Genomic DNA, 109,974 nt, shown 5'->3' with positions numbered 1-109,974 from the left:
TGAAGATTCTCAAAGGATGAGTTATTGCTACAAACCTCCGTGGAGCCAAATCATTTTCCACCTTCTGCAGCCGTTAAGGCTTGGACACCTAGGAAGAAACAGGCATTTTTCTTAAGTCAGAAAAAAGAATCCTAACTCAAGAGTTCTTATCTGGAACTTCAAGTGAGACATAGCCTTTATTTTTCAAGGTTGTAGGACCTGGTAGAGCTTTCTCTACAAATGCTAGGGTGGCTTGGATCTTAAACTCTGTAGTTCTAGGACTTACTCAGTCTTCTTCCCCCCCTTAAGCCTCTAGGTCACTCCCATTCTAACTGTAGATGTTGATGGAACACACCGTGTGCCAGGCATGTCTTCTGTGTGGGGGATAGGGAGTAAATCAATTGGACAAAGTTAGAATTCGTTACCTTTCAGATTTAGAGACTGTCAAATTCACAAACTGGGCCCGTTTAACTTGACCCAGTAGCTACAGCACCACATTGGGAAGCAAGGAGTAGGAGGAGGTAGATTTAGGTGAATGACTGGTTTTATTTACTATTTAACTAAAACATCACGAGATCATTGTAAAACCAGTACAGTGTTTCTAACTTTTAACAATGCTCATTTTTGAATTATGCAACTAATATGTGCTCATTGCAAAAAATCGAATGCAGACATGTTGAAAGTGAAAGTGAAAATTCTTTCTCTACATTCTCCACTTCCCAAGTCCATTTCCCAAGAAGTTATTGCTATTAAATATACCCTTTTTCAGGGGCGCCCGGGTGGCTCATCCGGTTAAACATCCGACTCTTGATTTCAGCTCAGGTCATGGTTTCACAGTGTGTGAGTTCAAGCCCCACATCGGGCTTTGTGCTGACAGCACAGAACCTGCTTTGGATTCTTTCCCTCCCTCTCTCTCTCTGCCCATACTCCGCTAGCACTCTCTCTCTCTCTGTCTTTCTCAAAATAAATAAACTTTAAATATACCCTTTTCAAAGTTTTTCTACATACCTGGAAGTATATGTGAAGTATATGTGTATGTGTGTTTGAATATTTCACATACTCACTTTAAATTATACATATAATTCAACAGCTCACTTATAGCACTCAGTAATTTACCACGTCATTTCTTCATTACTTAATTAAAAATTTTTTAACTCTTGGACTCCCATTCTCTATTTTATTATAATCACATATTTAAAACAGATGTATAAGGACATAAAAAATAGGATCAGTATCAGCTTTATCAAGTTGTGACTATGCAGCTTTATTAAGGTTTTAATATTTATTTCAGATATATATATTTTTTTATTATTAAAAAATGTTTATTTACTTTTATTTATTTTGAGAGAGAGAGAGAGAGAGAGAGAGAGAGAAGGAGCATGAGCAAGGGAGGACAGAGAGAGAGAGAGAGAGAGAGAGAGAGAGAGAGAGAATCCCAGGCAGACTTCACATTTAACACAGAGCCTGATGAGGGGCTCAATTTCATGAACTGTGAGATTATGACCTGAGCTGAAATCAAGGGTCAAATGCCCAACTGATTGAGTCACCTAGGTGCCCCTACTTCAGATATTTTTAAAAGATACATACTCCTGCCCCAAATCTTTTATCTCTCTCTTTTCCCAGAGATAACCACTTCCCCCCAATTTGCTTTTATACTTTTATCACATATACATGACTTCATCAGCAATATGTAGCTTTATTTTCATGCTTTGAAATTTTATATGAATAGTTCTTGACTTACTATTACAAGTTAGTTATTACAAGAGTAACATAAGGAAGGGAGTAAAATGAGGGGCCCCTGGGTGGCTCAGCTGGTTAAGCATCCGACTTCAGCTCAGGTCACGATCTCATAGTTTGTGGGTTTGAGTCTCACATTGGGCTCTGTGCTGACAGCTCAGAGCCTGGAGCCTGCTTTGGGTTCTGTCTCCTTCTCTCTCTGTTTCTCCTCTGCTCTCACTGTTTCTCTCTCTCTCTCAAAAATAAATAAAGATTTAGGGGCACCTGGGTGGCTCAGTCGGTTAAGCGCCTGACTTCAGCTCAGGTCAGGATCTCGCGGTCCATGAGTTCAAGCCCCGCATCGGGCTCTGGGCTGATGGCTCAGAGCCTGGAGCCTGCTTCCGATTCTGTGTCTCCCTCTCTCTCTGCCCCTCCCCCGTTCATGCTCTGTCTCTCTCTGTCTCAAAAAATAAATAAACGTTAAAAAAAAATAAACATTAAAAAATTTTTTTAAATAAAATAAATTAAAAAAGGAAGAATATAAAATGGAAAAGAGTTTCCCTTTCTTTACTTTCCATTTACCAGATATAATAGCCTGTATTAAGTGTCTTGGCTGTAGTTCCATAAATATTTTGTGCCTAGCAAGTCTAAATATTTTATAGTCCTTTACTTATTTATTTTATTATCATTTTTTTAAGGAAGTGCTAGACCCAATGTAGGGCTTGAACTTAGGACCCCAAGGTCGAGAGTCAAGAGTCGTATGCTCTACTAACTGAGCCAGCCAGGCATCCCTTATATTTAGTTTTTTATACAAATGACCTAATATTACACTTTTTTTTATACATGCAGTTTTCCACTTATTTAATTCACCTTTTCATATCTGAGCATATAGGTCAACCTCAATTTTTAATAGGTGCATATACTTTATCGATAGATGTACCGTAATTTATTTATTTATGGAATTGATCAATTCTAAATGGATGGGTGTTTAGATTATTTCCATTTTCTAATCACAAAAATTTTGCAATACATATCCCATGTATTTTATGTACTTGCGAACTTATCTTTATGGTTTATATCAAATGAAAAGAATAGATGTGCATACAAAACTACATGAGTGTACTATTTTTGAACCAATATCTTTTTTTTTTTCCTGGAACCAGTATCTTAAGTGCTTCCTGTATTAAATAGTATGGTGTGGTGAAGAGAATGTTGATTTGTAAATCAGGAGGCATGAGTTTTCAATTCTGACTGCATCACCAAATGTGTCTGGACAAATGACTTAATAAGTCTGGGATTCAAGTCTGTCGTATGTAAAGTGCAAGATTTCAACTACAAGGTCACGAAGGTCCATTCTAAGTTAGGAAGATTTGTAAACTATGATTGAATGCTCATTACAATTGTTATCAGTGCATTTGTAGCAATCCTAGGATTTGGGAAAGTTATACTTTAACAAGTACCATTTCATGATAGATAACAGTACCCTGAGCAAAGGTAAAACGGAATTGAAAACCCTGTGATAAACTGCTTTTTGTATGCGCACAAAGAATAAAGAGCTGAGAAATATGTTACTGGTGGAAAAGAGTCAAGAAACTCTGACTTTTATTTTCATGTTTAAAATATATCTAAAAGTAATCAAAATTTGAGTTGGGTGAAGCCTCTGTCATTTCTAACAAAAGTGCTTTTGTTGAACTTGGTTAAATCACATACACTTGGAAAAATCACACATACGAGAAAATTAGCTTGATTTCTAGGACAGTTTCCAGTCCAGAACTTTTAAATTGTGTAGCTGCTACCCCCTACTGGTAGGCAAAGGTGAATTGCAGCCGAGCCATTTAAAATTTTCTTGATCAGGGCAAGGACAAATTGTCCCAGTAAAGATGGATAGAAATGATCATTCATTTAACAACAATGAAAAAATATGGCGTTCTTGCTACATTCTGAAAGCTGTGGTAGATATTGGGTAAATACAAATGGGTTTCTTGCCTTTGTAAAATAGATGTACCTATAAACAGCTGAATGCAATGTGGTAAAAATTAAAACTAAGTATAAGTAAGTCCAAGTATAGATAAGTATAAATAAGTGGGAGCATGGAGCAGGGAGTTACTAGTTTTATTTAGGGAAGCTAAATAAAAGAGAGAAAAACTGCTCAGATAAATTGATATTTAAATTACATCTGAAGGCATTTTACCAAGGAATGAATGGGAAGGGCATTTCGGTCTATGCAAATATGTGTAACACGAACAAAGACGTGTTTGGAAAATTACAAAATTAGCAACGCGATTAGGTTAGAGGGGACACTGGGAGTGAGAGGAAGACAGTATGAGAAAAGAGGCTCTCTGTGAGCCTGAAAAGCAAGGTTGGGGCAAGATTATGAAGAATCAACTAGCTACGAAAATTCGACTTTATTGTACAGCTGGTGGAGAGTTTATAAGACAACTCTTTAAAAGGCAGAGTATAATGTACATAATAATCTTAGTATATGATCTAATTATCAGAATTATTCTTGGTCTTTTTCCATTACTTTTTTTTTTAACCTGTAAAATGATGAGCAGAGTTAGATCCCTTTTTATTTATTTATTTTTTTACTGTGAGTCAGGATGTACTACTCGGTATTAAAATCAGTTATGAGGGTTGAGAACAAAAATATAAAATAGAACAGAGCAAAATAAAAAAATTATAAACTGCCATCATGTTTAATAAGGTTATCATTTTGGGAAACCTTTGTTTCAAGTATACATGTGTGCATTGGGTTCTAATATAAAATGTGTTCGTACTGTGGGTCATAGTAAAAAAAAAAAAAGTACAGAAAAGGCTATTTAAAAATATCTAACGGTCTCTCCTAATTCAAATTTCCTATGCTTCTACTACCTCCTATTGGCTGATTCTTTGGAAGTAAATATTATTAATTTAATTTCAGGTAGTTTGAAAAGATTCTATACTGTATAGATAAATGGAACTTTATATATAGATAAATGGAACTATATAGATAAATAAGCTTTTAATGGAATGCATAAAATGCTAAAAAGTTTGAGGTCTATCCATATATACTGACACAAAAAGGTGTTTTGATGTATATTGTTAAGTAAAAAGCAAAATGTGGACAAATATGTATAGCATAACTCCATTTGTGTAAATTCATACACTCATACACACACACACACACATACACTTATATACACACACATATATACACATACACTTATAAATGGGTAATGCACATAAAATACCAGAAAAAATTAACAGTAGTTAATTCAATGAAGAATGAAAGAAGAATAGATCTTGAAGAGCACGGAGGTAGATTTTAATTTTTTTAAATAAATTTTATTTAGTTCTAATTTACATACGATAAAATGCATGCATTAAAAATACACTTTCTTGAGTCTTGATTAATATATATGTTTTGTGTAACCAACAAATCTTCTGGAATTTCATATAAATGAAGTCATATGGGGGGCCCTGGGTGGCTCAGTCAGTTAAGCGTCTGACTTTGGCTCAGGTCATGATTTCACGGTTTGTGAGTTTGAGCCCCGCGTCAGGCTCTGTGCTGACAGCTCAGAGCCTGGAGCCTGCTTCGGATTCTGTGTCTCCCTCTCTCTCTGCCCCTAACCCACTTGCATTCTGTCTGTCTCTCTCAAAAATAAATAAATGTAAAAAAAAAAGAAGTCATATGGTATGTATGGGGCTGGCTTTTTTGTTTGGTATAATATTTTTGAGATCGATCTATGTCATTATGGGTATTAGTACTTCAAATTTTTTTATTGCTATTACTGAGTTTAGTTTGAGGCTATTTATTGCTATCCTTCTTAATACTGTTGAATATCCATATGACAGTATTTCATTATATGGATACACCACAATTTGTTTATCCATTCTCCTATTGATGGACATTTGGTATTTTTTTTCAGTTTTTGGCTATTTTAAACAAAGCTGCTATGAACATTTTCCTTTCTGGGGATCTATGTTTTGTTTTTAGTTTTAAAAAAAATTTTTTTTTCTTTTTTTTACATTTATTCATTTTTGAGAGACAGAGAGACAGAGTGTGAATAGGGGAGGGGCACTGAGAGACACACACACAGAATCTGAAGCAGGCTCCAGGCTCTGAGGTGTCAGCACAGAGACTGATGTGGGGCTGGAACACACAGACTGTGAGATCATGACCTGAGCTGAAGTCAGACACCCCACCCACTGAGCCACCCAGGCACCCCGACTGTGGATCTATGTTTTAATTTCTCTGGGGTAAATATTTTGGAGTGGAATGATGGGTTATGTGATAAATGTATGTTTAACTTAAAAAAATTTTTAAAATGTTTATTTATTTTGAGAGGGACAGAGTGCGTGCACGCGAGGGAGCGCATGAGCAGGGAAGGGGCAGAGAGGGAGACACAGAATCCCAAGCAGGCTCTGTACTGTCAGCACAGGACCCGATGCAGGGCTCTATCCCATCAACTGGGCACTTAACCAACTGAGCCATCCAGGTGCCCCCCTCCCCATCCCCACCCCCATCCCCGAGTCAAAGCAGTTTTCTTTCTTTCTTTCCAATGTGTATACTTGTATTTCTTTTTCTTACCCTATTGTAATGACGAGGACCTTTAGGATGATAATTAACAGAAGTGGTGAGGGCATAAACTTGCCTCATTCTTCACTCGTTCTTGATCTTAGCAGAAAAGCATTCAATATTTCATCAGTAAGCATGATGTTAGTTGTAAGGTTTTTATAGATGTCCTTTATCACACTGAGGAATTCCCTTTCTATTCCTAGTTTGGTAAGAGTTTTTGAGTACTGAAGTTTTTCATATTCTTTTTTCTGTTTCTGTTGAGTTGACTATGTGCTTTTTCTCTATAACAGAACCTTAAATTCTTTGGAGTAAATCCCAGTTGGTCATGATGCATTCTCTTTTTTTACACATGGTTGGATTTGATTTGTTAGTATTTTGGTAAGAATTATTGCTTATGAGGAAATATTGGTCTACAGTTTTCTTATAATATCTTTGGTTTCAGCATCAAGGCAAATGATTGTCTCATAAAAATTAGTTGGGAAATATTTTTACTACTTATTTTTTTATTTTTGAGAGAGAGACAGAGCATGAGCAGGGGAGGGACAGAGAGAGAGAGGGATACACAGAATCTGAAGCAGGCTCCAGGCTCTGAGCTGTCAGCACAGAGCCTGAGGAGAGGCTCGAACTCAACGAGCCTTGAGATCATGACCTGAGCTGAAGTCAGATGCTTAACTGACTGAGCCACCCAGGTGCCCCTTCCTCTTCTATTTCTCAGAAAGCTTGCATAAGATTTATATTATTCCTTCCTAAAATGTTTGATCAATAATGAAGCCATCTGGGCCTGGAGTTTTCTTTGTGGGAAGGTTTTCAGGTATGAAGTCAATTTCTTTAATAGTTATAGGACTATTCAGATTTTCTATGCCTTCTTGAATAATATTAGGTAAGTTTTTGCACATTAATGACCATTTCATTTAAGTTATCGAATTTTTTGGCATAAAGTTGTTTATAATACAGAGATGTGGACTTTTACTTTTCATTTTATCCCCTTCTACACTCTGAATATTTTTTTTTTTTTATTTTTCTTAACGTTGTATTTATTTTTGAGACAGGGAGAGCCAGAGCATGAACAGGGGAGGGTCAGAGAGAGGGAGACACAGAATCCGAAACAGGCTCCAGGCTCTGAGCTGTCAGCACAGAGCCCGACGCGGGGCTCAAACTCACGGACCACGAGATCATGACCTGAGCCGAAGTCGGCTCGTTAACTCACTGAGCCACCCAGGCGCCCCAACACTCTGAATATTTTGAAAACTATATGAAGGCGCCTGAAGTTGAAAAATGTTGGGAAGTGGCGAAAGTAATAAGTTAAATGATTATAGTTAAATGCAAATCTTCTGTTATTTAATAATAAGTATTGCCTACTATGTGAACGACATTGTGCTGGGTGCTGAAAAAGCAAAGTTTTTGCCTTTATGGAGCTTGTGGTATAGTGGGAGATATTTGAAGTATTATGTATAACATAATATACACCCATTATGTATAACAAAAAGGTATAACAGAAACAAGTGGAAGCATCAGAGAAAATTCATTTGAAGTAAGTACCTGGTGAAAGTCAGTCAGAGAAAGACAAACACCATTTGATTTCACTCTTAGGTGGAATTTAAGAAACAAAACTAACAAAGGAAAAAAAAAGAGACAACCCAAAAAACGGACTTTTTTTTTTTTAAGATTTTAAGTAATCTCTACACCTAACGTGGGGCTCGAACTTACAACCCAGAAAATGAGAGTCACATGCTCTACTGACTCAGTCAGCTAGGCGCCCCCCAAAACCGGACTCTTTAACTGTAGAGAACACATAGGTGGTTACCGGAGGCAAGGTGGGTGGAGGGGTGGCTGCAGTGGGTGAAAGGGATTAAGGGTACACTTATCTTGATGAGCAGTGAGTAATATATGGAACCGTTGGCTCACTATATTGTACCCTTGAAACTAATACGACACTGTGTGTTAACTACACTGGGATTAGAATAAAAAAAATATGATACCTGGTGAAGTCACAAAGGAGGTAATATTTGAGCAGATAGGTGAATGTATCAGTTTGCGAAATTGACAGGCCGGGGGAAAGTGTTCGAGATAGTAGGTTTAAGCACAAGTAAAGGTTTGAAGAATATGAAGAACAGAATTCCGGAATGAGAAATAGTTGAGGATTACTGAAATTTTAAGTGAAAGTTTGCTGTTTTTCTTTTTGTCTGTCTGGTTTTTTATCTTAAATATTTTCCTATGGTTCTAATATCAAGATATATTTAAAAAAATTTTATGTTATATATGTTTTAATATGTATATTTTTCTATTGATAGACGGTCATGTTGTTTCGTAGTTTTCACTATTACAAACAATGCTGTAATAAACATTGTCCCTACTTTTCTGCACATGTAAGAATGTCTCTAAAATAAGTATTAGTGGATTTACTAAATTGAATGTTATTTACAATATTTTGATCAATTCTGCTAAATTTCACTTCATTCTTGGTACCAGTATTTGACAGTAGCTGATTTCCCACATCCTTGACAGGGATACATCATAAGGCTTTTTGAATTTTAAGATTATCCCTTAGCTACGTGGACAATTAAGGACCCATTTCAACCAGTCAATATAACGAAGTGGTTAAGACCACTCTTGTATTGTAGTCACAGTTGAGTTCGTATCTTGGTTTTGACATTTGCCATCCACGTTAAACAGTTTCTAAGCGATAGTGTTGAGGCAAGTTTACCTGTGGAGTGTACAAGAAACATATTTATGGAAAGAATTCAGTTGGATTTATCATTATAGGACTGGGAGCAAATTGCGGGCATTAAGTAACAGTTCATCATTCTTCGCGAATTTGTCAGGAATTGAGGGTCCCATTTAAGAGTTTAAGAGGTTCACATTTTCCAGAAAGATAACCAGAATGCACACCGTTAGTGCGGCAAACTATTTCAACAAGTGCTTTTAATCCGAGATTAAAAGGTGCTATCAGGCAACTCATCAGGCTGGGCATTTTAAACGTTGAGACGCTGGAGAATTAAAATCCACCACGTCTACGACTGGGTCATACATTTACCATAGGTACCCAGTTTGAGATTACCGACGGGCAGATACCCCTTTTTTGCCAGGAAACTGCGGCTAAATAGTGACTTCTGTCAGAAAAAAATCCTCCAGATTCCAGGACAGTCCGCCTCCTTCCTAAGCACTGCGGGCACCTGCCAGCCGCAAGATGGCGATTACCGCAACCACCTTTCCGAAACGGAGATTTCCATAACGCGAATCGCCGCGCCCTGGAAAGGAAGTTTTGCCATTACCCAAGATGGCGAACTGCGCAGCTTCACGGTTTCCAGCTTTCAATATGGCTTCCCCAACCCGCACCACCGGAGGTTAATCTCAGAAACCAAACTAAACTCGCGCGGAAGTAGCGTAAGCGGAAGTTGCGCCTGGCCCAACTTCCCACCCCCTCCTATGCCCGCCCCCGTTCCTACGCCCCGCCCCCGGTGGCGCGGAGTGCAGAGCCAAGATGGCGGCGGAGTTGGAGTACGAGTCTGTTCTGTGTGTGAAGCCCGACGTTAGCGTCTACCGGATCCCTCCCCGGGCCTCCAACCGCGGTTACAGGTACTAGCCCCGAGGCTCTGCAGTACACGCATACCGGGTCGGGGATGACAGTGTCTTCCTCAGGTGGCACGCTGCGAGTCCCCGCCACTGCCACCTCTGAGTTGTCACTTTGCTAGCCTCCCACCAGGGTTGTTCTCGCCCCGTCCTCCTGTTCTTTTCCCACTGTGGCATGCCAGCCTGGTTTCCGCCGCTTAAAAAAATTTACCATCTGCGTCTTCCCACCCCTCCTCCCTTGGGCCCCTCTGGGTTACCCATCTGCTCCCCATCATACCCATCCAGTCGTGCCTGCTCCATCGCCTGTCACCTTTGGTTCGTTCTTTCTTGCGTCCTTCGGTTTCTCCTCCTCGTCGTACCCCCTCCTGACCTCCCTGCCTCTCATAAACATTTCCAGTACCCCGTGCATAATGGTGGGTAATCATTGTGTCGGCCGCTCTCTAGGTGATACGATTTAATCTTTTGTGCCAGTCTTGCCACCAAGCATGATCCGCCGTTTGGTTTTCCTTTCACTTCTTTTGCTAGTGGCAAAGGTTATGATGGTAGGTTTTCCAGTGGTTGTCCATTCTGTTTGTTTTTTTCCAGTACATTTTCTTGATGATTACATGGTATTTTCTATTTTCCTTTCCTCCCTTCTTAATCTCTCTCATAGCCTTTCTCTCCAAAGTTAATGCAGCATTTTCTCTGTAGGGCTAACCAACCACCTTTGTGATCGCGTGTGGGTGAGGTTCTGAGGATGCTGTAGGCAGTCATGAAGTCATGTAGTGGAAGGAGTTAACACGTTAACAGGGTTAACATATTCAAAAATACGGGTATGAACCCTGACAGTTTAACAGCTGTGTGATTTGGGACAAATCTCTTAATCTCTGCAAGCCTCAGTTTTCTCATCTGTAAAATAGAAAAAAAAAAAAGTGATCAGAAAACCTGCTCTGGTTCTGTACCTCAGAGAAGTTTTTGGAGGGTTACGTGAAATAATATAAGAAATGTGAAAAAATTTAGGAAACAGTAAAGCAGCATATTAAATACAAGGCACTGTTCTTACCCCTCTCTCGTCCACCTCACCATCATGATTTTCCTCTTGGCATTTATCATTGCTTTGGCTCTTGTCCTCCTCCTGTGGCCATTAGCTTGCCTCCTTACTGGGGTTTCATTCATCATGAATCACTCTCTTCGTGCTTGCTGACCTGTGCCCTAGACACTGTGGGTTGCACATTTTGGCGGAGGTGGTCCTAATTCCAGTTTTTCAGTCAGGCCCCAAATCGACCACGAATAGGAATCTATGTGCTTTTCGAGGGTAGTTACTGGTAGTGGTGTGTGAGTCAGCAGGGACATCTGCTGCTTTGGGCTTCCCAAAGAAGTGACCCTGCCATTCTGGCTTAGGTACGCTCTGTGCGGGCCTCCGTAGCACCACTGCTGATCTCTGTCCTAGCGCTCTTCCTTCTGTATTGTAATTGATTGTTCCGTCTGCTGTTTCTCCAGGCTAGCTGTGAACAACTTGAGGTCTTTTCTAAGTTTATAGTACCAGGGTCTAGTACAGTGTCCTGCACATAGCGGGCACTCTGTAAACGTGGGAGAAATTAGTAGATTACACTTCATCACATAAATTAGCAGTGATTGAACTGTTCAGTAGTTAAGACTTCCGAAAGGGTATGATACATCATACAGTGGGGTTCTCTTCTCTTTCTTCTACTTTAAGCTTTTTCAACGACCTTCCTCCTCTCACCCACCTGCATTCTCGACTTTCACTTCCTAGTTTATCCACAGCCTTTTATCTGTATGTCAGTTAACTGCACTGAGCCATCAAAACAATTTCTTAATTTTCCTCTGTTTCTTGTTGTCTGTGTTGTCTATGCGTATTATTGACATTTCTTATCCTCAAGAGGCATTTTATCATTAGCCACTCTTAGTATAGTGAGTGAAGAGAGCTGAACTAAGTGTGCATCGAGATTCCCATTTATTTGCTGGGTTACTCTTGGCAAGACACCTAACTCTTTAATTTTTTTTTATTTTTTAATTTTTTTAATGTTTATTTATTTTTGAGAGAGACAGAGATGGAATGTGAATGGGTTAGGGGCAGAGAGAGAGAGAGACACAGAATCCGAAGCAGACTCCAGGCTCTGAGCTGTCAGCACAGAGCCCGACGCGGGGCTCGAACTCACAAACCATGAGATCATGACCTGAGCCGAAGTCGGACGCTCAACTGACTGAGCCACCCAGGCGCCCCACACCTCTCTTGAACTGTAGTTTCCTCATTTGTAAAAATGGATATACTACTACTTACCTTGCAGTATCCTTTCACTTAATTTTCATAGGAAGAGGCATAATGCTTGGCACATAATAGGTACTTGATAAATGTTACTTTTATGCCTTTTGTCTGCCTAATCTTGTTTACAGAACCCATTTTATATTATGAGCATGACTTATTCTTTAGGCTGCCTTTAAAGGAAAAATTGGGATTTTTAGGAAGCAGGAGGAATACTTTGAGTGATTAGTAAGATTGAGGGAATGAATGACTTTGATTCACGTAGCGTAAGCTGTTGCTTCCCAGACTTTCTCTGACAATTTAGATCGATGAGAATGTTACAAATGATTAGAAAATGGTTTCCCAACCTATGAAACTGTTGTTATATTCATCACTGCCCTTCCCTCAGCTAAATCATTAGTAAACTCAGTAGTCTGTTTTAATGTGATGAGAAGAATGCTGGACTTCGAAGTTAGGCATTACTTCCTGTGTTACTATTCTTCATTAAGACGGACAGAGATGGTAGGCTTTCCATGCCTATTCCAGATGGTTGCTGTAAGGGTTTATTACTAACGTCAATGAAAATTTGTGAAGTCAGTTCAGAAGTCCAGCGAAACCAAGAGTTCCTCAGGCTAGGTCTTGGGAATGGGAAAGCAACTAAGGCTCAGGGCTGAGGGAAATTGCTTCTGGGGATATCCATTCACTTACTGAGGATTTGTTAAATATTGGCTACTAGCCACGCAAGATATTTATCTTAAATAAGTCAAGGAACCTGTCCCAGGAAACACATCTAGTAGGCTTGTTTTTGATATATTCAGTACACAGTGTTTAGCTCGTGGTGTGATGGTAGAATAAGTAATGACTCCTTAAAAAAAATGAAAACTCAGGGACCTTTAGAGCATTATAGTGTGGATCAGATTCAAGTACTTGAGGCACTGCATTAAGAGATGAGGGCATGACAAGGATTTATAAATCCTGTTCAAAACCTGTGCTAATTTTCATTTTTTTGTCCTTTCCACCTTTGCTTCTTGTTTAGATATATTTTATTGTTACCTTTCTGCCTTGCAAGTATTAGTCTTCAGGTTTCTAAGGGATGAGGTTTTTTATTTAAAGATTTTATTTTATTTATTTACTTTTTAATTATTATTTTTTTAAGTTTATTTATTTTTGAGACAGAGAGAGACAGAGCATGAACGGGGGAGGGTCAGAGACAGAGGGAGACACAGAATCGGAAGCAGGCTCCAGGCTCTGAGCCGTCAGCCCAGAGCCCGACACAGGGCTCAAACTCACGGACCGCGAGATCGTGACCTGAGCTGAAGTCGGATGCTTAGCCAACTGAGCCACCCAGGCGCCCCAAAGATTTTGTTTTTTTAAAATTTTTATTCTTTTTGAGAGACGAAAAGAGAGAGAGCATGGGATAGAGGCAGAGGGAGAGAGAGAATCCCAAGCAGGCTCTGCCCTCAGTGTGGAGCCCCATGCGGGGTTTGATCTCGTGACTGCGAGATCACGAATGCAGCTGAAATTTAGAGCCTGGTGCTCAACTGACTGAGCCACCAAGGTGCTATGAGATTTTATTTTTATGTAATCTCTGTACCCAACAGGGGGCTTGAACTCACAACCTCGAGATCAAAAGTCACATGCTCTAGTGATTGAGCCAGCCAGGTGCCCCATGATGAGTTACTTAATAACTTTTACTTTGCCCTCTCTTTTCCACACGCTGACAAAAACAAACTCACAAATTCAGAGCTTTGTAAAATTGGTCATATTTAAATAATGTCTTAGATTTCCTTCAAATTCATGTATCACACAGATTATAAGTATTCAGTGTTTTGTAATGTTTCCACGGACATCTGTATCTCTAGCCCACATGTTTTTCCTGAACTCCTGGCTCATATTCAAATGCCTTCTCTGTATCTTCACTTGAGAAATCAATTTGACGTCTCCAACTCAACATATTCAAAACTGAACTCCTGAGCTTTCTTCTCAGACATGCTCTACCTATAGCCTTTCTGTCTCAGTTATTGGCAGTTCCTTTGCTCAGGCGAAAAACTTCAGAGTCATCCTTGACTCCTCCTACCTCACATTCAGTCCTTTAGAAAACCCCGTTTCTTTGCTTTAAATGTGTCTAGAATCTAGCCGCTTCTGCTCCTGTCCCTTCCTAGTCACCGTCATGACTCCTGGATTGCGGTGGTAGTCTCTTAACTATAATCCCCTTGCTTCAGTATTTACATTGCTTCTATGTACAACAGACAAGGTAATCCTTTTAAAGTCAAAGGAAGATCATGTTTCACCTCTGCTTAAAACTGGTACTGGCTCCTTTTTCACTCAGTAAAAGCTAAAGTTCGTACGAGGCCTATACAATTTGCCCCTCTGTTACCTCACCCCCACCTCATCTCTTATTTTATTCCAGCTGCAGTGGCTTTCTTTTTGAGGGCAAGCTTTCCAGGTACACTCGCACCTTAGCACCTTTGCACTAATTGTTTCAAACCTGGAGCTCCTCCCCCCCTCCCCCCAATATCTGCATGAGTAACTCTCTTGCTTCCTTCACATTTTTGCCCACATTTCACCTTGTTTAAAAAAAAATTTTTTTTTTTAATGTTTATTTATTTTGGAGAGAGACAGAGACAGAATGCGCGTGGGTTTGGGGCAGAGAGAGAGGGAGACACAGAATCTGAAGCAGCTCCAGGCTCTGAGGTGTCAGCACAGAGCCCGACACGGGGCTCGAACTCAGGAGCTGTGAGATCATGACCTGAACTGAAGTCAGACACTCAACCAACTGAGCCACCCAGGTGCCCCTCATTTCACCTTGTTAATAAGGCCTCCCCTGACTACCCTCTTGAATGCTGCAACCTGTTTACCCTCCCACTACCCTCCCGATTTCCCTTTTCTGCTTCATTTTCTTTCTGCTTTAGTACTTACCATTTTCTGAGATCAGTAAAATACTGATATTTTACTTATTGTGTTTATTTTTTATTGTCTATTTTCTATTAGAATATAAACCTCACGAGGGTAGGAGTCTTTGTTTTGTTCATTCACCTAGAACAGTGCCTGTGACTTAATATGCATTCTGTAAGTATTGGTTGAATTCAGTGAAAGATGATAATACATTTAGGGATTTGGGAAGCCTTCTGTTACCCAGTATAGTTCATTCAGTAGACTCTGTTATTACTTGATCAGTAAAACACTATTATATAAAATGTCATCTGCAGTGTGGCAGTATAGTACCATTATGAGAGTTCGTTTTAATTGCTTGTATTTGTACTTTTACATGTTTTTATTGATCCTTATTAGACTCCAGGATTCTTAAGAAGTAACACTGTCTTTTGTTTGCTTTGGATTATATGTCATATGAGGCATCTGGGCAGCAGGGATCATGAGTTATTCTTGTTAATTATTTAATAGGTAGAATAAGCAAGAAGGGAAATAGAAATACGGCAAATGATTCTGTGTAGGTTTTTCGTAATAAAAGCCATAGACTTGAGGCTTCCTATTTTCCTGTCCTAGGGCATCTGACTGGAAATTAGACCAGCCTGATTGGACTGGTCGCCTCCGAATCACTTCAAAAGGGAAGATTGCTTATATCAAGCTTGAGGATAAAGTTTCAGGTAATCTGTGCTGGTGACCCTCTAAGATATTAAGGGTATTAGTTTGGTGTGCCTTTTCTTTTCCTTTTTCTTTTCTTCTTTTTTTTTTTTTTAATGTTTATTTATGTATTTTGAGAGTGAGAGAGTGAGCAGGGGGAGGGTCACAGAGGGAGGAGAGAGAGAGAATCTCAAGCAGGCTCTGAGTTTTCAGCGTAGAGCCCAACACGTGGCTTGAACCCATACACCATGAGATCATGACCTGAGTCGAAATCAAGAGTCAGATGCTTAACCGACTCAGCCACCCAGGCACCCCGTTTTTTGGTGAACTTTTATAAATACATTTAAGTTGGAGACTGGAGTGGAAATATTTGTTAGAGTTTTAGATTTTTGCTTCTTTAGCTCAAGGAAGTCCTTTTCTTACCTGTTAGGGGAGCTCTTTGCTCAGGCACCAGTAGAACAATATCCTGGTATTGCTGTGGAGACGGTGACAGATTCCAGCCGCTACTTTGTAATCCGGATCCAGGATGGTACTGGTAAGGGATCTGGGATTTTGAATGGGTGAGGTTAGGAAAATAGGTGATGCCTTTCAATAAAGTGCGTCTCAGTTGCATTTATCTTAACTTCAGTTTACTAAATTTTTCCACCCCTTGCTCCACAGTTAACTATGGTTGCTAAAGGACAAGGATTAACATGTTGTTTGTAATAAATAAAAACAAGCTCAAGATATGATAATTAATAGGTGGATATAAATAAATGTCTATCCAACCAAAGAATTCATACATATTGCCCACTCATTCATTGTTTGTGGTGGGTTTTGGTGGGACTGTCTTAAATCATCTATGTCTAGGGCATTTTCTATCTTTTCTCCATAGTCTATATCAGAGGTGGGCAAACTTTCTGGAAAGACAGATGGTGAATATTTTAGATTGCAGGCCAAATGGTCTCTATTGTAGCTACTCAGTTCTGCTGATGTGGTATGAAAGCAGCTATAGATAATATGTAAACAAATGGGAATAGCTGTGTTCCAGTAAAATATTATTTAAAAAAAAAATTTTTTTTAACGTTTATTTATTTTTGAGACAGAGAGAGAGCGAGCATGAACGGGGGAGGGTCAGAGAGAGAGGGAGACACAGAATCCCAAACAGGCTCCAGGCTCTGAGCGGTCAGCACAGAGCCCGACGCGGGGCTCGAACTCACAGACCGCGAGATCATGACCCGAGCCGAAGTCGGCCGCCCAACTGACTGAGCCACCCAGGCGCCCCATTATTGACAAAAACAAGTATGGCAGCATTTGTCTCTTGGGCAATATGTAGGGTGTGGACCCCTGGGCTGTGAGAAATGTTTCACATTCACAGACTTTATCTAGTTAAGGTAACTGTTAATTTTCATTGGGTGGAATTTTCCCTAAGGGACACTTCCTGTTGTGAGTATTCCTGTCTTTTTCACAGGGCGTAGTGCTTTCATTGGCATTGGCTTCACAGATCGGGGTGATGCCTTTGACTTTAATGTCTCCTTGCAAGATCATTTCAAGTGAGTGATTCTTGTCCTTAACCGAGTTAAACCTTGGCTAAGTTAACCCTTAACCAAGCTAAAGGGTTTTGGAAATGCTCCTCCTCAGTTGAATGGATACTACCTCTTTTATCTGCTGGTTTCTGTATTTGATAAACTAGTTTGTTACGAATTTGAATCTTCCCATTCACTGTTTCCTTACATCATCTTTGTGTCTCTTCTGTCCTTTCCTTATAGCCCAGGATATGTTTTTGGTCCTTTGTACGGTGTTTTGAGATGATGCTTTTGCTTATGCCTCTGGAGGAATTGACATTTGCTCTCTTCAGTGGCCGAGGGAGGCATATAGTAAGAGCAGGACTGTATGTGAGAGAGGAGGAGTTACATGCCAGTTTTGTTGCTTTGTGTAGCTGACGTGTTGTATGTCTCCTGCAACGACATTGCTTCAGTTTTGCCACAGCTGTGGTGGACAGCGCCATGCATGGTCAGCTTCCTACTTCAAGGGCAGGCATAAGTCTGCTTTTCTGCCTCAGAACTCTGAAATTGTGGAAGTGCACTCAGTTGGCACAGGGATGCAGCCCGGAAGGACGGAGGAATTAACGTCCCCTCAGGGGCAGCCCTCACCCATGGCGGGTGGAAATTGGCAGCTAAATGCCCTCCTTTGGAGGGACAAGTTAAATATGCATTCTGAATGGCTCCTCGGTGATACTGAACCCTGTTGCCCTGTTTTGGCTTTTCTTCTTTTCCTTCCTCACTTTTCATGTTCCTTCACTCTGCTTTCTGGAGTCCTGTTTCACATAAGCCAGTTACACTCAAATTTGTGTGTCAGCTCTGCTTTCAGGTAGTCCCAAATTGAGATAATTTACTCTTTTACTGAAGGTGGGTAAAGCAGGAATCTGAGATTTCCAGAGAATCTCAGGAAATGGACACTCGTCCCAAGTTGGATCTGGGCTTCAAGGAAGGACAGACCATCAAGTTGAGTATTGGGGTGAGTATGGTTTCTTTCCTCCCGCTCCCTGAATTTCCATAATAAGCTTGTGACTTTTTCTTTCTCTTTCTTCTCTGTTTTCTTTTTTATAGAACATTACAACTAAGAAAGGTGGTGCTTCCAAGCCCAAGGCTGCAGGAACTGGGGGCCTGAGCTTGCTCCCGCCCCCACCTGGAGGCAAAGTCACTATCCCCCCACCATCCTCCTCAGTTGCCATCAGCAATCATGTCACTCCACCACCCATTCCAAAATCTAACCATGGAGGTAGTGATGCAGGTAAATCTCTCTGTTAGTTTGAACTCAAGACCCTGAGAACAAGAGTTGCACATTGCACCCTCTGAGCCAGCCAGGCGCTCCATCTCTGTTACTTTTAACTTTGAGAAATCATCTTATCTTCTCTTTCTTTTTTTTTTTTTAATTTTTAAATTTTACTTAAATCCAAGTTTAACATGTGGTGTAATAATGATTTCAGGGGTAGAATTTAGTGATTCATCACTTACACATCAATCTTAATCATCATATCTTAAGTTTCAGTTGGGTACCGTACCCCTGTTTGCCAAGGAGAGTATTGATGTTTTTGCTATTAATGACACTTGGTACTGAAAGGTGATTCTGACAGCCTTTAGCAAGGGATTTAAGCTTTTCTATTGAACCGAGAGTCATGGTATTTGGTAGGTTCTTTGTCAGAAAATGAGTGGATATTGGGGCACCTGGGTGGCTCTGTTGATTAAGCATCTGACTCTTGATTTCAGCTCAGCTCTTGATCTCACAGTTGTGAGATTGAGCCCTGCATCAGGCTTCAAGCTGGGTGTGGAACCTGCTTGAGATTCTCCCACCCGCCCCAAAAAAGAAAATGAGTGGTTATTAAGAAAAAGACTGTTTCCTTCATTGTACCTTGGTTAGATGCTAGTAGGCCTGAGAGTCAGATGCACTCAGATTTTGGTGAGAGCTCTGCTTTTTTTTTTTTTTAACGTTTATTCATTTTTTGAAAGAGACAGAGCCTGCGTGGGGGAGGGGCAGAGAGAGAAGGAGGCATAGAATCCAAAGCAGGCTCCAGGCTCTGGACTGACACAGAGCCTGACGCGGGGCTCGAACCCACAGACCGTGAGATCATGACCTGAGCTGAAGTTGGATGCTCAACCGACTGAGCCACCCAGGCGCCCTGAGCTCTGCTATTTTATATCTGAGTGTACTTGGTAATATTATTTACATTTTCTGTCTTAATATCCTTATCTACATAATGGAGACTTAAAACTACACCCAGATTGTGAAGGTGGGGTGGCCTGACGCCACCTAGCACTGTCCGTGGCGCAGAGCAGCCACTCAGTAAACGTGATGTTTTCATTTTTCCTGTTTCTTCGCTAGGGCAGCTGGGAGACCGTTAGACAGCATCTGGGTTCGTGAATACATTTTCACTTTTCTGTACCATCTAATGGCAAAAAAGAATAGATCTAGTTCGTTCCATTTCAAGAATGAGAATATTAGGGGTGCCTGGGTTTGACATCGGCTCAGGTTGTGATCTCATAGTTTGTGTGTTTGAGCCCTGTGTCAGGCTCTTTGCTGTCAGTGCAGAGCCTGCCTTGATCCTCTGTAGCCCTCTCTGTCTGCTCCTTCCCCTCTCTCACATGCGTATGTATATGTGTGCTCTCTCAAAAAATAAACATTAAAAAAAATGAAAGAGTGAGAACATTAGAACGTGAAAAGGAATTTTCCTGAGATTATTCATATAATTGACGACTAAGAGTAAACTTTTTCTTTCTGGAATTTTGAGATAAAAATGGTTGTAACCTACTTTTTTTCATAAGTGTCTCCAGAAGGCACTGGGAGGATAATGTCTAAGATTTATTTTTAATTTTTTTGAATGAAGCTTTTTATTTTAAGATGATTGTAGGTTCACACGCAGTTGTAAAAAATAACAGAAAGAAATCCTGGGTCCTCTTTACCCATTTTCCCTAAATGGTAACCGTTTGCAAAACCGAAGTGGAACAGCTTAATCAGGAAATTGACATTGATACCGTCTACTGATCTTATGTAGATTTCACCAGCTACACGTGTTCTCATTCGTGTGTATATGTGTGTTTAGTTCTCTGCACTGTGATCGTGTTAGGTTCCTGGATCTGTTACCACGGTCAGGATACAGAACAGCTCCCTCAGTGCAAGGGTCCCTCACATCATCCTTTTATACCCACACCTCCCCCCGAGTCCTGCCCCACTCCTCCTCTAACCCTTGGCGATCACTAGTCTGTTTGCCATCTTTATAATTTTGTCACTTCGTGAATGTTATATAAGTGGAAACATACAGTACATAACCTTTGGGGATTGGCTTTTTCCGCTCAGCATAATTCCCTTGAGATTCATCCAAGCTGTGTACATCAGCAGTTTGTTTCTCTTTCTTGCTGGGTAGTATTCCATGGTATGGATGTACCATAGCGCGTTTAACCGTCGTCACCCACGGGGAAACATCTGGCTCATATCCAGTTTTTGGCTATTGCAGATAAAGCTGCAAGGAACATTTGTGTATAGATTTTGGTGTAAGCGTAGGTTTTTATTTCTAAGATTTTTATTATGCTTCCCCTTTTCTTTTTCTTCCGTCTGCCCTTTATTCAGATATCCTTTTAGATTTGGATGCTCCTGCTCCTGTCCCGGCACCAGCACCAGCTCCAGTGTCTGCAAGCAATGACTTGTGGGGAGACTTCAGCACTGCTTCCAGGTATGAGCATAGTGAAACCAGCATACTGTCAAGCAGGGTACAGGGAATGTCACCGTCCAATGAAATCTTGATGTGGGAAGGCAGGGCATTTCCAGATCATAGAGTCTTAGGCAGGAAGTTTAGGTAAGGAAGTAGAGTTAGTGTTGGGGATGGTGGGAGAAGAAAGCTGTAGGGTGAAGTTTGGCTGGGATGTTTCAAGCCTTGATAAGTAGAATTTCTGTGAGGTATAGTTTCAGAAAATCTGGGCATTGATTTCTTGGAAACTATTAAGTGAAGAATGGAGTAGCTGTCCTAATTCCTTTGGCTTTCTCTCTGTTCTCCTGTCTTGCAGCTCTGTTCCAAACCAGGCACCACAGCCATCCAACTGGGTCCAGTTCTGAATAGCATTAAGGACAGACTTGAAGAAAAAAAAAAATGACCTTGAGGGCACCAATCTGTGAGGGAAGTTAGGAACCCCTTCTCTTCCCAGAACCAAAATTACTGGACAATCTTTTTCATAGCTCCTCCATTGCATTCAAGCTGGATCACGTCACCCCCCTATGTTGTTACTTGCGTACAGCCGAGGAAGAATCTCTCATCTCCTGTTCACTGTTAAGGCAGGGGAGTGGTGGGTCTTCTCATACTTGTGGCTGACTATGCAGGGCCCCAAAGGCCAGATCTCTTTGAGGGAGAAGTGAATTCTAACATCTGTAAAATTGTTCTTTTCAATTCTTCAACTTATTTCAGAATCATCTCATGACCCTGTGTGCCTCTTTGTGAAGCCCTATTGAGCAATTTCAGGGGAGACAAAAACCTTGAAATTTCCTTTCCCACTAGCCTACGACCCTCCAAATGGACTGACCAACCTCAGTGTTTACAGATTCAGAGTTTTGACAGGGATAGGTGTGAAGAAAGACCTGTTTCCTGGGTCTCTGAGATAGACCCTCCTGCAGGCTTATCCTGTCCAGTGAACATCCAGGGCGGGGGGCAGCTCCATCGCCCTCGTGTGTTTACATTGTTTCCTCCTGTGCTCAGAGGGTTTGTTGGTGGCACCTCCACTGTTCTTTTATTTGTTGAATAGTGCAACATCTTTGATCAGTGGGTGTCTCTTAGATGAAGGAGGTTCGAGGGGCTGTGTTTTCCAAGTCCTATTGTAGAGAAGCGTTGACTTTCTTGCAGCTCCGTCTGGTGGCTGCATTTGAAGCGCGGCATTACTTTGTATTTGCCCCATTATTTGACCTGGAGTTGAAGGGTTTAGAGTTTTTAACCTGATCTGTAGAGCAGACGGGTTGAAAAGCACGTAACTCTTTTTCAGTACCCACATTGCCTTGCTGCCTGGGTATCTGGCCCCTTGCGTGAACATTTAGTTTTCAGTGCATCTAGCCCTTTCATAGAAAGCTGCTATTACATACATTGTCACTTATGAAGGAAGCTGGAGAGTCCACGGCACTAGCCGTCCTAGGTTCTGCCCGAGTGACCGCTTCGCTAAACCATCACAGAGGGTATCTCGAAAGCAAGTTGCTCTCCCACCACTTTCCCTTCCCTCTACCCCACCATTCCTTTTACAGTGCTGTGAAGACAGTTCCCTTTCTCAAATGAATGGGCACTATCAATTGTGTTTGTTAATGAGCAATTTTGAGGGTGAAATGGGAAGATCTCGTTTCTTCCCTCAGCACTTCTTTGGATGTGTACACTTTGGGAGGCTTGTGTTTAGTTTCAAAATATAGTCTCTCTCCTGGATTTCCTTCTTGACTCTTTTTAACTTTGGGTCCATTTTTTTCTCATTGCCTCCTGTTCCAGGCAGCTCTATTCTTACAGAGCCATGGCAGGGCTTTTTAAAATTCCAATAGAAAACACTAAGTGGAAAGTCTATAGAATCACTAGTGACTGACTACTGGGAAACTATTTTCTCAATCTTCCTCCATGTTGTGTTCTTTGTATTCTCAAGATGATAATATATTATGTATTTGAATTGCTGAAAAACTGAAAATGAAATTTAAGATATATGTATATAAAGCGTATGCTGTATTGGTGCAATAATGGTAATTAAAAATATGGAAAAAGGTAGTGTCTCCTTTATCTTTAATTTGCCTATTTCAGTGCCTTTTTAATTCAACTGACCCAATATAAACGGGCCAGTAGGTAATAAATGGACATTTTATATCTATTACTCTTTTTCAAGAAATAGGGTTTCATTCAGCAGTTCAGGCTAGACTTCGGTACTCATGGTTCTAAACCCACAGAGCACTCCACTCCTTATAGAGATCGTATATATTAATTATTCATTTGCTGGTACAGTTCATTTCTTTTGCTTCAGATTATCTTCACGATCGAGGCCACCACTCACGTCCCAGAACTATAATCAGCATCAATGAGGGGAATCTGTGAGACATGGAACTAAAGACAGAGTTATAGACTTTGGAAGCCAGAAGGATCTTGGAGTTCTCATTCAGTGCTTTTCACAGAAGGTGAATCAGAATGATACGTGTGCTTGCTTTTTTAAATAAAGTAACACACTGCTCTCTGTAGAGATTCTCATGTACCTCCTAGAGTAGGGCCTAGATGTCTTTCCCACCCATGGCCTTTCTTATCATTACTGAGGTTGTGAGGCACTGTCACTGACAGAAGTGTATCATAAGCCTCAGGTTTTGTTTGGGGAAGAAAGTGGACAGTCTTTTTGGTTTTTTTGTTTTGTTTTGTTTTTAGCTCAACCCCCTCAGTTATACATTAGAATCTGCCTTCACAGTTGTAGTGTGAACTGGTATTACTCCACTTCATCCTGATAACCTTCTAGGCAGTTGGCCTGCCTCTAGCTTTCTTTTCTTTTCCTCTAGCTCCAATTCACCTTCCCTGTTGCCACCGGAATCACCTTCCTAAATCAAGCCCTGCCCACGCCCTTTCTTCCCTGACTCATTGTCTTTAATGATTTTCCTTTGCTTAGATCATAAAGGCCAAAGTACCATTTCATCCTCAGCCTTGTTTTCCCTTTCACTCAAAATATGCTCCTGAAACCAGGATACTAGTCATTCTTCAAATGCCATTAGCACCCTGAATATTGACTGCTTGCTAAAATTCCCTCTGCCTACAATACCTTCCTGCCTATTGAAATCCTTCCCATTTCGTAAAGCTGGCGTGAATAATACTTCATGAAATGTCACCTATTCTTTCAGTCTGAAAAATGATCTCCTTTGTTTTGTTTAGGTTGCTGTTGAAATTCTCTAATAACATTACTTTGTAATATTAATTATGCTAATTAATATTAGTTTGTAATATTAGTTAGAATTTAGTTTTTAAGCTCTTTGAACATAAGGACCATGTCTTCATTTTTATCTACAAACCATACTTCCCTATACTTTTGTGTTATAGTAGATGCTCATTAAATACTTGTCGAATTAACAGTGATTTCAGTGAAGATGGATTAGAAATCAGTAAGTTGGGTATTTTCCTTCTTTTACTCATTCTCAGGGTTGTTCCTAGCTACATGATGTAAGTGTTCTTTGTATGCTTTGTCATAGTTGCAGAAAATCTCATTTATGTGCTCCAAAATCCATCACTATGAGGGAATCAAAAAGGCAGTGACGAAGAAAAATTTTACTTTGGTACATAAACCCTGTGACCTGGGAAAAGGAAAATGGTATTGTAAATAAAGCACAGCTGCGGTTACGCTTGGTAATTTACGGTCTCATTTTGATGACCATCACTGTCTTAAGATGACATTGCACTTTGGTTATGTTTTAGTTATCTTGTAGCTTAAAAAAACACACCATTTCTGTTATTGCCTCTTAACTGTGCATGACACACACATACGGTATGTGACTATAGAACTCCCACTTGGGGCAATGGGGTGGCTCAGTTGGTTAAACGTCTGACTCTTGATTTCATCTTAGGGTTTTGAGTTCAAGCCCCATGTTGATGCTAGGTGTGAGGCCTACTTAAAAGAAGAAAAAAAACAAACAACAGCTCCTACTCAAGAGCTCCCCATCAATCACACACATATTCTCTTGAGAAAGAAAGGAAAAATGAGAGTTATCTTGATTTTCAGGTCCCTTAACCCTGGGGGACTTACATATAGGCTTGTGATTGTTTTGGGCATTTATTTCAGATTTTGCCATTATTGTCATTTTCAGTCCCGTTTTGAAAGATATCAAAGTAGAGCGGTAGTTCGTTTTTTTGAAAAAGCTCTGGTATAGTTGAATTGGCTACATCTGAGCCAGGAGTAACGTAATTGTCCACAGTGCCCTCCTGTTCTGCCTTATGGGTCTACTCAGTCTAAGCACAGTGTCATCAGCTCGATTAAAACACAGTAACGCGGGGGGTGCCTGGGGGGCTCAGTCGGTTGAGTGTCCAACTCTTGATTTTGGCTCAGGTCATGGTCTCACAGTTGGTGAGATCGAGCTCCGTGTCCTGCGTGGGATTCTCTCTCTCCCTCTCTCTCTGCCCCTCCTCATGCTCTCTCTCTCTCTCTCTTTCTCTCTCACTCAAAGTAAATACACATTAAAAAACCCACAATAATGCGTTAAGACCCATTGTGGATTACTTGCTTTTTAATATTTTCTTTTCCCTTACATGTGTTCTGCCACTGAACCTATACTAGGAAAGAATGTCATTGAAGCCCTTTCTGTGAATGCTACCTCTGGCTGCATATCAGCATGGGGCCACTAGAGGGCAAGCTCCCTCTAGCAACTCCAGCAACTGTAGGAAATACTGCTCATACATCCTGGTGACGGAAGGTGTTTAAAAAGAAAGACGTACATGAAGACTGTCAAGGGACATATCTATGGAGTCTAACCATGCATTTGATGCATTTGTTGAGAATGTAGAAAGGTAGCTCTTTAGGTAGGCAGAAAATGAAGTACAGAATAATACTTTCTTCAGACTTTAATAAATAAATATTTGAATGAGGAATGTACTTATTAATTTTAATGACCCTTCCCCTGATCCTATCAGAATAGACGACTAATGGGTAGTAAAGTGTAGTCGTGGTTATGACCATGGATTTGGGAGGGAACAAATTGCCACAGTGCAAAATTTTGCTGTGCCACTTACTTTTTTTTTTTTTTTAATGTTTATTTATTTTTGAGAGAGACAGAGCATGAGCAGGGGGAGGGACAGAAAGAGAAGGACACAGAATCCAAAGTGGGCTCCAGGCTTTGAGCTGTCAGCACAGAGCCCAACGTGGGGCTCGAACCCACAAACCATGAAATCATGACCTGAGCCGAAATCAAGAGTCAGACACTTAAACAACTGAGCCACCCAGGCGCCCCATTGGTTTTTTAGCTTTGGACAAGTTACTTAACATTTGTTTGCCTTGGTTTATTCCTATGTGATATGAATATAATAGTTCCTAGTTTTCTAGAGTTATTGTCACAATAATATTTTTTATTTTTATTTTTTTACTGAAAAATTTTTTAGTGTTTTTTTTTTTTTTAATACAATTTATTGTCAAGTAATGGCTAACATACAGTGTATACAGTGTGCTCTTGGTTTTGGGGGTAGAGTCCCATGATTCATCGCTCACATGCCACACCCAGTGCTTATCTCAACAAGTGCCTTTCTCAATGCCATCACCCATTTTCCCCTCTCCCCCGCACCCCCTCCCATCAGCCTCAGTTTGTTTTCTGTATTTAAGAGTCTCTTATGGTTTGCCTCCTTCTCTGTTTGAAACTATTTTTTCCCCTTCCCTTCCCCCATGGTCTTCTGTTAAGTTTCTCAAGTTCCACATACGAGTGAAAACATGGTATCTGTCTTTCTCTGACTGACTTATTTCACTTAGCATATTGCCCTCTGGTTCCTTCCACGTTGTTATAAATGGCAAGATTTCATTCTTTCTCATTGCCAAGTAGTATTCCATTGTATATATAAATCACATCTTCTCTATCCATTCATCAGTTGATGAACATCTGGACTCTTTCCATAATTTGGCTATTGTTGATAGCACTGCTTTACCCTGGGTTACATATGCCCCTATGAATCAGCACTCCTGTATCCTTTGGATACCTTCTTAGTAGTGCTATTGCTGGGTCATAGGATAGTTCTATTTTTAATTTTTTGCGGAACCTCCACACTTTTCCAGAGCGGCTGCACCAGTTTGCCTTCCCACCAACAGTGCAAGAGGGTTCCTGTTTCTCCACATCCTCGCCAACATCTGTTGTTTCCTGAGTTGATTTTAGCCACTCTGACTGGTGTGAGGTGGTATCTCAGTGTGGTTTTGATTTGTATTTCCTTGATGATGTGTGATGTTGAGCATGTTTTCATGTGTCTGTTGGTCATCTGGATGTCTTCTTTGGAAAAATGTCTGTTCACATCTGTTGCCCATTTCTTCACTGGAGTACTTGTTTTTTGGGTGTCAAGTTTGGTGAGTTCTTTATAGATTTTGGATACTAACCCTTTATCCGATATGCCATTTGCAGATGTCTTCTCCCATTCCGTCGGTTGCCTTTTAGTTTTGTTGATTGTTTCCTTTGCAGTGCAGAAGCTTTTTATCTTGATGAGGTCCCAATAGTTCATTTTTGCTTTCATTTCCCTTGCCTTGAGAGATGGTGACAATAACATTTTAAAGTGCTCAGGATGGCCTGGCACATGGGACTACTACTGCTGCTTAATGACTATTCTAATTCTGGCTATCAGGATGTGCAATAAAATGGTAAGTGTAAGGACATAATGATGGGAGTTCTTTTCTTTTTTAAAAAATAAATTTTTATCGAGATATAATTGACATATGTAACATGACATTAGGCATGTGCCACATATTGATTTGATACATTTATATATTGTAATATGGTTACTACCATTGTGTTAGGTAGCACTTCTATTACATCACAGAATTATTATTTCTTTTTTCTGGTGAGAACAGTTAAGATCTAGTCTCTTACCCTTTTGAAGGTTATAATACAGTATTGCCTATAATCACTATGCCATGCATTAGATGTCCGGGACTTATCTACTGGTGGCAAGTTTGTACCCTTAAACCGCATCTCCCCAACTCTCCTACGCCCTAGCCCTTGGTAACCACCAATCTACTCTTTGTTTCTGTGAGTTTGGGTTTTTTCAATTTCACAGAGAAATGATAACATATATTTGTCTTTGTCCGTCTGACTTGTCTCATTTGGCATTGTCCCTCAAGGTCCATCTATGTGGTTGCAAATGGGAGGTTTTACTTCTTTCTTATGGCTGAATATGTACACACATATATACACCACATCATAAATGGACACAGGGTGTTTCCATATCTTGATCTTTCTGAGTAATGTCGCACGAAACATCGGAGTGCTTCCATCTCTCCAGTATCCTATTTTCATTACTTTTGGATGTATATCTAGAAGTGGAATTGCTGGATCATATCGTAGTTTTGTTTTTAATGGTTTGAAAGACCTCCATACTGTTTTCTGTAGTGCTGTACCAATTTGCCTTTCCATCAACCGTGTACAAGGGTTTCCTTTTCTCCACATCCTTGCCAACTTTTGTTAACTCTTGTCATCTTGATGACAAGGTGTGAGGTGATATTTGATTGTGGTTTTGATTTGCATTTCCCTGATGTTTACTGATGCTGACCATCTTTCTTGTGAATGGGCCCCAAGCATCACTCCTGCCAGGCTGGGCCCTAGGGCTTGGAAGGGAGTAAAGTAGAAATAGTATCTTTGTGGTCTTGAGTCACATTGAGACAGTCAACTACTTGTGACTAAATAAACCTTTTGTAAATGAAAGAAAAAAAGAGCTGTTGACCATTTTGTCTTCTTTGGAAAAATGTCTATTTGGTTCCTCTGCCCATTTTTAATTGGATTGTTTTTTTGTTACCAAGTTGTAGGAGTTCCTTAAATATTTTGAGTATTAACTCCTTGTCACATATATGGTTTGTGAATATTTTTCCCCATTCCATAGGTTGTCTTCATTTTTTTTTTTTAATGTTTCTCTTGTGCAAAAGATATTTAGTTTGATACAGTTCCACTCGTTGATTTTTGCTTTTGTTGCTTGTGCTCTTTGTATCATATCTAAAAAATCATTGCCAAGACTAATGTCAGGGAACTTCCTCCCTATGTTTTCTTATAGAAGTTTACCATATCAGGTCTTAAATTTAAATCTTTAACCTATTTTGAGTTAATTTTTAGGAGTGTTGTAAAAAAAATGTGGACATTTTAACAATATTAACTCTTTCAATCCATGAACACAAGATGACTTTTCATGTTTTGTTTTCAGTTTTTTTTTCATCAAAGTTGCAGTGTTTGGGGTATAGAAATTTCACCTTCTTGGTTGAATTTATTCCAATTTTGTTGTTTTTGGTGCTATTGTGAATGGGATTGTTTTCTTTATTTCTTTTTCATGAAATGAATTTGGGAGTGTTTTTCCCTCTTGAGTTTTTGATAGAATTCTCCTTTAAAATCATCTGGTTATGGACTTTTCTTTGTTGGCAGGTTTTGGATTTCTGATTAAAAATCCTTACTTGTTACTGGTCTGTTCATATTTTCTGTTATTTACTGATTTAGTCTTGGTAGGCTGTATGTTTCTAGGAATGTTTTCATTTTTCTAGGTTATCCAGTTTCTTGGCATATAATTGTTTATAGTAGTCTCTTACTATCCTTTGTATTTCTGTAGTACCAGTTGTAATGTCTCCTCTTTCATTTTGTAGTGTACTTATTTGAGTCTCCTTTTTCTCTCTGTCTTGCTAAAGGCAAGGCAATTTTATCTTTTCAAAACACCAGCAGAGTTTTGTTGATCTTTTCTATTGTTTTTCTGGTCTCTGTTTCATTTATTTTCATTTTGACTATTGTTATTTCATTCTTTGCACTAACTCTGGGCTTAGTTTGTTTTTCTTTTTCTAATTTCTTGAGGTGTAGTGAGGTTCTTTATTTGAGATGTTTCTTTTTTCTTAATGTAAGAATGTACTGCCAGAAACTTATCTTTTAGAATTACTTTTGTAGCCTCGCATAGGTTTTGGTATGTTATGTTTTTACTTTTGTTTCAAGCTATTTTTTGATTTCCTGCTTGATTGCTTTGATGTATTGGTTATTCAGGGTTGTGTTAATTTTCATATATTTATGAATTTTCTAGGTTTTCTTCTATTACTGATTTCTAGTTTCATACTATTGTGGTTGGAGAACATTTCAGTCTTTTTAAATTTCCTGAGACTTTTTTTTGATCTAACATACGATCTGTTCTGGAGAATGTTATGTTTGCACTTGAGAAGAATGTGTATTCTACTGGTGTTGGATGGAACGTTCTGTATATGTCTGTTAAGTCCCTTAGTCTGAAGAATGGCTGCAGTCCAACATTTTCTTGTTGATTTTTCTATCTGGGTGATCCATCCGTTGTTGAAGGTGGTATACTGAAGTCTCTTGCTATTACTGTACCATCTATTTCTCCCTTCAAATCTGTTAGTATTTACTTAATATATTTAGGTGCTCTGCTGTTGGGTGCATATATATTTGGGGTTGTTATATCTTCTTGACATTATTTAATGACTTTATTTTTTTGTTTCCATTTTTGGCTTCAAGTCTGTTTTGTGGTATATGGATCGCCATCCCATTCTCTTTTGGTTTCTACTTGTGTGGAATATCTTATCCCATCCATTCACTCTTCACTTATGTGTATCGTTAAAACTGAAGTGGGTGTCTTGTAGGTTATATATAGTTGAGTCTTGGTTTTTTTATCCATCTAGTCACTTTATGTCTTCTCATTGGGGAATTCAATCCATTTACATTTAGAGTAATTGACAGGTAAGGATTTACTAATGCCATTTTTAAAATTGTTTTTTTTGTTTTGTAGTTCCCTTGTTCCTTTCTTCTTCTCTTGCTGCCTTCTTTTGTGAATTGATGATTTTCTGTAGTGGTATGTTTTGATGCCCCTCTCTTAATGTTTTTGACTCTACTGTAGGCTTGGAAACTTCCATAAAGCACCATATATATGTATGTATGTGTGTGTATACACATATATGAAATAGTCTTTTATGCTGATAACAATTTAACTTTGCATACAAAAACTCTACCCTTTTATTCCCCCTTTTATGTTTTTGATGTCACTATTTACCTCTTGTTATATTGTATATCTATTTAATTATTCTAGCTATAGCTGTTTTTAATGCCTTTGTGTTTAACATTTATGCTAGAATTAAGTGAATATAGCTATAGGCTTATCTTTACCAGTGTGTTGAATACTTTCATATTACTAACTAGCAATTTTTCATTTTAGCTTGAAGAATTCCTTTCAGCATTTATTATAAAGCAAGTCTAGTAGTGATGAGCACCCTCAACTTATGTTTCTTAGGGAAAGTCTTTCTCTCACCTTCATTTTTAAACTTTAAAAAAAAATTTATTTTAGAGAGAGGGAGAGTGTGTGGTGGGGCAGAGGAAGAGGGAGAGAGAGAGAGAGAGAGAGAGAGGAACAGGGGGAGAGAGAGAAAGAGAGAGAGAGAGAGAGAGAGAGAGAGAGAACGAGAGAGAGAGAATCCCAAGCTGAGCATGGATCCTGATGCAGGGCTTGATCCCATGACCCTGGGATCATGACCTGAGCCAAAATCAAGAGTCAGACACTCAACTGACTGAGCCACCCAGGCACCCCTCACCTTCATTTCTGAATGATAATTTTCGTGGGTAAAATATTCTTGGTTGACTGTTTCTTTCTTTCAGCACTTTGAACACGAATATATCATCCCATTCTCTTCTGGCTTGCAAGGATTCTACTGGCAAATCTGCTTATGGCTTTGTGTGAGAGAGACATTTTTTCTCTTGCTGCTTTTTAAATCTTCTCTTTGTTTTTGATTTTAGACAGTTTTACCATAATGTGTCCTGGAGAAGATAATTTATTTTATTAATTGAAGTATTAACACACAGTGTTTTATTAGTTTCAGGTATACCACGTAATGATGCAATAGTTGTACATATTACTCAGTGCACTATGTGTCTCCAAACCACGTTATTATAATGTTATTGACTGTATTCCTTGTGTTGTACTTTTCATCTCTGTGACTTATTTTTTTTTTTTTTATTTATTTTTTTTTTTGTAGCTGGAAGTTCATACTTTTTAATCCCCTTTATCTATTTTGCTTATCCCCCCACCGACCTCCCCTCTGGCTACCACCAGTTTATTCTCTGTATTTGAGTCTTTTTATTTTTTATTTTTTGTCTCTTTGTTTGTTTGTTTTTCTTAAATTCCACATGCGAATGAAATCATATGGTATTTGCCTTTGTCTGTTTGACTTACTTCACTTAGCATTATACGCTCTAGGGCTATCCATATTACAAATAGCAAGATCTCTTTCTTCCTTACAGCTGTGGGATATTCCATTACACACACACACACACACACACACACACACCCCACATCTTCTTTATCCATTTATCTATTGGTAGACACTTGGGTTGCTTCCATTTTTTGGCTACTGTAAACAATGCTGCAGTAAACATAAGGGGTGCCTCTTAAGGGGTGAATTAGTGTTCTTGTTTTCCCAGTGGTGGAATTACTGGATCATACACTATTTCTAATTTTAATTTTTTTGAGCAGCCTCCGTACTGTTTTCCACGGTTGCTGTACCAATTTGCATTCCCACCAATGGTGCGTGAGGCTTCCTTTTTCTCCCCATGTTATTTCTTGTCTTTTTGATTCTAGCCATTCTGACAGGTATGAGGTGATATTTCATTGTGGTGTTGATTTGCATTTCTCTGATGAAGACATACATATGTCTTCTTTAGAAAATATTCAGGTCCTCTGCCCATTTTTAATAGGATTATTTTTTGGGGGACGGGTATTGAGTTGTAGTTCTTTATATATTTTGGATTTTAACCCCTTATTGAATATATCATTTGCAGATTTCTTCTCCTGGTCAGTGGGTGGCCTTTTCATTTTGTTGATTTGTTTCCTTCATTGTGCAGAAGTTTTTTATTTTGGTGTGGTCCCAATAGTTTATTTTTGCTTTTGTTTTCCTTGCCTCAGGAGACATATCTTGAAAACCGTTTCTATAACCGATGTAGAAATTATTGCCTATGTTTTTTTTTTTTTTGTGGGGAATTTTATGGTTTCCTGTCTCATATTTAGGTTTTTATTTATTTAAATTAAAACAATTTTTTTAATGTTTATTTATTTTTGAGAGAGAGCGAGAGAGAGAGTAGGGGAGAAAGAGAGAGGAAGACACAGAATCTGAAGCAGGCTCCAGGCTCTGAGCTGTCAGCACAGAGCCTGATGCAGGGCTTGAACCCACAAACCATGAGACATGATCTGAGCTGAAGTCAGATGCTTAACCAATTGAGCCACCCAGGCATCCCTATTTATTTTTTATTTTTACTTTTTAAAAATTTAAAAAAAATGTTTATTTTTGAGAGACAGACAGAGACAGAGAGCGATCAGGGGAGGGGCAGAGAGAGAGGGAGACACAGAATCCAAAGCAGGATTCTCTGAGCTATCAGCACAGAGCCTGACGTGGGGCTCGAACCCATGAACCATGAGATCATGACCTGAGCCAAAGTCAGATGCTTAACTGACTGAACCTCCCGGGTACACCTTTCTTTTTTTTTTTTTTTTTTTTTTTATTAAATTTTTTTTTTTTTTTTTTTTTTTTTTACTGGTTGGTTATTTTTGAGAGAGAGAGAGAGAGGAGCAAGAGCGAGAGCACAAGTGGGGGAAGGGCAGAGAGAGAGGGAGACAGAATCCAAAGCAGGCTCCAGGCTCTGAGCTGTCAGCACAGAGCCCCATGTGGGGCTCAAACTCACGAATCGTGAGATCATGACCTGAGCCACAGTCAGATGCTTAACCAACTGAGCCACCCAGGTGCCCCCCTTTTATTTTTACTTGTAAAGAGAAAAAGCACAAACTGGGGAGAGGGGCAGAGGGAGAAAGAGAGAGAATCTCAAACAGGCTCCCTGCTCAGCACAGAGCCTGACATGGGGGCTCAATCCCAGGGCCCTGGGGTCATGACCTGAGTGGACATCAAGAGCTTGACACTCACCCAGCTGAGCCCCCTGCACCCCACACTTAGATTTTTAACCTGAGTTTATTTTTGTGTATGGTGTAAGAGTGTTCCAGTTTCATTCTTTTACATGTAGTTGTCCAGTTTTCCTAGCACCATTTGTTGAAGAGATGGTCTTTTACCCACTGTATATCCATGGCTTTCTTTGTCATAAAGTAATTGACCATATAAGTTTGAGTTTATTTCTGGGCGCTCTATTCCATTTCATTGATCTACGTGTCTGTTTTGTGCCAGTACCGTACTGTTTCTTTCTTTCTTTTTTTTTTAAGTGCCACAGAGAAGACTGCATATTTCTTCTCTGTGCTTTTCTTTTTCTTTTTTTTAATTTTTAAGTTGTTTATTATTTACTTTTTTTGAGAGAGAGAGAGACAGAGCATGAGCAGGGGAGGGGCAGAGAGGGAGGGAGACACAGAATCCAAAACAGGCTCCAGGTTCTGAGCTGTCAGCACAGAGCTGGATGTGGGGCTCGAACTCTTGAACTGTGAGATCATGACCTGAGCCAAAGTCGGACGCTTAACTGACTGAGCCATCCAGGCACCCAAGTACCCTACTGTTTTGATGACTACAGCTTTGTAGTACATCTTGAAATCTGGAATTGTGATACTTCTACCTTTGTTCTTCTTTGCAGAAGATCATTTTGAATTGCATTTTTGTGGTGATGTCTTCCTTCGTGAATTTGAATGTCCAAATCTCTCTCTAGGTTTGGGATATGTTTAGCCATTATTTCTTTTCTTTTTTTTTTTTTTTTTTTAATGTTTATTTCTGAGACAGAGAGAGAGACAGAGCATGAGTGGGGGAGGGGCAGAGAGAGAGGGAGACACAGAATCAGAAGCAGGCTCCAGGCTCTGAGCTGTCAGCACAGAGCCTGATGCGGGGCTTGAACTCACAAACCATGAGATCATGACCTGAGCCGAAGTTGGTCACTCAACCGACCGAGCCACCCAGGCGCCCCTAGCCATTATTTCTTTAAAGAGCTTTCTTTATTTCTTTAAAGAGCCATTATTTCTTTAAAGAGCATTATTTCTTTAAAGAGCTTTTTATTTCCTGGGACTCCAATGATGTGTGTTTGTTTTAATGGTTTCCGATAAGTCTTGTAGACTTTATTCCTCTCTTTTCATCTTTTTTCTTTTTGCTCGCTAGATTTCGTTTGATCTATCTTCTAGATCAAAATTCTTTGTTCTGCTTGGTTAAGGCTGCTGTTGAAGCTTTCTGTTGAATTCTTCAGTGATAATTCTTCAGCTACAAAATTTCTGATATTTTCTTATGATCTCTGTTGGACTTCTTTTTTCTTGTATTTTTTTCTAATATGAAATTGTTTCTCTCAGTTCTCTGAGCATCTTTAGAACAATTATTTTGAATTCTTTGTCAGGTAATTCCTAGATCGCCATTTCTTTGGGGCTAGTTACTAGAGGTTTATTGTATCCCCCTGCATATTTCCCTGATTCTTCATTATCCTTGTAGCCTAGTATAGTTGTCTGAATATTTGAAGAAACAGCCCCTCTTCTAGACCTATGGCCTAACTTGCTTAAGGGAAGGCATTTGTCTGTGGGTGGGCCTATGCTAGAGCATGCTGTGACCCCAGTTCTAGTGGTGCAGGGTGCCAACTGCTGGGGTGTGTAGTTGTGCCATAGATGGGGTGGGGCACGATGTGTCTTTGGCTCAGACCGTTGGGGTCCACGGCATTGACGCTCGTTTTTGACACTTGTTTTGGAGTCCCCAGCAGTTTGGGCCAGGGCAGGCAGTGGTGGTGGCTGGGGCTTGTGGTATGCACACACTTGGGTGTGGGGACCAGCTGCGAGAGCCAGTTAAGCGGTGAGGACCAGTTGCAGCCACATGGAGTAGTGGGGGCCAGAGCAGGCCGCAAGGGTGGGAGCCAGCTTTGGGCTCACCGGCAACAGCCTGGGCCGTTGGTGCATTCTCCTCTAGTTGCATGGTCTCCCCCTCTGGGTGTGTGCACGGTAGTGGTGGCCAGTGATAGGCATCAGGCTGGTGGTGTGCAAGTGTATAGCTGGAGAAGCTACACTTAAGTGCACACATGACGTTTGGGGTAATCCTCTGGGATCCATGCTAGCATCTTGTATTGGAACAGCTGCAGAGGCCATGGTTGACTGCTGGTGTGGTTCAGGGGCTCTGGCGGGGGGGTGGGGGTGGTGTGCACGGAGAGGTGGTGGAACGGGGAGGGACTCGGATGTCTGATGTCAGCAAATGTGAGTATCTGTGAGGCAAACGCTGGTGAAATCTACAGGGAGTCTGCCGCGGTCGTTAGTTTCTGCAGTGGCACAATCTGGGTTTTCTGCGGATCATGTCGCCGAGCTGTGAAATGTGACCTGTGACCATGCGTGGCTGCTGTTGGTAGCTTCTGCTTTTCTTCCTTGTTCCTAGCTGATGCTATGCAACTCGACTCTGCCAGTCTGGGTGGGTTGAAACTGAAGTGAGACCTTCTTGAAGCGCTCTGAAAGGCTAGAGAGGCTGATCATTCACCCCATTTTTCCCTTTCCTGGTAAGGAGAACTCTTTCCAGCTGGGAAGAACCCTCTTGGTGCTGAGCAGTGTTGCCTTGGGTGGTCCGGGGTGGGAGGGTGGGAAAGTGCAGGCAAAATGAAGCTGTTTGTTCTCTTCCTGTGTGGTTATTCTCAGGTTTTTTGTTCCAGCGTGTTGCTAAAGTTTCTGAAGTAGACTTCACAGCTCTCCTAAAGCGGTTTTTGTTCATGGATAGCTGTTGATCTTTGCGGGGGGACCGAGGCTGGGAATCTCAACGGGTCACCCGTTTTGGTGATGTGAAAATAATTATTCAGTTCCTTTATATCTGATGGAACAAGATATTCCAGATTCCTCTTGTTCTTAACTACTGGTTTTTCTTTTTTGATCTAAAGCCCCGGGAGAGAGGTATTACTGATGGGTGGTCTGTGCTTTGCTGTGTCGAAGCTTTTTAGTTTGCTGCAGCCCCACTTGTTTATTTTTGCTTTTGTTGCCTTTGCTTGTGTGTCAAATAACATTATTGTGTTATATACTTGGCAGTTGTTAAGAGTGTAGACCAGTCACGTGAAGGGATGGATGTGTTAACTAACCCTATGGTAGTATTCATTTTCCAATATATATGTGTATCAAATCATTACTGTATACATCTTAAACTTACATTTTTTATATTTCAATAGTATCTCCACAAAGCTGGAAAAAATGACAGATACTGTATGATCTCATTTATATGTGGAATCTAAAGAAACTGAACTCAGAGTGAATCATGGTTGCCAGGGACCGGGAGCCAAGGGAAATAGAGAGATGCTGGTCACAGGGTGCACACTTCCAGCTCTAAGATTAACAAGTTCTGGAGATCTACTGTATAGCATTGTGAGTATAGTCTAATATTGTCAAATACTGTGTTATATAATTGAAATTTGCTAAGAGAATGGATTTTAAATGTTTTCACTACAAAAAAAGAAAGGGCAATTATATGAAGTTATGGAGGTATTTACTAACTCTGTTGTAATAATTTCACAATATATTCATATATCAAATTATCACATTGTACACCTTAAACTTACACAAAGTTCTATGTCCATTTTTATCTCAATAAAGCCTGAAGAAAAGTACAAATAAAGGTGACTTATTACATTAATCTATGCTCAGGAGCTTAGACATAGCTTGGTGATGTTAATCAGATGTGTCTTTGCTGTTTATATATTTATTTTTGTGAGAGAGAGAGAGAGAGCGAGTGCTCGCATGTGCACAAGCAGGGGAGGGACAGAGAGAGAGGGAGATAGAGAATCTGAAGCAGGCTCCAGGCTCTGAGCTGTCAGCACAGAGCCTGATATGGGACTTGAACCCACAGACTGTGAGATCATGACCTGAGCCAAAGTCGGATGCTTAACCGACTGAGCCACCTAGGTGCCCTAAAAAGTTTTTTTTAATGTTTATGTATTTTTGAGAGAGAGAAGGAGAGAGAGTGTGATCAGGGGAGGGACAGAGAGAGGATCCCAAACAGGTTCCACACTGTCAGCAAGGGGCTCGACGTGGGGCTCCATCCTATGAACGGTGAGATCGTGACCTGAGCTGAAATCAAGAGTCGGATGCTTAACCCACTGAGCCACCCAGGTGCCCCAAGTTAGCTGCTTTTTGCCAAGAGTATGCTTCACATTTGGTGGTTGAAGGTCAGACTGGACTTATTCAGGGGGAAACTCTAAAGGGCTGATTCTGAGATATTTTCTTGGCAGGAGGAGTATCTTTGAGTCATTGGCAGGTTGCCACAACCTATATTTAGTTGCATGGGACTTCTGCAAAAATAATATTCAGCAATAGGGGGACTGGAGACACACAGTTTTTCCATTTCTCACCAGCCACCACATAAACTCCATCTTTTTAAAATCCAAATCCTTAATATTTTTATATGTTCCAAGGAATCAAAATTTTTGATTCGAAAGAGATTTAATGACAGTTTTGTAGAAAACATCCATAACATCTTTGAAAGATAGTTATCCAGTATCTGCTTCAGTAGCTCACTCTTTGAAAGATAACCTTTTATGTATGTATGTATGTATGTACATAGGTTGTACATATGTATTTGCAAGAAGTAGCAGTTTATGTTTATATATGTATTTATTTTTTAAAATACAATTTCTTGTCAAGTTAGCTAACATACAGTGTATACAGTGTGCTCTTGACTTTGGGAGTAGATTCCCATGATTCCTTGCTTACATACAACACCCAGTGCTCATCCCAACAAGTGCCCTCCTCAATGCCCATCACCCATTTTCCCCTCTCCCCCGCACCTCCCCCCCCATCAGCCCTCAGTTTGTTCTCTGTATTTAAGAGTCTCTTATGGTTTGTTTGCCTCCCCTCTCTGTTTGAAACTATTTTTTTCCCTTTACCTTCCCTCATGGTCCTCTGTTAAGTCTCAAATTCCACATATGAGTGAAAACATATGATATCTGTCTTTCTCTGACTTATTTCACTTAGCATAATGCCCTCCAGTTCCATCTGCGTTGTTGCAAATGGCAAGATTTCATTTTTTCTCATTGCCAAGTAGTATTCCATTATATATATAAACCACATTTTCATTATCCATTCATCAGTTGATGGACATTTGGGCTCTTTCCATAATTTGGCTATCGTTGATAGCACTGCTGTAAACATTGGGGTGCATGTGCCCCTATGAATCAGCACTCCTGTATCCTTTGGATAATTTCCTAGTAGTGCTATTGCTGGGTCGTAGGGTAGTTCTATTTTTAATTTTTTGCAGAGCCTCCACACTTTTCTGGCTGCACCAGTTTGCATTCCCACCAACAGTGCAAGAGGGTTCCCTTTTCTCCACATCCTCGCCAGCATCTGTTGTTTCCTGAGCTGTTAATTTTAGCCGCTCTGACTGGTAGGAGGTGATATCTCAATGTGGTTTTGACTTGTATTTCCCTGATGGTGAGTGATGTTGAGCGTCTTTTCATGTGTCTATTTGTCATCTGGATATCTCCTTTGGATAAGTGTCTATTCATGTCTTCCGCCCATTTCTTCACTGGATTACTTGTTTTTTGGGTGTTGAGTTTGGTAAGTTCTGTATAGATTTTGAATACTAACCCTTTATCTGATATGCCATTTGCAAATATCTTCTCTCATTCCTTCAGTTGCTCTTTAGTTTTGTTGATTGTTTCCTTTGCAGTGCAGAAGCTTTTTATCTTGATGAGGTCCCAATAATTTATTTTTGCTTTTTTTTTTCCTTTGCCTTCAGAGATGTGTGGAGTAAGAAGTTGCTGTGGCTGAGGTAAAAGAGGTTGTTGCCTGTTTTCTCCTCTAGAGTTTTGATGGTTTCCTGTCTCACATTTAGGTCTTTTATCCATTTTGAGTTTATTTTTGTGTATGGTGTAAGAAAATGGTCCAGTTTCATTCTTTTGCATGTTGCTGTCCGGTTCTCCCAGCACCATTTGCTAAAGAGACTGTCTTTTTTCTGTTGGATACTCTTTCCTGCTCTGTCAAAGATTAGTTGGCCTTACATTCGTGGGTACAATTCTGGGTTCTCTATTCTATTCTGTTGGTCTATGCCTGTTTTTGTGCCAATACCATACTGTCTTGATGATTGTAACTTTGTAGTAGAGGCTAAAGTCCGGGATTGTGATGCCTCCTGCTTTGGTTTTCTTTTTCAACATTGCTTTGGCTATTCAGGGTCTTTTGTGGTTCCATACAAATTTTAGGATTGTTTGTTCTAGCTCTGAGAAGAATGCTGGGGCAATTTTGATTGGGATTGCATTGAATGTGTAGATTGCTTTGGGTAGTATTGACATTTTAACAATATTTGTTCTTCCAATCTATGAGCATGGAATGTTTTTCCATTTCTTTGTGTCTTCCTCAGTTTCTTTTGTAACTTTTCTATAGTTTTCAGCATACAGATCTTTTACATCTTTGGTTAGGTTTATTCCTAGGCATTTTATGGTTCTGGTGCATTTGTAAATGGGACCAACTTCTTGATTTCTCTTTCTGTTGCTTTGTTATTGGTGTATAGAAATGCAACTGATTTCTGTACATTGATTTTGTATCCTGTGACTTTGCTGAATTCATGTATCAGTTCTAGCAGTTTTTTGGTGGAGTCTTTTGGGTTTTCCATGTAAAGTGTCATGCCATCTGTGAAAAGGGAAAGTTTGACTCTTTTTTTGCCAATTTGGATGCCATTTTGTTTTCTGATTGTTGAGGCTAGGACTTCCAACACTATGTTAAACAACAATGGTGAGAGTGGACATCCCTGTCGTGTTCCTGATCTTAGGGGGAAAGCTCTCAGTTTTTCCCCATTGGGGATGATATTAGTGGTAGGCTTTTCATATATGGCTTTTCTGATGTTAAGGTATGTTCCTTCTATCCTGACTTTCTTGAGGGTTTTTATTAAGAAAGGATGCGTTTTGTCAAATGCTTTTTCTGCATCTATTGACAGGATCATATGGTTCTTATCCTTTTTTCTACTAATGTGATGTATTGATTGAAAGTGTTGAACCAGCCCTGCAGCCCAAGAATGAATTCCACCTGATCATTGTGAATAATTCTTTTAATATACTGTTGAATTCGATTTGCTAGTATCTTGTTGAGAATTTTTGGTTCCATGTTCATCAGGAATATTGGCCTGTAATTCTCCTTTTTAGTGGGTTCTCTCTTTGGTTTGGGAATCAAGGTAATGCTGGTTTCATAGAATGAGTCCGGAAGCTTTCCTTCTATTTCTGTTTTTTGGAATGGCTTGAGAAGGATAGGTATTAACTCTGCTTTAAATGTCTGGTAGAATTCCCTTAGGAAGCCGTCTGGTCCAGGACTCATTTGTTGGGAGATTTTTGATAACTGATTCAATTTTCTTTGCTGGTTATGGGCCTGTTCAAATTTTCTATTTCTTCCCATTTGAGTTTTGGTAGTATGTGGGTATCTAGGAATTTGTTCATTTCTTACAGGTTGTCCAGTGTGTTGATATATCATTTTTCACAGTATTCTCTAATAATTGTTTGTATTTCTGTGGTGTTGGTTGTGATCTCTCCTCTTTCATTTGTGATTTTATCTATTTGGGTTCTTTCCCTTCTCTTTTTGAGAAGTCTGGCTAGGGGTTTATCAGTTTTGTTTATTCTTTCAAAAAACCAGCTCTGGGATTCATTGATCTGTTCTGCCGTTTTTTGTATTCTACATTATTTATTTCTGCTCTAATCTTATTATTTCTCTTCTGCTGCTGGCTTTGGGGTTTCTTTGCTTTCTGCTTCTAGCTCCTTTAGATGTGAGATTAGGTTTTGTATTTGGGGGTTTTTTCTTGTGTCTTGAGGTAGGCCTGGATTGCAATGTATTTTCCTCTTATGACTGCCTTTGCTGCATTTGAAAGTTTGGATTGTCATGTTTTCATTTGCTTCCATATATTTTTAAATTTCTTCTTTAATTGCCTGGATGACCCATTCATTCTTTAGTACGATGTTCTTTAACATCCATGCATTTGGAGGCTTTCCAAATTTTTTCTTGTGGTTGATTTCGTTTCACAGTGTTGTGATCTGAAAATATGCATGGTTTGATCTGAATTCTTTTGTATTTATTGAAGGCTGTTTTGTGACCCAGTATGTGATCTATCTTGGAGAATGGTCCATGTGCACTTGAGAAGAATGTGTATTCTACTTTTGGATGAAAAGTTCTGAATATATCTGTCAAGTCCATCTGGTCCAGTGTATCACTCAAGGTCATTGTTTCTTTATTGATTTTTGCCTACATGATCTGTCCATTGTTGTAAGTGGAGTATTAAAGCCCCCTGCAGTTACCGTATTCTTATCGATAAGATTGCTTATGTTTGTGATTAACTGATTTATATATTTGGGTTATCTCCAGTTGGGGGCATAAACATTTACAATTGTTAGCTCTTCTTGATGGATAGAACCTGTGATTACGATATAATGCCCTTCTTCATCTCTTTAGTTTAAAGTCTAGTTTGTCTGATATAAGTATGACTACTCCAGCTTTCTTTTAATTTCCAATATCATGAAAGATTGTTCTCTGTCCCCTTACTTTCAATCTGAAGGTGTCCTCAGATCTAAAGTGAATCTCTTGTACACAGCATATAGATGGATCTTTTTTTTTTTTTTTTAATCCATTCTGATACCCTATGTCTTTTGATTGGGTCCATTTACATTCAGAGTTATTATTGAAGGATATCGATTTAGTGTCATTGTGTTATCTGTAAATTTCATGCTTGTGGTGATGTCTCTGGTCCTTTGTAGTCTTGGCAGCATTCCATTCACAGAGTCCCCTTTAGGATCACTTTCAGGGCTGGTTTAGTGGTCATGAACTCCAGTTTTTATTTGTTTGGGAAAGCTTTTATCTCTCCTATTCTGAATGACAGGATAACCTTGCAGTTAACCTTGCAGGATAAAGGATTCTTGACTGCATATTTTTCCTATTCAGCACATTGAATATTTCCTGCCACTCCCTTCTGACCTGCCAAGTTTCAGTGGACAGGTCTGCTACTACCCATATGTGTATACCCTTGTAGGTTAAGGCTGGTTTGTCCATAGCTGCTTTCAGAATTCTCTATCTTTGAATTTTGCTAGTTTCACTGTGATATGCTGTGGAGAAAACCTATTCTTGTTAAATCTTAAGGGAGTTCTCTGAGCCTCCTGGATGTCTACTTCCTTCCCCAAATTAGGGAAGTTCTCAGCTATAATTTGTTCAAGTAAACCTTCTGCCCCTTTCTGTCTCTCCTTCTTGAACTCCTGTGTATGGATATTATTGTTTCATTCAGTCACTTAGTTCTCTAATTCTCTCCTTGTGATCTAGTTTTTTCTTATCTGTCTTTTTCTTGGCTTCATCATTTTCCTTAATTTTATCTTCTATTTCACTTAGTCTCCCTTCTGCTTCTCCATCCTTGCTGTCACTGCGTCTAGTTTATTTTGTACATCATTTACACCATTTCTTAATTTGTCATGATTATTTCTTAGTTCCTTGATCTCTGCAGCAATAGATTCTCTTCTGTCTTCTATGCTTTATTCAAGCCCAGTGATGAATCTTATGACCATTTTTGTAAATTCTTGCTCAATTATATTGTTTATATTTGTTTTAAGTAATTCTCTAGCTGTCATTTCTTCCTGGAATTTCTCTTGAGGAGAATTCTTCCATTTCATCATTTTGGCTAGTTTTCCATCTTTTACATGTTTTAATAGCTTGTTATGTGTCCTGCAGCTGTGAGCACTGATATATTAAAAAGGGATCATACACTGTATAGGGCCTGGCTCTTCAGGAGGTGTTTTCAGAGTGTGTTGTCCGTTGTCCGTTGTTGTGACTTTGGTTGCTTTATTTCCCAACTTGTAGTGGTGGTTTGGACCCTCCACCAGGTATGCTTTGATTTGTTCATTGAAGTAACCCTGGAAAAAATTTTAAAAGAGCCGTGCTGGAAGAAGCCTTATCCCATACAAAGAGAAATGACAAGGGCGGGGAAGAAGAAAAGAAAAAAAAGACCAGGCAGAGAATCAGAGAAACTATATAGCTTAATACAGAGAGAGAGAGAGAGAGAGGAAAAAAAATAAAGGAGATACAGAAGAGGTGTAAAAAGAATATATTAAAAATGTCTGCTTAAACAAACCAACAACCAGAATAGAGAAGGGAAGAAATAAGAGGAAGAAAAGGAAGAAAAAAACATATATATATATAATATATATATTATTACATATTATATATATATAATATATATATTATTACATATTATATATATATTATTACAAAAATATTATTACAAATTTATTACAAATTTATTTTATTTTATTACAAAATTTTACAAAATTTTACAAAATTTTACAAAAATTTACAAAATATTATTACAAATTTTATTACAAAATTATTACAAATATATTATTACATATTTTTATGTATAAATATACAGTATGTATTAGTATATATAGGTATATAGATAGATATAGACCAAGAATCAAATCAGAAAATGCAAAATCGTTGGACTGATGTCTGATGGTGCCTTGGAACCAGTGGTCTGGAGGAGGGGCTGTCTGGTTTGATCAGTGTCAGTCTTGCTCCATAGATACGCAGTTACCAGGCAGGGAGGGGTGTGGTTTGGTGTAGGCAGGTCCCGCCTCCACTGTGGGCCCACTGTCCTGTTCCCTGAAACTCCACCTTGTTGGTGATAGGGAGAAAAATGGTGACACCCCAGTCTCTCCTCCATGGACCGGGTGTCCCAGACCACTCTGTTCAGGCCATCCTCACAGTTCTGCATGGGAGTGAGTGGGACAGGTTTGTCCTGCTCTAAGTCTCCCGTGCCTCTCTGGCGGTCAGCTGGGATTCAAACCCCGATGTCTTAAAGGATCTCGCTCTGTGTGCCCGGGGTTCTGGGGTAGAGCCGGAGCCACTCTGCCCAGCCAGCTGACAAAAGGCCTCTGGCTGGTGGGTGCTGCGGCGTTTTGCGCCCTTAGAGTGGCTATGTACCTTCTTCCGCACTCAAGGGAGGGGACTGCTCTCTGACTGTGCCTCTGAGCACACTACCCAGCCCAGGGCTGGCTCTCCTCCCTGCCAGGTGCAAGTGCAGGGCAGCCTGCCCCAGTCGGGAGAAAGACCCACAATCCTGGATCCTGTTAGAAATTGGTGCTTTCTCCATTTTTTCTGTTCTCCAGTCCATAGTGTTTCTCTTGTCCACATACAATCCTACACTTCTACAGCCTCTCTTTCTCTTCCTTTTCTCTCTCCACAGAAGGGGATCTCTCCGCTCTGTGTCTTCGCCACCTGTTGTATCTCTCCCAGGTTGCAATTGAGCGCTGATGGCCCACCAAGTTGTCCCCGTGGGCCCCTAGAGATGTTTCTGTGCTGTTTGAGGGACAAGGGAACTTTGGTGCCCCCTACTCCTCCACCATGTTGAAGCCACTCCGAAAGATAACCTTTTAGAATACAAATTTGGGAATTAGGCCTGGATTCAAATTAATTAAAAGTCTAATTTTGTTGGCTCTGTGGCCAGTTTAATAACTTGTCAAACTCTCAGTTTTCTCATTGGTCAAATGGGGAGTAACAATGCATATTTTTCAGGATTATTTTGAATATTGAAATGAGAAAAGCAATATATTCATCGCAGCACAGGGCATGGTAAGCTCAAATGCCTTAACCATTATTGGCATTCTTTTTCAGTGCTGATGACTAATAGCAGGACTGGTCGCTTTTAAGGAGAGGAAACCCAGGTTGAGTCATAACAACAAATAACTAAATAAGCAATAACCTTGCCAGGAAGGGCAAGCGTGAAGATGGTCTTTAGAGTGATTGGTGCTACGAACTTCTTTATAGGTTCGCACCAGTGCAAGGATTGCTTTCATTTGGCTGTGGTGTCCTATAAATTCTATTTAGGGGCCTTAGGACTCTTGATTGTCACTCTTTGTGTAGCTTCGATGGAAGTATCATAAACCTTCAATGGAAAACCAACAGGTTTATTTTTCCCAAAACTGATATTAACTTATCCCTCTTTTTATTTATTTATTTATTTATTTATTTATTTATTTAATTTTTTATTAAAAAAAATTTTTTTTAACGTTTATTTATTTTTGAGACAGAGAGAGACAGAGCATGAACGGGGGAGGGGCAGAGAGAGAGGGAGACACAGAATCGGAAGCAGGCTCCAGGCTCTGAGCCATCAGCCCAGAGCCCGACGCGGGGCTCGAACTCATGGACCGCGAGATCGTGACCTGAGTTGAAGTCGGATGTTTAACCGACTGAGCCACCCAGGCGCCCCTTATCCCTCTTTTTAAAGGTAGGGTCAGAAGAAGAAAAATATGGCAGTCCAGGCTTTCTTAGTTCTTTTCAGTGCACATCAGTGCTTTCCAGTCATCGATTATCTGATCTTGTAATTAAAATGTCACTTTGAGGGCCTATCAGTTGCTAGTCACATGTAAAACTATTGATGCGTGTTTGTTTTCCTGCCATACTTTGTGGGCTTCCATTTTTAAAAAGTGGTTGGTGTATTAATTGTCTGCTTTTCGTGTGTGTTGTCCTTCCCCAGCTCCAGGTTATGATGGCCCCTCAGACAGGGACCTCTAGTCTGCATTCATTGATCACATCCCACGCCTTTTTGGTATATTTCTTTGTATTTAAATGAGGCGTCTCACAGTCAGCCTTCTTTTTGACACCCCTTTTGATCATTAGTGTCCTTAGTACCATGTGTCAGGAGTATTTCTGAGTCTGTTTCTTTGCTGTCCTGGAACAAAGGATGGTTTATGTTTCAGGATCTATCACTATCATTGTCTCAACCAGAGCACTTATGTGAGCATCAAACCAGGAGAAATCCCAAGGAGAATTGGTACCGCATCTTGTGATCCAGATTTATTTACCTCTCTGAACGAGACTGAATGTAGCAGTGACTCTAATTTGTCCACACCTTCTTATAGTTTTTGTCTTGTAGCATTTGCACTGGCTCTGGGCTTGATGGTGCAATGCTTTGGCCAAGGAAAGACTACGTGATGTGAGGCAAGCAGGGATTATGTGCATTGGACTTGCTCTCTTGCTGCTCTTGGAACCCTGCTTAGTCGGCTGGAGGATGAGAGACCACACAGAGCAGATATAAGCTGTCTCAGTCGGGGCCATCCTAGATAAGTGCCTATCAATCTGGTATCTGACCAGAGATACGTGAATAGACTGAGCTGAGATGTGAATAGACTGAGCTGAGATCGGCCACCCTTGACTCAAACCAGAACTATGCAGCTGAGCCCAGCCCAATTTGCCCAAATCAGGAATTTGAGCTGAATTAACGGTTGTTGTGTTAAACTACTAAGATGGTTGGTTATACAGATAACTGATGGTCTCCCGAGCAAGTCTATTATGTATATTATAATAAAAATGAAAGTTAAAAAGGATGTGGTAAAGGCAAAGTAAATAATATTTTCAAATGATTTTAAATTTAGTGTTACTTGTTATGAGAGCAAAGTATCTGATTAGTTATAAGTTTGGTTTATTTCAGCTCTTGCTTTTAGTAACTATCAACTGTGAAACATACCTCATAACGATACATGGCTCAAAAGGGATGTGTATTATTAGCTGTACTTAACAAGTTGTGATTCTTGTTTTTCAATTCTCTTTATAAATCTTTCTGTTAAAACCAGCTGGTAAATATCTTTTTTCCTGTTATTAATCCAGTTGTTCTTGCAGACTAATGAGAGTGTTCATTTTTTTTTTTTTTTTTTTTTGAGAGTGTTCATTTTAAATTCATTGATAAATGAGTTCAAAACCCACTGAAACCAGATTTTGAAGATTTCAAAAAGGAAGATGTATAAACCACATCCTTATATAATTTTTGGCAAAAGGAAAAACATCACAACATGGTGGAACTAATTTTTTTCTAATTATCAATTTTCTATCTGCTCTCTCCATAACACAGTTCCTTTTTTGAGGTAGTCGTCTTCTCACTGTTGAAACATCACCTTTACCTTGAAAGCACAGGTTAATTGTGTGTGTGTGTGTGTGTGCACGCATGTACGTGTGTGCTCATATGCTTTGATATCTGCTAATTAGCATACCACCGGAAGCTATTACATAGCACTGAAAAAGTCAGCAAAATTGGAACACGTCTTTTTTTTTTTTTTTAAGCATAGCAATATTAAGTAAGTTTCCCAATTCTTTTAAGTCATTTGCCAAAGTGAACAAGATGGTCACTTCCCATCTTGTTAAAAAAAAAAAAAATCACAAATATTCTAATATCTTGTTTTATGAAACTAATCATATTGTGGTATTGTAATGATTTATGATACCAACTGCCTGGAGTTAGGCCAGATTTCACAGATTAAGGGCCTAGTCCTGTGTAAGACTGCTGTCATTTCAGACACCAGTCACAAGTTTGGGGGTTTCTCGGGCTTCCCTTATTTCTTATCAACCTCCTACAAATTTGGGGATTCCCATGACTCCCTCAGGTTTGATAATTTGCTAGAATAAGTCACCGGACTCAGAAGACTGCCAGCTATACTTACAGTTTTATTATAGCAAAAGGATACACATCAGAGTTATCCAAAGGGAGACACGCGTAGGGTGAGATCTGGGAGGGTCCCAGGTGTGAAGCTTTCATTGTCCCTGTGGATATGTCACCTTCCTGGCACATTAATATGTGACAGTACACACAGTATTGGCAGACAGAGGAGCTCACCTGAGCTTTGGTGCTCAGAGTTTTATCGGCATTTGTTACATAGGCATGCTTGGTTGTGTCATTTGCCATGAGGCTGAGCTCAGTCTCCGTCTCTTCCCTGGCTGGACTGGTATCTCATGGCTCAAAGCCTCAACCCTCTAGTCCCATGGCTTTTTTCTGACTTGGTCAGTCCCTATCTTGTTAGCGTCATCTTGTTAGCACAAACTAGGGGCTCACAAAGAGTGACTTCATTACCATAAAGTGTCAGGGCTCATCATGAATAACAAAGACATTCATATTACTCAGGAAATTCTAAGGATTTAGAAGTTACCTTCCAGGAACTGGGTACAAAGGTCAGCCAACTTCTTAACTATACAGATATTTAAACTGTAATATGATGCAGCATGCAGAGAATGAATGAACACGTATAGGTACAACATCAACTTCTTAAGAGTTGTGGAACCTTGGGGCACCTGGGTGGCTCAGTCGGTTCGGCTCAGGTCATGATCTCACGGTTCGTGAGTTCAAGCCCTGTGTCAGGCTCTGTGCTGACAGCTCAGAGCCAGGAGCCTGCTTCGGATTCTGTGTCTCCCTGTCTGCTCCTCGCCTGCTCACATGCTCTCTCTCTCTCTCTCAAAAATAAATAAACATTAGAAAAAAAATAAAAAAAGAAAGTTGTGGATCCTCCACTCTTTCCTCATGATAGATCCTGTACCAACATGACATGCAACAAACACTAAACTCATATGATAGTCATAAAACTTATTTTACTTAACATTTTAAATATCTAAAAATAGATGTTCTAGTATTTTATTTCTGTGCCCTAGAGGATCCTTTTTAAAAGTTTTTTTTAAATGTTTTTGTTTTATTTTTGAAAGAAAGAGACAGAGTGTAAGCAGGTTAGGGCCAGAGAGAGAGAAGGAGACACAGAATCCAAAGCAGTCTCCGGGCTCTGGAGCTGTCAGCACAGAGCCTGATGCGGGGCTCGAACTCACAAACTGCGAGATCATGACCTGAGCCTAAGTCGGACGCTTAACTGACTGAGCCACCCAGGCGCCCCTAGAGGATCCTTTTTTAATACCAGCGGGGGTATTGTGCCCCATTTTGGAGATCACTGCTCTAGAGATCCCTTGGCTAAATTATTTAAAGTGTGCTAGGGGTACCTGGGTGGCTCAGTTGGTTAAACATCTGACTTTGGCTCAGGTCATGATCTCATGGTTCATGAGTTCGAGCCCTATGTGGGCTCTGCTGTCAGCACAGATCCTCTACCCCTCTCTCTGCCCCTCCCCTGCTCCTCTCTTTCTCTCTCAAAAATAAACATTAAAAAAATTAAAAAAGTAAAGAGTGCTATAGCCTGAATGTGTCCCCCCTCAAAATTCATACGTTGAATCCTAATTCCTGATGTGATGGTATTAGGAGATGGGGCATTTTGGAGGCGATAAGGTCATGAGGGTAGAACTCTCATGAATGGTATTAGTGTCTTTATAAAAGAGACCCCAAGGAGCTCCCTCACCTCTTCTGCCATGGGAGGACATAGTGAGAAGATGGCCATCTTTGAACTAGGAAGGGGGATCCTCACCGGATATCCGATCTTCTGGCACCTTGATCTTAGACTTCCCAGCCTCCAGAACTGTGAGAAATAGATTGTTATTTAAGCCACTTAGTCTGTGGGAATTTTGCTGCCCTTGACATGTCTCCCCATAGGTAGGGTGTATTTTCCTCTTCATATCAAGGCCAGGTGACTTCCACTGGCCAAAGGAATCATAGCGGATGTAATGTGTCCCTTATCTGAATAGAGGATTTGAGTGTTACTGTATGTTTCAACTTATAAGGAGCTGCTCTATGATCCTAGGTTCCAGAATGAGAAAATACTAAGAGAAGAGCCAAGCACAGTTACAGTCAACCTTATGCAGACCATAAGCCTACCCGCGATGTGAGTGAGACATAAATGTCATTGTAAGCCATTCAGGTTTTGGGATTATTTGTGATATAGTATAATCCAGTTATAATGTGATTTGTCCCAGGGAAACAGAGATACCTTTGGGAACATATTTATTTATGTATGTATGTATGTATGTATGTATGTATGTATGTATGTATGTATTTTTCTTTACAAACTTACGTTGTTGAGGCTCTGATCATCAGTGATTATTCTCGGGAGGAGGGTGTATGCACACACACAGGCAAGTGTGCAAGTACTTGTAGAGTCTAGTAATTTGCTAGAAAATTTGCAAGAATTAGCTCTTCCCTCTCTTGCCTCTTTTCAAAACCCTTTCCTTTTCCTTACGAAACAATTCAGTCCTAAATGAAACATTAGGTAGAGCAGAACAAGGTAGGTGTCTGTTGTAGGGTGGGGTGGGAGAGCAACAGTGGTCTGGTGCAGGTTGTCAGAGCTCAGGCAGGGTGAGAAGGGTGACTTTGCAGGGGGGTTGGCTTGATGGTGGTGCTGGAGCCTGAAAGAGTGAGGAGAACATCCCTGCAGGGATTGGAAAGTGTTTCGGGCATCAGACCCTATGCATCCCGAGGAGAATGTCCACACGTGGCAACGGCCTGGTGTAGGATGTCAGAAGCAGCCTGGTCTGGAGTGCCAGGGCCTGAAAGGTGAAGAAGACATCTATGTGGTGGGGAGGCCAGGTGCAGGGAGCTCAAGCAGGATGGTCCTTGCTGGGAGGTGGGGGATCCGGCACGGGTCAGGAAAGTGGCAGACCCGGTGTGGGTTTCAGAAGCCGAACGGGATGAGGAAGCCGTCCACATGGTAGCGTAGCCCTGCGTGGGGACTCAGAGCCCAGGGAGGGCGAGGAGAGCTTCCACACATCAGGGTGATCTCGTGTCGGGTTTTAGAACCTGAGTAGGGTAAGGATGGGTTCCAGGTGGGTGTTAGGGAGCTGGCATCAGAAGTCAGAGTCTAGGCAGAGTGAGGAGGGATTTCCTATGGAGGATGGCCCAGCGTGGGGTCAGACCTGAGCAAGTTGAGGATGAGGTCCATGGGGGTTGGCTGGCTCTGTGCGAGAACACCCAAGCAGGTTAAAGGCCCCAGTAGTAATGTTGGCCTGGATTGGCAAGTCAGAGCCCCGTCAGGAAGAGAAGAGCATCTTAGAGGAGGGAATGGCAAAGATAGAAAATTGACTAAACGTGTTTATTACTCAAATAACAAAATAAATAAGTAAGTAAGTAAGTAAAAGACAATGGAAGCCGGTTTCTTACTGTAACAGAAGGGAGAAATGTGGAAGGGAGAAAACTAGAATGAACTCCTTAGCGTTGGATTGGAATTAGAGGTTATTAGTGTGAATGCACGGTTTTCAATGTACCTTGATATGGAAAGATAGAGGTAAGTGTGTGTGTGTGTGTGTGTGTGTGTGTGTGTGTGTGTGTTATGCAGGAGATGGAGGAATTTGGTGCAGGAGATTAAAAGAAGGAGGATCCTTTGGGGAGAGCTGAATCTAGGGAGTGAGCTTTCAAGAGCACATCTCGGAAGATTCTGAACTGAAGGATTCTTTTTTTGGAATGCTTTCCTCTTGTCCTTTGGAAAAAGTCACATTTGTCACTGACTTTATCTCCTAATTTGTGACTCCATTAAATTATCTTAACTTGTTAAAAAACAGTCACATTGGCCTGTAGAGCCTTTTTGTTGTGGTGGTGTAAGGGATTAAAGGGATGGAGAAGGGTGGTGTGCAGGCTGGCCTATTCCACTAACATCCAGCAAAGAGAGCTGCTTTCAGGAGCTTCTGGAAGCGACTATATCAAAATGAATGGAGATCCATGAAAGAGTCAGTTAAGAACAGGGAAAAGCAGAGAGCACTGGGGAGCAGCTTCAGAAAATGTATGACGTAAGCTTTGACTTCCCTCCTACATACACTCTTGAAAGTGGGGAGGCTGACACATGAGTTTTTTGTCAATGATCCTCTTAGAATGTGGTCACCAAAAGTTGCCGGATCAGCCACATGTGATGAGAATACAACATGAATGAATCTATGCCCAGATTGGTCTATAAATAATTATGTTTGCATACAGATGTACACAAATACATGAAGTTCATTCTTGGCTGGTGAGTTCAGATAATACAGGTCTCAGAAAAGCGTTCTCTAACTGCTTAGTTTCTCTATGTCTTTCCTTCCTATATATATTTTTAAATCTACCCTTTGAGTTCCTACTTTACATTTCCTTATTACATTTATAAATTTATGAGAAGTTCCTTATTACATTTGCTGACGTATGTTCAAATGCTATGATTATCATTGTGCTGATCCTGGAGATTTGGCCTCTGAGGTTGCTAATTTTCACGAGATTCCTCTCAGAGTTATTTGCCTATATGGGGCCCCTGTTCTTGATAGGAAGTATGACAAATTGCCACCATGTTTGGGTTTTATTTTAAGATGTTTTAAGGAAGAGATGTAAAGGATTTTTTGAAGAGAAGATTTCTTCTCGATATGACTTCAGAGACCACTTATGCTGAATTGAGTTTCAAAAATGAATCCAAGTCCTCAGGCACCAAAGAAAGGCCTCCTGCAGGTAAGCACATTTTCTGGTGGTCAGAGTTAGTGATGAGAAGAAGGATGAAGAGAGATTATTGTAAATGAAGCATGATAGTGTTAGTTGCTGGTTCTCTGGCCACAGGTGGGGCACCTAGGATTCTCAGAAGATTGAGTTATCTGAAGATAAGCATTAAGGGATTGTGTAGTTATACGCTAACCAAACTGAGGTGTGACAAGTCCACTAAGGTCCTGAGCTAAGGAGAATGCTAATTATGCTGAGGTTATTCTCCTGTGCCTTCTGAGGCTGAGTGAGACTGCAATCAAGAGATTGGGTACAGGAGTGCCTGGGTGGCTCAAGTCACTTGAACGTCTGATTCTTCATTTCAGCTCAGGTTATGATCCCAGAGTCGTGGGATCGAGCCCCATGTTGGACTCTGAGCTGAGCATGGAGCCTGCTGAAGATTTTCTTTCTCTCTCCCTTTGCCCCACTTGCATGCACTCTCTCACTCTATCCAAAAAAAAAAAAAAAAAAAAAGAGAGAGAGATTGGGTACAGGTCTTGAAACCGTCAACCCAGATACAGGGGATGTTGATGAGTCAGTGGACTCAGGCTCGGTTAGAGGGGAAGAGCTTGGGTGGAGAGCTTTGTGGGCGTCTTTGTTACCGTGGGACCAAAGTGTAACCCAAGACCGTTGCAGATGAAGGACTAGAAAGTTGCAAAGGGAGTCTTCCTTGAATTCAGGAAATCCATTGCATCCTGCCTCCCCAGGATGGATTTAACTGAATTTGGGAGTAGATAAAAGGTAATATGGTTATCATTTATGATATATCAGATATAGAGCAAAAGAGAAAAAAAGCATGTGTATTATAAGAAGCTGTGAGTGGGAGGTCATGATTGCGCATGCTTTCCAAAACACTTCCGTGGAGATAGGGAGAACGCTCAGGGAAACTGTTTTTTTCCCCTTAAAAAGCTTTTTTTTTTCTTGCATATTTTATTTTATTTTATTTCTTTTTCTTTTTTTCTTATTATTTTTTATTTTTTTATTTTTTTAATATGAAATTTATTGTCAAATTGGTTTCCATACAACACCCAGTGCTCATCCCAACAGGTGCCCTCCTCAATGCCCATCACACACCCTCCCCTCCCTCCCACCCCCATCAACCCTCAGTTTATTCTCAGTTTTTAAGAGTCTCTTATGGTTTGGCTACCTTCATCTCTAACTTATTTTTTTTTCCTTCCCCTCCCCCATGGTCTTCTGTTAAGTTTCTCAGGATCCACACAAGACTGAAAACATATGGTATCTGTCTTTCTCTCTATGACTTATTTCACTTAGCATAACACTCTCCAGTTCCATCCACGTTGCTACAAAGGGCCATATTTCGTTCTTTCTCATTGCCATGTAGTACTCCATTGTATATATAAACCACAGCTTCTTTATCCATTCGTCAGTTGATGGACATTTAGGCTCTTTCCATAATTTGGCTATTGTTGAGAGTGCTGCTATAAACACTGGGGTACAAGTGGCCCTATGCATCAGCACTCCTGTATCCCTTGGGTAAATTCCTAGCAGTGCTATTGCTGGGTCATTCCCCTTAAAATTTTTTACAAAACTTCCTTATTATATGTTGAAAGGCTCATTAAAGAAAAAATTAAAAACTGGAGGCATACACGAATTTATATTTATTTTACCATCTAGAGATCACTATAATTTACATTTCAGTGTAGATCTTTCCAGATATAAATACTATATCTAACTGTATTTTTTCTAAAGCCGAGATTATGTTATACATTATTGAGGATTTCGTCCCCCTGCTTGTCAATACCTCATAACTTTGGGAAGACTATTCTTTATTTTTTTGTGGAGGTACGATTGACATAAAACATTCTGCAATAGTCCCCTCTTATCTGGGGGGATATGGTCCAAGATCCCCAGTGAATGCCTGAATAGTGGATAGTACCAAACCCTATATATTGTGGTTTTTTTTCCTGTACATATGTATCTATGATAAAAGTTTAATTTATAAATTAGGTACAGTAAGAGATTAACAACAATAACTAATAATAAAACAGACCAATTGTATTAATATACCATAATAAAAGTTATGTGAATATGGTCTCTCTATCTCAAAATATTGAACTGTATTCACCTTGCTTGTGATGATGTGAGATGATAAAATTCTTATGTGATGAGATGAAGTTAGGTGAATGACCTAGGCATTGTGACCTAGCCTTAGGCTACTATTTACCTTCTGAGGATACATCAGAAGGAGGATCATCTGCCTTCAGACCACAGTTGGCCATAGGTAACAAATTGTGGAAAGCAAAACTGCGGGGATGGGGGCGGGGAGGGGGACTACCGTGTTAGTTTCAGGTATACAATGTAGTGATTTGATTTTTGTATATATTGGTGAAATGATCACCACAATGAGTCTAGTTAACATTTATCACCATAGTCACTCCAATTTTTTTCTTGTGATGAGGCCTTTTGAGATTTAATCTCTTAGCAACTTTCAAATATGTAATAATATTTAATAGTTGATAATACTATAATAATCTATAATATTAACTATAGTCGATATGCTGTACATTTCATCTCCATGATTTCTTTTTTTTTTCTTTCGAGTTTTTATTTAAATTCAAGTCAATTAACATATAGTGTAGTATTGGTGGCAGGAGTAGAATTTAGTGCTTCATTGCTTATATATAATACCCAATACTCATCCCAACAAGTGCCCTCCTTAATGCCCATCACCATTTAGCCACCCCCCCCCCCAACAACAACCCCTGCAGCAACCCTCAGTTCTCTATAGTTAAGAGTTTCTTATGGTTTGACTCCCTCTCTGTTGTTATCTTACTTTATTTTCCATGACTTCTTTATTTTATAACTGGAAGTTTGCACCTCTTAATCCCCTTCACCCATTCCCCACCACTCCTTACCCCACCTCTGGCAACCGCCAATCTGTTCTCTGTATCTGTAAGTTTCGTTTTGTTTTTTGAATTCCACAGATAAGTGAGATCATATGGTATTTGTTTTCTGTATGACTTATTTCACTTAGCATAATGCCCTCAAGTCCCATCCAAGTTGTCACAAATGACAAGAGTTCCTTCTTTTTTTTTTTATGGTTGAATAATAATCCATTGTATATAAATATCACACTTGGTATATCCATTCATGGATGGATGGACGCTTAGGTTGCTTTTCCTAGCTACTGTAAATTATGCTGCAATAAACATAGGGGTGCATATACCTTTTTGATTTAGTTCATTAAATGTCTTTGTTTTCTTTGGGGAGATACCCCGTACTGGAGTTAATAGATCATATGATATTTCCATTTTTAATTTTTTTAAAAGTTTATTTATTTTTTAGAGAGAGTGAGGGGGGGAGGGGCAGAGAGAGAAGGAGAGAACCCTAAGTAAGCTCTGCACTGTCAGCACAAAGCCCGATGCAGGGCTTGAACTCACAAACTGTGAGATCATGACCTGATCTGAAATCAGAAGTCGATGCTTACCCGACTGGGCCACCTGGGTGCCCCTCTATTTTTAAATTTTTGAGGAACCTCCATACTGTTTTCCATAGTGGCTGCACCAATTTACATCCCAACCAACAGTGCACAAGGGTTGCCTTTTCCCCACATGGTCACCAACACTTGTTATTTCTTGTCTTTTTTTTTTTAAGTTTTTATTTAAATTCTAGTTAGTTAATATATAGTGTAATATTGGCTTCAGGTGTAGAATTTAGTGATTCATCGCTTACATATAACACTCCGTGTTCATCACAAGTACCCTCCTTAAACTTTTTTCCTTTTTGATACTAGCCATTGAGAAAAGAATTCTTTTTATTTATTTTTTAATGTTTATCCATTTTTGATAGAAACAGTGTGGGGGGGCGGGCAGAGACCGGGAGAGACACAGAATCTGAAGAAGGCTCCAAGCTTTGAGCTCTCAGTGCAGAGCCCTACATGGGGCTCGAACACACAAACCATGAGATCGTGACCAGAGCCAAAGTCAGAAGCTTAACCCACTGAGCCAGCCAGGCACCCTGAGAAAATAATTCTTAACCATGAAATAGTAACTAGAAAGGTCTGACCTTATTTTAAGAATGTGATGAGAGATGACCATAATAACGATTTATCTGCTATGGCATTATTTATAGTAGTTGAAATTGGAAACAATCTGGAAGATTATTTAAATACATAATGAAATTCTATACAACCACAATAGACAGCGTTAAAGAAAAAATATGGTTGTATGAAGAATGTTCATGGTCTAGTGTATAACAATATAGTAGGTCTGAAGCTAGTGTCTGTGGTATGTCAATCATGTGGGAAAATGTGTACTTATGTATATACACTTTGAAAATTACTGGAAGGATATATATCAAAACATTAGCAACAGTTCCCCCAGTGGTAAGAGGTTGTGTTTTTATGTAGTTTCCAACGTTTCTATAGTGAACATTTTTTTTTCCTATTTTCCTATTATTTCAGATGTCATATTCTTGGTAATAGTATATCATCCTAGAAAAGGGAGAAGAGGAAGGGGAGGAGAAGGAAAGTAAAAATCAGAATTTGTTACTGATGAAACTCCTTTGATTTCTCGTTCAGCTCCCAAAGAGAAGACCAGCCTGAACAAAAGTAATCCCAGTTTTCCCAAGCTACTTTTTGCCTCATTGCTGGTGCTTCTGCTGCTATTGGCAATCTCATTTTTTATCGCTTTTATCAGTAAGTATCCAACTGAAGCTATATGGAATGTCTGCCTTCCATGAAGAGATGGCATCCATTAGATACTGACATTTAATAACGGGTCTATCCAGAAATCTGGAAAAGAAGTCTTCTTTGGGAGGGAGAGACACAATTAATGGGAATCTGTTAGAAATTTTGTTACTTATTTGAGTTTAGTTACTTCCTTATAAAAATAATGGTATCCACCCTATAAAGAAATTGAATATATGTGTGTGTGTGTGTGTCTTGTAGAGGGACCTATATTAGGTACCATTTCTACGCTAGACAGTTGTGTAAGTGAGGACAAATCTGTGTTTGCCTATTAGTGTTTATAAGGCCAGGTTTTTTTGACTGCACAGACATAGATTTTGAGATGAGCAGGTGGACAAAAGGCGATGGGAAGAGATATTCCAGGAAGAGTTTCCATTGAAATTTCACCTTAATCATGTCTTTTCTGCCCAAGACTATGTAAGATCTAAAGCCAATTTGGCAACTAGGTGGATTTCATCGTATCTCTGGCTTTAAGAGCATATCAAAATTTTAAAAGGCATAAGAAGTAGTGAAGCCAGCATGTAGTGGGGCAGGGAGCAAATGGGAGGTAAGGAGAAAAAAAAGAGAAAATTCACTTTCTGGAGGAAGAGGTAAGTTATTTTTAAGTTGTGACATATTTGAGTATATTGGTGTGCTGAAAAAAAAAGCCAGTTGAGAGTGGATAGAGTAAAGGAAGAAGGAGGAGGAAAATAATGCCTATATCTCCTGATCAATGTTGGCTTAAAAAAAAAAAAAATCTCACTTTACAGGTAACCCAGAACTCAGAATTAGCTCAGTCTGCAACGGCCCCCACCCTCCTCCACCACAACAGACCTATGCTGTGTACATCCTCAGACAGAACTGTTTGCTTTCACTCCATTCTCCCACCTTCAGGGCTCACCTTCTGCATTTAGTATTGAAGGAAAATATGGATAAATCCCTTTGCACTCATTATAATGGAGCCATCATGCCTCCCTTCAACTACTGATCTTTTGGCTATTCCTGGAGAAATCTATGGTTTCAAAATCAGTGGGATTAGGATTACATTGAATGTGGGGTGATGAGAAATCTTTTCCATTGTCAGGAGCCTTCCACTCAAGCAACTGGACATTTGTAGATTTTGTTCCTATAAAACAGAATGTGAGAAAGTAACAATAGAGAGCAAAGTCACAACACCAGAAAATGAATGGCCTTTTTTTTTTCAGTTTTCTTCCAAAAATATTCTCAGCTTCTTAAAGAAAAAAAGACTGCAAAAGAGCTCCCTCACACGGAATTGGAATGCCTGAAAGAGAATGTGACCATGGAAGGTAAAAATGAATGTGCCTATAATTCAGTGGCTGACTACACTATGTAAGGATACCAAGTTAATATTTCCAGTAAGATTCACAGGCAGATCATAGTAAGAAGTTGAGTCTCATGATCATTTCAAGCTTCAGGTGTACAAAGAAATAAGACCTAAAATTCTTATATGCGTATCTTTATGTGTACAAAGAAATAGTCTTCATTGTGGAGATGGCTGTTTAAATCCATGGGTAATCTCTTTACGGAATGTTTGTCCAGCCACATCCTTGGAGTTCTTTCCAGAACACCCTTTCTCACTTTTTACAGTCTGGCTAAGAATTTTGTGGGTCTTCAGATTCTGGTTCCTTTTTGCTTCACACTTCCTTCAATTTATCTCTTTCCTTTTGCATTTTACGATAAGCAGTAAGGAGAAATCAGGCCACAGCTTTTTTTTTTTTTTTTCAATATATGAAGTTTATTGTCAAATTGGTTTCCATACACACCCAGTGCTCATCCCAAAAGGTGCCCCCCTCAATGCCCATCACCCACCCTCCCCTCCCTCCCACCCCCCATCAACCCTTAGTTTGTTCTCAGTTTTTAAGAGTCTCTTATGCTTTGGCTCTCTCCCACTCTAACCTCTTTTTTTTTTTCCCTTCCCCTCCCCAATGGGTTTCTGTTAAGTTTCTCAGGATCCACCTAAGAGTGAACACATATGGTATCTGTATTTCTCTGTATGGCTTATTTCACTTAGCATCACACTCTCCAGTTCCAGCCATGTTGCTACAAAGGGCCATATTTCATTCTTTCTCATTGCCACATAGTACTCCATTGCAGGCCACAGCTTTAATACTTGGCTTAGAAATCTCCTCTGCTAAATATCCAAGGCTGTCACTTACAAGTTCTACCTTTCACAAAACATTAGAATACAATTCAGCAAGTTCCTTGCTATTTTATAATAAGAATTGCCTTTCTTCCTGTTTCCAATAATGTGTTTCTCATTTCTGAGACCTTACCAGAAGCATCTTTAATGTTCAAATTTCTACCAACATTCTGTTCATTATGGTGTATGTATATTCTTTAAGACGATAGGATGTTTCTCTACAGCTCTCTTTTACTGAGTCCTCACCAGAATTATCTTTAATATCTATATTTCTACCAGCAGCCCTTTCTTTTCTTTAAAAAAAATTTTTTTTTATGTTTATTTTTGAGAGAGAGAGAGAGCGAGCTTGTGAGTGGAGAAGGGGCAGAAAGAGAGGGAGACACAGAATCTGAAGCAGGCTCCAGGCTCCAAGCTGTTAGCACAGAGCCCGATGTGGGGCTTGAACTCATGAACCTGAGCCAAACCTGAGATCGTGACCTGAGCCGAAGTCAGAGGCTTAACTGATTGAGCCACCCAGGGGCCCCTACCAGCAGCCCTTTCAAGGCAATCTAGGCTTCTTCTAGCATGCACCTCAAAATTCTTCCAGCCTCTACCCATCACCCAGTTCTAAAGCCATTTCATGTTTTTAGGTGTTTGTTACAATAGCACCCCACTTTGGAGCCAAAATCTGTATTAGCCTGCTTGAGTGTCATAACGAAATATCACAGACTGGGAGGCGTAGACAACAGAAATTTATTTTCTCATAGTTATGGAGGCCGGAAGTCCCAGGTGCCATAAGAGTCGGTTTCTGGCGAGGCCTTTCTTCCTGGCTTGTAGACAGCTACCTTCTTGCTGTGTCCTTACATAACCAATTCTCTGTGTGAATGGGGAGGGAGAGAGAGTTTTCTAGTGTCTCTTCCTCTTAGAAGGACACAAGTCCTATTTTAAGGCCCTGCTTTTATGATTCATTTAACCTTTATTACCTCCTTAAAGTCTACCACTGTAGTCACATTGAGGGTTATAACTTCAGCACATGACTGTTGGGGGAACACAGTTCAGTGCAAAACAAGTTTCTATGTAGTTTACTAGAAATTCTTGTGCATTTGATATTTGTTCTATCCTATTTATTAATTTATTCAGTCATGTATTTATATCTCTATATACTCATGGATATTTATCTTACACTTTGGGTTATAATCCAATACTGTATTTATTTTGTTGCTTAAATTGTTCTGCTTGTGCCCCTGGGAGTCTTTCAGTTGGCTCCCATGGCCCTTTGACATGCCCCCATCACTTTGTTGCTTTACTTGGTTTTTGAGCACTTCCTTACTTTTTGGGATTGTAATATTCTCTGGGCTTATATTGTATATTTCTTGCCTTAGTCTTAGAATCAGCTATTTCTCTGTGGAGTCCTGGCTCCTGTTATTGAAGAATGGCATTAGAAACCAAGATTTGAATACTAGGTATGCTCACTGCTGCTGAGGTGTTCTTTTAGCCCTCCCAGTTCACAGAACAAGGAAATCTCTATGTGTGTACTAACCTGTGCGTGTACATATATTGACAAATATTTCTATAGGCAACTATGTATATCTATAATAAGGTATACATCAGTTTTTACTGATGTCTGAAATGTTCCTCCATTAACACATTGCATCATTCTAGCCTACTTCCCTTGATATCTTTAGTGACTACTCCAACAGAGAGAAATCTGGTCCCATTAACTTGCTCAGTACATTTCCTTAATTATTCAATTCCAATTAACACATATAGCAGTATCGGAATTGTAAACTCATACCACCATGGGAAACAACTTTATCAACTAGAATACAGTGCTGGCGTGCGGTGTCTTTTGTCTTTATTCTTGTAGACTCCATTTCCAAAGTCACTTAGGTCATCATCCTCTTCCCACCCCCTTCAGTGTGTTGTGTCTGACATTTGTAATACAGTTAGATTATCTTGTCACAGTCTTCATTCTTTCATGAATTCTCTGACTTCCTAAATGGATTTTTAAAGCTTTATACAACAAATATGTAAAGTTCTGTGGATTTTGACAAATGCATAATGTTCTGTATCTATTATTAAACAATATCATACAGAATAACTTCACCGCCCAAAAAGTCCCCTGTGCTCCATTCTCCTTTCCAAACTTTTGGTAACCACTGAAATTTTACTGCCTACTTTGTCTTTTCCTATCATTGGAATTACAGTTGGTAGGTAGTCTTTTCACTGGAATTACAGTTGGTAGTTGTTTTTACTTAGCTTATTTTATTTTATTATTTTATCATTTAAATATTTTTGTTGAAGTATAATTAACATACACTGTTATATTAGTTTCAGGTGTATAACATATTGATTCGACAATTCTATATATTGATGCTCACCTTGATAAGTATAGTCACCATCTGTCACCGTACAATGTTATTACAATGTTATTGGCTGTATTCCCTATGCTGTACTTTTCATCTCCAGGACTTATTTATTTTATAATTGGAAGTTTGTACCTCTTAATCCCCTTTACCTATTTCATCCGTTCCTCCGGTAACCTCCATCTGGCTACCACCAGTTTGTTCTCTGCATTTAAGAGTCCGTTTATTTTTTGGTTTTGGTTGGTTTGTTGTTCATTTGTTTTGTTTTTTAGGTTCTACAAAGTGAAATTTTATGGTATTTGTCTTTTTCTGTCTGCCTTGTTTCACATAGTGTAATACTCTCTAGGTCCATCTGTAACGAACAGTAGGATTTCCCTCTTTCTCATGACGGAATAATATTACATTGTATATAAATATTGCAGCTCCTTTATCCACTCATCTATCAATGGACACTAAGGTTGCTTCTGTTTCTTGGCTACTGTAAAAAATACTGCAGTAAACATAGAGGTACATATATGTTTTCGATTTTGTGTTTTTGGTTTTTTGGGGGGGTATATAGTAGTGGAATTATTGGATTATGTGATTATTTTTAATTTTTTGAGGAGCCTCCATACTGTTTTCCACAGTGGCTATACCAACTTACATTCCTACCAACTATGCATGAGGATTCCCTTGTTTCCACCTCCTAGCCAACACTTGTTTGATTCCACGTCTCTGATTCTAGCCATTCTGACTGGTGTGAGGTAATATTTGATTGTGGTTTTGATTTGCATTTCCCTGATAATTAATGGTATTGAACATCTTTTCATGTGTCTCTTGGTCATCTGTATGTCTTCTTTGGAAAAACATTCAGGTCCTCTGCCCATTTTTAATAGGATTATTTGGTTTCTTGGGTGTTGAGTTGCTTAAGTTCTTTATATATTTTGGATGTCAATCCCTTATTGGATATATCATTTGCAAATATCTTCTCCCATTCACTAGGTTGCCTTTTTTTTTTTTAATGGTTTCCTTTTCTGTGAAAGCTTTTTATTTCAATATAGTCCCAATAGTTCATTTTTGCTTTTGTTTTCATTCTCCGAGGAGGTATATCATAAATATGTTGCTAAAGCCGATGTCCAAGAGATTACTGCTTATGTTTTCTTTTAGGAGTTTTATGGTTTTAAGTCTCAGATTTAGGTCTTTATCCATTTTGACTTTATTTTTGTGTATGGTGAGAAAGTGGTCTAGTTTCATTCTCTTGCATGTAGCTGTCCGGTATTCCCTACACCATTTATTGAAAAGACTGTCTTTTTTCCATTTTATATTCTTGCCTCCCTTGTCATAGATTAATTGACCATGTAACTTTGGGTTTATTTCTGGGCTTTCTATACTGTTCCCTTGACTGATGGGTCTATTTTTGTGCCAGTACCATACTGTTTTTATTACAAAAGGTTTGTAGTATATCTGGAAATCTGAAATTGTGATACCTCCAGCTTCGTTCTTTCTCAGGATTGGTTTGGTTATTCCAAGTCTTTGTGGCTCCATACAAATCTTAGGATTATTTGTTATAGTTTTGTGAAAAATGCTGTTGTTATTTTGATAGGAATTGCATTGAATCTGTAGATTCTTTTGGGTAGTATGGACATTTTAATGATATTAATTCTTCTGATTCATGAACATAGTATATCTTTCCATGTGTGTCATCTTCATTTCTTTCATCGACATCTTATAGTTTTCAGAGTATAGGTTTTTTACCCCTCTGGTTAAATTTATTCCTAGGTAATTTATTGTCTTTGGTGCAACTATAAATGGGACTATTGTCTTATTTTTCTTTCAGTTACTTTGTTATTAGTGGGTAGAAATACAACAGTATGTATAATATAATATATTAATTTGTATCCTTTAACTTTAATGAATTTATCAGTTCTGATTTTTTTGGTGGAGTCTTTAGGACTTTCTATATATAGTATCGTATAAGCTGCAAATAGTGAGAGTTTTACTTCTTTTCTTACCAATCTGGATGCCTTTTATTTCTTTTCCTGTCTGATTGTTACAGCTAGGACTTCCAGACTATATTGAATAAAAGTGGTGAGAGTGAACATCCTTGTCTTGTTCCTGATCTTATAAGAAGAACTGTCAGTTTTTCATCATTGATTATGTTGTTAGCTGTGGGTTTGTCATATGATCTTCATTATTATTATTGTTATTTCTAAATATAATTTATTGACAAATTGGTCTCCATACAACACCCAGTGCTCATCCCAACAAGTGCTCTCCTCCATGCCCATCACCCACTTTCCCCTCTCCTCCACCCCCCATCAACCCTCAGTTTGTTCTCAGTATCCAAGAGTCTCTTATGGTTTGCCTCCCTTCCTGTCTGTAATTTAACCCCCTCTTCCCCTCCCCCATGGTCTTCTGTTAAGTTCTCAAGATCCACCTATGAGTGAAAACATACGGTATCTGTCTTTCTCTGAGGTTCCTCAAAAAATTAAAAATTGATCTTTGTTATTTTGAGATATGTTCCCTGTAAACCCCTTTTGTTAAGAGTTTTTGTTATGAACAAATGTTATATTTTGTCAAATACTTTTTCTGCATCTATTGAGATGATCATATGGTTTTTCATCCTTCTTATTAATGTCATGTATCACATTGATTGACTTGCTAATATTGAACCACCCTTGCTTCCCTGGGATAAATCCCACTTGATTGTGGTGAATGAACCTTTTAATTTAATGTTGAAATCAGTTTTCTAATATTCTGTTGAGGTTTTGCATCTGTGTTCATCCAAGATATTGGCCAATAGTGTTTTTTTTTTATTTTTTTAAGGTAGTATCTTTATCTGGTTTTGATATCAGAGTAATGCTGGCCTTGTAGTGTGAATTTGGAAGTTTTCCTTTCTCTTCTAAGTTTTGGAATAGTTTGGAAGAATACACATTAACTTTTCTTTAAGTGTTTGTGGGAATTTACCTATAAAGCCATCTGATCCTGGACTTTTTTTTCTTCAGACTTTTTGGTTGCCAGTTCAATTTTGTTATTAATAATTGGTCTGTTCAAATTTTCTATTTCTTCCTTGTTCAGTTTTGAAAGATGGTATGTTTCTAGGAATTCATCCATTTCTAGGTTGTCCAGTTTGTTGGTCTACATTTTTTTATACATTCTCTTATAATTCTTTGTATTTCTGTGATTTTGATTATTTCTCATCCTTTATTTCTTTAAAGAAAAAAATTTTTTTCAATGTTTATTTATTTTTGAGAGAGAGACACACACATACAATGTGAGCAGGGAAGGGCAGAGAGAGGGAGACACAGAATCTGAAGCAGAGTCCAGGTTCCAAGCTGTCAGCACAGAGCCCGATGTCGGGTTTGAACCGCAAGATCATGACCTGAGCCGAAGTTGGATGCTTAACCAACTTAGACACCCAGGTGCCCCTCTCATCCTTTATTTCTGATTTTATTTATTTGAATCCTCTCTCTTTTTTTTGCGAAGGCTGGCTGAAGGTTTATCAGTTGTGTTCATCTTTTCAAATAACCAGTTCTTGCTTTCATTGATCTTTTCTATTTCTTTAGTTTCTATTTCCTTCCTTCTACCAGCATTGGGCTTTATTTGTTCTTCTTTTATTTGTTCGTTTAGGTGAAAAGTTAGGTTATTTGAGATTTTTCTTGTTTTTTTGAAGTAGGTCAATATCACTATAAACTTCCCTCTTAGAACTGCTTTTGCTGCATCCCAAAGATTTTGGACTGTTGTGTTTTCATTTTCATTTGTCTTCTTGCATTTTTAAATTTCCTCTTTGATTTCTTGGTTGGCCCATTCATTATGTAGTAGCATGTTGTTTAGCTTTCACATGTTTGTGCTTTTTCTAGTTTTTTGTTCTTGTAATTTCTTGTAATCTTTAGTTTTATACTGTTGTGGTTGGAAAAGATGCTTTAGTCTTCTGAAATATATTGAGTTTTGTCCTGTGATCTATCCTGGAGAATGCTTCATGTGCACTTGGAAAGAATGTGTGTTCTGCTGTTTTTGGATGAATATTCTGTATATATCTACTAGATCCATCTCGTCTAATGTCATTTAAAACCAGTGTCTTATCCTCTCACTTCTCCATGCTTGTGATGTCCCTACCATTTGTGGCTAGTTGTGCCAGGGGGTTGGTTCCCAACCGTGTCTCTGCCCCTCCTACCCTTTTTGATGTGGCCCTCTCTCTATGACTAGTTGTGGAAGATCTATTCTGTCAGTCTTCAGGTCATTTTCAGAGTTGGTTGTATAGAGATAGTTGTTACCTTGGTGTGTCGATGGACAAGGTGAGCTCAGGATGCTCCTACTCGTCCATCTTACTATTTTCCATTTTTCTGTTACTGATTTCTAGTTTAATAAGCCTTGTTGTCTGAGAGCAGACATTGTATGATTTCTATTCTTTTCAGTTTGTTAAGGTATATTTATGGCCAGTATGTGGTCTGTCTTGATGAATGTTCTATGTGAACCTAGAAAGAATGTGTATTCTGTTGTTGTCAGATAGAGTAGTCAGTAGATGTCAGTCATATATGGTTTATTGATATTGTTGTTGAGTTCAACTACATTCTTACTGATTTTGTGCATCTGGATCTGACCACTTCTGATAGAGGAGTGCTTAAGTCTCTAACTGTGGTAATGGATATGTATTGAAGTTCTATTTTGTTTCACTTTTTGATGCTGTGTTGTTAGGTGCATACACATTAAAAAATGTTATGACTTCTTGAAGAATTGACCCCTTTATCATTATGCAATGACCATCTTTATATCTGGTAACTTTACTTGCTGTGCACCCCGCACTGTCTGCAATTAATATAGCTACTCCTGGGGCGCCTGGGTGGCTCAGTTGGTTAAGCGGCCCACTTCGCCTCAGGTCATGATCTCGCGGTCCGTGAGTTTGAGCCCCACGTCGGGCTCTGGGCTGATGGCTCAGAGCCTGGAGCCTGTTTCAGATTCTGTGTCTCCCTCTCTCTGCCCCTCCCCTGTTCATGCTCTGTCTCTCTCTGTCTCAAAAATAAATAAACGTTAAAAAATTAAAAAAAAGATATAGCTACTCCTGCTTTCTTTTGTTCAGTATACCTTTCACTACCCATTTACTTAAAACAATTTTTTTAAAAATTTATATTTATTTATTTTTGAGAGACAGAGAGAGACAGAGCACAGGTGGGGGAGGGGCAGAGAGAGAAGGAGACACAGAATCCGAAGCAGGCTCCAGGCTCCCAGGTGACAGCACAGAGCCCGATGCGGGGCTCGAACTCATGAACAGTGAGATCATGATGTGAGCCGAAGTCAGACACTCAACCGGATGAGCCACCCAGGTGCCCCACTACCCATTTACTTTTAATATACACATGTCTTTATATTCTCCTCCTAAAGTTTTAATGTGGGTTTCTTGTAGACAATATATAGTTGAGTCTGGTTTTTTTTTTGATCCACTCTGATAATCTTTGTGTTTTAATTCGTGAATTTAGACCACTGACATCCCAAGTGATTATTAATATGGTTGTATCAATATTTATCATATTTCTTTTGTTTTATATATCTTGCCCTTGTTCTTTGTTCCTTTTTTGTCTTTCACTCTTCTGTGGTTTTGAGAATTTGATATGATTCCATTTTCATTGCATTCTTAGCATATCAATTATACTTCTTTTATACTCGTTGCTCTAAAGTGTGCAATATACTTATCAACTAATCCAAGTCCACTTTCAAATAACTATACAGCTCCATACATAGTGAGAGTATCTTAAAATAGCAAAATGATCCTAATTCCTCCCTCCTGTCTCTTGTATTAATACTCTCACTTATTTCACTTACATCTTTGTATACATAATCTAATACATTGTTGACATTATTATTTTGAACAAATGAAAGATCAATTATGAATATAGATCAGGGGTGTCCGGGTGGCTCAGTCATTTGAGTGTCCGACTCTTAATTGTGCTTTAGGTTATGATCCAGGGGTGTGGGATTGACCTCTACATTGGTCTCCATGCTGAGCGTGGAGCCTGCTTGAGATTCTCTCTCTCTGCCCCCTCTCCCCTGCTTGCACACATGCTCTCTCTCTCTCTCTCAAAAAAAAAAAAAAGAATATAGATCAATTAAGAATATAAGAAATATGTTTTTATTTTACCTTCACTTATTCTTTTTTTGATGCTCTTACTTTATATAGGTCCAGGTTTCTGACCTATAATATTTTTCTTCCCCCTAAAGAACTTCTTTTAACATTGCAAGTTCTACTGGCAACAATTTCCCTCAATTTTTATTTGTCCAAAAAGTCCCTATTTCATCTTCACCTTTGATGGTTAATTTTGCAGGATAAGAATTAGGGTGATAGTTTTTTGTCTCTGAACACTTTAAATATTTCACTACATTCTCTTCTTGTATCCGTCGTTTTGGAGAAGTCTGATGTAATTTCTATTTTGCTTCTCTGTAGATGTGTTTACCCCTTCTAGCTTTTTAAAGGATTTTTCTTTATCTTTGATATTCTGTAGTTTGAATATGATATATCTTAGATGTAGTTTTCTTTGGCATTTATCCTGCTTGGTGTGCTCTGAGCTTTTTTGAATCTGTAGTTTGGTATCTGTCATTAATTTGCGAGAAATTCTCAAATGTTATTGCTTCAATATTTCTTCTGTTCTTTTCTCTTTTTATTGTTCTGCTATTCCCATCATGCACGTATTAACACTTTTTGTAGCTGTCCCACATTTCTTGGATATTCTGTTTGTTCCCCGCCCCCCCCCCCCCGCCCCAGTTCTTTTCCTTTTTTTAGTTTTGGAGACTTCTATTGAGACACCCTCATGCTCAGACTTTTTTCTGCAGCTGTGTCCAGTCTAATAATGAGCTCACTAAAGACAGTCTGCCTTCCTTTTCTTTTTTTTAAATTTTTTAAAATGTTTATTTTTGAGAGAGAGCGCGTGCATGTGCACGAGTGGGGGAGGGGCAGAGAGAGAGAGGGAGACATGGAATTCAAAGCAGGCTCCAGGCTCTGAGCTGTCATCACAGAGCCCGATGTGGGGCTTAAACTCACGAACCACGAGATCATGACCTGAGCCAAAGTCAGAGGCTTAACTGACTGCGCCACCAAGGCATCCCATTTCTTTTTTTTTTTTTAAGTGTATTTATTTATTTTGATAGAGCAAGCGGGGAGTGGGGGAGGGGCAGAGAGAGAGAGAGAGAGAGAGAGAGAGAGAGAGAGAGAGAGAATCCCAAGCAGGCTCTGTGCTGCCAGTGCAGAGCTGAGGCTTGGTCTCATAATCTGGGAAGTCATGAGCTGAGCAGAAATCAAGAGTCGGACGCTTAACGGACTGAGCCACCCAGGCGTCCTAGACATTCTTTGTTTCTGTTACAGCATCTATCATGTTTCCTTTTGTTTCTTAGAATTTCCATCTGTCTGATTACATAGTTCATCTCTTCTTGTATGCTGTCTACTTTGTTCATGAGAGCCCTTAACATATTAATCATTGTTGTTTTAAATTTCTGTTCTGATAATTCCAATATCCTGCTACATCCGAGTCTGGCTCTGATGCTTGCTTTGTCTCTTCAAACTGGGGCGCTTCAAATTGCTATGCTTCTAGCAATTCCCCATTTACACCTCAGGTTTCCCTACCCTGCAGCTGGTTCCCACAGAAATTTTGGCTCCTGGGTTTCTGCTTCAGTAAGTTGTGATCCTCTGTATTTGCCTGCCTGCATAATTTTAAGAGCAGCGGCTTTGCTTGTGAGGAGTTGTTGATTTGTGGTTTGTTCGGCTTTTTGCTTCTTAGGTTGGTATGGTAACTTCCAAGATTCTTGCATGCCAGCCTGGAAATGGGAAGTCTATTTATTTATTTACTTTTGTCTGTTTTGGCTCTGTTATTTGCTTGAGTAATTTCTATATTTCAATTCTGCCTTTCAATTCCCTGATTTTTCTGTCTCCTCTGCTTTTGAGCCCAGCCACCGAAATTTTTATTTTGGTTATTATATTTGTTAGTTATAAAAACTTGTTTGTTCTCCTTTATATCTCTAATTTGTTGGCTGAGATTTTCTTTCTTTCTTTTTGGAGAGAGAGAGAGAGCATTGGGGGCAGGTCAGAAGAGGGAGAGAGAGAGAGAGAGAGAGAGAGAGAGAGAGTATCTTAAGCAGGCTCCACGCTCAGTGCCGAGCCCAATGCGTGGCTCAGTCCTACGACCATGAGATCATGACCTGAGCTGACATCCAGAATCAGACCCTGAACCAACTGAGCCACCCAGGTGCCCCTGTTGGCTGAGATTTTCTATTTCTTTTCTGAGGCATTGTTTTTTTTTTTTTTTTTTTTTTTCATTTGGTCCAAACATGTTTGTACTTTCCTGTTGAGGCATCTTTGTCATGGTTTCTTTAAAATCTCTGTCAGATAATTCTAGTATTTCTGTTCTCTTGATATTGGCATGTATTTATTTTCTTTTTAAAAATTAACTTTGAGGGGCGCCTGGGTGGCTCAGTCGGTTGAGCGTCCGACTTCGGCTCAGGTCATGATCTCGCGGTCCGTGAGTTTGAGCGCCGCGTCGGGCTCTGTGCTGACTGCTCAGAGCCTGGAGCCTGTTTCACATTCTGTGTCTCCCACTCTCTCTGCCCTTCCCCCGTTCATGCTCTGTCTCTCTCTGTCTCAAAAATAAATAAACATTAAAAAAAAAAACTAACTTTGAGAACTTGTAATTCATGGTATGATGGGTGATTTTCCACTGAAACCTGGACATTTGGTATAGTAGTCTGGATCTTATTTAAGACCTCTGTTTTAGCTGCCTTTTCCAGACACCACTCTGGCAAGGGAAGGGGGGCCCTGCCTTGTTACTGCCTGGTACAGGTAGACTTGATCCCCTTGATACCTGGTGGGTGGCTCCTTTTCACCTCTGGATGAAGATGCAAGTTCCAGTTTCCATGGGGTCTTCCTTGGTCCTTCATTTTAATAATACACACACTTAAAATTTTTCTTTTATATTGGACATCTATGGCCTTTCTGTCAATACAGGGAAAGATTGGAGCTGCTGCCCAAAGGATTGGAAGCCATTTAGTTCCAACTGCTACTTTATTTCTAATACAATAAGAAATTGGACGGAGAGTGAGAAGAACTGCTCAGCAATGGAGGCTCACCTGCTGGTGATCAAAACCAAGGACGAGCAGGTGCTTTCTAATAGATGGTGGAACCAGGAGTCCCATCTGGTTGTTGTTTACCTCTCTTGTCTCAGGAGGAGGTTTTCACTGTTTTGGGATATTGATGGTGTGGCAGAAGGCTTTTAGTATAATTGATAAGAAAGGCTACCTAAGCCATTACGTGCTACACCTTCTTCCTGTTTCCATAAAACGAATCTCTCCCAAAATAAATTGGGGCATTTAAAATATAATATGTGGGCTTGGAGTGGAAGAATGAAAATGTCTTAGCCTGAAATACTAGTTTATTCTTTCAACCTGTAAATATTTTAGAAAGTAGTAACTATTTCATGGAGAAGGGGTATTATATCAAATAGAGAAACAGAGTTCGGTCATGAAGAGTCACGGTCAACAATCAGAAATGAATGAAGTTGAAGAAGTTATGAAAGGAGAATGATTTAATCTGCAAAAATTTTCTAATGCATGATTTTGAAGAACACTACTTAAGTGGAGAAGGGAAGTGAATCTGAGATGAGAATTCATTATGGTCGTGGATAGAAATGGCTTCCATTTATATTGAACATCACTATGTTCTAAATGTTTATATCCCCACCAAACTTCATATGGTGAAATCTTAACCCCCTGAGATGGTGGTATTTGGAGGTAGGGTCTTTGAGAGGGTTTAGGTAATGAGGGTGGAACCCTCATGAATGGAATTCATGTTCTTATAAAATAGTTCCCTTGCCCCTTCTGTCGTGTGGATACACAGTGAGAAAAAGCTGTCTATGGATGAGGAGGAGGGCCTCTACCTGACCTTGCTAGTACCCTCATCTGCGGTTTCCAACGTCCAGAATTGTGAGAAGGAAATTTCTGTGGTTTATAAGCTACCCAATCTGGGGTATGTTGTTATAGCAGCCTGAGCAGACCAAGACAAACATCATGGTCACAAGTGTTATCTTTGATCTTGTACTGCTCAGCCAGAGAAGACTGCGGCTCCTGGGCAGGGTCCCCATGTGGCTCTTCCTGGATCCTTTCTTTTTCTTGTCTTCTCTCTAAGGCTACTGTAAAGAACTTAGTTCTACCTGAATACTTTAAAGGCTATAACTCCTTTCTTTTCTTCCCTTAGGATTTTATCATCCAGAACGTGGATATGTCTTCTGCTTATTATATAGGGCTGTCAGACCCAAAGGGAAAAAGAGATTGGCAATGGGTTGATCAGACACCCTACAATGAAAGTGTCACGTGAGTACAGAATTCGATACAGGAATCCCGGGCCCTGGATCATGCACGGATTTTAGAATGTTCCAACTATTAGCTATGAAAATAAAATAGCTCACTCTTAACTCTTGGGCACTAGGTTTAAATAATTTTATTTATTATCTCATATATAATCATCACAAGAACTCTGTGAGGCACACGTTATTATTTTTCCCAGTGTAGATTTGAGGAAATTGAGTTTAGAGAGTTTAGACAGCTCAACAAAGGTTATCCAACAGTGGCGACAGTGATCCTCAAATCCAGCTCTATTTGACATCAAAGTCTGTACTTTTAACTACTACATTATATCTCTAAATATAACAAAAATTTATGTCAGTTAAGGTCATGGCCAGTTATTGACTTAATATTTCTCATAAAGCAAATAAGCTAAATTGTGATACTTATAATATCTCATATTCATGTAGGTCTTTTAAAACTCTTAAATCCTTTAGTGCATTTTAGGGTAATACTACCTTTGATCCTCATATCATAAAGGAATATGACTCTAGTCTCTATTTTTTAGATATGGAAATCAGGAAAATGAAATTATATGTTCAAGATAACAGGGATGTTAGCAGATTTAGGGATCTTAACTAGTTCTTCAGACACCAAAAGCAATATATATTTAAAAAAAGGAAACACACTACAGTGATATTTGGGACTGGGATGAAATCTTTTTTTTTTTTTTTTCCCTTCATCATTTAAGGGAGCTTATGGACTGGTAGTCCCCTGGGAACAGGACATAATGATGGACAAATAGAAGGGCTATCTGCTAGGAGAACGTTTAATGCAATGAAATGACACAATATCGGGTGATGCACACACCGTTTCTGAGGGAAATGCCAGAGTTTCAGGCGGAGGAGAACCTGCATGAGAAATGGAGAAGGAATGATTTGGGCATATCCACCCTTGACATCCACACAGTTCAACCTCAGCCCCCTTCCTCACTGTCCCTAACCCTTTTCAAAGCCCTGTGTGGAGAAACAACCTCATCCATTTTTTTCCCTTTCAGATTTTGGCACTCAAGTGAACCCAGTAATCTTAATGAGCGTTGTGTTATATTACATTTTCGTCATCTACTGAGAGAATGGGGCTGGAATGATGTTCTTTGTAATGAAGATCACAAGTCACTTTGCAAGATGACGAAGATCTACTTATGAATGGGACATTCTGCATGAACATGTGGTTGAATTGGAACCCGCCATTTATAGAGATAGCTAATTTGCTCTTTTTATTCATGTGTAAATCTTGTGGAAGGAAGCTCCATAGAAGTTTTCCATTGGCTGTCACCTTTTCCATTTATGAGAGAATCAGTATACGCATTCATTCATTTCTTCCTTCTCCATGTGCAGAGATCATATTTCTGCAGACACATGGAGGAAGCATGAGCCTCCTTTCCTAATTTTAAGGAGTTAGGCATTGACGTAATTGTATATGATATTGGTATGATTATGTGATGGGGTTCCTCTCTCTGTCTGGATTTTTTTTTTTTTTTCCACAAGAGTGATCAAAAGCAGAATAATCCCAACTATTACTTTCCATTTCTCTCAGACATTTATCAGCTTTAACTGAAGCATGTTATGTGCCAGTTGGAATATGATACACATCAATAGAACTTAGTTTCTGGCTTTGGCCCAGTAGACCATTTGGGATTCTTAGCATTCTCTGCTCATTCTTGGACTGTCATTTAACATCAGGGTGCACTCAGAGGGAAATCCAAAACAACATTAGAGATTTAGAAGTTATTATTAGTGAGTTGACATAGATGTATAATCATTAGGTAGTCTGATAGTTTGTTTTTTTTTTTTCCCTTAAGTTTTATAGTTTCTGTGTGTAGATTGCCACTCAAAATGGCTCCTGGTTTATTTGTATTCCCCTTTGCACTGAATTCTTACAGATCATTTTATTTCAACTACAACATAAAATAGATTTATAATGAAGCCTGTTATTCATTGCTTTCATATGCTAATTATAATTGATCATAGTAAAGCTGATTCTAGCCATGGCTATCCAAGTATGACTTCTTGAGATTATGCCCCGATTATCTTGATACAACTGAGTAATTACATTTGCCACTCATTTCCTGACTGTATCTAAAAAGGAGTTGTTTTTATACAGGTCTGATCTTATCCATAGTATGTAGAACTTACCAGTTTACTCCTCGGAGAGCAACTTACAATCATGGAAGAATTCCAGGGAAGCTTTATTGACAAAGAGTTTTCCTCACTATTATTTCAATAATAAGGGGTTGGAATGAAGAGCAAAAAGAACCACTTTACGAAATGCTTTTGATTTTCAGAATAGAGGGTGTGCTTGAACTGGAGTGCAAGGAGAGTGGTGACATTAGTCATTGCTGGAACTTTCTCTGAGCTCCACCTTATATCTTATGAATGTGGTTCAGATCCTATTTTCTTTAATTTTCCATAAAGCACCACTAAATCAAGATTGTGGGTAACAGTTTATGTAAGATTTGTGTTTAAAGAGTGATATTAAAGTGAAGAGGCATCCAGCTGACTTCAAATCAGTGGACAGAATTTTGAAAAATAAAGTTGCTTTAAGCCACTAAAGTTTTGGGGTGGTTTATTATTTAGCAATGTATACCTGAAACACCTGTGAATTACATTGCGGATTTGAACCAGATTCTGCAAAATAATGAAACATATTCAATCACATTGGTGTCTCTGAAAAGATTGACAGTTTTTGGGTTTTTCTTGTGGGTTTTTTGGGGGAGAATATCTCGAGAACTGGTGGGCACTGCCTTTTTTGCTGTGACTCTCAGCCATTCTGTGCTTCTAGTAACCCACCCTCAAACTCGAGCCATTTGTGAAAGCAATTTTTAAAAAATTTTTTAAATGATTATTTATTTTTGAGAGAGAGAGAGACAGAGTGAGCAGGGGAGGGTCAGAGAGAGGGAAACACAGAATCTGGAACAGGCTCCAGGCTTTGAGCTGTCAGCACAGAGTCTGACACGGGGCTCAAACCCACCAACTGGAAGATCATTACCTGAGCTGAAGCCAGACGTTTAACTGACTGAGCCACCCAGGTGCCCCGAAAGATTGACAGTTTTAAAGTGAGAGTAGGTTAATTTTATCATTAAGTGAATAAAATGCAAAATTAAAGTGTTTGTTTTTTATACAGTTTAATTCTTACTCTTGTGTTGTGGGCATATTATATTACATCAGAGGTATGTGGTTCTTAAAGTTCAGTATATTAAGTGTGCATATATAATTTTTTTCAAATATTAAGTATGAGCAAACAAAAATTGTTTTCAGACCACTATTCTAGAAGATGGATTTGAAAATGCTTGATTGAAGTTTAGGTAATTGTTCCATCTGAGGTAAAAGAAAAAGAAAAATACAAGCTACAAACAAAACTATTTGAAGAAAGTTGTGTTTATGTTGGTTTATTAAGAAGATACATTTAAACCTATGGATGAAATATACTTAGAATTTTAGTATCTATATTCATTTTTATGTTGCTATTAAAAACAAACATATAAATAAATAAATCTACCAACACCTAAAGCCCTTTTAGTCAACCTGCCACTTAGTAAATGGAAAAGGAAGCAGAAGCTGTGGAATATTCAGTACTGGGGAAAATACTTTTGCTCAGTGGAGTTAAAATGATCAGCCTGGATGATTTTTCTGAAGCTGGGCATCTGCTGACATATGACAAACCCTTCTGAGCCTGTTAATATTCATTTTGTCTTGATGATAATACTGAAACATGAATTAATAATAGTTTTGTCTTTGCCAATATGGAAATCATCAATGGTACCCACCTTGTCAGAGATGAATTCAGTGACTCAGGCGGGGAAAAAATAATGTCACAATTCAAATGTATTAAGCCATATGTTCAGTATGTGTTTAATTAAATCAACCACATTTTCTCTACACAATGGAATGCTCTGCATTAGTTAAAATTGTTGCAAATGGAAGCACATAATAAAGAACCAGTAGTTAGGACTGTGGTGCATATTGTTGGTCTATACGTTTTCCTTAGAAGCAAAACTTTGATTTTCTTTACAGAGAGTCATTTTCTTTCATGCAGCCCAGGTGACCTCACTTTCAGCTCTGTGAATGGATACTGATTAACTCAAGGCAATCAAAATAATCACCCTAGTGGCTAGTTTAGGAATAGCACACATTGCAAGGTAATCCAGTGAATCCCCTCCCCTTGTTCTCCAATGAATCCGGGAGCTAATCTCCCTCTCCCAAAGAATGTGAACAGAGAAGTATGTAGCCTGCCTGCTACTAATAGTCATTCTATCACCATGTGGGGAACTAGCTTTAGAACTGCAGAAACACCATGGGGTAGGACAATGGAAAGAATCTGGTTTCTTAAGGGTATTGTTGAGCCACTGAATCAACTATTCCTGAAGCATATTCTACTCTGAATTTTTAATCAAAACTAGTAAGTTTTCTCATTTAAGTCTGACTGAGTCATGACCGATATAAAATAGTATATTTTTAATTGACCTAACCTTATTGGGATTCAGTCGTCTAAGGAAAGAAGCTAACGTTTTTAGAGCACAGTTCCGTGAGTTTTGTTTGTTTTAGATTCCATTTATGAGTAGAATCACATGGTATTTGCCTTTCTCACTCTGACTTATTTCACCTAGCATAATACCTTCTAGGTCCATCCATGTGGTCTCAAATGGTATGATCTCATTTTTTTAATGGCTGCATAATATTCCAGCGTGTGTGTATGCCACATTGTCCCTATCCATTCATCTATCAATGGGCAGTTGGGCTGCTTCCATAATGTGGCTATTGTAAACAATGCTGCAGTAAGCATAGGGGTGTGTATATCCCTTCAAATTAGTGTTTTTGTTTTCTTTGGCTAAATACTTTGTGGTGGAATTACTGGATCATATGATATTTCTGAGTTTAAAATTATTGAGGAACTGGCATACTTTTTTCCACAGTGGCTGTAGGAATTTACATTTCCACCAACAGTGCATGAGTGTTCCTTTTTCTCCACATTCTCATCAACGCTTGTTATTTCTTGTCTCGTCGAGTCCAGCCATTCTGAGAGGTGTAAGGTGGTATCTCATTGTGGTGTTGATTTGCATTTCCCTGATGATGAGTAATGTTGAACATCTTTTGATGTGTCTGTTGGCCAAGGGAAATTAATTTTCAATAAAAAGATGCAATTTTGGGGGTGCCTGGGTAGCTCAGTTGGTTAAGTGTCTGACTATTTCGGCTCAAAAATTTAAAAAAAATTTTTTTTAAGTATATAATTTGAGGCGCCTGAATGGCTTGGTTGGTTGAGCATCCTACTTTGGCTTGCGTCATGATCCCGCAGTTTGAGAGTTCAAGCCCCACATCCAGCTTACTGCTTGCTGTCAGCTCTGAGCCCAATTCGGATCCTCTGTTCCTCTTTGTCTCTGCCCCCCTCCCTTGCTTGCACTCTCTCAAAAATAAATAAACCTTTAAAAAAATAAAAAGTATGCAATTTTTGTTACTGCATTTATGAAAAAATTCATTTTTTAATTTTTTAAAGTTTATTTATTTTGAGAGAGAGAGAGAGAGAGAGAGAGCACGCATGTGAGTAGGGGAGAGGCAGAGAGAGAGGGAAAGAGAGGGAGACAGAGAATCCCCAGCAACTGACAATGCAGAGCCTGCAGGGCTTGAACTCATGAACAGTGAGATCATCACTTGAACTGAGAACAGTAAGATCATCACCTGAGCTGAAACCAAGAGTCTGATGCTTAATTGGCTGAGCCACCCAGGCACCCCTATGAAAAAATTCTTTAAGTGGATCTGAAGTTTTCATCAGAACTTCAAATGGGTTAGTGGCCCAGAAGAGTTTCATCATTGTTTATCTGGTTGATTTCAACTTCCCAACATCTTATCTTCACGACTACAGTCCTCTGATAAGGGCTAAAGAAAAACAAAATCATTGAAGGTTACACAAATAAACTGTTCTCCTTCTGGTAATGGGGAACTATTTTGTTGTAGACCAACCCTTGTAACAACAACACCAATAACAACACTAGCAAGAGGAAGTTGGTTTCAAAGCATTGGGGAGCTATCATGGCACTGAAGATTTGAGGCACATGAAGGTAACAACATAACCATGAACATGATGCATCCATGTTCATGGATCCATGAACAGTGATCAGCCATTCTTCCTCTAATTTCTTGGAATTAGGTAATCCCTAGAATCTTGATGTAATCCCAAAGGATCATCTGAAGAATGACTTATATGAAATTTCTTATCATCCAGTGGTATTATAGGAAACAACAATAATAATCTCTTAAGTTGAAAATAATGAGATGCTCTATATTTTGTATTGTGAGTCTGTAGACCAAAAATATCTTAAACACATTTGTGTGGGAAAATATCGGAGTCTAAATATCTCTTAGAAGGTAGTGCTTGCCTCCACCTATTGATTAAGTTGTCTTTATCTAAATTCTTAAACAGGAGAATCAAACTGGGTCTGCTTAGTTCAATCATGGACAGTAATTTTCAAAAGGGCAACACAGTGCTGTTTTCTTAAAAGCATTTGTTTCAAATTGCTGATTCACTCCTGATGTCCCCTTCAAAAGAGTTCAAGTCAAAAGGACAATATGCATTTTGACTCTAATAGTATGTGATTTTATTTTCAATCCATACAAGTTATTATCTTTTCCATTGCTAGTTTTTGCATGACTCCCTTATTAGACTCAAATATCCCATATTTGTCTGTACATCTGACCTGAACCTACAAGTCTCCTTTTGATCTAATCTCCCATTCTCCCTATTAATTTTTCATTTTGTTTTTTGTTTTGATCCTGTTTGCCTTTGCTCATATCATCTCAGCACTCTATTCAAAGTCTTGCTACTGTAATCTAGAAATGTATAAGGAATGAAAAGAACAAAAGAAAATGGAGCACAGGGTTGCCAGTGGTCAAGAGCAGAAAGTGACTTAGGGAGCACATACTGGAGATGGGCAATGAGCAAATAGGTCTTTAAATTGATTTTCCTATATATAAAGTTTACAAATTTTCTTTGGACCATCTCATACCTTGGGTTTGAGTTTCTTTATCTCTGAGGGGAACTGGAGGCAGAAGCATATGTTTTATAACCATTTCTTTCCCTCTTACGACTTGTTGTATCTCTCTAACCAACCCCAGGGAGAATTTTCTGGGCTTTTACTACTGTTCTCAATATCTATTTTATCATTCACTGTAACTCTGCCATCACTTTAAAAGCTTGTTGAGTACAGTATGCACCTATTCATATTAGGATTTTTTTTTTTTGTATTCAAGACTGCTCACTTGAGAATGTGGAGATATTTGTGATATTAATAAAGAGAAAGGTCTACATTCTAGAGACTGTATGTTTTGAAGGATCCCCAAGCTCCTGAGTAATTAGAAGAAATTAATGAAGGCTGTCTTTGATGTTATACCACTTCAAGCTCCCCCTTACCTACTCAGGGAGATAATAAAAGATGACTAACCTATGCCCAATATTGGTCTTGATGCAATAAGAATGTTTCATCGCTTTGCAGATAGATTCCAGAATCTTCCATTTTGCAATCATATTCCTGAGCAATGTCTGTAGATCTTTATGTAATTTCTATATTAACCCTTATTATTGAAGCCATATCTAGTCAATCAGACTTTTGCTTACTTCTAAGACCCTCTTCAATACATGGATTAAAATTTACATAAAATCAAATTTGGCTTGGGAGCACTTAAATTAAGGCCTACAAATAAATTTCTTTTAGGGCATATGAAATTTTCTATTTTGCACACCAGAATAGGAATCAGAAATCTTATGTCAGGAATTGACACATAATCTGAAATTCATGTCAAAGTTCCAATGAGCAGTTTGGGATATGTTTCTCAATTTCCTCTTATTTCTCCTAGTATTTTTAAAATAACTTGAAACTTATCCAAACCACAACTTCTTCTTCAAGATACAGTTTTTACCAGAAGTCCCTTAGCCTCAAAAGAGTGTTTAGCAGTTTGTCTCTGAGCTCTGACCTCTTTGACTGAAGCAGAGCTCTGGTGACATCTTCAGAGCAAGTGGTGAAAAAGAGCCTCCTGAATCTTCTGAATACAGAAGATAATGGTACGAGAAGGGCAATCTCAAGATAGAGGTGAGCATTCCTTTTCTCAGTTCCAGAGAGGAAAGCAGAAATATATGATGAGATGATAAAGGTCATTTGGAAACAAGGGGTAGACCACAGATTGATGGGACCAAGATTGGGCCACCGTAGTAAGAGTGATGGGAAGTTGAAAGAAAGAATAATTCCTCAGAGCCAGAAGCACTTCAAAAAGTAAGAAACCAAATATTAATACAGTGGTATGGGAAGAGGGAGGTAAAGTGATGTTTTCAGCAAGACCGAGACTCAATGGATTAGCATAATATTTAAGAAGAAAGAATAAGGAAATGGGAATTATGGTTGGCTGAGGGTGAGTTTTGCCCAGATCGTTTAGGACTACAGAGCCACTATTTGCTTATTTATTCTGAAAGAGTCCTTCCCGCCTCCCCGCCCTTAATTCTTAGAGAGAGCATGAGTGGGGGGAGAGGGAAAGAGGGAGAGAGGGAGAGACAGAGAGAGAGAGAGAGAGAGACAGAGAGAGAGAGAGAGAGAGAGAGAGAGAGAGAGAGAGAATCCCAATGCAGGGCTCAATCCCATGACCCTGGAATCATGACCTGATCCAAAGTCAAGAGTCCAACACTCAACCGACCAAGCCACCCAGGAACCCCTATTCTGAGGGAGTTTCTAAGCTCTCTCTTGTTTTAGGTTTTTAATTACTCTGAGATTCTTCATCTGGTTTCTTCATTGCTCTAAGCTTCCTAAAAATTTTCACTTCCTGGCTTCTTGATAACTGCTTTTGTCTTGCTGGTCTGACAGAGAAAGCAGTATGGCGGTCCCAAGTAAGATTCTGGTCTGTTGCTGTGATTTCCATAGCACTCCTCAGTGCTTGTTTCATTGTGAGCTGTGTGGGTAAGTTCTTCACTCAGGTGCCACTTCCCTTGATTCCTTTTCCTATCGTGTTCTATAAAGATTTCCTAGGGTATGTTTTTTGTTTTTGTTTTTGTTTTTTTTTTTTAATCTCATTAATATGTTAGCTCTTACTTGGAATACCATATTTGATTTCTCCTCCTCCTCCTTCTTTCCCTCCTCTTTTTCCATCTTTTGATAATTGACTCTGCTTCCGGATCTACTTTACCTGGTTTTATTAACACGTTCCCCACTATGGCCTCACATATGAATGTGTGTTAGTTGTAGACATCCTTTAAGACACATCATCCACTACCGGGTTCCCTAGTGATCACTGTTCTCTGGGCAAAAAGTCCTCTATTTTGAGACTTCAACTATAATTACTTTTATAATCATAGCATAGATTAGGCTCTTTGATTTTCATATGGGAGTCTTTCCCAGTATGAGACGAAAAAGTTTTCAAATGCAATCTTGAAGATATAAGGGAATGAAGTTTTGTTTTCCTTGTTCAATTTACTTCCAAGTAAATATTTCAAGTTCATTTTGTGAGAAGTTTCAAAGATCTTTTTGCTCCTTAAGCTACAATTTGGTCCTCTTTTCATTGATAACGTAATTAAAAATAATATTGAATAGTCTGGGAGGCAGTGAAAGTGACTACCTATGTCAAATGGGCCATGTTTGAAGTTCCTTCTGAGATGTAAACCAATCTCACAGCCTTTGTTAAAACACGGTTATCACCTAAGTTAAAATCTGCTTTACTTTTCATGGTCAAGTGCAAAAGAGAAGGAAGTTTAAGAATAGTTATTTCATTAAAGGAAGCAGATATTCAGGACCCAAGGTAGAAAGTCTTGACTGTATTGAGCTTCAGTAGTAGAAGGGCAAGAAAAAGTAAGTGAAGAGTCATGGCAGAACCTGAGAGAGAACAGATCTTATGCTTAAGGCACACACCCTTGAGCATAAAAGTGAATGTTTATCCGAGACATTTAAAATGTCTAAATGTTTAAAAGTTCCCCTTGGTTGTTATTTACCCCATACGTTTATCTGTAGCTACCAACAGTCAGAAATTTTAGAAAATATTAAAATAACCTGCAAGCTTGCTTCAGGATTATTAACATTACGGAGAAACAGACAGCCAGTGAGTCAGAAAATATCTATTGATTACTCTGTGACCATCACTATTCCAGGTGTTTGCGATCGATTGATGTGGAAAACAGATCAAATCTCTGCCCAAGAATATAGAACTTAAATTCCAGTGGGGAAAGAACCAAAAAATAAATGGGCAGGCATATAAACAAACAAAATTAATGAATACAAACAAGTCGTAATTCAGCATAGTGTTTATGAGCTTGCCTAGAGAGAAGAGATTGGTGGGGGTTGGAAGCAAGCCAGCTTGGCAAGAGATACAGAGCATAACTCTCTATAATAAAAACAAATGATGAATACTAATCCTTCTGCTTCCTTCACAGTGACTTATCATCTTACATATGGCAAAACTGGCCAAAGGCTGTCTGAACTACACACACACCACTCAGGTTTAACCTGCTTCAGTGAAGGGACAAGCATGAGAGGTAAGGTGTTGCAATGCCTAACCAGACTTTCTCTTTTCTCAGAGAGAGGTCAAGGTCAAGTTCAACATTGGTTTATTCCATTTTTTTTTTTTTTTAAATAAAGTCTCTGCTTTAAGATATCTCTAAATTTACATGTTCATATCAGGCTGTAGATTCATCCTCAAAACAATTTTTCCTCCAGACTGCTTGATCTCAATAAATGCTACCAACACATACCATGTACTTTGCTCAAGCTAACACTGGAAGTTATTCATAACAGTTCTCATTTCACATTAACCTCATCCTTATCAAATGGATAAAATCTTCTTTTTTATCTAAAGTTCTCAGTAATAGCCATCTGCATGCCAAGCATCAGCTTTATTACTGGTCAGTGTGAATCCTGGAACATGGCTCAGGATGAGATTGCCCTCACTGTAAAATATAGTCCTGGTAACTTCCAAGGTGAAGAGCTGGGGCAGTTGAATTCAGAATCATAATTTGCCCCACACTATATCTAGTGAAGAAAGTCAAAAAAAGGTAAAGTACATGTTTGTAGTAGTCTTTATGGCCTTACTCTTTCCAAGAAAAAAAAAATCCAAGTAGATTTCAGACTCTTGCTACTTCAAGAACTAAATAATCCAATCCTCTGCGGCTATGTGGAAACCTATGAGGCATAAAACGAGGGCAGATGTTTCTTTGTATTTCTGTGAGATGTTGGGATTTTCCCTTTTATGTTATTTGGCAACAATATGGTACATGGGGTGGTTAGGGAGGATTTTCTTTACTCTCCCTGACTTCTGGTTCTCTTGTCACCTTGGGGTTCTTTTGTCAAACAATTGTGGAGCTGGCCCTTCTGAGGAGGAAGACAATTCTATCAGGAGGTAGGCACTCCAACAACTGGAGTTTTAAAGAATGCCTTCTTGGAAGCAGCCATGGGTGCTTTACCCTTTGCCTTCAGAATGTTCTGAAATGAACGAGACAGAGATGGATATTAATGAAATGAACCCTACATTTGCAGAAGAGACTGCAAATTTACTCCTTAAAAATACCCAACCTGGTATTATTTATGGCCAACTAAGCTCATCAATATAACTAATTCAAGTTACACGATTCAAGCTTACATGATAAAATTATTTTACTTAATACCATATCAGCAAATAAAAGGGCTCCAATGTTAACAATATCTCTTCAAATTCTTATTACAATGAAGAGTAAAAGTCTAAACACAAAATTTTCATTTCAATTACAGTTAAGAAATAATTGATAGTCTCAGTGTGTCTTCTCCAATTTGTTTCCCCCTGAGTCCCAGTCAGAGTGTTGAGATGTTCAGGTGCCCGGATAAAGTTTCTTCAGTAGGGCTGAGCTCTACCTAGACCTGTAGTTTTCAAATTCAGGTCCCAACAAGGATTTTGAAAAACTACATACCCTCTTATACAATTTATTTTGACATTAAATTTTTTTTTTTTACCAAGCTGTAGAAATGAAGGGTTTAAGTTCTAAGATATAAGTATTGGGGCGCCTGGGTGGCTCAGTGGGTTGAACATCCAACTATGGCTCAAGTCATGATCTCGTGGTTTGGGAGTTCGAGCCCCGCGTTAGGCTCTGTGCTGACAGCTCAGAGCCTGGAGCCTGCTCCGGATTCTGTCTCCCTTTCTCTCTGCCCCTCTCCTGCTCACACTCTGTCTCTGTCTCTCTCAAAAAGAAATAAACATTAAAAAAATAAAAATAAAATATTGTAAGTGTTGACATTTAAAACACAAAACTCTTGCAACTCCTTTCAAAATCTCTCTGCTGGTGTTGAAATACTACCATCATTCATTAAAAAAAAAAGTATGTATTCGTTAACAGTTGGATGTTTTACATTATTCTTTTTCCCTCTTCAACTAATGTTTACATCACACTTCCTTGATTTTCTAAAATATGTACTATATGTCTGATATTTTCATTTCCTGAGGGCCATTAGGCTTTACATGTTATAAAATTTCTTCCAGATTGACTTATCATTACGTATCATTGACTTTTCCACATTATGAGGATACAATATTCAACACATCACATTTATTACAAATTTTGACAAATTATTACCAATAAAATAAAACTATTAGAAACTCACCTCTCTCTCTTTTTTAATTTAGCTTAGAGAGGGAGAAAGAGCACGAGCTGGGGAGAGGGGCAGGGGAAGAGAGAGAGAATTGCAAGCGAGCCCCGAGGTGGGGCTTGATATCACAACCCTGGGATCATGACCTGAGCTGAAATCAAGAGTCAGATACTTAACCAACTGAGTCACCCAGGTGCCCCAGCTCATCTCAATCTCTCTCTCTCTCTCATCTCTCTCTCTCTCTCTCTCTCTCTCTCGTTTTTTTGTTTGTTTGTTTTTTGTTTTTAGAGAGAGGGCGCAATTGAGCAAGGGGCAGGGAGAGAGAGTGAATCTCATGAAGGGCAGAAAGAGACAGAGAGAGAGAGATGGGCTCACCCAGAGCGGGGCTCGAGCTTACCCGAAGCACCACAACTCATCTCTTAATGAGTTAAAAAAAATCTTTTAAACGACTTAAAAAAAAAAAAAATACAATCAGTCGGGTGCCTGGATGGCTTAGTTGGTTGCGTGTCTGACTTTGGCTCAGGTCATGATCTAGCAGTTTGTGAGTTCGAGCCTGGCACCTGGCTCACTGCTGTCAGTGCAGAGCCAGCTTTAAATCCTCTGTTCCCTCTCTCTCTGCCCCTCCATCCATCTCTCTCTCTCTCTCTCATAAATAAATAAACATTAAAAAAATTTAAAAAAACAATCAGTTGTATCCTAATATTACTAGAATGAGATAGAATTCAACATCAGTTCTGTTCCTATTTTTCAATTTAGTGACACATACCAATAAATCTTACTTATATAAATAAGTGGGAATAGAAGGTGATTTGTTAGAATATCACCAGTTTTTAAACTTTTTAAGTTATTTGCCAAAAATCATCCAGTTTTCTGTTATCAAAAATTATTTTAATGGTGTGTTAACTGAGCATTGATTAGATTATTCTTCAGTGTTGTTGAGAGTAAAGAATAATAAATGGGTTAATTTGCAAAAGGTTGTTATTTCTTAGTAGTCATTTGCTTTCTCAATTTCAAGGTAGTACACTAGAAAAGGTTTTAGTAACTCTTGTCAAATGACTTCTAATTACACCTGCTTTTTAATAGGTACCTTAATAGGTACTGTTTTTTAGTCAAAGTACTTGATCAGTCCATTATTCTCAGAGCAATTGGGAACACAAAATATTATTAATGTTAGTGTAGCTTTTTGACAAGTGCTTCTATTCATCAATATTCTTGTCAACCCCAGAGCTAGAGATTCAGCACATTCATCATATGCAAAATGTTTGCCGTATATAATTTAGTTGACCAAGACGGTACCGACCATCAAAACAGTCAGCCAAATCAGACTTTATAAATTGAAATAATAACGTTAATACATGCTTTGAGGAGTGCTGTGAAAAGCAGTCTTTAATAATGAACAGAACACAGGGGCGCCTGGGTGGCTCGGTTAAGCATCTGACTCTTGATTTCGGTCGTGATCCCACAGTTTATGAGTTTGAGCCCCAAGTGGAGTTCTGTGCTGACAGTGTGGAGCCTGCTTGGGATTATCTCTCTCTCCTTCTCTCTCTGTCCCTCCCCTGCTCTCTCTCTGTCTCTCAAAATAAATAAATAAACTTTAAAAAAACTAATGAACAGAATACATAATTGAGACAGATTTCTACAAGTGGCTAATATTAAAATGATAGAGACGTGGCCTATTTCATCCAACTTATAGTATTATAAAAGATAAAAAAGCCTGTACATTGTTTGTCATCACTTAATGATGTAATAACATGCAAAATAAATAAAATAGACCTATATGCAACACAGATGAATCTTAGCAATGTGGATCAAAAAATTAAACCCGAGAAGACCAGATATATTAAAATAGCTTTCAAAACACTCAAACCTCAACAAATCTAAATGACTTGTTATTTATTTATATATATGTATATATATATATACACACATATATATGTATCTTATATATGTATGTATACCTATCTGCTTCACCTGCGCGGGTCATTTGAAATCCTGAGAGACCTTGATGTTTCTAATGTATAAAGGATTTGAAGGACAGGGAAAAACAATGATAATAGCTTTTTTTTTTTTTTTTTTTTGGCAAGAAATCCAGAGCAATTATGCAGGTAAACTTTAGGGCTTAAATATTGTGGGCTTAATGCTAAACAATGTTTATTTAAAAGCAGATCTATGGCTCCAAGCTATATAATTCAGGGAAACAGTAAATACGTGAAATAAGAAACCGATCTCTAGAAAAGAAATGCAGATTCTTGGAATTTTATGTGTATGAAACATACCTCTTTAATATTATTTGTGCCGTCTCGCGCTCATTCTTCTCTTTCATGCAACACAGGGAATGTCTGGGCATGTTGCCCATGTGCTTGGAAGTCATTTGGTTCCAGCTGCTACTTCATTTCTACTGAGCAGAATTTTTGGTCAAAGAGTGAACAGAACTGTGTTGCAATGGGTGCTCACTTGGTGGTGATCAACACAGAAGCAGAGCAGGTACTTGTGTTTATTTTTCATTAAATTGTTTTTAATTGTGGAAGAAAATACGGATGTTACCATCTGAACTGGTTTTAAATGTAGAGTTCAGTAGTGTTACCCATATTCATATTGTTGCAAAAAGATCTATCTCTAAAACTTTTTCATCGTGCAAAAGTGAAACTCTATACCCTTTTAACCGCAACTTCCATTGCCCCCCACCTCCAGTCCCCGGTAACCCCCCTTCTATCGAACTTCAAGCTTGACTCCTTCGGACACCTCGTATAAGTTGAACCACACAGTGTTTGTTTTTTTGTGACTGCCTTATTTCATGTAACATAATGTCCTCAAAGTTCATTCATGTAGCAGTAACAGAACTCTCTTCCTTTTTAAGGCTAATATTCCTTTGTGCATATACCACGTATCATTTATCCATTCAAGTGTTGATGGACATCTGGGATGCTTTTACCTCTTGGCTATTGTGACTAATGCTGCAGTGAACATGGGTGTGCAAATGTTTCCATGAGTCTTGCTTTCAGTAACTTTGGATATATACCCAGAAGTTGGATTTCTGCATCATATAGTAATTCTAATTTTAACTTATTTGAAGAAACTGCACTGTTTTACATTGTGTCTGTACTATTTTACACTCCCACAAAGAATGCACAAGGATCCCAATTTCTCCACATTCTTGATAGCACCTGCTATTTTCTTCTCTTTTTTATTAAAAAGAATTTTTTTTTAAATGTTGATTTATTTTTGAGAGACAGAGACATAGAGCACAAGTTGGGAAGGGGCAGAGAGAGAGAGAGAGAGCAAGAAGGAGACACAGAATCCAAAGCAGGCTCCAGGCTTTGAGCTGTCAGCACAGAGCCCAATGGGGGGCTCGAACTCACCAACCATGAGATCATGAGCTGAGCTGAAGTTGGCTGCCTAACTGACTGAGCCACCCAGGTGCCCCTCTTCTCTTTTTTATTTTGATAGCGGCCGTCCTAATGGGTGTGAGATTATATATTCCATTATGGTTTTGATTTTCACTTCTCTAATGGTTAGCAATAGTAAGACTCTGTCATGTACCCTCGTGCACTGTTGGTGGTAATGCAAACTGATGCAGCCTCTGGGGAAAACAGTATGGAGGTTCCTCAAAAATTAAAAATAGAATCACCATATGATCCAGCAATTGCACTATTGGATATTTACGTGAAGAATATGAAAATGCTCATTTGAAAGGATATATGTGCCCCTATGTTTACTGCAGCATTATTTACAATAACCAAGATATAGAAACAGCCCAAATGTCCATAGATAGATGAATGGATAAAGAAGATGTGGTATAGATATGTATGTGTGTGTGTGTGTGTGTGTGTGTGTGTGTGTGTGTGTGTATCTCAATACATACATACATACGCCATGGAATATTCAGCCATAAAAAAGAATGAAATCTTGCCATTTGCAACAACATGGATGGGGCTAGATAGAGTATTATAATGCTAAGTGAAATAAGTCCATTAGAGAAAGACAAATTTCACTCATATGTGGACTTTAAGAAAAGCAAAACAAATGAACATTGGGGAAGGGAAAGAAAAGGAGAGAGGGAAGCAAACTATGAGAGACTTTTAACTCTAGAGAACAAACTGAGGGTTGGTGGAGGGAGGAGGGTGGAAAATAGGTTAAATGGGTGGTGGGTATTAGGGAGGGCGCTTGTGATGAGTACTGAGTGTTGTATGTCAGTGATGAATCACTGAATTCTACACCTGAAATCAGTTTTACCGTATGTATCAACTAATTAGAATTTAAATAAAAACTTGGAATTAAAAAAAAATTGTGTCTCCTTTGATTTCTTTAAAAATGTTGTGTAATTTTCAACTTAAAAGATTTCCACTTTCTTTGCTAAGTTTATTCCTAAGTATTTTGTTCTTTCGATGCTACCGTAAGTGAGGTGGCTTTCTTAATTTGCTTTTTATATTGCTTATTGTTATTGCATAGACACGCAACTGGTTTTTGTATGTATAGTCTGCATCCTCCAACTTTCCTGAGTTTGTGTATTAGTTCCAACGGCGGTTTTCCAGCTTTAAAGAGATATAATTGTCATATAAAATTGTATGAGCTTAAGGTGTGCAATGTGAGGACGATGTATGTATGTGTTGCAAAATGATTCCCTCAAAAGGTTAGTTAACACATCCATCAATTTACGTAATTACCATTTGTTTTTGTGGTTGGAATATTTAAGTCCTATTCTCTTCTCAGCTTTGCAGGATCCAGCACAGTATTGTTAACTATAGTCACCGTGCTGAACATTACAGTTCCAGAACTTGGATTCATCTTGTAACTAGAAGCTGGAACTTTATGATTACCATCTTCCCATTTCCCCCGCACTCCAGCACCTGAAGCACTGTTATGCTCTATTTCTCCCATCCAAGTACTAACCAGGCCCAACCCTGCTTAGCTTCCGAGATCAGACGAGATCGGGCGCGTTCAGGGTAGTATGGCCGTAGACTGTTATAGTCTATTTCTATACGTGGCTTTTTAATTGAAATGAAATAAATGTAATTTAATTAATTTACTTTTTCTTTGAGTACAGTTGACACGCACTGTCACATTGGTTTCGGATGTCAACAAACATAGTGATTTGACAAGTTTATATGTCATGCTATGTCGGCACAAGGGTAGCTACCGTCTTTCACCCGACAATAGTGTTGCGATACCTGTGACTATATTCCGTATGCTGAGCCTTTTATCCCTGTGATTTATTCATTCTGTAAGTTTGGCTTTTTTTAGAATTCACGCGTGAGTAAGATCATACTGTACTTGTTTCTTCCTCACTTATTTCGCTTAGCTTAGTGCCCTCAACATCCATCCATGTTGTCACAAAGGGCAGTATCTCCTTCATTTTTATGGCTGAGTCATGTTACGCTGTATATTTCCCACACTTTCCTTATTCATTCATCCATTTATAGACTCTTAGGTTGTTTTCATGTCCGGGTTTGGTAATTAACGCCGCAATAAAGATGGGGTTGCAGCTATGTCTTGAAAATAGTGGTTTCATTTCCTCTGGAAATCCCCAGAAGAGGGATTGCCGGATCATATGGAAGTTTTATTTTCAATCTTTTGAGGAACTTCCGTATTGCTTTCCCTATTGGCTGTGCCAGTTTACATTCTCATCAACAGGGCACATAGGTGCCCTTTTCTCCACATTCTTGATGGCATTTATTATCTTTCGATATTAACATTTATTTTCTTTCGTATCTTTTGAGATTAGTCACCCTAACAGGTATAAGGTGATATCTCCTTGTGGTTTTGATTTACATTTTCTTAACAATTAGTGATATTGAACATCTTTCCATACCTAGTGGCCAGTTGTATGTCTTCTTTGAAAAAATATCTATTTGGGGCGCTGGGGTGGCTCAGTCGGTTAAGCCTCCGACTTGGCTCAGGTCATGATCTCACAGGTTTCTAAGTTGAAGCCCTGCGTTGGGCTCTGTGCTGACAGCTCGGAGCCTGGAGCCTGCTTCAGATTCTGTGTCTCTCTGCCCTTCCCCTGCTCATGCTCTGTCTGCCTGTCTGTCTCTCTCTCAAAAATAAGTGAACATTAAGAAAAAAATTGGAAAAAAGAAAAAAATGTCTATTCAGGCCCTTTGCCCATTTTTAATTGGATTTAAATTATTTAATTTAATTTTGTTGTTGAGTTGTGTAAGTTCTTTATATAGTTTGGATATTAACCTTATCTGTAGCTGGTTTGCCAAAATGTTTTCCCATTCCATAGGTTGCCTTTTCATTTTGTTGATCGTTTTTTGTTTTGTTTTGTTTTTTGTTTTTTTACTGTGCAGAACTTCTAAATTTGGTGTAGTCCCACTTCAATTTTGTCTATGCTTCTGGTGTCATATCCAAAAATTCATTGTCAAGACCAATGTCAAGGAGGTTTTCCTCTACGTTTCTTTTTCTAGAAGTTTGTTTCAGGTCTTGCATATGTTTTTAGTCCATTTTGAGTTGATTTTTGTAAGTGGAATAACATAATGGTCCAATTTTATTCTTTTGCAAGTAATTATCCAGTTTTTCCAATACCATTTATTGAAGAGACTATCTTTTGAGTATTTTTGGCTCCCTTGTCATATATTAGTTTATTGTATGTGCATAGGTTTATTTTTGGACTCTATTGTGTTCCACTGGTCTATGTTCCTGTTTTTATGCCAATACGATAATGTTGTGATTACTATAGATTTGTAATATGGTTCAAAATTAGGATGTGTGATGATTCCACCTTTATTCTTTCTCAAGATTTCTTAAAGTATTTGGGGTGTTTTATGGTTCTATATCAATTTTAGGATTGTTTTTTCTGTTTCGGTGAAAAATGCTATAGGTATTTAATAGGTAGAGATTAATTACATTAAATCTACAGATGGCTTTGGGTAATCTGGGCATATTAACAATATTAGGTCTTCCAATCCATGAACATGGGATATGTTTCCATTTATTTGTGTCTTTCCCAATTTCTTTCATCAATGTATTATAGTTTTCAGTGTACAGATTTTTAATCTCCTTGGATAAATTTATTCTTAAGTATTTTATTATTAGTATTATGTATAGTATTTATTATGCTATTGTAATGGGATTGCTTTTTAATTTCCTTTCCAGGTAGTTCATTGTTAAAAACACAACTGATTTTTGTATTCTACAACTTACTGAATTTGTTTATTAATTCTAATAATTTCTTGGTGGAATTGTAAGATTTTCTATATATAAGATTATATATAAGATTATATATATATTATATATATATATATAAGATTATATATAAGCATCTGCAAACAGAATTTCACTTCTTCCTTTATAATTTGGATGTCTTTTATTTCCCTTTCCTTTCTTCCTCCCTCCCTTCCTTCCTTTCTTCCTTTCTTCTTTCTCTCTCTCTTTTCTTTTCTTTCTTCCTTTCTTCCTTTCTCTCTTTCTTTCTTTCTTTCTTTCTTTCTTTCTTTCTTCATAATTAACTCTGGCTGGAACTCCCAGCACTATGTTGAATAGAAGGGGTGAGAGTGGGCATCCTTGTTTTCTTCCTGATCTTAGATAAAAAGTCTCAACCTTCCACCACTGACTATGATGTTAGTTGTGGGCTTGTTGTATATATGGCCTTTATTATATTGAGGAACATTCTTTCTATACCCAATTTGTTATGAGTTTTGTTTGTTTGTTTTTTGTTTTTGTTTGTTTGTTTGTTTTATGGCAGGATGTTGAGTTTTGTAAAATGATTCTTGGCATCTAGTGAGATGATCATATAATTTTTATCTTTCATTCTATTAATATGGTGTGTCACATTTATTCATTTGAATATGTTGAACCATCCTTGCATCCCAGAGGTAGAGCCCACTCAATCATGGTGTCTAATCCTTTTATGTATGTATGTATGTATGTATGTATGTATTTATGTATATGTATTTATATACTTATGTATTTATTTATTTACAGTGAGTGGGGGAGGGGGCAGAGGGAGAGAGAGAGAGAGAGAGAGAGAGAGAGAGAGAATCTTAAGCAGGCTCCATGGTCAGTGTGGAGCCTGACACAAAGCTTGATCTCATGATCCTAGGATCATGACCTGAGCTGAAATCAAGAGTCAGACACTGAACTGACTGAGCCACCCAGGTGCCCATCCTTTTAAAGTGCTGTTGTATTTGGTTTGCTAGTATTTTGTTGAGAATTTTTGTATCTATATTCATTAGGGACATTGGCCTGTTATTTTCTTTTCTTGTGGAATCCTCGTCCGGCTTTGTATCAGGATAATGCTGACCTCATAAAACGAATTTTGGAGTATTTCCTTCTCTTCAATTTTTTGGAAAGGGTTCAAGAAGGATTGGTATTCATTCTTCTGTCAAGGTCTGTTAAAATTCACCAGTAAAACTATCTGGTCCTGGGCTTTTCTGTGTTCTGAGGTTTTTAATTATTTTTCAGTCTCCTTACTCATTATTGGTATTTTAAGATTTTCTATTTTTTCATGATTCAGTCTTTGTAGGTTATATATTTTTAGGAATCTTTTTGTTTATTCTAGATAATCTAATTTTTGGCATATAATCATTCATAGTATTCTCATGATCCTTTGTATTTCTGTGGTATCAATTGTAATGTCCCCTCTTTCATTCTTGATTTTATTTATTTGAATCCTCTCACTTTTTTTAGTCTATCCAAAGGTTTGTCCATTTTATCTTTAAAAAAAAAAAAACCCAGCTCTTGATTTCATTTGTATTTTATGTTCTCTATTTCAGTTATTTCTGCTTTGATCTTCATTATTTCCTTCCTTCTAAGCTCAAATGAGCTTAGTTTTTTTCTCTTTTTCTAAGTATTTGAGGTGTAAAGTTAGGTTGTTGTTTTGTTTTGTTTTGTTTTTTAGTGATCTTTCTTTTTTTTTTAGTGTAGATGTGTTCCTAAAGTTTCTAAGTGGTATAATAGCAATTTTAGATGAGTAGTATCTTTTTTAGAGGGTGAGGAAGGAAAATAAAGAAAATAAGAGAAAGAAAGCAATTTGAATGCAATTTCTCTTTTCTTTTAGGGCTTTCTGAACATCTTAAGAACAATTATTTTGAATTCTTTGTTAGGTAATTCCTGGTCTCCACTTCCCTGAAACTATACTAGGGGCTTACTCTATCCCTTTGGTGGAAACTTTTTCCACAAATTTGTGATTCCTGTACTTTGCCTAGGTGTCTGCACATTTAAATAAGCAAAAATCTCTTATCCAGACTTTATGGGTTGATGTAACTTAGGGAAGACTTTCACCTCTGGGTAGAGACACACTGGAGTGTGATGTGACCTAGGTCTAGTGGGGCAGGGCACCAAGGATGGGGGCTTGTGAAAGCACAGGGTCTGGGGGTAAGGAAGTTTCTTTGGCCCAGATCACTAGGCTACACAGCAGACAGCTCTGTGGTCCTTAGAGAGCACTGTGGGAGGTCCACAGAGGGTACAAGGACTCATGGTGTCTCAGTGGTAGTTTCAAGTCCAGTGGGGATTAGGGCAAGCAGAGGTAGTGACTGGAGCTGATTGTATGCACAAACTTTGCTGTGAGGGCCAGCTGCATTTGCCTATGTTGTGGCAGGGACTAGTTGTAACACACATAGTGGTGGGAGCCAAGGCAGGAAGTCAGTCCCAGTACTCCCACTCAAGCAAGGCAAAAACTAGTCCCTCCAGCACCCCCCTTGAAAAGCCAGAGCATTGGGCGTATTTCCTTCCCATGAGAGAAGCTGCGGGCTGGCTGTTTTCTCCTGATTGCTTTGTAGTCTGCCCATGAAGTGGTGGGTAAATTCAACAAACTTTCATACCCACTTTGATGCAGCTCTGCTTGGCTTCGCACTTGCCTTGGGCCCTGCAATGTCTTGACTGGTTTCTTGAGTTCTCATAAAGGCAAGTTGGTCTGTATATTGTTAACTTTGGTGTCTACCTGGGGGAATGAAGACCTGGGGTTTCCTATTCCACCATCTTGCTAATGTCAGTGGAGCAGGTACATTTTTCAAAAGACATTTTTCATTTTGTAAAAGTAAATATTTATTTATTTTACATAGTAAACTATCAATCTTTCTTTATTTTCAACATTCACAATAGAATGATGAAATCCGTATGGTCCTTCCATTTTCTTTCTGCTGAATGAATGAATGAATGAATGAATGGAACATGTGTAATGAAATCTGGTTCCACATAATTCTCTGTATTAGGACTTTCCCAAGCAAATAATTAACAACTTCTGTTTCAAAATTCTGTTTTTCCCCATACTCAGATTCTCAAAGGAGTGTCAACATTTAATCATACAATCAACAAGCATTTTGATTTGTTTGGTGAAATGGCAATCATCTGGAAGGTCAATATTTTTAAGGGCGAATCATCTCTAAAACAAAAAAATAGCAAATTATCAGATCTGATTGATAAATAGAAACATGCTAAATGTAATATAATAAGTAATAAGTATTATATGTTCCAGGAAAGTTTTGTAAAAATGTTTATAAAGCTCACCTTAATATTCAGAATTTCACTTGCTTTTCTACCAGACATATATATAGTTCTCAGCTGACAAAATGAAAAATTTCAATGTAGTAAGACTCAATCTAACTTTTACTTTAAATATGCATGCATGTTAATTGTAAGGCATTGGCTAGTAGATATAAACATCTCAAAAGCATCCTCTATATTTGAGGAATGTCTGTTTTGACAATGTTAATTTATATTATAGTGAAACAAAAGTAAATGTCCACATAGAATATTGCAAGCAGCATTCTCAGTATTTAATAAAGCTCAGGAGAAAATATTGCCAAATTTATTTTAATATTTTTCAGAATCTATTATAAAGCACTCTGTTTTCTATAAAGTTCCATAGCATATTTTTGTACACAAAACAAAGGAATATTTCTTTGTATGTATAGCAAAATTCAGAGCCCTTAAAGAAAAGAGAAATTGCATTCAAATTGCTTTCTTTTTCTTATTTTCTCTTTGTTCCTTCCTCACTCTCTGAAAAAGATATTATTCATCTAAAATTGCTATTATACTATTTAGAAACTTCAGGAACACATAAATTACGCTTCGAAAAGTATTGAGTTCAGGGGTGCCTGGGTGACTCAGTCAGTTAAGTGGCCAAGAAGAGCTCAGGTCATGATCTCACGATTCATGAGTTTGAGCCCCGCATTGGGCTCTGTGCTGACAGCTTGGAGCTGGGAGCCTGCCTCAGATTCTGTTTCCCTCTCTCTCTGCCCCTCCCCCGCTCATGTTCTGTCTCTCTCTCTCAAAAATAAATAAACAGTAAAAAATAAATAAATAAAAGTATTGAGTTTATTTGAAAGCATCACATTCAGTTTGGCTCTCAGTAAACGAAACTGTGTCTTCATTAGATACTAATTTTGACAGAGCACGGACTTGCATACATTGGATGTTGTGATAAAGTAAGTTCAAGTAAGAGGTGTTTGCTTTCAATAATAAAGTGATATGGAATTAAGTACAATATGTATATCTTCTGGATAAGTGATTTAGACCATTATGGGTTTGTTTGGTTTTTTTTGTCTTTTTAGAAGTCTTTAGAATTAATATTTTAAAAATTACTCCTTTTATCTGGTACTTAGTCTATTCACTGGAATAGAGGCATAGAAAACATTCTGCTAAGATTAATACATTCATACACTATATGGCTAAGCTGAAACGAAAAGTTCGAATATCTGCGAGATAGTGGCATTTGCAATCGTGAGTTGTTTTCAATGGAGGAAACTGCTAAGGTTGTTTTAGCAAAAACCCAAGGAAAACCAGTCTTGGGCAATGAGTGCCAACCTATTTTATAACAGTTAACAATCCTAGCTCTTTGCAAAAGGATGCCATTTTGTTTTATTATTTGTTATTTAAAAAAAAAAGTTTTTTTTAAACGTTTTATTTATTTTTGAGACAGACAGAGACAGAGCATGAATGGCAGAGGGGCAGAGAGAGAGGGAGACACAGAATCGGAAGCAGGCTGCAGGCTCCAGGCTCTGAGCCATCAGCCCAGAGCCCGACGCGGGGCTTGAACTCACCTACCGCGAGATCATGACCTGAGCTGAAGTCAGACGCTTAACCGACTGAGCCACCCAGGCGCCCCTTTTATTATTTTTTAAAGTTTATTTGTTTATTTTGAGAGGGAGAGTGTCAGAGCCAGCAGGTGAGGGGCAGAGAGAGAGAGACAATCCCAAGAGAAACCTAATGGGGATTCTCGCTCTTCCTCTTTTTGCCCCTCTTCCACTCGCATGCACTCTCTCTGTTAAAATCACGACTGTTAAAACCCAGTCAGCACTCCTTTATGTTTAACTTTTACAGATAATTTCCCACTTCCTAGAGAAGTACTTCTTAGGAGAATAGGGAAATGTAAATTTTGATAACCCAAATGTGATTTCACTGGTAAACAATCAGAAATGAGATGAAACACCTCTGAACTTATAAAATTAAAAAATGATTAAAAGTACAAAAACTGACATGTAATTTTAAAAGAATTCTGTCTCTTGGTTAAAAAAAAAAAAAAGAATAAATTCTGCCTGAGATGGGTGGGTTAGGAGTCGTCCCCTCCTGTGATCTTGTTGGTGTTTTGGCTTGTTTTCTTGGCCAATGTGCTGTCGTGTGACTGTTCATCATGCCTCACATTTTCTTTTCGCTTTAGAGTTATAGGAAATTGCAGTCTATGACTCCTTCTTTTCTTCATGCAGAATTTCCTTGTCCAGCAACTGAATGAATCATTGTCTTATTTTCTGGGACTCTCAGATACACAAGGGAATGACAATTGGCAATGGATTGATCAGACACCTTACAAGGAAAATGTCAGGTGAGCGTCGAATCGGATTAATGACCCATAGGGCCTTGTTTAGGTAGAAAAGTTAGGGGAATTCTGTTCGTAGCGATCACTAGTGCTAATATTTACAATTGTAACAATGATAACAGATTCTAACAGTAAGCTCTTACTAAGTACATGTATTATATCACTTAAACTTCGTGAAAGCTTATTTTTTAGAACTCATCTTATGGGTTAAAAAATTGAATAACTTGCTCAATGTCAATGAACTAGTAAGATGAAAAACTAGGTCTCAATTTCATGTCGACCTAACTCCAAAGATAGTGACGCTCTCAGCCATTACATTTTACTGCCTCTAAACACATGTAGACACTTCAATCAAATTTTTCTCCAGTTAATACGATTTAAAATATCCAGGGAAGAACTATGTTCAGTTCTGATGGGATAATAATATAATAATACTATTTATTTGTGGCTTAAAAATCCATTTAATTGTACATTGTCTCATTTGATTTTCACACAATCTCGTGATCCATTTGGAGACCTTATTGTGATTCCTATTTTTTTTTTAATTTTGAAGTTTATTTATTTATTTTCAGAGAGAGAGAGAAAGAACAAATAAGGGAGGGTCAGAGACAGAGAGGAGAGAGTGAGAATCCCAAGCAGGCTCTGTGCTGCCAGCTTAGAGCCCGATGTGGGCTCAATCCCACAAACCATGAGATCATGACCTAAGCCAAAGTTGAACGCTCAACTGACTGAGTCACCACGTTGCCCTTGATTCCTATTTTTAATAGATGAAGAATCTAATACCTGGGAGAGTAAGTTACTTCTCTAAGATCAAAGTAAGCCAGCAATAAAATCCAGTTTCTTCATTCCAAAAATAAGGTCCTACCCACACCCTCACCTCCTACCAGACTGCAGTCCTTGGAAGCAGGGTAACTTCTTATATTCAGACTCATTCTCCCTGACACTTGTTTAGTGTTGATCCATGAGAATAGAGAAACTAACTTAGGAACGTGATTAAGAGTACACAAACTTTAGGAGTACACAAATGATAAGGCAGCCCCTTTATTACAGGCCACTAAGAGAGGAACTTTTTTAATAACTTAGGTTGGGCTCTGAATAGATGAGAAAAGTGAAGATCAGAATCTGGGGGGGGAAGGTCCAAGGACACTCTATTGCATACAAATGTTGCCAGGGGAGTGACAGAGGAACAAGAGTAAAGGTATGTATCCACACTTGAGGTTTTTGAGGAGGGCAATATGAGAAGAGGAGAGCAATCATTGGGATGTTCTGTCCCTCTGAACCTCATTGTTCAACCCTGACCCTACATACTTTCTAATCAATCGCAATGCATTCATTGAAGAAGACTTTTGCCTTTTTGTTTCTCTTTAGATTATGGCACCAGAATGAGCCCAATTTTTCTGCAGAGGAATGTGCTTCAATAGTTTTCTGGGAAAACAGAGGATGGGGCTGGAATGATGTTTTCTGTGATACTAAGAGAAACTCAATATGTGAGATGAAGAAGATTTATCTCTGAATGGAACTTTATTCACTGACACCTTTCAAGTTAAGACCTATCATAAAATGATCATTTCCTCTTACGCTTATGTATAATCTTTGTCACAGAGGTTCGTGGAAGTATTCAGATACGCTTCTGCCTTCAATCATCCCTCTTCTAGTTTCCTCTTTTTCACTAATGATAAGATGAACTCTTCCTTCGTTTTCTCTTTAATTGGTACTTCATTCTTTCCTTTCTTCATATTTCTTTTTGCAAACACTCCTTGTGCCAGAGACTGTACTATTTTGTCTGTTAGAAGACTCATAAGGAAGTAACTTTTGAAAATTATGAATTTCTTTCACCAAAATGCCACTTAAAAGCCCTTTTGGCCAAGATGGTGACTGGGACTGCAGTCATTGGAATCCCTGGCAAGAGCTGAAGGATTTGCTTCCTAGAAAGTTCACTCACATGGCAATTTCATATTGGCTATTGGTAGAAAGCCTCAGTGCCTCACCACAGGGATCTATCTCTCCTTGGGGTTATTTGAGTGTCCTCACAATATGTTGGCTGGCTTCCACCAGAGCAAGTAATCCAAGAGAGCAACTGAGAGCAGCAATGTCTTTTGTGATCTAGCTTCAAAAGCCAAACACCATAATTCCATTGATCACACAGACCAAACCTGATATAATAAAGAAGAGGGCTGGGGCACATGGGTGGCTCAGTCGGTTGAGTGTCCAACCGGCTCAGATCATGATCTCACGGGTCGTGAGTTCAGGCCCCACCTTGGGCTCTGTGCTGATAGCTCGGAGCCTGGCACCTGCTTCAGATTCTGTGTCTCCCCTTCTCTCTGTCCCTCCCCTACTCATGCTCTCTCTCTCTCTCCAAAATAAATAAACATTAAAAAAATTTTTTTTTAAATAAATAAGAGGACTATCCAAAGGTATGAACACCAGAAGGTGAGAATCATTGAGGACAATCTTGGAGTCTGGCTGCCAGAGTGGAATTTCCTTATAAAGATACAAAATGTGTATTCCAAGAAGCAAAATAATTAAAAATTCTTCTACAATAAAAATATGAAACTCATGTTCATCAAAACACTATAAAGAAAAATTTTAAAAGTTGAACTGCAAGAAGATATTTTATTTTATTTTTTTAAAGATTTAATTTTTTTAAGTAATCTCCACACCCAATGGGAGCTCGAACTCACAACCCTGAGATCAAGAGTTGCATGCTCTACCAACTGACCCAGTCAGGTGCCCTGAAGATATTTTAAATACTTGTAACTAATATAGTATTAATACTGCATAAGAACATATAAACAACTGTCACAAATCAATTAGAAAAGACAGAATTTGGGCAAAATATTTAAACATTTTACAGGGGTGCCTGGGTGGCTCAGTCGGTTGAGCGTCCGACTTCAGCTCAGGTCATGATCTCACAGTTTGTGAGTTCGAGCCCTGTGTCAGCCCTGCGCTGACAGCTCAGAGCCTGTAGCCTGCTTTGGATTCTGTGTCTCCCTCTCTCTCTGCCCCCCCCACCCCCACTTGTGCTCTGTCTCTCAAAAATAAATAAATTGTTAAAAAAATAAAAAAAACATTTTACAGAAGAGGAAATACAGAATCCAATAAATGTGTTTTTATAGAGATGCTCGGCTCTACTAATAATTTGAAAACTGTCAATCCAGACCACAATAATATACTGTTTCATATCCATTTTAATGGCTAACGTTAAGAAACATAACACCAAGAGTTGGAAGAGATGTAGGTAAATGGTGAGCTTATACTGTTACCACCATATCGGAAAATAAATAAATCTACATTTTTCCTATGAAACATCACCTAACAAATGCTGTGTGGAGCGAGATCTAAGTCTATGAAATGTGGGTACTGGAATGAAGAGTTATGCTATGGGGATAACTCTAACTAGGGAAACCTTCTGCATTGTATGCTTATGTTATTTAGGCACGTATCTGGTAAAAGTGAAAACAAAACAAGGGTTAGATAAACATAATTCTCAATGTAATGGTTACAATTGGATGGTAGGCCGGTATTGGGAGGAACACATAGGCACATAATAGAGTTCCAGGTTTTGTATTGGGCAGTGGTGTTTATATAATAAACATCAAACAGGGGCACCTGGGTGGCTGGATTGGGTAAGTGTCCAACTCTTGGTTTCTGCTCAGGCCACGATCTCATGGTTCGTGAGTTCAAGCCTCACATTGGGCTCTGTGCTGACAGTGCAAAGACTGCTTGGGATTCTCTCCCCCTCTCTCTGCCCCTCCCCTGCTCTCTCTCTCTCTCTCTCTCAAAATAAATAAATAAACTTAAAAAAATTAAGAAAAAAACACGCAAAAAAAACCCACAACAAAATAAAGCAAGAATATCAAGAAGGTAGTGTATTATGAATTTCCAATTATGATTAAAACATTTTTGTGGACCCAAAGTCCAAATATAAAAATAATGAATGCAAGTCTAGATTAATGAAAGTTGGGAGTTCTTGACTGATATCTTTGAATTCAGGATCACTTTGAAGCAGCAGTGGTCCCAGATTCCAGAAGCTCTTGCTGCCATGCCACTGTCACCACAATTGTCTCTCCACCCACAAGAGGCCAGACACTGGAATCCTCAATCTGCCCCTACCAATCACATCTGGAAACGCATCACTTATGACCTTGATTATCGGCGGAAACATCCGCAGGAAAATCTCTCCTGCTTTATGTTTACTTCCAAGTCTCACACTATTTCATCTAATTGGTGGTGAAAAATTTTCGTGAAGACAATAGTTGGAAGGGAATCTGAATAATGTAGTTCATAGCTTTGGGTAAGTTTACCTGTACTGTAGTGTTTAAGTCTGTTTGGGCTGCCAGAGACTGGGTAGCTTATAAACGGTGGAGGTTTATTTCCCACTGTTCTGGAGGCTGGGCAGTCCAAGGTAAGGCACCAGCATGATCACATTTTGGTGAGAGCCCTCCTCCTAGTTCATAGCCTGCACCTTATCACTGTCTTCACGTGGTGGAAGACATGTGAAGTCTCTCGAGAGCCTCTTTTATAAAGCATTCATCCCATGCAAGAGGACTCCATTCTCAATACCTAAGCACTTCCCAAAGGTCTCATCTTCTAATACCGTATGTATTTCAACCTATACATTTTGTGGGGACACAAACATTCAGACCGTAGCAGGTAGGTAAATGTTTCTTAGATGTTTGGTGTAGGTTTATCCATAAAGTTCTCCGGGATTGCTGCCTATTTAAGACTGTTTATTTGGACTACATTTTCCCCCTACGATTTTTAGGCTTGATCAATTTAATTTCTATTTTCTAGAAAATCATTTATCTCACCTTAATTTTTTTTTTTTTTTTTGAGCAGAGAACATGCTTTATTGAGGAATAGATAGGGAACAGCGCTGTCTACCACATGTGGGGAAGGGTTAGCTTCGGTAAAGTTCCTTTACCCTTAAGAAAACCCCCGGTGAAGTTGCTTTTAGACAAACTTTAACAGTGACACTGAAACTGGTTAAATATGCTAAAAATTAGCTCCCCCCAGACTGCAGTGGGTGTGAGTAGTGACAGATGACGAGAGAAAGGCACAAATGACCCGAGTCAGGAATGTGAGGGTTCCACATGCAGTGGAGTATTGTAGGACACCAGGTTGGGAAGGGTGTCATGTCATATATCAAAAGCTACCCATCAAAAAGTTGGAAGGGCCCCCATGTTTATAACAGCACTACCAACAATAGCCAAAGTATGGAAAGAGCCCAAATGTCCATCGATGGATGAATGGATAAAGAAAATGTGGTACTTATATGCAATGGAGTATTAGTCGGCCATCAACAAGAATGCAATCTTGCCATTTGCAACTATGTGGATGGAACTGGAGGGTATTACGTTAAGTGAAATTAGTCAGAGAAAGACAAAAATCATATGGCTTCACTCATATGAGGGCTTTCAGAGACAAAACAGATGAACACAAGGGAAGGGAAACAAAAATAATATAAAACAGGGAGGGGGACAAAACAAAAGAGACTCATAATTATGGAGAACAAACTGAGGGTTGCTGGAGGCGTTGTGGGAGGGGGGATGGGCTAAATGGGTAAGGGCCATTAAGGAATGTACTGAAATCATTGCTTCACTATACACTAACTAATTTGGATGTAAATTTTAAAAAACAAAAAAGAAAGTTAAAAAAAAGAAAAGAAAATGGAAGCCATCAAAAAAAAAAAAGTTGTAAGGGGCTGGACAGAAGTTAAAGGCAGCATCTCTTGCTTTGCTTGAACACCAAAAATAGGAAACCAGGGGATAGGGGGGAACGGTGGCAAACCCCAAAAAAGGAAATGGGGGAGGAGTTCTTGGAAGGGCATGGGCACTTTAGTTCAAGAAGGAGGGTGAGGCACTGTTAAAGAGAAGCAAACCTTGGCGGGGGTGGCCTGCTGAGTCTTGGGCAGAGATCTGGAAATCATTCGCGGTCATGTCCTACCTACCTCGCCAAGGATGTTCAGACAAAAATCGGTGCAACTGAGGTGTGCTACATCAGACTGGTACTGGGGAGAAGGTTTCTGCAGTCTAATGAACCTGTTCGCCCGCAGCATGAAGGAGGACTGAACGTTATTTTGGCACCTGCAAATGTAAAGGGGGCCAGGGAGTTAAGACAGAAGAAAGCAGTTATGACTGGGTACTTTCTGGCGAGGCAAAAAGAAGTATTTGCTGCCTTCTGCCAAGACACTGCCCACAGGTGAACTCGGAGTACGGAATCGCCGCCTCTTAATTGCCCTCTCCATCTCGTTCCGATAGATTATGCGCTGTTAGCAAGACTCGTCCTTGGAAGAGTCTTAAGAGAATATTGCTCTCTGGCCAGCTTGATACTGATTATAAGCAAGGCTGTCAATAAAAATGGAGGAAAGAAATCAAAGTGAGGTAAAATCCAAAGGGAACGGACCCCTCCCAGTGTGCACACACTCACAAGTGTTACCTCTTCCCTGCTGTTCCAAAAAAAAAGTAAACACATGTAAGGAGTGATTGGAAAGGTCCTTGTGGCAGCAGCCATTATTTGGAAGTCTGGTGACCAGGCAGGAAGAAGCATTATTTCAAAGTTTAGAAGATGGAACACAAACAAGCTCATGGGGCTACCGGGCAAGAGGGGACCCGGTGACTGGACAGGTACAGTGCCAAACAGAACACCATGGATCAGTGCTGTGAGGTGTCTGCCTTCAGGGCTACTAGAGATCCCATCCAGGCAACCTCAGTGAGGCCGAAATCACAGTTCCTCAGAACTAACTTCTGCAACATACACCAGGGTCGGAGCCGGGACAGTCCTGAGGAGGTTGGTCTTCCCCCCAAATACTGTATTTACCAACCACAAGAGCCCCAGAGATGACAGACGGATCCCTAGGGTAGAGATTCCTGCTGCCGGGGTTCGCAGGCTCAGAGTAACAGGTCACTTAAAGTGGGAGGGGCACATTGTAAAAAGCTTGGGTCCATGGTTGTTTTTTTTTTTTTTAGAGGGGATCTTTGACCTCTTTGGCTCTCCACTCATCTATCAGGTCCCGTGTCTTTAAAACTAAGTGTTTTCCTTTCCAATAGTTGAACATCTGAGGGTCTGTAGAGGGCTGACAATGTCCACAGGATTCACCGCTGTCTCCTGGCTAATTTCTTTGGTAGAAATCTCTTTCCCTTGGAGATAACGCAGGTAGCCGAGAAGCACTTCTTTCCAGTAACTGCAGTAGCTTATGAGCCTCTGATTGGAGAGTGGACGTTCTGAGGAACCAACTTTTTCTTCCACTTTGGAAAGCAAATAACTGAGATCAATGAGCACCTTGCCATAGTCCTGTCTCCTGTACTGAAGCATGCTGAGGATACTACATTGCAGTTGAGGAATGAATTCTTTTCCTTGGAAAAATATCCAATCAGGTGACAGCCGGTGTTGTCCACTTCTGTCATAACATGGAACATAAAGGGTTCCACATCATAATGTAATATCTTGTGGTCCAGAAAAAGCTTGGCCAACAGGCGTAGGTTTGGGCAGTGGACTTTGTTTTTCTTGTGGTCTACTTCAAACGTGAAGACTGAGCCTTTCTGATATATCTCATCACTGGGTGGCTGTTTCCATACACACTTTTAGCCGTGTGTTAGCTGAGTATCATTTCGCCTTTCATGTATTTTAATCAGAATTCACATATGTAGAGATGTCCCAGTCTTGCATATTCTTTGGGATAGGAAGAATGGTACCAGGTAATGAGCTCATAACCACCAAAAGCAATTGTTTTAATCATGTTGCTCTCCTCTGTGCTTTGGTCTTGCGGCCTTAACTTGTCCAAATCCTCTGAAGCCTGGGCTCACGCTCTTCGGAAAAGATCTAAGTCATACTCACTATTCAGGTTTTCCAAGAGAGTTTCTCGAGCGTTCCCATAGGTCTGTCTGTGTTCCATGGCAGTGATTACGAATGTCCTTTCACAGGACAGCTATCTCATATTAATGTTTGTTAGTTAATGTTGGTTTGATTAATTTGCTAGAGCAGCTCACATAACTTGGGCAAACAGTTTATTTACTGATTACTTGTTTGTTACAAAGGATATTAAAGGAGGTGAGTGAACAGCCAGATGAAGCAATGTGTAGAATGATGTCCAGAGGGTCCTGAGCATGAAATGTGAGAGACTCCAACCTCTTGGCATATGGATGTGTTCTTGTTCACACACACAAAACAAGAATATCAAGGGGAAGCTCTCTAAACCCTGTCCTTTTGAGTTCTTGCAGAGGCTTCATTATGTAAGCATGATTGAGTAAACCATTGCCCAATGGTAATTAATTAAACCTCCATCCCCTCTCCCCTCCCTGGAGGTGAAGGGGGGGGGACTGAAGTTCCAACCTCTAATCACTGGCACCCAGCCTCTATCCTTAGCTTATCAAGGGGCTTTTCAAAAATCATCTCGTTAACATAAATTCAGATGTGGTTGAAAGGGGTTTGTTATGAACAACAGAAGTCGTGTAGTTAGAAAGCACTAGCTTTTAGCTATTTCTAAAGTTGAGCTGAAAATACCTTCCTGAAACACTCACACAGTCGAGTTCAAGTTGCTTGCCGAAGAAACATTTCACTACGTAAAACTCCCAACTAAATACTCCACTGCGCCTTGAGCTGATCTCAGTGTGAGATATTTTTTTCTAGTTTTCGTTATCTTTGCCTCTGACCTGAGTTTGAAAGCAAGTAGATTTGAGTCACGTAATGTCCCTCAGTTTGAATTTCTGAAGTTGAATCCTCCGAAAAATGGGGCAGTTAGATCACATCAGTGTCTTCTAATCCAAACTGTACTGCAAAGTAATTATCAATGACAATAGGTCAGAGGAAGTAGGAAGAGACAGCCAAGAAAGAAGTGAACGGAGATCTGGGTACAGGTGCTAACATTTGAAGTTGGTGGGCCTTAGACCAGACGGAGGACCACTTCTAGTTCTAGAAGTTGGTGATTTTGTAAATTCTACCTTGAGCTCTTTTAAAACAGTTTTGGTGATTTATATGATCTTGAGATAGTGGTATTGAAAATAAACTTCTCAGTATCTCAGTGATACAAAAGACAGGTAAAGTTAAAGATTTGTTTGTCTTTAGAGGGGGCAAATGTTGAAATACGCATCTCTACTTTGAGTTTTCTCTTTCCTTTTAGAAATGTCTATTATTTCCAAAGTAGTTTTTCAGGGCAATGATGAGTTTGTACCAAAAGCTGAGAAAATTATTCAACATTAGATAACTCATGTTAAAGAAATTCCCCTGAATGCAGTGACTGTTCATTATTAAATTACTGTATTCTTTTATAAAGTTTACATTTTCCTTTATAAAATTTTGTCTTAAGGAAATCAGTGTGGCAAAATTTCCTGTAAGTGCTCATTCCTTGCCTTGCATGATAGAATTCATGCTAAAGGATATTCTCAGCTCAAATATCTCTTTTGAAACTTCCTAAGTAGGACTGGTCATTGTGTTTTTTTATGTGCGTATAATATTCTGTTCCTAATTTTTTTTTATATGGCATGTGTGCTTGCATTAGGATTATTTGTTTGTCATTTCTACTAGACGACGTGGAAGAACAAAGACCTATTTACTTTTTCCGTCTTTGTGTCAGTTTTTTTTTTTTTTTTAACGTTGTAGTTAGTTAACATATCGTGTAATATTGGTTCCAGGAGTAGAATTTAGTGATTCATCATTTACATGTAACACCCAGTGCTCATCACAACAAGTAAAGCTTCTCTTATTGTTCTTTTTTTTTTAAATAATTAATTTATTTTGAGAGAGAGAGAGAGCGAGAGCATGCATATGTGAGTGGGGGAGGGGCAGAGAGAGTAGGAGAGAGAGAGAATCCCAAGCAGGCTCTACTCTGTCAGCACAGAGCCTGATGCAGGGCTCGATCCCACGATCCTGGGATCATGACCTGAGCCAAGATCAAGAGTCAGCCACTTAACTGAGCCACCCAAGCACCCCAATGTTCTTAATGCTCTCTAATCACTTGGGGAATTACAAGGATTGGGGGAGCTGTGAGTCAGGAATGAAGGATGTTGACCTTATGTCTTATTATAAATTACTATATCACAGCGCACAAAGGATTCCTGCATCATATATCACACTAATAAAACAAATTACTAATCTGTTGGTACTTATTGGTTGGAACATTTATATGTAAATGTTGCACAATAGGCATTATGCCATCCTTCTTTGCAATGAAACTGCTACAATGTCAGAAAAAAATCATCCATCTAAATTGAGCCTGGATGAATTAGACCTCAAGGTGTCTAGAAGAAGAAAGAAAGATTATAAACAGCTAAACAATTGGAGAAAGGACTGGAAAGTTAGTACATTTAGTCCTTTTCGTACATGGTACGTTTCGCCAGGGTTTATGAGCAACCTGAATTAGTTTTTGCTATGCTGCATGCAGATTCCAGCAAGTTTTCCCTTTGAATAGAAATTTTGGGTAAGAATTTTGTAGGATGCTTTAGTAAATATCTGGGTATTGGAACTGTATATAGGAAGAGATGCCTGTATATTGAAGTCAATACAAGTTAAAGTTATTATTTTATTTGGCAAATCAAACCTTTTATCTTTATGGCATCACTTTTTAAAAATGTTTATTTATTTATTTTGAGAGAGAGAGAGGGAGGAGCAGAGGGCTGAGAGAGAGAGAAAGAGAGAGAGAGAGAGAGAGAGAGAGAGAGAGAGAGAATCCCAAGCAGGCTCTATGCTGTCAGTGTGGAGCCCAGTGTGGGGCTCGATCCTATGAAACTGTGAGATCACGACCTGAGCTGAAATCAAGAGTCAGATGCTCAAATGACTGAGCCACCCAGGTGCTCCTAACTATGCATGTTTATGTGCCAGACATTTTATTTGAGAAATAATTGAAGCCCAGAATTGTCTTTAGCTTAAGATATGTGTAGAAAAAAATAGGCAGCTGGGAGAGATCAGGTCTTGTATATAGTACCTAGAAATAGTACCTACTTATTCATTTTGCTTCTCCTGTTTGTGAAAAACCGTTTAATATACAACCCCAAATCTCAGTAGCTTTTTGGACATAGGCAAATGCTCCATGGGGAAAAAAAAGCGGCCCCCAAATTCTGCATTTAGTCTCTGTACTTCTGGCAAATCTGACTTTGGCCGAGTAATTTCACACTTGCGCAAGTATACCGCATTATACCAGTAACACTTAAATGTTGAAAAAAAAAAAAAAAAAAAAACTTTTGATAATTTTTTGTTGTGGTAAAATACACATAGCATAGAATTTATCATCTTCACTATTTTAAGCGTACAATTCAGTAATATTAGTACATTCACATTGTTATGCAACCACTGTCCAGAACTTTTTTTATGTTGCAAAACTAAAACTCTATTCACTACACAACTGTCCATTTTCCTCTCTTCTTAATCTCTGACAACCACCGTTCTATTTTCTGTCTCTGTTAATGCCTTCAACTACTCTAGATGCCTCATATAAATGCAGTCATATGGTGTTTGTCTGTAATGACCGGCTTATTTCACTTAGCATGATGTCCTCAAGGTGCCTCCATGTTGTAGCCTGGGTCAGGATTTCCCTCCTTTTTAACACCTAGTAATATTCCATTGTGTGTATATACCACATGTTGTTTATCCATTTATCTGTTAGTGGACCCTTGAGTTACTTTTATGTTTTAGCTATTGTAAATAATGCTGCAGTATATATGGGTATACAAATACCTCTTACAAACCCTGATTGTAATTATTGGGGGTATATATATCCAGAAGTAGAATGTCCAAATCATATGGTAACTCCATTTTTTTAGTTTTTGAGGAACCACTCTACTGTTTTCTATAGGGGTCACACCATTTTGCATCCCTGCCATTCAGAGTCAAAGGTTCTAATTTCTCTACATCCTTGCCAACACAATTTCCTATCTACCTTCCTTCCTTTTTTCTTTCTTTCCATTTTCCATTTCCATTTTCCTAACGATTAGCGTTGAGCATCTTTTCACGTGCTTGTTAGCCATTGATTTTAAGTTTTTATTTAAACGCCAGTTAGTTAACATACAGTGTAACATTAGTTTCAGATGTACAATATTCAACACTTCTATACGACACCTGGTGTTCATCATAACAAGTGCACTCTTTACTCCCCATCACCTATTTAACCTTTTCCTCCACCCACCTGCCTTTTGATAACCATCAATTTGTTCTCTATAGTTCAGGATCTGTTTCTTGGTTTGCCTCTCCCTCTCTCGTTTTTTCTCTTTGCTCATTTG

General features: G+C 39.0%; 3 protein-coding genes and 1 pseudogene across 5 annotated transcripts; 3 read left to right on the top strand and 1 right to left on the bottom strand.

Moving 5' to 3' along the window:
• The first annotated feature begins 9,697 nt into the window (after positions 1-9,697).
• On the top strand, positions 9,698-52,817 carry NECAP1 (NECAP endocytosis associated 1). 2 transcript variants are annotated; one of them, XM_078450122.1, is made up of 8 exons: positions 9,698-9,829; positions 15,570-15,670; positions 16,078-16,182; positions 17,098-17,179; positions 18,035-18,143; positions 18,236-18,419; positions 20,751-20,853; positions 52,732-52,817. In XM_078450122.1, the coding sequence occupies exons 1-8, from the start codon at positions 9,735-9,737 to the stop codon at positions 52,751-52,753; spliced, it is 801 nt and encodes a 266-aa protein (XP_078306248.1). In that variant the 5' UTR covers positions 9,698-9,734; the 3' UTR covers positions 52,754-52,817. The 2 variants fall into 2 exon arrangements, with proteins under 2 accessions (XP_078306248.1, XP_060514472.1); XM_060658489.3 differs by lacking the exon at positions 52,732-52,817 and adding an exon at positions 21,185-22,896.
• Positions 52,759-73,701, top strand: CLEC4A (C-type lectin domain family 4 member A). Its single transcript, XM_060658492.2, has 6 exons — positions 52,759-52,867; positions 57,432-57,548; positions 58,784-58,885; positions 71,047-71,198; positions 72,292-72,407; positions 73,435-73,701. The coding sequence occupies exons 1-6, from the start codon at positions 52,786-52,788 to the stop codon at positions 73,580-73,582; spliced, it is 717 nt and encodes a 238-aa protein (XP_060514475.1). The 5' UTR covers positions 52,759-52,785; the 3' UTR covers positions 73,583-73,701.
• A 2,775-nt stretch (positions 73,702-76,476) lies between these two features.
• LOC132694775 (C-type lectin domain family 6 member A-like) lies at positions 76,477-101,534 on the top strand. Of its 2 annotated transcripts, XM_060658493.3 has the most exons (6): positions 76,477-80,514; positions 81,277-81,369; positions 82,833-82,934; positions 87,344-87,495; positions 97,656-97,771; positions 99,134-101,533. In XM_060658493.3, the coding sequence occupies exons 1-6, from the start codon at positions 80,484-80,486 to the stop codon at positions 99,276-99,278; spliced, it is 639 nt and encodes a 212-aa protein (XP_060514476.1). In that variant the 5' UTR covers positions 76,477-80,483; the 3' UTR covers positions 99,279-101,533. The 2 variants fall into 2 exon arrangements, with proteins under 2 accessions (XP_060514476.1, XP_060514477.1); XM_060658494.3 differs by lacking the exon at positions 81,277-81,369 and having other exon boundaries at positions 99,134-101,534.
• Positions 101,535-103,413: 1,879 nt separating this feature from the next.
• On the bottom strand, positions 103,414-105,659 carry LOC132660376 (histone acetyltransferase KAT7 pseudogene; annotated as a pseudogene).
• Between the last annotated feature and the right edge of the window lie 4,315 nt (positions 105,660-109,974).

This window comes from Panthera onca, chromosome B4 (assembly GCF_046562875.1).
Source record: "Panthera onca isolate mPanOnc1 chromosome B4, mPanOnc1 haplotype 2, whole genome shotgun sequence".
Lineage (NCBI taxonomy): Eukaryota > Metazoa > Chordata > Mammalia > Carnivora > Felidae > Panthera > Panthera onca.
The sequence above is the reverse complement of the archived record's forward strand: the minus strand, read 5'-3'. Positions and strand labels throughout refer to the sequence as shown.

Bases quoted from the DNA above. Each gene is read 5' to 3' on its own strand.
- LOC132694775 (XM_060658493.3), top strand. From the start codon at position 80,484: ATGGTACGAGAAGGGCAATCTCAAGATAGAG. The intron at 80,515-81,276 runs GTGAGCATTCCT...CTGGTCTGACAG, and splicing joins AGGGCAATCTCAAGATAGAG to AGAAAGCAGTATGGCGGTCC. The intron at 82,935-87,343 runs GTAAGGTGTTGC...CATGCAACACAG, and splicing joins TGAAGGGACAAGCATGAGAG to GGAATGTCTGGGCATGTTGC.
- NECAP1 (XM_060658489.3), top strand. From the start codon at position 9,735: ATGGCGGCGGAGTTGGAGTACGAGTCTGTTCTGTGTGTGAAGCCCGAC. The intron at 9,830-15,569 runs GTACTAGCCCCG...TTCCTGTCCTAG, and splicing joins GCCTCCAACCGCGGTTACAG to GGCATCTGACTGGAAATTAG. The intron at 17,180-18,034 runs GTGAGTGATTCT...CTTTTACTGAAG, and splicing joins TCCTTGCAAGATCATTTCAA to GTGGGTAAAGCAGGAATCTG.
- CLEC4A (XM_060658492.2), top strand. From the start codon at position 52,786: ATGACTTCAGAGACCACTTATGCTGAATTGAGTTTCAAAAATGAATCC. The intron at 52,868-57,431 runs GTAAGCACATTT...TTTCTCGTTCAG, and splicing joins CAAAGAAAGGCCTCCTGCAG to CTCCCAAAGAGAAGACCAGC. The intron at 58,886-71,046 runs GTAAAAATGAAT...CTGTCAATACAG, and splicing joins AGAGAATGTGACCATGGAAG to GGAAAGATTGGAGCTGCTGC.